This window comes from Erinaceus europaeus, chromosome 3 (genome assembly GCF_950295315.1).
Source record: "Erinaceus europaeus chromosome 3, mEriEur2.1, whole genome shotgun sequence".
NCBI lineage: Eukaryota > Metazoa > Chordata > Mammalia > Eulipotyphla > Erinaceidae > Erinaceus > Erinaceus europaeus.
Window position 1 is genome coordinate 62,559,311 of NC_080164.1, and position 143,450 is coordinate 62,702,760.

At 41.8% G+C, this 143,450-nt stretch overlaps 4 protein-coding genes across 15 annotated transcripts; 3 read left to right on the forward strand and 1 right to left on the reverse strand.

The window, feature by feature from the left end:
- Positions 1-6,892: 6,892 nt before the first annotated feature.
- On the reverse strand, positions 6,893-36,679 carry MRPS5 (mitochondrial ribosomal protein S5). The gene is made up of 12 exons (XM_060187280.1): positions 36,546-36,679; positions 33,767-33,847; positions 31,695-31,832; positions 29,169-29,294; positions 25,585-25,818; positions 22,019-22,053; positions 17,540-17,630; positions 13,755-13,801; positions 11,543-11,600; positions 11,189-11,251; positions 8,049-8,185; positions 6,893-7,234 (listed from the first exon to the last, which is right to left on the reverse strand). Exons 1-12 carry the CDS (start codon positions 36,601-36,603, stop codon positions 7,010-7,012), a joined length of 1,293 nt encoding a protein of 430 aa, XP_060043263.1. The 5' UTR covers positions 36,604-36,679; the 3' UTR covers positions 6,893-7,009.
- A 13,504-nt stretch (positions 36,680-50,183) lies between these two features.
- ZNF2 (zinc finger protein 2) lies at positions 50,184-60,254 on the forward strand. 5 transcript variants are annotated; one of them, XM_007525448.3, is made up of 5 exons: positions 50,184-50,255; positions 54,158-54,224; positions 55,556-55,682; positions 57,113-57,226; positions 58,412-60,254. In XM_007525448.3, the coding sequence occupies exons 2-5, from the start codon at positions 54,192-54,194 to the stop codon at positions 59,413-59,415; spliced, it is 1,278 nt and encodes a 425-aa protein (XP_007525510.1). In that variant the 5' UTR covers positions 50,184-50,255; positions 54,158-54,191; the 3' UTR covers positions 59,416-60,254. The 5 variants fall into 5 exon arrangements, with proteins under 5 accessions (XP_007525510.1, XP_060043268.1, XP_060043272.1 ...); XM_060187285.1 differs by having other exon boundaries at positions 50,205-50,277; XM_060187288.1 differs by having other exon boundaries at positions 50,217-50,251.
- Positions 60,255-77,265: 17,011 nt separating this feature from the next.
- On the forward strand, positions 77,266-104,878 carry ZNF892 (zinc finger protein 892). Of its 7 annotated transcripts, none has more exons than XR_009548948.1 (5): positions 77,279-77,724; positions 84,292-84,397; positions 86,038-86,121; positions 87,120-87,265; positions 103,988-104,878. XR_009548948.1 is itself a non-coding variant. In XM_060187283.1 (4 exons), the coding sequence occupies exons 2-4, from the start codon at positions 84,301-84,303 to the stop codon at positions 92,548-92,550; spliced, it is 1,452 nt and encodes a 483-aa protein (XP_060043266.1). In that variant the 5' UTR covers positions 77,266-77,420; positions 84,292-84,300; the 3' UTR covers positions 92,551-92,971. The 7 variants fall into 7 exon arrangements, 5 of the variants coding, with proteins under 5 accessions (XP_060043266.1, XP_060043264.1, XP_060043265.1 ...); XR_009548949.1 differs by lacking the exon at positions 103,988-104,878 and adding an exon at positions 91,280-91,362 and having other exon boundaries at positions 77,282-77,724; XM_060187283.1 differs by lacking the exons at positions 87,120-87,265; positions 103,988-104,878 and adding an exon at positions 91,280-92,971 and having other exon boundaries at positions 77,266-77,420.
- A 17,459-nt stretch (positions 104,879-122,337) lies between these two features.
- Positions 122,338-138,571, forward strand: PROM2 (prominin 2). Of its 2 annotated transcripts, XM_016191212.2 has the most exons (24): positions 122,338-122,866; positions 123,433-123,482; positions 123,861-124,063; positions 124,156-124,276; positions 124,508-124,571; positions 124,861-124,950; positions 125,255-125,454; positions 125,847-125,921; positions 126,853-126,916; positions 127,168-127,327; positions 127,660-127,812; positions 128,664-128,787; positions 129,312-129,403; positions 129,531-129,615; positions 133,048-133,194; positions 133,663-133,734; positions 134,518-134,610; positions 134,723-134,776; positions 135,320-135,400; positions 135,741-135,809; positions 136,842-136,931; positions 137,153-137,259; positions 137,563-137,636; positions 137,828-138,571. In XM_016191212.2, the coding sequence occupies exons 1-23, from the start codon at positions 122,353-122,355 to the stop codon at positions 137,624-137,626; spliced, it is 2,772 nt and encodes a 923-aa protein (XP_016046698.2). In that variant the 5' UTR covers positions 122,338-122,352; the 3' UTR covers positions 137,627-137,636; positions 137,828-138,571. The 2 variants fall into 2 exon arrangements, with proteins under 2 accessions (XP_016046698.2, XP_060043273.1); XM_060187290.1 differs by lacking the exon at positions 127,660-127,812 and having other exon boundaries at positions 122,460-122,866.
- The last annotated feature ends 4,879 nt before the right edge of the window (positions 138,572-143,450 follow it).

Genomic DNA, 143,450 nt, shown 5'->3' on the forward strand with positions numbered 1-143,450 from the left:
CCACTTACTTGAGGTCAAATCTTTAAAGCTGTGTGAGGTAACAGACTCTTTTCCAGATTTAATTCCTCCTCTCCTCATAATCTGTTCCCCACACTTCATTCACTCCAACTGAGAAATTCTACTAACTCCAGCATGAATGCAGAGTTTCTGAAAAATAAACGCGCCTACCTTCTCAAGGTAACACCAGGGTCCCTTTTGTTTTTGTTCATGTCAGCCAACATCCTGTTTTGCTGAAACTTACATAACAGAACACTCAGAACTTTGCCTTTTTTTCCACTCTCAGAACTTAAGCCATTTGCGCACCATCCCCAAATCTTGTAAAAACTCCTTTCTTCTCTAGTACTTTAAAGCAGCTTCCTCTGGGCTTTCAGCAAGCTAACAAGGAACTCCTTTAGGGGTCTTTGTGAGTTGAGTCCCCATAGGCCAGAGGTAGTACCACTTCTGCAGCAGTAACTACATTTGTAAGATAAAAATCTTACTCTGGCTTTTTAGTTATATCTGCAATGTTCTTAAACAAAAAGTATGCTGGTTTATGTTTACTAGACATGAACTGATCTCCAGAGATAAGAGACTAAAATAACACAGTCTTGCGTGAGCACTCACACAGCTTTCTTTCCAAAGAATCACCGCTGTCAAAGATGAATCTTACACTCAGAGCTTACAGCTTTTGGTTCAGGCAGATACCTCAATGGTTCCCCGTGGTTGTGCCCATCTTCTGCAAGAGGGGAATTTTCAGAGTGCCCACTGAGTAGGAAGTACTGCTCCCTGTAAGCCTGACCCAGTGGTCTCAGCTGAAGACCATTTGGTCCTTTGTTTACAAGTGGGGAAAGTGAGGCACCAAAAGAAAAAAAAAGAACTCTGCTGTTCCTTTATTATTTATTCATTAAATGCATAGCAGAGGTTAAACACAGTTTCTCATCATTTGAACAAAAGAGGGTTTTTTCTTTTCTTTCTGCTCTTGCTCTGTAAGTCTTTGTTTTAGTTTGTATTGTTTTGTTCTTGTCTGCTTTTATTTCAGAACACCACTTAGCTCGACCATTGGTGGTACTGGAGATCAGGCCTGTTAGGCATGTCCTTTTTGCTATCTCTTGCATATCTCTCCATGTCTGCAAAATCTCTTTATGTTACATAGCAAAGAATGTTCTGAAGCTCTCCAGTGCATCCAATCACTGTTTCACCTTGTGCTTAGCTGTGAAGCCCATAAGGTTTATTTTTTGTTTTAGTTTTATTTTTCCTACTTTAGATGGTTTTTAGCAACAATAATCATCAGAGTTCTGTGACTCTTCCCACTAGGTCAGCCCAGACCCTTCGAATTCACCTTGATGCTGTGCACCCTGGCAGTATGGCGTTCCACACACACATTCCCAAAGGTGCTCAGTGCTCTCCAAAAAAGCCAGTATCTAACCCACCTTTGAGGAAAAAAAAAGTGGTCCTCCCAGAGGAAATAGGGAGCAAGTGTTTATTGACCCTCCTCAGAAAATACTGTATCAGGCAGTGGAGTTGAGATTGGCACAGCACATTCCTCAAATCACCAGCAACTCAGACTTTGCCGAGTGGGAATGCCCTGGCCAAATAAATAAATAACTCCTTCTGGTTGCTGAGACCCACTGTCCAGATGAATAGGTGACTGACCTGCTGCTCCTACTGCTGCTGCTATGGGGAGGGGTCTGTCCCAAGGCTGCAGCTGATGCCAAAGACAGCCCAAACTCAAGTGCTCCTGGCCCCGCCCCTACCCCAAACTCCCTGGCTGACTAGCCAGCCTGGTGCCTCACTCTGAAGAGCGAGGTAGGACTGACCTGGTCCCCAGGCTACAAGTACTCAGTAAGTGCCAGCCATAACCATACTCATTATTTTAAACTTTTAAAGCCACAGGACAGAAATCCATGCCAAACAGTATTCCTGGTGAAAATAAGGATCTCAGTGGCAAAATCATAAGCAAGTCTCTGAGGGTCTGCTACCATCTTGCTAGGTGCTAAGAAAAGTGTTGTTAAAATTCGGAGCTTCAGCAGGCCGGGCTAGCTTCACGGGCAGGTAACAGAGACGACAGCTGGGCAGGGAAGCTGTATTTCTTTATTCAGGAACGATTCATAAACTAACCCAAACTAATCACCAAACAAAACTCTCCTGCCTCTTTTTCACATGGCGCCAAGCACTCTCCAACTCTCGAACTCTGGAACTCTCTTGGGGTTCCTTGGGGTGGGGACAAGCGGGCCCACGAAACTAGCAGGACTGAACCAATTTTCTTGGCGGGGGAGAGCTAGAACAACCCAATGTAAAGCATACAACAGAAAAGGACAAGAACACCTGCCCAGCACAGCTTACAGAAGATAGTTTATTGCTCCCAAGTCAGCACAAAGAGAGACCTGGGTTCAGGTGTCCTTAGCTAAAAGCCTCGCCTTTTTTCTGAAACACAGCATTGGGCTGCTGAGAGAACCTGGCTTCCCTCCACATCCAGGCGTATGAAAATCTGAAGACTTCACCCACTGGACTGCCATTTGTCCCCTGCAACCTACCTGTTACTTACCAATGTCTCTCTCCACTACATACCTGCACATCTTCGAATGGCAGTCCTTTACCACACTGGTGGGTAAGGTGAGTGTGGTATGCGGCACTCATCATGAAGAACTCAATTTTTATTTTTAAAATTGTTTGTTTGTTCCTTTATTTATTTATGGGGACTGAGGTGTGGAGAGAACCAGAGCATCACTACCTCTCCAATGACCTCATAAAAAGCTGAGAGATAGGGGGTAGACAAAGTGACTAAGCAATCTGATAGACTTTATAGTAATAGTCCCCAGACCCCATGTGTTTCCTGCTATGGCCCCACAATCCTGACTTACACTTTGGGCTTGTGACAAATCTCCATTTTCATGAAGTGATCTGCAGCTTAAAGAAGTATGAAAAACCCTCATATGAGAAGAGAAACAAATGGAAGTCTTTCAAGATAGTTTTTATAGTACAAATCTAGAAGTTTAACTTAAACCCTGTTGCTAGTGTGTGCTTATAGTCTTTGGGGATTCTACATCTGGCATTTAAAATTGGAGTAACTTATCTACACAGTACGCATGCATTTCTAACAACAAAATATTTATTGGAGAAGAGAACTAGGTTTCTACTAGAAACATCATTTCCTAAGCAGAACTCCTTGTCAAAAAAAAAAAGAACCAGGTTTATTAAGAATGCTCTCTGCCCCCTGGTGGTTATAATTGTAACATGTTTTAGTGCACTAAAAAAAACTACCCATTTAGAGTACATACATCCTGATAAATTTTAACATGTGTAAATTGAAAAACCATTACCACAGACAGGATAATCAGCACATCTATCCCCCTCAAAAGTTCCTTTACGCCTGTTTGTCATCTCTCCTTTCCACCTGTCCCTCCCTGCCCTTTCCTAACAATATTAAATTACTAATACTTTTTTTTTAAAAAGTTAAAAAATAAGAAAACACAAAGCAGAAATTGGGCTGGAGTTGGTGTATTGCACCAAAGCAAGACTATGGGGGGGGGGAGGGTTCAGGTCCTGGAATATGATGGCACAGGAGGACCTAGAGGGGGTTGAATTGTCATGAGGAAAACTGGGAAATGTTACACATGTACAAACTACTGTATTTAGGGGGCTAGGTGGTGGCACACCTGGTTGAGCGCATGTATTACAATGCTCAAGGCTGCGGGTTCGAGCCTCTGGTCCCCACCTGCAGGGGGAAAGCTTTGCAAGTGGTGAAGCAGTGTGGCAGGTGTCTCTCTGTCTCTCTCCCTCTCTATCACACCCTTCCCTCTTGATTTCTGGCTGTCCTTATCTAATAAATAAATATTTTTAAAAAAATGTTTTTAAAACTACTGTATTTTACTGTTGGCTGTAAAACATTAACCCCCCCCAACAAAAATTTTTTTAAAAAAGATTAACTGGGGGAGTCCGGCAGTAGCGCAGCAGTTAAGCGCACGTGGCGTAAAGCGCAAGGACCGCCATAAGGATCCCGGTTTGAGCCCCCAGCTCGCCACCTGCAGGGAAGTCGCTTTGCAGGTGGTGAAGCAGGTCTGCAGGTGTCAAAAAAAAAAAAAAAAGATTAATTGGGTAAGGCCAGGGATTATGCAAAAAGACTTTCATGCCAAAGCTACAAAATCCCAGGTTCAACCCCAGGTAGCACTGTAAATCAGAGAGGAATACTCAGGTTAAAAATAAATTGAGAGTCAGGCGGTAGCACAGCGGGTTAAGCGCACCTGGCGCAAAGCGCAAGGACCAGCGTAAGGATCCCAGTTCCAGCCCCTGGCTCCCTACCTGTAGGAGTCACTTCACAGGCCGTGAAGCAGGTCTGCAGGTGTCCGTCTTTCTCTCCCCGTCTTCCCCTCCTCTCTCCATTTCTCTGTCCTACGCAGCAACAACATCAATAACTACAACAATAATGAAAAAAAGGGCAACAAAAGGGAAAAACAAATATTTAAATTTAAAAATAAATCTTTATAAAAAATTAATTAAAAATAAAGCAGTTAACTAATTTAAGAACTACTTAATATAGTCATTCAATTTTTAGAACAAATTTTTAAAAGCAGTATTATTCTTACATATAACATATATTATTATATTTGCTTTTGTTTTGTTAATCTGAAGTTATTTTTAGGTCTTCACTAAAATTTTAGGACAGTACATAGCAAAGTGTCCTTTATTCTTAGTAAAATTCTTTGCTCTGAAATCTACTATCTGATATAGATATACGCTCTTTCTATTGAGCAGTGTTACCATGGTTTCTTTTTTCATCCTTTTCCCTACCAGTCTTTATATATTAAATGAGTTTCCTGTCTTCAGCAATATGCTTGCGCCTATGATTGGCTTTAATCAAATCTGACAGTATCTGCTGTTTAACATGTTTACGCTACATTTCCCGATCAACATATGAGAAACTTGGAAGTCTTAAATTCATTCCAACAAGTAAAAAGCTCAACAAACTGAAAAATTAACTACTCTCCTTAGATCCATCAGAGGACACAAAGCACTGTCTCAAACCCAACAGGTGGCTACAGATACTCATAACTTCGCATTTAATAGAAATTCATTAGCAGAAATCTCTTTGGAATGAGTATGGAATGGAGGAAAAAAATAAATTAGAGTGCAAGGAAAGTTTGCCCAGTAGGACTCATGTCTTATCACATGTGGCCCATGTTTGAATTCCAGCACAACATGGCAGTGGTATGGCACTGGGGGAAGTTCCAGTGTTGTGATGTCTTTCTAACTTTACATATCTGAAATAAAAAGATGGCGTGGAGGAGCCGGGTGGTGGCGCACCTGGTTGAGCACACATGTTGCAATGTGCATGGACCCAGGTTCGAGCCCCCAGTCCCCACCTGCAAGGGGAAAGCTTTGCGAGTGGTGAAACAGGGTTGCAGGTGTCTTTCTGTTCCTCTCCCTGTCTCCCCCCTTCCTCTCAGTTTCTCACTGTCTCTATCCAACACATAAATAAAAATAATTAAAAAAAATTTTTTTAAATGGCATGGAAGTAGTGAAATTGCACATGCATGAGACCCCAGGAGCACCAAAAATAGTGACAGTTGGGTTTTTTTTTTAACCTAAACTATAAAGATGATTAGCTGGAGATCAGTATTCAAGTCTGAGATTTAAAATCTCCAGGGAGGCCCTTACACTATTATGAGTTTTATTTCCAGGAACTCCATTTGGTTCCTAAAGAAACTATGAAGAAAAATCCCCTCCTGGTTTTGGAGGGGGTTAGGGGGTGGGGAGGGAAGGGAAGGGAGTCATTTTAAAATATGTCAGTCCATTCTGTTTTTCTTAAACAGACCTACCATCAAGAAAAACTTTTTTTGCCACCAAGGCTATTGTTTAGGCTGGACGTCTGCATCAAAGCTCTACTATTCCCAACAGGCTTTTTTTTTTTTTTTAATGACAGAAGTTGAATGGAAGAGAAAAAAGACACCTATAGCACTGTTGAAGCTGTTGAAGGTCCACCACTTATGAAGCTTCCCTCCTGCAAAGGTGTACCAGGGACTTGAACCCATGTCCTCATGCATGATAAGATGTACACTCTATTGGGTGTACCACTGCCAGCTCCATAGGAAAACCTGTTTCATCAGAGCCTAAGCTATTAGGGTTTTACCAGAGCCTATGTAACCTGGTGGGAAGAATCAACTGCAGCCTCCTCTAGCCATTCCGTTCAGTTAGCTGCATTGATAGTAAAGTGGTAAGCAGAGCTGTCTTCCATTCTGTCCTAGCTAAGAGGGAGAGAAAATGAGCAGCACTGTGAAGTTCAAAGTCCAGAGGCACAGGCTTACTAAGCAAAGAAGTTTTCTATAAAGAGAATTCAGAGTTAAAAATAGGGTCTTCCTACTTTTTTAAAATTCTTTTATTTTTGGTATTATCCTTATTTATTGGATAGAGATAGCTAGAAATCAAGAGGGTAGAAGGAGACAGACAGGGTGAGAAAAAGAGACACCTGCAGCACTGCTTCACCACTCTCAAAACTTTCCTCTTGTAGGTGGGGACTGGGGGCTCAAACCCAGGTGTTTGCGTATTGTAATATGTATGCTCAAGTCCTAGCTTCCTAATTAATTTACTTTTTCTAATTTAAATGATTATTTAGGGGACATGAGATAGCTTACCTAGTAAAGCATACACCTTATTATATACAGGGCCCCAGGTTTGAGCACCACACCACAAGGGAGTACCACAACATCAGGTGAAGTTACATGGAAGGGAGATGGTGCTGTGGTATCTGTGTGTGTACACGAACATGTTTTTTTTAAAAAATAAGAACATAAAAGATGGTCCAGGAATGATAGAATTGTACGTGTATGAGGTCACAGTTCAACAAGAAATTAAAGTAGTCTTAAGATACAAGAAAGGCTCTATCACAGTGACACATATATACCATATGGTCAATAAATTAAAGCTGTAATTCTTTATTATTTGTAAATAAAGAGGCTAAGATTAGCCATCTTTTCAAAAGGATTTGACTCTCTTTTAGATGCTGAACAGAAGTAGACAGTGCACCAAATGGAGGCTATGTGGCAGCTCTCTTTACACCTGACCACACAGAGCGCTTCATTCCCTGTTGGGCCTTCACTTCATCCCAGTCCAGTCTGACATCTAGAATCTCATCTTCTGGCTCTGGATCCTTTCTCAAGGCTCCCTGAGGCGAGGCAACCACAATGGGCAGAGGCCCACATTCCTTCCGGAATTCTACAACATGGAGACTCTTCTTATCAGCCAGTTTTTGATGCGTTTCCTGCACACGACCAAATTGAGAACACCAGGTTAGATCCAGGAGGTACCAGTAGCGCAGGAACTTCTGTGTGCCAGGAGGAATTCAGTAGTAAAAACACTATACCACTTTGGGGGATTTAAATAGTATTTCAGTAGATTCTAGATAATGTATTCTGCTGCTAAACTATGGTGGCCTGTGGCAAGAGGAATCATCTCAATCCCACTTCTTTTTTTTTTTAACCAATGCACTGCTCTGCTCTGGCTTATAGTGGTGCTGGGGATTGAACCTGGGACATTTTGAGCCTCAGGCATGAGTGTTTCTTTGCATAACCATTATCCTATCTACTCCTGCTCTCAACCCCACTCCTCTATCAGCCTTATTAAATAAAGATAGGGTCTTGGCCTCTTGCCTTTCAAACCCTCCCAATTATGTGCCATGCTATCACCTAAACTGAAATCAAATCCCCATTAAGTCCCTAGATCTAATTACCAATTGAGAGGACATGTATAGAGAAAATATATTAACAACCCACAGGTCAAATTGCCTGGGTTCTTCAACAACAACAAATAACTTAAACTCAGGTCCTTGAGCATGGTAACATTTGTGCTCTTATCAGGTTGAACACTGCCTGGCCCCAACATAAAGCAATTACTTAAAGCTGAATTTTATGAACTAATTCTCCTGTTGGATTAATCTGATGCAGCTATAAACAACAAAGAATGCCCACATCTTTGTAGCAGAGCAGTAGAGCAACTCCAAAGGACCCTCAAAACATCATGGTATCAGTGCACACAATTCAAATTAAAACTTCTATTTGACTCCATGGCAGGGTTACCTGGTGAGAGAGCCCATGGAAGAAACCTCGAGTGAGGTTGAGCATATTCATAGGGCCAGTAACCCTGGCATACATGTCTTTGATGCCAATGAGCCTACAGATGGTGATAATTGCCCGGTGGCAGCGGAGACCGTAACCTGGAAAAGAGAAAAAGAACTGAGCCTACTCATTTACAACACTGTCAGTCATCTTGCTGGCTTTCACATAGATTCAGGTTCTGGGACCCTGATTCACCTGTTCCCACCATTTTTCTGGGAGACCCTTGACAACTTATTTAACTTTCAAGGTGGCGTTATTTAAATAAAATATGAAAGGACTAAAGTAATAGGGCAACAACAGCACACTCAGTTGAGTGCACATGTTGCTATGTTCAAGGACCCAGGTTTAAGCTCCTGATCCTCACCTATAGGGAGGAAGCTTCACGAGTGGTGAAGCAGGGCTGCAGGTGTCTCCCTTTCTCTCTCCCTTTCTAACCCCCCATCAATTTAAGTTTCTGTCCAATAAAATAAAAACATTAAAGTAATGAATAGAACACAACAGGTGGACAGATAAAAATTCTTGAACATATTGACAAATCAACAGGGTTACTATTAACATTTACAGATGTCTGAAAGTTTGTGGCCCCCATATCATGTTAGCTAAGGGTCATGGGTGACATCTTGACTGCTCAATTGTCCTGAACAGAGATGTTCATTTCTATATCCTGGAAAAAAGATCTTTCTAATGTAATCTTTATATTTTATTATTGATTTACAAGATTACAAGATAATAGGGATATAATTCCATACCACCAAAGTTCTGTGCCCCATGTTCCTCCTCTTTTGGCTTTGGTAATGCACCTACTCCTGGATTTTCTCCCATCTGCTGACCAGTCCTTCTCATGGTCCTCTAAATCTCAGATGATTTCCCCTCCAGACACTTTCCCTACTCTTGTCTGTCTTCAATTTCTTCTCCAAGAAGAGCTTTCAAAACACTAAGCAATCCCCCCCCCCAGGAATTTTAAAACTTATTCAGGAAAATCAGAGCATTTACATGTTAGGCCAAGAAAGGAACCCCTTCACTCACATGTCAGGCTCACCTAGGCAGAGAGACAGAGCCTAAGCAATCATTTAGTTCTCTGAAATAAAAATTCCACAGCCTACAGAGCCCTACATGTCCTGATCTCATGCTGACAGCACCGAGATGCCATCTTTGTCTGGCTGACTTCCCTCTCTAGCTGACACCTATGCACTTGGGTGTTTCTCAGTCTGATCTCCCCACCACACAGGTCCTTTTCACCTCAACTGCCACTTCCTTTCTGGAAAGATCTGGGAGGCAGACTTTACCTTGTCACTGATCAGTGGCTGACCCTGGGGGAAAAAGATCTTTTCCTCCCTGCAACTACGTAACAGAACTGGTGGTGAGCTCCTGAGGGGAGGCACTTACACTGTATAGGACCTAAATCCCTTAAGACATTACATGATTGGTGGTCACTGCTTTGCACACAAACATAAATATAATGGCTACTGGTTTATGGTTAATTATCTGGCTAAACTTAATGATGTAGACTTCCAGGCAAGAACTGTGTCAGGAAGAAAACAAACAAGGGAAAAAAAAAAAAGAAGAAATTTTAAGCCTGAGGAGATAGCATAATGATTATGCAAAAGACTTTCATGCCTAAGGTTTGAGGTCCCAGGTTCAATCCCCAGCACCACCATAAGCCAGAGCTGAGCACTACTCTGGAAAATAAGTAAATAAATAAATAAAATTGTCTAAAAAGTTAAAGTTTTGTGTGCACATGCATGTAGTGCTATAGGATAAATGCCTTGCAGTGCTATATAAGGAAATATAATACTGGCCTTCATCCAAGAGAGAGGTATCCCTGGTTAACTAACTGTGCAAACATCATTATTTCCATCTTCTTCTGAGATTCACATTGCACAGTAATGCAATAAACACTGTGATGTTCATAAACATGCACACATCTTTTTGGCTTTCTTTAATCCAGTTTTCCTACCTGGCACCATTTCTGAAGTAGCACTTACTAAGTTCCTCATAGAAAGAATGATGTGGGGCTGGGTGGTGATGCACCTGGTTGAGCACACATGTTGCAAAGCTCAAAGACCCAGGTTCGAGCCCCCAGTCCCCACCTGCAGGGGGAAAGCTTTGCAAGTGGTAAAGCAGGGCTGCAGGTGTCTTTCTGTGTCTTTCCCTTCCTCTCAATTTCTGACAGTCTCTATCCAATAAATAAATAAAGATAAAAAAAGAAATAATGATGTACAGTTCAGAAAATATTGATCACACTGTTTTAGCTTTAAAATAAAAATATTTAACCCAATGCATAGATAATAAAATGTGCTGACTGTCCTGAAACCAGAAAAGGGTGGCTCTGATTAGAAGATGGGAGATTATTTTTTTAAGAAAGGTGGGTAGTCGGGTGGTAGCACAGCGGGTTAAGCGCACGTGGCTCAAAGTGCAAGGACCCGCCTAAGGATCCTAGTACGAGCCCCCGGCTCCCCACCTGCAGGGGAGTTGATTCACAGTTGGTGAAGCAGGTCTGCAGGTGTCTATCTTTTTCTCCCCCTCATTGTCTTCCCCTCCTCTCTCCATTTCTCTCTGCCCCATCCAACAACAAAGACATGAATAACATCAACAATAATGACTACAACAATAAAACAACAAGGACAACAAAAAGGGAATAAATAAATATTTTTAAATATTTAAAAAAAGTAACTTCTGTATTTACCTTTTTGAAAGACTACTACAGTCTTTTAAAAATTTCTTAGATATAGATATGTCTAAACCAATACTGTCCAACAGAAGTATAGTAGAAGTCATATATATCATTTTAAGTTGCACCATAAATGCATTTTAAAAGGTAAAAGTAATCTTGGCAGTATATTTAATTAAGCTAGTATGTCCAAAATTTTATCATGTCAGCATGCAATCAATCAGTACAATATTTTTTAGCTTTTTTAATTTCTCTGGGAGCCTCAATCTTCTTAGATATGTTGGGCATTTCCATTTTGGTGTATTCAAAATGAATTCAAGTGAAGACAAACAAAGATTACCTCAAACAAAGGTAAATAAAAATCCAAGACAAAATAGAACTGTAATTTCCATGCATTATCTTCAACAAATTCTAAGAGTATTTTAATTACCTTTGGGTTGTTTCTTCATTTTGATATGCGTTCTTTTAAATGTTAATGAAATGTCATGAAAAACTGGAGGGTAAAAACATAAGAATGAGGATTAGGTACATAACTTTAATGCCCTTGAAAATATCAGAGTAACTAATAGTACTTTCTAAGCAGTCAGCAAACATTAGCCAAGGATGAGGGCAAGCAAATTTTACTCACTTTACTAACATTCTCTGGAGAGAAAGTTTGTTTTTATATTTTATATACATATTTGTTAGAATGTAGTAATGTGTAGAGAAACAAATATAGAGCTCTACTGACACAAATAATTAAAAGAAAAATCTTACAAACTTTAAAGAGAAAGTTACCACTCACTTGTATGGTCTTCATATCGTTCTACATAGTGCAAATAGTGAATTGCTCTGTTCTTTGCCTAAACAGAAAACATTTTTTTTAAATCTACTGTTGGAGTTTATATTTTTTCAGAGATTTCAAACATCTTTCATAAAACATTTTATTATGAAAAATTTCAAACATAAAAATTTCAGTATAATTTCTAAAAGCTAACTAAGGATTTTACAATACCACAATTATATCTCAAAAATAGTAACTCTTAAGTTGCTTTAAACATTCCATCAGTACTCAAACTTTTCCTGCTCTCTCATACTTTCAGTAAACAATCTCATGTCTAAGGGACCAGGCAGTGGCGCACCTGGTTAAGCACACACATTACAGTGTGCAAGGACTCGGGGTTTATGCCCCCTGGTCCCCACTTGCAGAGGGAAAGCTTCACAAGTGGTGAAGCAGGGCTGCAGGTGTCTGTCTCCTTCCCTCTCTATCTCCTCCTCCACTCTCAATTTCTCTGTCTCTATCCATGCAATTAAAAAAAAAAAAAGGTGAGGGGGAGTGGGCGGCAGTAGTGCAACGGGTTAAGCGCACATGGCGCAAAGCACAAGGACCAGTGTAAGGATCCCGGTTCGAGCCCCCAGTTCCCCACCTCCAGGGGAGTCACTTCACAGGCAGTGAAGCAAGTCTGCAGGTGTCTAACTTTCTCTCCCCCTCTCTGTCTTCCACTCTCCATTTCTCTCTGTCCTATCTAACAATGACAACAACAATAATAACTACAATAATAAAAACAACATGGGCAACAAAAGGAAAAGTAAATAAATAAAATTTTAAAAATTAAAAAAAAAAAGAATCCCGGTTTGAGCCCCCAGTTCCCCACCTGCAGGGGAGTCACTTCACAAGCAATGAAGCAGATCTGCAGGTGTCTGTCTTTCTCTCCTCCTATTTTCCCCTCCTCTCTCCAATTCTCTCTGTCCTATCCAACAACGATGATATCAGCAACAACAATAATAACTACAACAATGAGACAACAAGGGTGACAAAAGGGAATAAAATAGTTTTTTAAAGATTTTAAAAATCTCAAGTCTAATAGAATGGTTAAAAAAAAAAATGAAGGTATTCCTAAAATATCTGTGAACATCTAGCTCTTGACAAGAAGTCCCAAACTATTAAAGGGAGAAAGGAGAGTTTTTTAAACAGATAGTGTTGGGGAAAATTGGATTGAAATGTGCAGAAGAATGAAGCTGAGCCACATTTCACCAACACAAAAGTAAACTCAAAGTGGATCAAAAACTTGGATTTTAGACCAGAAACTATCAAATACATAGAGGTATGTCCATATAAATTTTATAAGTATCTTCAATGATACAAATCCAAATGCAAAGAAGACTAAAAAACACAGAAGCCAGACCTTCCACCTTCTGCATCCCACAGTGACCTTGGGTGGACACTCCCAGAGGGATAAAGAATAGGAAAGCTATCAGGGGAGGGGATGGGATATGGAGAGCTGGTGGTGGGAATTATGTGGAGTTGTACCCCTCTTATCTATATTGTTAATGTCTCCTTTTTTAAATAAATAAGTAAATAAAAAAAAAAACAGTGGGGCTACATCAGATTGAAAAGCTGCACAGCAAGAGTAATCACCACCCAAACAAAGAGACTAATTACAGAATGGGAGAAGATCTCTACATGCCATGCATCAGACAAAAAAGTCCTGGTGCATGATGGTGGAGGAAGACTTAGGAGGGGACTTTTTTAAAGTATTTTTCAGAAAATTGAGAAATTTTACACATGTAACAACAACTGTATTTACTGTTGGCTATAAATCTTAATACAATTTTAAAAATCAAAATAAGTAAGTATATAAGAAATTAAAATTTTTTTAAAAAAAAAAGCTGTTTAGGGAGTCGGGCGGTAGTGCAGTGGGTTGAGCGCACGTGGTGCAAAGCATAAGGACCGGCGTGAGGATCCCAGTTCGAGCCCCCAGCTCCTCACCATTTCTCTCTGTCCTATCCAACAACGACAACATCAATAACAACAACAATAAAAACAAGGGCAACAAAAACGAAATAAATATACTAAAAAAAAGCAAAAGCTGTTCTTTGTGAGATCATCTTTGACAGTAAGTCTCATTGAATGTTATTTATTTTTAATAATGTATATGTGTTTGTTTTTGTAGCTCCCAGTGGTTAACACATAGCTTACTGATTTCTGATTACCAACAAAGAAAAAATGTACTTACTTTCCTGAAAGCATCCATCCGATCAGTGGCCTTCCCAATGGCAAAACCTTTAAGAGAAAATGAGAATAAATCTGACATGTCTTTCACCATTATTTCAAGTTTTAGTTCTTATAATATTTCATAGAATGTCATTTTCCTTCTGCTTACAAGAATGCTGCCATCCAAAATGAATGGTAGGGCTGGGGAGATAGCATGATGGCTAATGCAGAAAGCCTTTCATGGCTTCGACACCAAAGGTACAAGCGTAGCCATAAACTAGAGCTAAGCAGTACTCTGGTGGAAAAAGAAAGAGAAAAAAAAAAAAAACCCACACACAACAACAAAACAAAAATGAATGAGAAGAATGATAAAAGTATGAAGCTACAAGCCCTACTTGGAGAAATTTTGGAGGTATTGCATTTGAATTTATTTATGAAGTCCAAGGCTATATGCATTTAATATTACCTTTTAAAATCTATATACAATTAAATGTACTTATTAACAAAATCCTAAAGAAATAAGCTAAACAGTTTTGAACATTTATAATAGATTATTAATAATAACCAGATAGGTTGGAAAAATATACATTGTTATAAATACTACAGTTACATTGAAATTTTGAAATGCAAAATTATTTGAGTTTGTGAAAGCTTAAGTTTGTGAACTGAGGTTTGTTTACATAAAGGTAAGAAATCTTTTCATGAGGCCAGGTGGTGGGTGGCACACTTAATGAGCACACATGTTACAGTGCACAAGGACCCATGTTCAAGCCCCTGGTCCCTTCCTACAGGGGAAAGCTTCATGCGTGATGAAGCTAGTCTACAAGTATCTTCCTCTCTCCCTATCTCCTCCTCCCCTCTCAATTTTTTTCTCTCTCTCTCCAAGAGTAAATAAAATTAAAAAATCTTTTCATTATTTGTTGTTGCCATTCATGATTTTTTTGAATAGTTTATTTTTAAATTATACATGTGAAAGTGGCAGAAGGTAGTACTGACTGACAAGACACGAAAAACATGACTGAAGTCATTTATACTCTTTCTAAATAAGATACAAAACCAGAGGTGATCATCAACTTACTATATAAGGCTTAAAATTGTTGTTTATAAAGAAAAATAAAATTCAAATATAAATAAATTCAAACATAAGCATTCAACATATTCAACATAGACAAAGGCTAAGCCTCTTAGGTTATAAAAAGCCTCTACCGCCCAACAAGAAAAAGATTAATCATAAAATAAAGACTGAAAAAACTCAATAGAAAAATGGAGGGCTGGGGACAGAGCATAATGGTTGTACAAAAAGACTCTCAAGCTAGAGGCTCTGAGGTCCCAGGTTCAGTTCCCAGCCCCACAGGAAACCAGAGCTGAGTAGTGCACTTGCTCTCTCTCTCTCCCTCTTCCTCTCTCTCATTAAAATAAACTAAATAAAATATTTTAAAAAGAAAAAGAAAAATGGCACCCCTGGTTGAGTGCTCATATTACAATGTGCAAGGACCCAGGTTCGAGGCCCTGGTTCCTACCTGCAGGGAGAAGCTTTGCAAGTGGTGAAGCAGTGTTGCAGGTGTCTCTCTGACTCTCCCTCTCTATCAACCCCTTCTCTCTCTCCATTTCTGGCTATCTCTACCCAATAAATAAAACAAAGATAATTTTTTTAAAAATAAAACAAAGATAATTTTTTTAAAATCTATTAGTTCATAAAATATGAACTAATAGATCTCAAATAATAAGGCCAGGTGGGGGTACACCCAGTTGAGTGTACAAGTGGCCATGTGTAAGGACCCAGGTTCAAGCCCCAGTTCCCATCTGCAAGAGGGAAGCTTCACAAGCAGCGAAGCAGTGCTTCAACTGTCTCTTTTCCTCTTCCCTTCTTTATCTCCCACTTCCCTCTCAATTTCTGTCTTTATACAATAGATGTCTTTAAAGGGGGGGGGCAGGCGGTGGCACACCTGTTTAAGTACACATATTACTAAGTGCAAGGACCTAGATTAAAGGGCCCTCTCCCCATCTGCAGGTCTGCAGGTGTCTATCTTTCTCTCCCTCTATCTCTCCCTCCCCTCTCAATTTCTCGCTCTTATCTAATTAAAAAAAAATCAGAAAAAGAGAAGAAAAAGAAAAAATGGTCACCAGGAGCATTAGATTCACAGTGCTGGCACTGAGCCCCAGTAACAACCCGGGCAGCAATAATTTTTTTTAAAAAAAGGTCAATAAACACATAAAATGGGCTCCAAACGCACATAATTTAAAAGAAAACATATATCAAAACTAATTTCACATATGTTAACAACTAGTAAAATATGGTAACATTCAGGCCTGGCAAGGGAATAATATAGATGTACCTAAGCTGAGGCAACCTTTGAGGAGAGAATTTAGCAAAACTTAGCAAAAAACTTTAGTCATATAAACTTTGAGAAACTTTACTCTGAGAAATTTCCCCAATTAATACACTCGAAAAAATATAGCAAACTTTGTGTACAAGATCCTTGTTTTGTACAGAAAAAACTGAGAAATAATATAAACATTTGGCAACAGGAAAAAGCTACCAAAATTGTTTACCCAAACAGAGGAACATTATGTGATCAACACAAAAAAATGGAGGGAAGTCTGTTAATGTTAATACAGAAAGATCTCTGGGTATAAAACTAAGAAGAAAAAAAAAGGGTGCAAATTTATGTAGATATAATATGATCCCTGTATATAAATACATCCAAAAGATAAATGATAATATATGAATATAGAATTTCTGGAAGGCTATAAAAGTAAGTGTGGTACAAATGGTTTCCTATAGCAGCACATTAGCTACACATACTACTTATTTTGAAAATGTCAGCATAGGTTAAATAGTCACAGTCACTTTCTAGTTTTCTTTCCCCTACATGTTCACACATACATTTTAAAAACAAATATTCACTACAGGAAAATTTATAGCAAAATATGAAGAAGAAAATTTAAATGATTGGCAAACCTACTTATTAAGCTTTACTAATTTTTCAGTGTATATTCTTCCTAAATTTTCTTTTCTTTTCTTTTGTATTGTAAAGTTGGGAGATAATTCCCCTGGTAAGGTGAAAATCTTACTATACACAAAGTATCAAGTTAGTTTTGTCACTAAGTGCAAGCACTATAGCACCAGGAGGAGTTCCACAAATGGTGCAGCAATACTGAGTGTCTCTCCCTTTCCCTCTGTCCCTATCTCTCTCTATCTGAAGTGAAACAAAATGGGGAGTGTAGGGGGGTATCAGCCAGTTTTACATAAGGTCCCAGTTACCACAAAAAGGAAGAAAAAAAAGAATTATGGCTGGGAACATGACATAATGACTATACAAAAAAAAAAAGTTTTTTTTTCTTCAAAAATGTTATGAGGGAGCCAGGCGGTAGCACAGCGGGTTAAGCCCAGGTGGCGCTAAGCACAAGGACCAGCATGAGGATCCCGGTTCGAGCCCCCGGCTCCCCACCTGCAGGGGAGTCGCTTCACAGGCGGTGAAGCAGATCTGCAGGTGTCTGTCTTTCTCTCCTCCTCTCTGTCTTCCCCTACTCTCTACATTTCTCTCTGTCCTATCCAACAACGACGACATCAACTACAACAACAATAAAAAGACAACAAGGGCAACAAAAGGGAAGATAAATAAATAAAATTACAAAAAAAAAAAAAATTTTTTTTTAAAAAATGTTATGAGCCCACACCACTAATTAGTATAATCAGTAGAAGCCCGGCCAGCAGGATGGAACTATGGACATCACATCCCAGTCCAGGACACACCTGTGCTCTACTGCCACCCCATCACAGCATGCATGACCACACCCCGTCACCTGCAGCTCCTTTGCCATTCCCCACAGCAACCAGGACACGAACTGATCTCTTCCTTCCCTCTTTTGCTGTCATGTTGAAAACATTTCTAACCTAGAAGACAAAATATTTCATAAGTATTACACCTTGAAAAAACTCAAGTACACACACACATCTGCATATATATGTGTACACACACACACAACACACACACACACACACACACACACACACACACACACACACACACACACACACACACACACACACACACACACACAGGTGGTGAGCAGACATATCAGCCCCAGAGTCCACAAGAACCAAGAGCAACCTCAAAGGAAGCCTCACTGAACTTTTTTCAGGAGTGAAACGGAAGTAAGACTACTATTTCACAGGGTTGTTAGAAGGTTCAACTGAGACCACTTTAAAGGGATTTTAAACTATACAACACAATACAGCCCATGTTTATGAATGTAACACGAGAAAGAAAAGTTGATTAAAAACTTTGACACAATAAAAACAAGGGCAACAACATGGAATAAACAAATAAATACTAAAAAAAAAAAAAACCTTTGACACAATTTATAAATTAACTGCTGTGAGAAAAATCACTGGGGCAGGGCAATAGCTCACTCAATAAAGACACTTTAACATGCCAGAGGTCCCAGATATGAGGCCTCAGCTACCACATGGGAGCACCATGCAAAAGGGAAGTTTTGCTAGAAGGTTATTAGTGTAGCAGTGCTACTGTGCCATTCCTCCTTTCTCCCTTGGTGGGGGAGGGATGTGGCAGACGGCCCTGGAGGTGGGGGGTATATATAATAATCCCATTATCAAAAATATTAAACTCTGAAAAAAGCATGCCTCTTATAAATGATGATATGGGGCTGGGGAGAAGTGTAATATGATGCAAAACATTTTCATGCCTGAGGCTCTGAGGTCCTAGGTTCAATCCCCAGCACCACCATTAAGACAGGGCTGATTGGGAGTCCGGTGGTAGCACAATGGATTAAGTGCACATGGTGCGAAGTGCAAGGACTGGCCCCGGTTCAAGCCCCCGGCTCCCCATCTGCAGGGAAGTCACTTCACGGGCAGTGAAGCAGGTCTGCAGGTGGCTTTCTCTCCTCCTCTCTCCATTTCTCTGTCCTATTTAACAGTGACAACATTACAACAACAACTACAACAATAATAATAAACAAGGGCAACAAAAGGGAAAATAAATAAATATAAAAAAATTTAAAAAACAAATAAAGACAGGGCTGACCAGGGCTCTGGTATCTTTCTCTCTATATTATCTCTCATTAAAATAAAGAAATTATTAAGAAGGAAAGAAGGACAGAAATAATTAACATTGGAATGGATCTATATGCTAAGCACTAAAGCTCTACTTAGAAGAGAAAATTTGGAGTGGTCCGGGAGGTGGTGCAGTGGATAAAGCATCGGACTCTCAAGCATGAGGTCCTGAGTTTAATCCCTGGCAGCACATGTACTAGAGTGATGTCTGGCTATTTTTCCCTCCTATGTTTCTCATTAATAAATAAATAAAATCTTTTTAAAAAAAGAAAGGAAGAAAATTTAGAAATAGATGATTTTTACAAACTACAGGAAAATCTACATTTTTGAGACATATTTACATATGTCTACATATTGAGACATACTGAGGCCGGGAGCTATAAAACTGAATTATACTTTTTATGTAGCAGCTCGTTTCCTATAAAGTGAGATTTAAGGGGAAAGAAGCTCAAATGTCCTCCTTTGAATAATCTTAACAGAAAATTGCCAGCATGTACAAGAATTTTTCAAAGGGATTAATGTCCCCAATGTATAAACCAGGACCAATGAAATACTTTAAATCTATTTTAAATTGTATAACTGCAAATGTTAATTTAAAAAGACAGTATGTGGGAGTCGGGCTGTAGCGCAGCGGGTTAAGCGCAGGTGGCGCTAAGCACAAGGACCCACATAAGGATCCTGGTTCAAGCCCTGGCTCCCCACCTGCAGGGGTGTCACTTCACAAGCGGTGAAACAGGTCTGCAGGTGTCTATCTTTCTCTCTCCCCTCTCTGTCTTCCCCCTCCCCTCTCCATTTCTCTCTGTCCTATCCAACAACAATGACAACAATAATAACTACAACAATAAAACAACAAGGGCAACAAAAGGGAATAAATAAATAAAAATAAATATAAAAAAAAGACAGTATGTATGTTTAATAACAAAATGGTTGTTTCATAAGGTATTTAATTCAGAGTATACAGCACAACTGAAAGGGAAACTGTTTTGGAGAAAGCTCCAGAAAGAGTAATTAGCAAAATCCAGGTTTCACTTTCAAAAGTAGTTGCATATTCACTAATGCCTATGCTTTTTACACCTACCCCGTTTACTACAGCACTGTTCAGCTCCGGTTTATGGTGGCGATGGGGAGTGATCCAGGGAACTTTGGTGCCTCAGGCATGAAAGTCTTTTCATAATCATCATGTTATCTTCTCAGCTCCACAGACACTACAAAGTCCTAGCAGCCATCCTCCCTCCCCCCCCATTTCGTTGGACAGGACAGAGAGAAATTGAGAGAGGATGGGGAGGTACAGAGAAGGAAAGAGAAAGATAGACACCTGTAGAACTGCTTTGCAGCTTGTGAAGCATCCTCCTTGCAGGTGGGAAGCTGGGGGCTCAAACCTGGATCCTTGTATATGGCCTTGAGTTTAGTACTATGTGCACTTATCTGGGTGAACCACTGCCCAACCCACAATACATATGCTTTGTAATTAAAAAAAAGAGGTCAAACCCCCCCCCCCCCAACTCTTCATCTGCACTATTCCAGCCTTTAGGTTCATGATTAGTCAACAATTTGTTTGGCTTTGTATGTTAACTCTCCTTTCAGCCACCAGGTTCCAAATGCCAGCATGATGCCGACCACACTTCCCTGGACAAACAACCCCACCAATGTGTCCTGGAGCTCCTCTTCCCCAGAGCCCCAGCCTACTAGGGAAAGAGAGAGGCAGGCTGGGAATATGGATCAACCAGTCAATGCCCATGTTCAGCAGGGAAGCAATTACAGAAGCCAGACCTTCCACCTTCTGCATCCCACAATGACCTTGGGTCCATACTCCCAGAAGGATAAAGAATAGGAAAGCTATCAAGGGAGGGGATGGGATACAGAGAGCTGGTGGTGGGAATTGTGTGAAGTTGTACCCCTCTTAACCTATGGTTTTGTCAATGTCTCTTTTTAAGTAAATTTAAAAAAAAAGAGAGGTTGATAGCATAATAGTTATGCAAAGAGTCTTACATGCCTAAGGCTCCAATGTCCCAGATTCAGTTCCTCTTCTTCCCACCCCACCACCATCAGCCAGAGTTGAGCAGTGATCTGGTTAAAAAATATATATATGGGGAGTCAGGGGTAGCACAGCGGGTTAAGAGCACATGGCATCAATTGCAAGGATCGGCGTAAGGACCCCAGTTCGAGCCCCAGCTCCCCACCTGCAGGGAGTCACTTCACAGGCGGTGAGGCAGGTCTGCAGGTGTCTATCTTTCTCTCCCCCTCTCTGTCTTCCCTTCCTCTCTCCATTTCTCTCTGGCCTGTCCAACAACAACGACATTGGTAACAACTACAATAAAACAACAAGGGCAACAAAAGGGAATAAATAAATATTAATTAAAAAGGGTTTAATCTATTAAAATATATATATTATACACACACACACACACACACACACACACATATGGGAGCCAGGCGGTGGCACATCAGGTTAAACACACATGGCAGAAAATGCACAGACCAGCATCAGGATCCCAGTTTGAGCCCTCAGCTCCGCACCTGCAGATGGTTCGATTCACAGGTGGTGAAGCAGGTCTGCAGGTGTCTATCTTTCTCTCCCCCTCTGTCTTCCTCTCCTCTCTCCATTTCTCTCTGTCCTATCCAACAATTACGACAGCAATAACAACAGCAACAACAGTAATAATAATAACAATGATAAACCAGGGCAACAAAAGGAAAAAAAAGAAAATATTTAATAAAATATATATTGGTCTGGGAGGTGGCGCACGCAGTAAGACTCTCAAGCATGAGGTCCTGAGCTCAATCCCCAGCAGCACATGTACCAGGGTGATGCCTGGTTCTTTCTCTCTCCTCTTATCCTCCTATATTTGTCATTAATAAATAAATAAAATCTTAAATATATATACATATGTATTTACATATCTCAAGTACTACTTTGACTTCAAGAAGGGGGAAATGAAACTGTAACCTCTAAATCCTATTGACAATGCCACCAAAGTTGCTTTGTTAGGAGACTCTAACTGGCTGCCCCTAAAAGGGGCAACAGTCAGGACAGCTAGTATCAATCAAGTCACTGAAATTAAAGTTTCATGATTTCCTTACCCAAGTCACCTCCATCTCAGGAAAGGCTATGCATCAAAGACTTTTCTTTAGTTTAATTTGATCTGTCCAGTTCACCAAGCACTGATATCTCCAAAGACTAAGCCAGTTATTTAATTCTATATACCTACCTCAAGTACCCTGGTATCAAAATCTTCGTATGTTTCTGTAGGGAGAAAAGAAATAGGAATACAGATAAATGTGCCTACATAATTAGTGTATGAATGCATCTCCATCTCTCTTCCTTTCTTTGTTTCTTTCTCAAAATAAAGACGGGGGGCCTGGGTAGTGGTGCACCTGGTTGTGTGCACATGCTACAATGCGCAAGGACCAGGGCTCAAGCCCCCAGTCCCCACCTGCAGAAGAAAAGTTTTGCAAGTGGTGAATCAGTGCTGCAGGTGTCCTTCTCTCTCTCTCTCTCCTTTCCCCCTTGATTCTGGCTGTCTCCAATAAAAAATTTAAAAATTATAAAAAATAAAGATAGGGGAGGCATATGAGATAGAGATAGAGACAGAGACCACAACACCAAGGAAATGCAGTGGGGCCAGGCTCAAACCTGGGTCATACAAGGCAAAGCAGCACACGATCCAAGTAAGCTATTTTGCCAGCCCACATCACCAAATTCCAAGTGAGAATGAATCTCAGATTATTTGGTGTCAATCCCAAGGTCTCACACAGATATACCATTATCACCACAGTCTCCAGCATTAAACTTATAAATTCAGCCACCACCATTCTGGACTATATCCATCAGCCCCTCCAACTCTCATTCAAAGAGAGGTCACAGAACCTCTAGATTTCTAGTCACTATTTTGCCCTACTGTCACCCACCAGTCTTCACAGCCTTTCCCATTCATTCAAGACACCACAATCCATTACTTCCACCAGATTCTGCAAAAACCCTCAATATTCTCACACTCTCATCTACCCATCCTATTACTGAGGTCAAAAGCAAAGCAGCTATCTTGTTATACCTGGTCTCCTGGATGTTACTAGAGAGAAGTCAAAACCTAATAAATAAATCTGGGTGATTGAAAATTCAGTCTCCCACTCAAGCAAGTCCTCTCTGCTAGCTGTTGACCTCTTTATGTCCTTTCAGTTAGGTTGCTGCTTGTTTGTTTTACTTGAGCACTTCTGATCTCTGGATTCTGGTTTGGAAGTTGGGAAGGTAGAGATTGAACCTGGGACATTGAAGCCTCAGGCATGAAAGTCTCTTTGCATAACCATTATGCTATCTCCCCCACCCTCAGGTGGGTCTTACACCACCCAGCAGAATTCATTCAAACACTGTGTTCTCTCATTTTTACCAACTTTCCAGAAAATTTCAATCATATACAAAAACAGAGAGAGCATTAAGATAAAAGCTAGCATGTATCCAGTAGCAAATTTCAATAATTATCAATTTACAGTCAATCTTCCCTCTAAACTCTGTTCAACTTTACTTTATTGGATAATTATGAAGACACTCTACCTTTGGTTATATACCTATGTATTATTTATTTATTTATTTATTTGAAAGCTAGGAGGAGAGTTAAAAAAAAAAACAGACATCACTCTGGTACATGAGCAGCAGGGGATTCAACTCAGAACCTCACGTTTGAGAGCTCAATGCTTTATCAACTGCGACACCTCCCGGGCCACAGATACTCTCTCTACCTTTGCATCAAAATATTCTGGTGGTGGGGGCAGGTGGCACACATAGTACAAAGAGCAAGGATCCCAGTTCAACCCCGATTCCCCACCTGCAGGGAGTCACTTCACAAGCAATGAAACAGGTATGCAGGTGTCTATCTTTCTATTCCCCTCCCCTCTCAATTTCTCTCTGTCCAATCCAATAAAATGGAAAAAAAAAAAAAAAACTTTCTGAGGGCCACTTTCACTAATACCCAACTCCTACTTTTAGCAGATAACCTGCCCCTCAGACAAAGTAAAGCCAGACACTACTCACACACACCCCATGCCCATACAAATTTCCACTACCAACAAGATAGAGCACCTGGCTTTGCACTTTCCCCTCTATCCTCAGCTAATCTTCTGTGATTTATTTACACTCTAAATCTGAGCCCTGACTAGAGATTCAATTTATTATCTTTTTTCCCCACCCCCTTATCTTTATCCTCCCAAGTGAAGAATCCTGCTAAATTCTAAGCAAGCTGGCTTGATTCTCTCCATGTCAACATTTTCTCTTTAAGCTAAACTAAGAAAGCTGTCAAACACTTATCTATTTTTTTATCTTCTACTCACTAACAAATTAATTTTTCATGACTTTCACTTTTTTACATTCTCAGGCTGGAGAACAGAAGGGAAGGGGTGGCTGGGCAGTAGTACATGGGGTTAAATGCACCTAGTATGAAGCACAAGGACCCGCTCAAGGATCCTGGTTCCAGCCCCTGGCTCCCCACCTGTAGGAGGGTGGTTTGCAAGTAGTGAAGCAGGTCTGCAGGTGTCTGTGTCTCTCTCCCTTTCTATCTTCCCCTCTCCTCTCAATCTCTCTCTGTCCTATACAATAGAATCAGAAAAAAATGGCCTCCAGGAATAGTAGATTCATAGTGTTGGCACAGAGCCCCAGTAATAACCCTGGAGGCAAAAAAGAGAATAGAAGGGAAAGACTTTGCTTTCTAATTTGGCCTATACATGAGGAAAGCCAGAGTTAACTCTAAAGAGAAAAATGAAGGTTAACTTCTTAAAGAAAAATGCAATGAGTGTATTGCATCAAAGTAAAAGACTGAGGGGGGTATGTGGTTTCAAGTTCTGGAACATAATGGTGGATGAGGAACTAGGAGGGGAGTTAAGAGTGTTATGCAGAAAACTGAGAAATGTTACACATGTACTAACTATTGTATTTACTGTGGACTATAAACCATTTAATACCCCCAATAAAATAATTAATTTAAAAAAAAAAAGAAAAAGTATACAGTTATTGGCACTCTTTCCCCTCCTCCCAGCATAATCAGGGCTTTCTACTGCTGTAATCTAAAGGCCTTGGTCTTGGAGGCCTTCAAATATGCTACTTCTGCCCAAGAATCTGATAACCCAAAAAAAAGTTGTATTCTCTGCATGCACAAAAGAAAAAGTAACACATTAGTTAAGCTTGTTGCTATGAGAAAGTTGGTAACTGTATAAAAAGGTAAGCAGCATTGTGCTCAGGCCATCTCTTTTGTGGTCACAAGTCCAGGTAGGTCTGTCAGCATAATAAACACTACTTCCTACATTCAATCCTCAGTGTGTCCCATCTCTATGCCTGAGAATATGATAGCATAAGTATTGTCTTTTTTTTTTTTTTACTTATGCTTTTATAAGGCTTAATGGCAATTATCTATCTAGTCTATCTTTTGTTAAACACAACATCACTCCCAAATCATGCTGTTCCAAAGGGATGCCATTATCAACAATGTCTGAGAAACTGCATCCTACAGATAGCTCACAAAGCCTCATTAGCCACACTAGCCTCTAAAAAGTCACATAGTAAAGATGCCAGAATCTAGTGTTCAGCATTCTGTGTACAGAATACCTCCTGGTTATGGTCCTCTATAGAATTCCATAAAATTCAGTTAGGCAATAATGTGAAATCATTCCAATGATACATCTTTTCTTGGATAAAGGCAATTTAACAGACAAGTAAATAAAATCACATTAAAGGATTAGAAAAACTATACTGTTTCTGTCAGAAAGGGATGAAAAATCAGGACTCTTCTACCTCCATTAGGACCAGGGTCAGGAGGACCAAGACTGACACCTTCCCACGAATTTCCACTCCATCCTCTTTCTCGTTTAACCTTCATCTTCTTCTTCCGATCCCACTCTTCTCTCTGCTGGACCATATTAGCTTCTACCTTTTCCTGCTCTTCTTTACTTCTTTGGGCAATGGTCTGTATGACTCCATTTCTCATAACAGGGACATTCAGACCAGGCCATAGGAAACCACGACGACCTGAAAGTTAAAAAAAAAAAATGTTGAGTGAGATAAGCCAAAAAGATATTGACAAATACTGAATGATCTCACTTATAAGCAGGACCTAACAATTAGGGACAGGGAGAGAGAGTACAAGGTGAAACACGAACTGGGCATGGTGTATTACATCAAAGCAAAAAACTCTGGGGGGGGGGGGTGGAAGAGAACTGTGTGACTGGATGCATAATAATACTATAGGCACATGACAGTGACTGCACAGTAAAGCATCGTTAACCCTCTTGATTAAAAAAATTCATAAAAAGTTTTCATCTTTATTTTAATTTTTTTTTTATTTAAGAAAGGAGACATTAACAAAACTGTAGGGTAAGAGGGGTACAGCTCCATACAATTCCCACAACCTGATCTCCATATCCCATCTCCTCCCCTGACAGCTTTCCCAGTCTCTATCCCTCTGGGAGCATGGACCCAGGGTCATTGTGGGTTGCAGAAGGTGGAAGGTCTGGCTTCTGTAATTGCTTCCCTGCTGAACATGGGCGTTGACTGGTTGATCCATACTCCCAGCCTGCCTCTCTCTCTCCTTAAAAAAAAGTTTTCATCTTTTTAAGCATTGTATTGTTGTTATAAAATACTAGGAAACAGGTATAAAATGACATGCCAGGGCAGCTTTATGAACACTTAGCAAACAATTTGGCACTGTATACTAAAATTTTAAATGTGTCTACCCTAAAAATTTATAATTCTACTTTGTAGTATTTCCTAGAGAAACAATCCCACCAGATACAAGGTATATATGTATTTAGACAAAGATGTCTACTGAAATGTTCCTTGTAAAGGCAAAAGAAAAAGAATCTAAATGTTCAGCAATATCACAATGATTAAATGAAGTCTGGCATAGACAATTTATGAACCAGTCTACACAAAACTGAGAGTAAAATAGTTCTATAGGTTATGATGTGAAACAATTTCAAAAGCTATTTTTTTTCTTAGTAAACTGTATGATGGTATGTACCATAGAGAATTTAATCTTTGAAAAAAAATACATCTTTTACACATATAAAGGCATCTGAAGATGAAAGGAAATATACCAAAGTGAGATTAGTTGTTTTTTTAGAAGAGGCAACTGGGATAAAGACAAAATGGGCATCTAGCATCTAAGTAACACATTGATTTTTGACACTTCCCTTTGAAAGTTCTTTTATCTTGTCCTGCTCCTTTGAAATGAAAATGTAACCATGATGTAACCTGTTGAAAAATTCTATTTAAACCTGTGCTGTTCCTTAGTTCAGGGCAGAGAAATTTTCTGAATAGAAAATTCTCCTGCCCACTAGTGTAATAAAACTCCTCCCTTTTCACCATTTAAGAAAAAAAGGGGGGGCATCTAAAAAAAGGGGGGAGGGGTTAGCTTTTATTTAACCTTTGAATTTTTTACTGACAGGCCTCCACATGCAATATTAAAAAACAAGATAAAGGGCAAGTCATAGAAAAAGGAAACAAAAAACAGCTCCAATGGCGTAATCAGTTAGAGTAAGGTACTTATACAGAAAGAAAAAAAAATCTAAGAAGATATGCAATAGGTAGAAGTGTAATGAAAAGTATTTTCTGGGAGTCGGGTGGTAGCACAGCAGGTTAAGCATAGGTGGCACAAAGCAAGGACCAGCTTAAAGATCCCCCGGCTCCCTACCTACAGGGGAGTCACTTCACAAGCGGTGGAGCAGGTCTACAGGTGTCTGTCTTTCTCTCCCCCTCTCTGTCTTCCCTGACTCTGTCCATTTCTCTCTGTCTTATCCAACAATCAATAATAACTACAACAATAAAACAACAAGGGCAACAAAAGGGAATAAATATTTTTTAAAAAGTATTTCCTGTATGGCTGAAAGGTTACTACTAAAAAAGATAATTTTCAGCAACCACACTACAAAATGTTCATTCAAGTACATTATATTATCTTAATTCTTTAAAAAACACAAGTACAAACAAACATATATTCCTGAAGATGGCAAACTGAGGCCTAAAAGTCAAATCCAGTCCACCACTTACTTTTAAAAATAAAGTTTTACTAGAACATCCTATACCAATTTGTGTAATGTCTACATTTTTTGTATGTAGTACAAAATCAAAGTTAAATAGTTGTCCCAGAGACCAAAGATTGAAACATCTAATAGCTACAGAGAAAGTTTGCCATATCTCCATTTATTTTATCTTCTAACACTGACTCATAGCTTTTCTAAAAAAAAAAAAAATTTTATTTCAGAAATAATAATGGGTTTAAGTGTGGCTTAGAAAGGAGGTGGACACAGGGCTATAAAAATAGGCAAAAGAAAATCATATCTATGATCTTGGGAGAACTATAGCAGTTTCCACTGGAGGGGGATAAGGACACAGAAGTCTGGTGGTGGGAATGATTGGAACTCTACCTCTATTATTGTATAATTTTGTAAATCACTAATAAAAAATTAAGTTTTACTGATTAGTGCCCATTCAATCTCCTCTCCCCTCACTACACTACTCCCATATCCTTGGCCTTGCTTTAACAGATCACATCTAGTCCAACTTTCCCCTCTACATTCTGTCTTTCCCCCATCCCCTATTTATGTTCTACCTATAACTGAGACCATCTAGTATTCATTTTTTTTCTTCTTCTGGCTGATCTTAGCATGATTTCTTCAAGTTCCATCCAAGACAAGCCAAAGGATATGATACCAATATTTTTAAATAGCTGACAAGTATTCCATTTGTATATGTTCAGCTTTCTTAACCGCTCATAAGCTCTCTGAGGGCAAGAACTATCACAACAGATGCCACAAAGGGCACTTAAGACGTGCTAAGTGAGTAACTGAATGAGTCCTTTTCTTTCACTGTGTGTGTGTGTATTAGTGATTTAATAATTGTGGAATAAGGGGTCCAAAATGTTTCTTACCAATGAAAGGAGAAAAGGAGAATCAGTATATTACTCAGGCATATGTGGTGCCAGGGATAAAATTTAGGGATTTATTATTAAATTTAGGGATTTAATAAACACAAGTTTATTAGCCCTGTGTACCACCTCCAGGGCCACTAAATGAATCTCTTCCCATGGCATTTCCCTCACCCCAGAATCATGCTGCAATAACTAAACCATCTGGTTAGACTTGCTTTTCATAAAAAATGTTCTGATGCTTCTAACTTATAAAATATGCAACCTGGGGGAAAAAAAAACCTTAAAATTACATTAGCTGCTTATATTTATTTTAAAAAGAGTATGGCTTAATTCTGGTTTATGGTGGCACTGGGGATTCAATCTGGGAATTCAAAGCCTCAGACAGGAAAGTTGTTTGCATAACAATTATGCTACCTCTCCAGTCTCACACTAGCTGTTTTTATAATATTACCTTCACCAATTATCTGACCCCTGTTCAAATTCTTTCTTCTCTTTTTTTTGGTCCTTTTGCCTCTCCCCTTTCTTGCTCCAGCACCAGTCTCTGCTAAAGCACCTTTCCACAGTTCATCTGCAGTCACTGTAATAGAAGATAATTTTTTATTATTATTTTTAAGCAATAATACAAAGTCTCCTATTACAAATCAGATACACTTCTATCACTGTATCGGTAAGAAGATTATTTACACACCACCTGGTCTTATTCCAAAAGCCCAAGAGAAAATGATCACTTCCAAAGACTAGGATCTCCCTCCACAAGATGATCAACATTTAGATCCCATTTACCAAAGAGGACTGTTACCCAGATACTTTTGTCAACTATATTATAAATCTCTTCCTTATCTGGCTTTACTACAACCACTGAGATAATCAGTAAGAATCCTTCCTGGGAGTTGTGCGGTAGAGGAGTGGGTTAAGCGCACATGGCACGAAATGCAAGGACCAGCGAAAGGATCCCAGTTTGAGCCCCCAGCTCCCCACCTGCAGGGGGGTCACTTCACAATCAGTGAAGTAGGTCTGCAGGTGTCTATCTTTGTCTCCCCATCTTCCTCTCTTCTCTTGATTTCTCTCTATCCTATCCAACAACAATAACAACTATGAACATAAACAACAAAGGGGGGGAAATAGCCTTCAGGAGCAGTGGATTTGTAGTGCAGGCACCAAGTCCCTGCAATAACCCTGTGGAGGCAAAAAAAAAAAAAAAAAAATCCTTCCTCAATAATCTTGGCCAGGCTAAAATCTGGGCCATGTGTATGACCATGTAGGCACACTATCCAGGTGAGCTATTTTGCTGGCCCAAATGTATCTTTTCTTTACATATACATATGTAAGTGTGCAAATATATATTCATATTTGTTAGCTTTGTAAACTGAAATTATGCCATACATAAAATACTTTATCTCATTTTTATTTAATACATTATATAGTGAGTCTGATCCCATATTCTTCCTATATGCCTCACACACATGCCATTCTATAGCTCCCAGACATTTTCCTTCTTTTTATTATGAGATGAGATGACATGAGATAAAAAAGAGATATAAAGCACTGTTCCACTATCCCTTGAACTCCCACAGTGCCATTATATTTCCAGGTAGTGCTGAGGTTTCAGTCCTAGGGCCTGGCCCATGATAAGGTACATGACCTACTAGGTGAACTATCCCCAGGCCCTGGTCTTATATTAAATATTATTCATGAACATAGTGCTCAATGGAAGCAAGTTGAATTAAATTACTGACAGAGATATTACTGCTTTAACATTAAAGCATACCTGTCCTTACCACCTGACCCTCTGACAAATGGCCTCGTTACTACAGGATTCATGAGTTGTGTAGACCATTAATCCCCCAATAAAAATAAATAAATAAATATTCATAAATTAAAGTAATTGTTCTCCACAATGAAATGTTTTGCAGCCATCTTTGGTGGTTTGTGTGATGTGGTAACATATATCAGGAAGACATATAAAACTGTACCCCTAAAAGATATGCAGTCTTGCAAACCAAATAAAGGGGAAAAGAAATATTCTAGTCATAACACTACACTGGAAAAACATGTACTGACATAAAAAAATGTGCAGTATACTGCTATACCAAAAAAAAAAAAAAGCAGCAAAGTAGTAAGATAACAGGTGGTTTTTTTTGTTTTTTTAACCTTTTAACCACAGCACTGCTCAGCTCTGACTTATGGTGGGGTAAAGAATTGAACCTAGGATTTAGGAGCCTCAGACATGAGAGTCTCTTTGCATAACCATAATATCTACCCCACCCACCTGGTGACTTTCTACATCTACCAGAGACTCTAAGATTAACTGGTTTCATAATCCTGATTCCTATTAATGTGCCTAACACTGAACTGTAAATGTCATCTCTATTTATCATCTAGCAACCTAATTTTATTTAGACTGGATCTTATAGATACTATCATAAGCAGAACAGTGTTAGCAAAATAGCTACTTAAAATTAACTTTCTCTGATTAGATGTACTAACTCAACTAAAGCACAACCGAAGACAGATTCTGAGTACATATTTTAATGTACTTATTTCAAGTGTTAAAGGGAGAGAAATGTCAGAGCACACTACTCCACTCTGCTCTGCTCCAGAATTCTTACATAATGCTATGGGTAGAATTCTTACATAATGCTATGGGTAGAACCTATGATCTCGCAAATACAAGTCCCTTTTTTTAACAGCTGAGCCATATCCCCAGCTGCTGTATATTCTCACTGTGAATCTCAAAACAGAATGGAATTGTGCAGCAATTCGGTATAACCTTTAACCTTTTAGTAAGATAGTGGTCTTTAATACAGAGAAGTAGAGCTGGTAGTGAAATAATTCTAGGATATACACAAAAGAAAATTTTTCACTTAGCATAGTAAGTACTACAGTGTCAAAGCATTTAAAAGAGAAGAAAACTTAAGAAACAAAAGCATCTCTTATTTTCCTGTTTTGTGAATAGGAGAATTATCATTCCACTTACATGTGGTGAAAAAACTATATGATCTGTACTGCTGGACCATTAAGTTACTTGGAGAAGAAATGAAGCACTGTCTCTGTAGCGCATGGGTCAAGCTAGTCAAATGATGGCTGTCTGTGGTTCCTGGAGATGATAACAGGCCTGTACACATATGGAATAAAACTAGAATTAGATGCTTCATGGCTGTAGAAACAAACCAAAAAACTGACACTGATAGAAATAATCAATAAATAGAGCTCCAGTGGCGCAATCGGTTAGCGCTCAGTACTTATACAGAAATAATCACTAAAATGCTAAAGATTTTAATCATTTTGAGGATAGCTTAACAAAATCTATGGTGTGATAAACTAGATGCTCATCCTAGAGAAGTTACACTTCATCCATAATTGATATAGCTGTCTAGACAAAGAAGTACAAACGTCCACACACCAGCGCTGCCATGCTACTTGTACCATCTCATGTTCAGTACTGTCTATTCCAGGCAAAATGTGCTCTCTGGTGTTGCAGCTAGACAATATGTTATTTGCAGTTAGAACCACAAATAGCAGGCTACAAAAACAAGCACCTATCCTTTCATGTTTAAAAAAACAAGGAGATGTACATATATTTTTAAAAATTACTCCAGAGGGGGTCAGGCGGTAGCGCAGCAGGTTAAGCGCAGGTGGTGCGAAGCGCAAGGACCAGAGTTAAGAATCCCAGTTCGAGCCAGCTCCCCACCTGCAGGGGGTTCCCTTCACAGGCGGTGAAGCAGAACTGCAGGTGTCTTTCTCTCCCCTCTCTGTCTTCCCCTCCTCTCTCCATTTCTCTCAGTCCTATCCAGCAACAATGACAATAACAATGACAACAATAAACAAGGGCAACAAAAAAAGGAAAAAAATTAAATAAAAAAAAAATTACTCCAGAAGCACATATAGAAAACTATTAACAGTAATTGCCTCTAAGGAAGGACACCTATACAGTTATGGCAAAACATGAGATATGGTTTTATAATTCTAGGTTTGTTTTTTTTTGTTTTTTTTTTAATATTTATTTATTCCCTTCTGTTGCCCTTGTTGTTTTATTGCTGTTATTGATGTTTTTGTTGTTGGATAGGACAGAGAGAAATGGAGAGAGGAGGGGAAGACAGAAAGGGGGAGAGAAAGATAGATACCTGCAGACATCATTCTGGTACATGTGCTGCCAGGGATTGAACTCGGGACCTCATGCTTGAGAGTCCACTGCCCTACCCAGAGCACCACCTCCCGGACCACTATTTTTCAAATCTTTTTTAAAAAATATTTATTTATTTATTTACTCCCTTTAGTTGCCCTTATTGTTTTATTGTTGTAGTTATTATTGTTGTTATTGATGTCACCATTGTTGGATAGGACAGAGAGAAATAGAGAGAGAAGAAGATAGAGAGGGGGAGAGAAAGACACCTGCAGACCTGCTTCACCACCTATTAAGAGACTCCCCTACAGGTGGGGAGCCAGGGGCTCAAACCGGGATCCTTACTGCCAATCCTTGTACTCTGTGCCACGTGCGCTTAAACCACTGCGCTACCACCCAACTCCCTATTTTTCAAGTCTTACAGATTTACAAAAACAGTGGTCCGGGAGGTGGCACAGTGGAGAAAGCATTGGATTCTCAACCATGAGGTTCTGAGTTTGATCCCCGGCAGCACATGTACCAGAGCGATGTCTGGTTCTTTCTCTCCTACCTTTCTCGTGAATAAATAAATAAATTCTTTAAAAAAAAATTTTTACAAAAACAGCAGCAACTGCATCATTACCATAGAAGATCAAACATTAGAAATAACCTTAGAAGACAATAAAGAAGGAATCTGGTTAAGCACAATGGAGTAGCTTATACTGAATGACTGTAATAAAGTATGAAATATCCAGTCTATATAAACTGAAAAATAAAGGAATAATCTCCATTAGTAGCTAAAGATCATTTGATCTAATCCCGCCCTTAATTTCCCCACAAAATAAGAATGTTGACCTACAAAGATAGGAATTTACAAAAGTCACAAACATTCCAAGAAAAGTATTAGCTCTTATAAGAAAAAAAGTACTTATGTAAACAAATCTCACCATTGCAGAAAGCAGGCTTCAATGCCAAAGCAGAAGCTTTAGAAAAGCTCTTTAGGTAAAGGTTCCTGGACCATAAATGACCTGTAAAGAGTATAGGAAAAAGTTAAGCTCAATTTCTACAAGAAAAGGAATAATTTTGTGGTCTGGAGGTGGCGCAGTGAATAAAGCATTAGACTCTCAAGCATGAGGTCCCTAGTTCAATTCCCTGCAGCACATGTACCCGAGCTATGTCTGGTTCTTTCTCTCTCTTCTCCTATCTTTCTCATTAATCAATAAAACTAAATTTAAAAAAGGAATAATTTTTAATACCCAAAGAATACTTAGAAGAATAAAAGAATCAAGTCAGTAGCTGAGAAGGTTGTTCTCATGGCAGCTCACCAGACTTGCATCTATGATTTTCAAGCACCAGCACTGCATTTATTAGAGTAGAATTCAAACTCTTCCTTTCTCTCAATATAAATATATATACATATATATGTATACATATATATTATTTTTGTATATTTATTTATTTTGGACAGAGTCAAAGATTGAGAGAGAAGGGAGAGAGGGGGAGAGTGACACCTGCAGCACTACTTCACTGCTCATGAATCTTCCCCCTGCAGTTGGGGACTGAGTGCTTCAATTCGGGTCCTTGTGCACTGTAATACCCGGTGCACCACCACCTGGCTTCATAAATATATTTTCCAAAAAGACCAAAACAAGTAGATTTAAGTTCCAGGACACTGACCACTTGTCCAAGTGGATATAATACCACAGCACAAACTCTTATTCTCATATCCAATCAGTTATCAAGCCCAATAAATTCTCAGAAATCAATCCTCCCGTCAGTTATATTCTCTCTCCTGAAGTCTCATTGACCCTTTTCATCTGTCAGTCATGTTGTAACATTCTCTTAATAGGTGCTGTTATTCCCCTGGAATTCACCACATGCTGTAAGCAAATCTTTCTAAAAATCTGTAATTTCACAGCCCTGATATATCATCCTTTGGCTCTCTACTACCCACACAAAAGTCAAAACTCCTTTATAGTAAACTTTATTTACTCCTTAGCATACCCTACAAAGACTCAATATCTATCTCTTCTCCCCCCCCCCCCCCCCCCCCCCCGCCCCCTTCCCTCTTTCCTTCTCTCTAACAAGGAAAAAGGAAAAAAGGGGGTGGAGCTGGAATTGGTGGGGTCTCCAGTGTGCCACAATGGTAAAAATAAAAACAAATAAAAAAGTTGTTTCAAATGTTCACATTTCACATCAGAAATAGAAACAAACTCTGGAACCAGGAAGAACAAAGTAAAATAAATAAATGAACCTGATACCTTTCTAGTGTAATCTAAACAAATTTCTCGACCTGTGGGAGTCAGGCCGGAGCGCAGCGGGTCAAGTGCACGTGGTGCGAAGTGCAAGGACCAGTATAAGGATTCCTGTTCGAGCCCCCAGCTCCCCACCTGCAGGGAAGTCGCTTCACAGGCAGTGAAGCAAGTCTGCAGGTGTCTATCTTTCTCTCCACCTCTATCTTCCCTCCTTTCTCTATTTCTCTCTGTCCTATCCAACAACGACATCAATAACGGCAACAACTACAACAACAATTAAAAAACAAGGGCAACAAAAGGGAAAAATTTAAAAATATCTTTAAAAATATTAAAAAATAAATTTCTCAACCTGTGTACCTTAATTTATTCATTTATAAAATGGTAATGATTATGCATGTACCTCTTAAGGCATGTGAAGATAAAATGGAAAAAAAAAATGCAGTAGAAGCTAATGGAGAAAAGCTAGGTGTTATGTGAAAAGAAAAAAGAGGTCATAAAAAAATCAGATCAAATTTTCTACCGAATGATTTCCAGCAAAATGAAATGGGGGGACACCACTTTTTTTTTAAACAAAGGTATTTTATTTCAGGAATTTTCATTAGTTATATATATATTCCCATACTACACCTACCACTAAAGTTCTGTGCCCCCACCTTTTCTTTTTTAAATTCATTAGGGGTTTAATATTGACTTAGAAAATTATAAGGTAAGGGGTATAATTCCACACCTTCCCCACACCACAGTTCTGTGTCCCCATTCCCTCCTTTAGAATATCACTTTTTAAGAACGAGGAAAACACCACCCTATGTGATGTAACGGGACTTAAAAACTGCATGCCCCGCCCCCCAAAAAAGCACTTTTCGACTGGCTTTGAGAATTTAGAGTAATAGATCGTGGGGTTACATAAAATCGGATTTATAGAGCAAGCAAATTCAATCATGAAGTAGTACCTAGAGGTAAACATCATGTAGGATTGCCAATGCCCTTCCTGGACTGCAAACAAGCGAGGATGGAAGTGGACAAAAACAGTGTGTTAGGTACATACCTTCTTCAATAAAGACACTATGCAGCCCGGGGTGGGGGAAGGAATGACTAGCACAAGCCCTAGCCTACGTAAGGTCGTCCCTTTTCCCTTTGGAGCCCAGGCTGCTTCTCTTGGCTGAGCACCCTGAGCAGTTTCATGAATTAATAGTAACACTGAATTGCATTCGGTTTATCTTGTCTCTACAGCAATCAGCCCCCAGAGAGGGCACAGAAGCACGCAAGGTCACACAGCGGGTCTGGGGGGACCGGAGCCCAGCTGAAGAGGTCAGGAGCCACTGCTTCTTGCTACTTTCCAAGCAGGGTCTCCGCAGGCTCTGGACGAGTCCGCACTTCCACCCCACTCAGAGTCCTGGGTCTCTGCAGGTCCCGGATGCGTCTGCATTTCCACCCGGACCAGGGACCCCACGCCCGACACCCCGACTCTCACCCGCCGGCACACCGCACAGTGCAGAGAGGGCGCCCGCGGCGCGCACCGCGACCGCCATGATGGAACTGCACGAGCGCCTCAATTCAAGCTGCCTGCCCTACTGCCTGATTCGACCAGTCCTTGTCGGAAAGGCCAAACTCGGCCGGCGTTAAATTCTCGAGGTCAGAAGACCGCGTCGTAGCTCAGGCTGTGGTAGGGTAGGGAAAAGTCCAGACCAGAGAGTAAATTCAGTCCGGTACAGCGGTGGACAGACCCACCCCCACAGGGGTCCTTGAGTTAGGACCCCGAAGCGGAGCTTGCGTAGACTGGAGTGGGCGGGGCCGACTCTGTCTCTGGGAGGGGAGTGGGTGGCTTGATGATGGATTTTGAGTGTGCTGTTGCTGGTGTGAACTATGGAACGGACCTTCCCAGCCAGAACTGTAGTAACTACTACAGTGTCAAAGCATTTAAGAGGAAAGAAGACTTAAGAAACAAAAGCATCTCTTATCGCTTCTTACCGAAGCGCTGAAAGTGAAGATGCAAGAGCCGAATAAAATAAGCAAAGCTTATAGAGAAATTGTTCATATCCAACTACAGTAAAGCTCTGGTCTATGTATTTGTTAAGCATATCAGTTGTCTTTGATTTCACATGTATTTATATTTTCATTATAATTTATATTTTTAATATTTTAATTCTTTTTTTAAACTTTATTATTGGATAGAGACAGAGAGAAATTGAGGGGAAAGGAAGATAGAGATGGACAGAGATAGAGAGACACCTGCAGCCCTGCTTCACCACTCGTGAATCTTTCCCCCTGCAGGTGGGGACCGGGAGCTTGAACCCGGGTCCTTGCGCACTGTAGTGTGTGCGCTTAACCAGGTGCGCCACTGCCTGGCCCCTATAATTTATTTTTTAAGATGTATTTATTTTTGACCGAGGGAGAAGTTGAGAGTGATGGGGAGAATAGATACACAGAGAGAGCAATGCTTCACCACTCATGAAGCTTCTCCTTCCCTCCCCTAGGTGGGGACGAAGGGTTTGAACCCAAGTTCTTGAGCGTGGTTTAAAGTGTACAACTCAACCGGGGGCGCCACTGTCCGTATCCTCGCTAAATTAAAAAGAAAGGGATTAAATACACCCATTGCTCCCAGAGATCCTAGTAAGAGGCATTCTTAAAGTGATGGGTTAGAGAGGAAGAAATAGCACCTGATACTTAATATATTAAGGTATCTACAAAGCTAACCCTCAACAATTCCTTCTCTTCCTGCATGTCATCCCTTCCATCAAATACTGTAGTGTTTGTCGCCTCCATTGAATCTCGCCTGGCCTTATTACTTTCTTTGACCGGCCTCCGGATAGTGTAATTTTTATTGATGTCTTAAGATAACTAGTTCTGGGAGCCGGGCGGTAGCGCAGTGGATTAAGCGCACAGGGCGCGAAGCACAAGGACCGGCCTAAGGATCCCGGTTTGAGCCCCCAGCTCCCCACCTGTAGGGGAGTCGCTTCACAGGCAGTGAAGAAGGTCTGCAGGTGTCTATCTTTCTCTCCCCCTCTCTGTCTTCCTCTCCTCTCCCCATTTCTCTCTGTCCTATCCAACAACAAAGACATCAATAACAACAACAACTACAACAATAAAATAACAGGGCAACAAAAGGAAATAAATAAATAAATATTTTAAAAAGGTAACTAGTTCTGGGAGTTGGGCGGTAGCGCAGCTGGTTAAGCACACGTGGTGCAAAGCGCAAGAAAGGATACCGGTTTGAGGCCCCGGCTCCCCACCTACAGGGGAGTCATTTCACAGGCAGTGAAGCAGGTCTGCAGGTGTCTCTCTTTCTCTCCCCCTCTCTGTCTTCCCCTCCTCTCTCCATTTCTCTCTGTCCTATCTAACAATGACGACATCAATAACAACAACAATAATAACTACTACAACAATAAGAAAAACCAAGGGCAACAAAAGGGAAAAAGTAGCCTCCAGGAACAGTGAATTCCTGGTGCAGGCACCAAGCCCCAGCGGTAACTATGGAGGCAAAAAGAAAAAAAAAAATACACAACCCAAAGAAGAAGCATACAGGAGATAGCTTACCCATTAGAGTGAACACCACCATGTGCAAATATCCAGATATGAACCCTGGCCTCCACACAAGAGCACTATGAAAGCGGGAAATTTAACAAGCAGTAGAGTGGAGCTGTGATGTCTCTCCCTCTCAGTCTCATGTCTATTATCTGGAATAAAGGGGAAAAAAAAGAGAGAGAGAGAGCCTCCTTCTCCCCCCTGGATGGAGAGGGATTAGTTCCAGATGACCTTGCAAGCTGCATTCTGACTTACTTGGGACTGGTACAGCCAAAATGTGGATGTGGGGTTACCCTGCTCTCAGACAAGGAGCTGGGAGCAACTTCAGTCCTCAGAATACCTTTTGTAGCTGGACCAAGTGGCCATATTTGGTGCTTTCCATCAGAAGAATGGAAAAAATTGTTAAAAGCAGAAGCCTGGGGGGCCAGGAGGTTGTGCACCCAATGGAGCAGCATGTTACAGTACACTAAGACCAGGGTTCAAGGACCCACCCCTCACCTGTAGGGGGGGGTAGTGAGGGGGGGAAGCTTCACAAGAGGACAAACACTACAGGTGTCTCTCTTCTCCCTCTCTTCCTTCTCAATTTCTCTCTGTCTCTAGCCAACATAAATAAATATTAAAAAGAAGAAGAAAAATAAGTAAATAAGAAGGCAAAGGAGAGGAAGGAGGAGGAGAAAAGCCTGGAGCTAGGGAGATATAACACTGGTTAAGCAAATGTTTTCATGCCTGAGGATCTGAGGTCCCAGATTCAATCCCCAGCTCCACCATAAGCCAGAGTTGAGCCATAACTCTGGTCTCTCTGTCTCTTCATACCTTTCTCTCTGTATATCTCTCACTCATTAATAAATGAATAAAATATTATAGAAAGAGATGGGGGGCTGGACCCCTCCTTGATTTATCAGACAAGGATTTTCAGGAGATTTCTCTAGGTCTATGTTTCCTGAAAGCTACCTAGTAGATGTAGAAAGTTCAAGGCTGGATATTAATTGCTCTACTAAAGGATGCGGGGAGATGTGGAGGGATCTCTATACTTTTCTCCTATTACCACAGATTTTTAGTTCATTAAGGGTGAACAGAGAGGAGGGTTGGGAAACTTTGGACTCCCTCCCAATGCAGAAACCAGTTTCAGGAGGAACTGTTTGAATATAAACAAGAGTTCTCTAGAGGTCTTCTTCTAGCGTTTGCCCTTCTTCCGTAGCCAGTCAACAGCGTCAGGTTGGGACTGATGTAAAGTTTCAAGACCTCCTTTGAATCTGGAGAGGTGGCAGTCATTGACTATGTGGGTCATAGTCTGTCTGTAGCTGCAGGGGCAGTAGAGGTAATCCACCATCAGAGAGAAAGGGGAGACTTTTGAGGACTGATAAAATGGTTTCTTATAGACCTAGGGGTCCAGGGACAAGCAATCTCTTAAGTCAGGGGGGAGGGAATAACATTATCCTTTCTCACTTTAGCAGTCTGTTTTGCTGTTGTCTCTCACTGTGGCACTAATGGCCAGGATGGCACAGCAGGTGCCCAGCAAGCAAGTTTTCTTCCTGCTCAGCAGGGCAGAAGAGCCATGGGGTGAAAGCTTCCTAGGGATCATAGCTGTTGATTCCTAGCAGTTTCTGTTTCTTCTGGGCTATGGAACTAAAAATATAAGGGGTGGACAAAAAATAATAAAGATTTTAATTTCCTGAGTGGCTCAACATAACTAGAAAAATGGAACAGGGCAGGGTGGGATGAGGTGGGACTCACTGCCAGTCCTTGATACCTTGCCTTTACTGGCCTGCTTGTGTCTGAAATTTTCACTCATAAATGTGGTCCTTTGTGACAGTTTCTCATCCAAAAGCCCTTGTTGCAATGCACTGTTCACTGTTAACAGGAGGGTTTATCAAGAACTTATCAGGGATGTCTCCTCCCCCAATCAAAATACTCTAAAGTGTCATTGGCTATCAGAGTACTGTTGGGATGCATTGGATCGACCTTCCCGTGGTGCATCCCGTGAGTACCCATTCATTGGGGAAACTGACTATCCTTCCTAGCCGACTGAATCCACATGGATCCCAGTCACTTTCACAGCCAGCAACAAGCAGCAACAAGCAAGCGTCAACCCAGCTTTGACCTAGCACGTTATGATTGGGCCCTCCTCAATCGCTATGGAACAGGCCATGGCCGGTGCGCCGCTATGTTCCATCGCTGGGGAGCCAGAGACAACCCGAACTGCCCCTGCGGCTCCAGACAGACTATGACCCACATAGTCAACGACTGCCACCTCTCCAGATTCAAAGGAGGTCTCGAAACTTTACATCAGGCTCAACCTGACGCTGTTGACTGGCTACGGAAGAAGAGCAAACGCTAGAAGAAAGAAGAAGAGTACTGTTAGGGGAACTCCAGTCCCCAGAAACCTAATAGGTTTTCTCATTACCCCAACATTCCCTTTGTCACTTCTTGGTAATCAAACACTTTTGCCAAAAACAAAACAAAACAAAAAAATCTTTGGCACCATAAGCCAGAGATCTGAGCAAAGAGCCAGTAAAATAAGTAAATAAATAAGTCTAACCTACCAAATGCACTCCCTTCATGTTCTCTCCTAGGGATGGTGGATAGTATTTCAAGTGCTTTTCTTTCTCTTTCTCTCTCTCTCTCTCTGTGGATATACCTCTAACTGGCCATCACAATCACTGGCTGCTTTCAGTTTGAAAGGCCATAGTTCATATATATATATATATATTTTTTTTTCTTTCCACTGATGCTATCTAGGGTTTGTTTTTGAAAAGCCTATGGCATGAGTGAAGGTAGACAGCATAATGGTTATGCAAAGAGACTTTCATGCCTGCAGCTCCAAAGTCCCAGGCTCAATCCCCCAGCACCACCATAAACCAGAGCTACTCAGTGCTCTCGTAAAAGAAAGACCTCTGATTTAGTATTTATTCCTTTGCTTTAGGAGGTTTTTCTCCAGTTTGGAAAAAAAATAAGAAATTCTACTGTTACTAGTTTTACATGGCAAGAGGAAGTCACATAAGTATAAAATAGGGGGCTGGGCAGTGGCACACATGGTTAAGTGCACAGGCTATCATGTGCAAAGACTCAGGTTCAAGCCCCTGGTCCCCAACTGCAGAGGAAAGCTCCACAAATGGTGAAGCAATGTCTCTCCCTATCTCTATCTCTTTCCCTCTTTCTCTCTCTCCCATTTTCTCTCAATTTCTCTCTCTTATCAAATCAGTTTTTAAAACCTTAAAAAGAATTAGGGGGGAGTCGGGCTGTAGCGCAGCCGGTTAAGCGCAGGTGGCGCAAAGCACAAGGACCGGCATAAGGATCCCGATTCAAACCCCGGCTCCCCACCTGCAGGAGGATCACTTCACGGGTGGTGAAGCAGGTCTGCAGGTGTCTGTCTTTCTCTCCTCCTCTCTGTCTTCCCCTCCTCTCTCCATTTCTCTCTGTCCTATCCAAAAATGACAACAACAATAATAACTACAACAATAAAACAACAAGGGCAACAAAAGGGAATAAATAAATAAAATTAATATTTAAAAAATTTTTTTAAAAATTAAAAAAAAAAAAGAATTAGGGGCCGAGTGGTGGCACACCTGGTTGAGTGCACATGTTAGAAAAAAAGACTGGTGATAGTCAGAATAATTTTCCACAAAGATATCCATGCCACCTGAAAAGAACCTATAGATACACTATCTTACAGGCAAAATGGGCTTTGAAAGATGTAATCAAGAGCTCAGATCCTGAGAAAGGGAGAAAATTCTGGATATTCAAATGGACCCAATTTAATCACAAGGGTCATTGAAATCAGAGAACATTTCTTGGGTAGATAGCATAATGGTTATGCAAGGAGACTCTCACCCCTGAGACTTCAGAAGTCCCAGGTTCAATCCCCTGTACCACCATAAGCCAGAGCTGAAGAGTACTCTGATGAGAGAGAGAGAGAGAGAGAGAGAGAACACATTTCTTACCGAGGAAGAAACTTGTGGCATGAGAAAATTCAATCAAGTTTTTGCTTTGAGGATAGAGGAAGGATACCATGAGTCAAGGGATGTGACAGTATCTAGAATTTTGGAATGACCCTTTGCTTAAGCCAGCATGGAAATAAGAATCTCAGTGCTTGAGAGCACACATTTCCATGCACTACGGAACGTGGTGGTCCCTGGTTCAAGCCCCCCCCCTCCACATCTGAAAGGGGGGAGCTTCACGAGAGATGAAGCAAGTACTGCAGGTATCTCTCCCTCTCCGTTTCCCCTAATACAGTGGAGTCCATAGCAGGAGACTAGGAGCGATGTCCTTTTTCACTAGGTCCAAATGTCTGTGCTCTGGCCACAGCCCTGCAGCCTTCTAGAGGATTCAAGGAGTGACAGGGGGCATTCCCACTCCGCCCAGTCAGGGCAGGGCTGTCCAATCCCAAATGCGACAGGGCTGCTGCCAGTTGTGGGATCGCTAACTCCCCCGGGAGGGCGCTCCCTGAAGGCTCCAGCGGACTGACCAGCCTGCTGCCCTTTTCCTCCCAGCCAGTCCGGGAGGACGACACCGCATCTTCGCCTCCCCTCAGGAGACACGGTCACAGCCACAAGTGCCCTCTGGTGCCCAGCGCTCCCATACTGCCCTGCACCGCAGATCTAGGAACAGGTTGCCGGCTACATGGACTCTGTCCGGGAGTCCCATATTTTACAGCCTTCCCAGGCGAATTGTACCCCTCTTACCCCACAATCTTGTCGACCATTATTAAATCACTAATAATAAGAAGAAATTGAGTGGTCCGGGAGGTGGCACAGTGGATGAAGCATTGGATTCTCTACCATGGGGTCCTGAGTTTGATCCCCGGCAGCACATGTACCAGAGTGATATCTGGGTCTCTCTGTCCTCCTATCTTTCTCATGAATGAATAAATAAATTCTTCAAAAAGAAAGAAAGAGAAATTGAAGAATAAGAAAACACAAAGCAGAACTTGGACTGGGTTTGGTGTATTGCACCAAAGTAAAAGACTCTAGGGTGGGGGAGAGGGTTCAGGTCTTGGAACATGATGGCAGAAGAGGACCTAGAGGGGGTTGAATTGTTACATATGGGAAACCAAGAAATGTTATACATGTACAAACTACTGTATTTTACTGTTGACTGTGAACCATTTTCTTCTTCTTCTTCTCCTTCTCCTTCTCCTTCTCCTTCTCCTTCTCCTTCTCCTTCTCCTTCTTCTTCTTCTTCTAGCATTTGCCCTTCTTCCGTAGCCAGTCAACAGCATCAGGTTGAGCCTGATGTAAAGTTTCGAGACCTCCTTTGAATCTGGAGAGGTGGCAGTCGTTGACTATGTGGGTCATAGTCTGTCTGTAGCCTCAGGGGCAGTTCGGGTCGTCTCTGGCTCCCCAGCGATGGAACATAGCGGCGCACCGGCCATGGCCTGTTCCATAGCGATTGAGGAGGGCCCAATCATAACGTGCTAGGTCAAAGCCGGGTTGACATGATGAGGTGTTTGTTCTTTACCTCAGCTGACTGCCAACTCTGTTTCCAAGAGTCTGAAACAGAGAAGTTCAGTGTAGGCGTAGGGGACCAGATTGGGTGTGAACCATTAATCCCCCCCAATAAAGAAAAAAAAAGTTAAAAAAAAAAGCAGAGTCTCATGTGTAGAAAGCACGAACATTTTACTTATTTAAAGAACTAGGATCCTGGAGAACAAAAAGTAAAAGCATGGTCAATAACTGAAGGAACCAAAGTCCCTGAGAGAGGCTACAGTAGGCTTTTATAAGCTTCATGGTAGCAGTTACACTAAAGTCTTCTCTTTATATAGTTTTGTCTTTTCAAGGATGTCATATTAAAAGGACTGTTAGTATGTAGCCATTTGAGTAACTTCTTTCTCCAGTCTTTGTGGTTGTTTTTATCTATAGTCAGTGCTTTTTATCCTGATCCAGCTGCCATTTAACCTAACTTGTCAGAAGAAAGTGCTAAGTAACATATCTACTTTCATCCTATTTACCAGAAGATATGGCCATGCTTAGCTAAGGTAAATGTAGTCTTTATTCCTGTCCCCAGGATAAAATTCTATTTACTGTGGAAGGTGGGAAGAAAGCATAATGGGGCTATAAGATCTTAGGAACAAAATTGATAAACTGTCATATATCCAGAGGAAAAACAAATAGCATGAGCATATCTCTAGGTCCAACATTTCTGATGAAGATTTACTATGAATTAACATGTTAAAGAAAATTTAAGAGCAAAAAATTAGGAGAAGCAAAATGTACATGATTGGTCTATGTTTTAACAAAACAGAAATGAAACATAGCTTTCTCAACGTCTTCTGTAAAACTTGGCAGATTGAGCTTCCTTAGAGTACTGCCAGTCATATCCTCCAATTTACCTGAATAAAAACAGGTAACTTGTTCACAATCAGATTAGCCCTTGGACATGTATGGTCATATAGGGTAGACTAAAGATGCCAAGATTGATAACCATTTTGAAGAAAGCATTACACACACCCTCAAAAAAAGTCAGTCTGACCTGGACACAGACCTAAATATCAGAAGAAGCATTATTTTCTAATTAAAGTGTGAAACTGTGCCTTGATCAGTTCTCTTCAACCTCAGTCTCCCAGTTTATGATGATATACATTCACACTAGGGAACAGAGTAGGTAGAAGAAAATAGATATTACTACCACTAACTAACAAACCCCTCTCACTAGGAGACCAACCATAACTCTCCCAGTCTAAGCGTTAAAATTAAAAACACCATTAAGGTCTTGTGATATTTTGCTAAAGAAAGACCTCTAAAAGGATTATGTTATATAAAGGGATGATGCTTTCTTCAGAGAAAGAGAGAGAAACAGAGAAATTAAGGAAATTCAGATCTGGATACAGAGTACCAAGTAGTATCCACAAAAAGAAGAGAAGCTTTTCTATGTAAGATCCAAGAAGAGGAGTCAGAATTGCAAGAGGGAACCCAAGATGACCAAATTTCTAGTAGAAGCAACATGCAGGAGTTCAGGAGACAACCATAGGCAAATAAGTCAATAGTAATGCACAGCAAGTGTGCAGGGTGAAGCAGGTATATTGTAAAGATGATTATGAGTCGTCCAGGAGGTGGAGCAGTGAGTAAGCCATTGGACTCTGAAGCACAAAGTCTGTAGTCCAATCCCTGACAGCACATATACCTGAGTAGTGTCTGGTTTCTCTCTCTCTCTCTCTCCTCTTTCTCACTAATACATAAATTTTTTTAAAAGGTGATTACAAGAGAACCGTTTCATTTTACACTCTGAGTTCCCCCCTCATAGAGGAAGTTTTTTTTTTTTTAAGTGGACACAATTTTATTTTATTGTTATTATCTTTATTTATTTATTGGATAGAGACAGTCAGAAACTGAGAGGGGGAGGGGTGATAGAGAGGGAGAGAGACAGAGAGACACCTGCTGCCCTGCTTCACCACTCCTGAAGCTTTCCTCCTGCAGGTGGGGACCAGGGGCTTGAACCTGGGTCCTTGTGCACTGTAACATGTGCTCTCAACCAGGTGCAAGTGGACACAATTTTACACACTTCCCTTTAATATGTGAATTATGTGGTCCCTTCCATGAGTGCGGTGGGCCTTGCACAGACACAATGTCATAGCTACAGGGCTATATTATTCAGATGGAAATCTATATATAGAAAGAGGGAGGGAAACTAGGCTTCAGAGCATTCTCATATAGTGGCGGACTCAAACCTGGGCTGCATGCATGCTCACTCTTAGTAGTGAGTTTATCCCTTAGGCCATTTGGTCCTTCCCATTGAATCTTCCCAAGTTTATGATTGCTTCCATCCACAGTGTACAGCAGCAGTGATACCGCTAATTTCTGAGGCTGAATCTTAAAAGACCAGCTTTTTAGATGATTCCTGGTAGACATCCAAGGTTAACAGTCACTGAGATATCTACAAAGTCTCCCCAAGAATACAAAGAAATGTAGCAGGAGTGAGCATAAACCATGAGCACTAAATACACACATCCCAGACCTTTCTCTTTTTTCAGCACAAATCGTTGCTGCAGTGGTGTCCTCAGAAAAAAATTGTATTGTGGTCCAGGAGGTGGCACAGTGGATAAAGCATTGGATTCTCAAGCATGAGGTCCTGAGTTCAATCCCCAGCAGCAGATGTACCAGAGTGATGGCTGGTTCTTTCTCTCCTCCTATCTTTCTCATGAATAGATAAATAACTTTTATTAAAAATTTAAAAAATTAGTTATACATGTTCATTCTACTTTAAAAAAAAAAAAAGAAACAGCCCCACACGTATGGACATCTAATCTTTGACAAAGGGGCCCAGACTATTACATGGGGAAAGCAGAGTCTCTTCAACAAATGGTGTTGGAAACAATGGGTTGAAACATGCAGAAGAATGAAACTGAATCACTGTATTTCACCAAATACAAAAGTAAATTCCAAGTGGATCAAGGACTTGGATGTTAGACCAGAAACTATCAGATACTTAGAGGAAAATATTGCCAGAACTTTTTTCCGCATAAATTTTAAGACATTTTCAATGAAACGAATCCAATTACAAGGAAGACTAAGGCAAGTATAAACCTATGGGACTACATCAAATTAAAAAGCTTCTTCACAGCAAAAGAAACCACTACCCAAATCAAGAGACCCCTCACAGAATGGGAGAAGATCTTTACATGCCATACATCAGATAAGAGTTTAATAACCAACATATATAAAGAGCTTGCCAGACTCAACAACAAGACAACAAATAACCCCATCCAAAAATGGGGGGAGGACTTGGACAGAATATTCACCACAGAAGAGATCCAAAAGGCCGAGAAACACATGAAAAAATGCTCCAAGTCTCTAATTGTCAGAGAAATGCAAATCAAGACAACAATGAGATATCACTTCACTCCTGTGAGAATGTCACACATCAGAAAAGGTAACAGCAGCAAATGCTGGAGAGGGTGTGGGGTCAAAGGAACCCTCCTGCACTGCTGGTGGGAATGTCAATTGATCCAACCTCTGTGGAGAACAGTCTGGAGAACTCTCAGAAGGCTAGAAATGGACCTACCCCATGACCCTGCAATTCCCCTCCTGGGGATATATCCTAAGGAACCCAACACATCCATCCAAAAAGATCTGTGTACACATATGTTCTTGGCAGCACAATTTGTAATAGCCAAAACCTGGAAGCAACCCAGGTGTCCAACAACAGATGAGTGGCTGAGCAAGTTGTGGTATATATACACAATGGAATACTACTCAGCTGTAAAAAATGGTGACTTCACCGTTTTCAGCCGATCTTGGATGGACCTTGAAAAAATCATGTTGAGTGAAATAAGTCAGAAACAGAAGGATGAATATGGGATGATCTCACTCTCAGGCCGAAGTTGAAAAACAAGATTAGAAAAGAAAACACAAGTCGAACCTGAAATGGAATTGGAGTATTACACCAAAGTAAAAGACTCGGGGGTGGGTGGGTGGGTGGGGAGAATACAGGTCCATGAAAAATGATGAATGAAATAGTGGGGGTTGTATTGTTAAATGGGAATCTGGGGAATGTTATGCATGTAAAAAAAAAAAAAAAAAGAAGTAGAAACGCAAAGCAGAAATTGACTGAGTTTGGAGTATGGCACCAAAGTAAGAAAGCAGAAGTATACTAGAGTTTGCAGTGAGTACCCTCCCTAACACTTCCTCTCCACTATTCCAAGCTTTGGGTCCATGATTGCTCAACAATTTGTTTGGCTTTGTATGTTAACTCTCTTTTCAGTCACCAGGTTCCAGATGCCATCAGGATGCTAGCCAGGCTTCCCTGGATTGAAGACCCCACCAATGTGTCCTGGAGCTCAGCTTCCCCAGAGACCCACCCTACTAGGGAAAGAGAGAGGCAGACTGGGAGTATGGACCGACCAGTCAACGCCCATGTTCAGCGGGGAAGCAATTACAGAAGCCAGACCTTCTACCTTCTGCAACCCTCAATGACCCTGGGTCCATGCTCCCAGAGGGATAGAGAATGGGAAAGCTACTGGGGAGGGGGTGGGATATGGAGATTGGGCGGTGGGAATTGTGTGGAGTTGTACCCCTCCTACCCTATGGTTTTGTTAATTAAGCCTTTCTTAAATAAAAAAAATTTTAAAAAAAACTATCTCTCCAGTTCAAAATTAAAACCAAATTTCTGAAAGTTAGCACGTTGAAGAAAAACCAAGCCCTTTCCAAATGTCAGAAACACAATATTGTTTTTTTCTCTTACTGGGCAATGAAAAATGGGTGACAAGGACGGTCTCCAAGGATAAGACACACTTTTTTTTCTCATCCTCTCCCTCCCCTTCTTTAAAAAAAATTTTTTTTTTATTATCTTTATTTGCTTATTGGATAGAGAGGAGACAGCCAGAAATTGAGGAGATGGAGGAGGATGGGGGAGAAAGAGAGACAGAGACAGACAGAGAGAGAGACCTGCAGCACTGCTTCACCATTCGTGAAGCTTTCCCCATGCAGGTGGGGGCTGGGGACTCGAACTCAGGTCCTTGTGCACTGTAACATGCGCATTCAACCAGGTGAGACACCACCCAGCCCCCCTCCCCTTCTATTCTCCCTGCACTACAACAAATCTGCCGCTTTTTTTTTTTTTAAAGTACAGAGACAAATTGAGAGGGCAAAGGGATAAAGAGAAGAAGAGAGACAAATACACCTACAGCACCACAGCACTGCTTGCAAAGCTTCTCCATTGCAGCTGGGAACCAGGTCCTTGAACCTGGGTCCTCCAACATAGCAATGTGTGTGTTCATTGGGGTGTGCGTTCACTGGCCACTCCCTTGCGAATGGTACCTCCTCTTCCATACAATTTGGTTTAAATTGACAACTCTTTTATCTGGAGCTGACCATTTATTTATTCATTTATTTATTTCCTTTTGTTGTCCTCCTTTTTTTTTAACTGCTGTAGTTATTGTTGTTGCTATTGATATCATCGTTGTTGGATAGGACAGAAAGAGAGAGAGGACGGGAAGACAGAGAGGAGGAGAGAAAGACAGACACCTGCAGACCTGCTTCACCGCCTTTGAAGCGACGCCCCTGTACGTGGGGAGCTGGGGGCTTGAACTGGGATTCTTACCCGGGTCCTTGCGCTTTGGGCCACGTGTGCTTAACCCGCTGAGCTACAGCCCGATTCCCAGCAGCTGATTTTTTTTAAAAAAACTTTAAAAAAAAAAATCTTTTCATTTATTTATTACTGGACAGAAACAGAAAGAAATTGAAAAGGGAGGAGCGGGTGAGAGAAGGGAAGAGGTAGAGAGACACTTACAGTCTTGCTTCACCACTTGTTAGGATTTTCCCCCTGCAAGTGGGGACCAGGGGCTTGAACCTGCCCCTTGCACATTGTAATGTGAGCGCTTAACCAGGTGCGCCACCGCCTGTCCTCCCCCCCCCCTTTTTTTTTAACCAGTGCATTGCTCAGCTCTGGCTTATGGTGGTAAGGAAGAATTGAACCTAAGATCTGAGAGTATCTATTTGCATAACTATTAAGCTCTCTCCCCCGCCCTGGGAAATGATTTTTTGGAAAACGTCATATTAAAGCTTCGTTGCCCGCCGAGACCTCTGGGACTTGTAGTCTGTGCAAAAGTCAGGTCTCGATTGGAGGCGAGGGCATCAGAAGTCTTTGCGCAGGCGCATTGCTTTCCTAACAAGAAGCGGTGGTGTCTTCCTGGTTCCCGGACACTGCGGGAAGGTGGAGGCTGTAGGTTTGTGTCTTCGCGGAGTGGCGTGAGTGCATCGGTGGAGATAAAGGGACAGTGAGAACCAGGGGGAGGTGCAATGGGAACAGAAGGGGTCTCGCGGGTGGAGTCAACCTGCATAGTGCAGTGTGAGTGGGGACGTCCCCTGTCCGCAAGATGGCCTATGGAAAATCTGTCCTTCCCCAGAGTACTGCGTTCCTTAGGGGCCTGGGTACTGTGACTGAAGGTCTTCCAGTGCACGCCCACTGTATTTCAATTCACAACTTCCTTTTTTTTTTTCTAATATTTTATTTTATTTTATTTTAAGGAGAAAGAGACTCACATTGAGACCAGAGCACTACTCAGCTCTTGGCTTATGGTGTTGCTGGATGTTGATTGAACCCAGGAGTCCTGAACCTCCTCATGAGTGATCGGGTAGGAAAGTAGCAGAGTGCTAGGAAATTTTGAGGGAGGCGTATAAAAGCTAAGGACAAGGCAGTTTCTTGTCACTTAAGGTGAAAATATATAATTAAATTTTTTTATTGGAAAGTTAGTGGTTTACAGTATAGTCTTACTTATAGGGACAGCCTCTGACCTCCCTTTGGTGTCCAGGAGATACACAAGGTCCCCAGTGTCCCTTCAACCTGTCCCTTACCCTCCTTCCCCACAGTCCTTTGGTTTGGTGCAATAGGCCACACCCATTCCAAGTTTCACCTTATGTTTTCCCTTACTGTTATTTATTCTTAAGTTCCACCTATAAGTGATATCATTCGGTGTTGATTTTTCTCTTTCTGGCTTGTTTCACTTAACACGAAGCCTTCTGACAATGATAGTGCAAAGGAGATGACCATATCTTTACAAAATATTTTATTAGTGATTTATGTAATTATAAAATAATAGGTATAATTCTACACCAATCGTATCACTTTTTCCCCCTCTCTATTGGGGGGCGGGGGACTAACAGTTTACAGTCACCAGTAAAATGCAGTAATTTATACATGTGTAACATTTCTCAGTTTTTCACATAACAGTTCAACCCCCTGTAGGTCCTCCTCAGCCATCATGTTCCAGGACCTGAACACTTCCCGGCACCCCAGAGTCTTTTACTTTGGTGCAGTACACCAAACCCAGTCCAAGTTCTGCTTTGTGTTTTCTTATTATCCAACTTCTTTTAAAAATTATTATTAGTGATTAATAATGATGATCAACAAGATTGTGGGGTAAGAGAAGTACAATTCCATACAATTCTCACTGCCAGAGTTCCATATTCTTTCTCGATTGGAAGATTCCCTATTCTCTATCTCTCTGGGAGTAAGGACCAAAGATCTCTATAGAGTGCCAAAAGTAGAAGGTCTGGCTTCTGTAATTGTTTTTCCACTGGACATGGGCATTGGCAGGTTGATCCATACCCCTAGCCTGTCTCTGTCTTTCCCTAGTTGGGTAGGACTCTAAGGAGGTGGGGTTTCGGGACACATTGGTGAGGTCGTCTAGCAAGGGCAGTCAGGTTGGCGTCATTGTAGTATTTTTCAACTTCTGTCTATGAGTGAGATCATCACATATTCATCCTTCTCTGACTTATCTCACTTAACATGATTCCTTCAAGCTCCATCCATTCCATCACTTCTTTATCCAGCCATCTATTGATGGACATTTAAATCACTACCACTCCTTGACTATTGTGAGTAGTGTAGCTATGAACATAGGGTGCATATGTTCCTTTGAATTAGTGTATTCACATCTTTTGTATATATGCCTAAGAATATTTTTATTTGTTATTAATGGTATTTTATAAGATTACAGTATACAGTTCCACACCACACCCACCACCAAAAGTTCTGTGTCCCCACCCTCCCACCTTTATTTATTGGACAGAGACAGCCAGAAATCGAGAGAGTAGGGGAGATAGGGAGAGAGAAAGAGAGACACCTGCAGCCCTGCTTCACCACTTGCAAAGCTTTCCCTCTGTAGGTGGGGACTGGGGCCTCAAACCCGGGTCCTTGAGCACTGTAACGTGCGCTCAACCAGGTACGCCACCACCCAGTCCTAGTTTTTTTTTTTTTTGCTTTATATCTTTTTTTTCTTTGTTGGGAGATTAATGGTTTGAGTCAACAGTAAAATACAATAGTGTGTACACGCATAACATTTTCACACAGCAATACAAGCCCCACTCTGTCCTCCTCTGCCATCATGTTCTAGGACCTGAACCCACTCCTCCACCCCAGAGTCTTACTTTGGTGCAATACACCAACTCTATTCCAAGTTCTGCTTAGAGTTTTCCTTTCTGATCTTGTTTTCCGATTTCTGTCTATGAGTGAGATCATCCCATATTCATCCTTATCTTTCTGGCTGATCTCACTTAGCATGATTCCTTCAAGCTCCATCCAAGATGGGATGAAGAAGGTGAATTCACCATTTTTAATACCTGAGTAGTATTCCATTGTGCATATAGACCACAACTTGCTCAGCCACTCATCTGTTGTTGGACACCTGTGTTGCTTCCATGTTTTGGCTATTACAAATTGTGCTGCTATGAACATATGTATACAAAAATCTTTTTGGATGGGTGTATTGGGTTCCTTAGGATATATCACCAGGAGAGGAATTGCAGGGTTATGAGATAGGTCCACTTCTAGCCTTCTGAGGGTTCTCCAGACTGCTCTCCACTGGGGTTGAACCAATTTACATTCCCACCATTAGTGCAAGAGGCTTCCTTTGACCCCACAACTTTTCCAGCATTTTTTACTGTTGCCTTTTCTGATGTACGACATTCTCACAGGAGAGAAGTGGTATCTCATTGTTGTCATTATTTACATTTCTCTGACAATGACTTGGAGCATTTTTTCATATGTTTATTGGCCTTTCAGACCTCTTCTATGGAGATTATTCTGTTTATATCTTCTCCCCATTTTTGGATGGAGTCATTTGTTTTCTTGTTGCTGAGTTTGGTGAGCTCTTTATATGTTTTGGTCATCTTTTCAAGTCACATACATCTTAGTGTGCTTCTTTGCCTGGTGCATTTTACATCTGTGGCATAACAGTGTGATTTAGAAATTAGACAAAGTTTTGTGTAGAACAAATCTGGGCTGCCCAAGTGTTGCTGCTTTAGCACAGGGTTATGAATAGGGTGTTTTTCCCTTTGGAGAGGCTACTGGTATTTATTTGACATATCTCATCCAGATAATTATTTAAATTCTTTTCACTTTTTGTCTAGTCATCATTCTTAGCAATGTGGAATGTTAATTATAAATACAGTGTGAGTTTATATGTTTTTAATTCCCAGGAATATAATTTTGCTTCTAGAGTCATGGTAAAACAGCCCATTGTGTTCTAAGTAGCCTTAATTTCATAGTATGATATGATATGGGCTTGCTCTTAGCCTTGCTTTACCTTCCTTTTTTAGGTTATTGGGAATTGGGGGAGGAGGGGGGTGGGCAGTGGTGCCCCTGGTCCTCACTTGCAGGGGGGACCACTTCACTAGCAGTGAAGCAGGGCTGCAGGTATCTCTCTGTCTCTCTTTTGTTCTCTATTCCCCTTCCCTCTCAATCTCTCTATCTTGTCAAATTAAATACATAAAAAGTTAAAAGGGAGAGAGAGAAGGAGCCGAGTGGTGGCACACTTGGTTGAGCGCACATGTTACAGTGCTCAAGGACCTGGGTTTGAGCCCCTGGTCCCCACCTGCAGGGGGAAAGCTTTTTTGCAAGTGGTGAAGCAGTGCTGTAAGTGTCTCTCTCCCTCTCTATCATCCCTTCCCCCTTGATTCCTGGCTGTCTCTATGCAATAAATAAATAAAAATAATTTTTAAAAAGTAGAAAATGAAGGTGGATATATAACTCACTAGTATATGGAGATTTCTTGCTTCATGAATCAGAAAGTTACAAAACAAGCCTCATCTTTTTCATACTTCTCACCCCATACCTCTACCTCTTTAGGATTCTGCCCTTCAAGGAGAACACACAGGAGAAAATGGCTACTCTGTTTCCAAGTGCCAGATGCCAGGTGAGCTCTTTGTGTTTCTAAAATACCCTATTAATCTTCAGAATGTAGTCACTTTTGTTTCCCTATCTGGAGCTTCTTTGATCAAACAAAGACATGTGGATGAAGGACTCATGAGTAAGTGCTATTCCCATTTGATTTCAGTGTACTTTTCTTGCCTTGGACATATGCCCACTATCCTTTCAGCTGCTGTGACCTTCATTTTGTGTGGTTTTGCCTAAACACCAATAGGACAGCGTGCTGGTTCTAACCCTGACTTATCTTTCCACCCATGTATGGACTGAGTCAGATCCCATACTCCTGGAAGAATTGAGTTAGGTGGAAGAATATCACATATGTTAAAAGAGACCTCAGTGTTCTGAAGAGTTGTGTGTAAATGAAGACATAAGGTTTGCCCTATATCTGTCTAGAGATAGAGTCTTGATAGAGTCATAGTGTGGCTTAGAATTTATACAGACATATTGGAGATTTAGTGGACAGAAGATGTAATCTTACTGAATCAGAGGGATTCAGAGTGAAATGAGAAGTATCCTACAGATTATCTAATCAACATAATTATCTTGAGGTTTGTTAGAAAACTAAGATAATTGGTGAAATTTGAATAAGGTAGATAGATAGATAATAGCATACTAGTGTTATTTCCTTGACTTTTGTCATTATACTGGGATTATGGAATATGCACTGAACCATTTGTGGGTAAAGGGACACCATGTTTGCAGGTTACTTTTCAAGAAGTCAAGGAAAACTGACAGGGAAATAGCTGAACTTGTAAAGCACAGAACTTGCATACCTGAGGGTCCTGGTTCAGTTACCGGTGCTGCATGTACCAGAGAGATGCTCTGGCCTCTCTCTCTCTCTCTCTCTCTCTTTCTCTCTCTCTTTCTCTCTCTCTCTCTCACCAGAGTGATGCTCTGGCCTCTCTCTCTCTCTCTCACACATACACATACACACACACACACACACCCTCTGTGTTTCATATTAAATCAATAAAAACAACTATTTGAAAAGACAGGAGAGATAAAATATTAACATATGGGAAACTTAGGTGAAGGTACATGGTAGTTGTTATATTCTTGCAAATTTTCTGTAACTCTGAGTAAAGAGCCCATGGTATTTTGAACTTCATCAGTGAACACAATGTTGTGGGATTGTGACCAAGAATTTTATGTCTTAGAGGATTTTCTATTCTTCCCAAATGTTTCAAAGTCCTACTTTGTCAAAATCATTTCCCTTCCTCTCACTCCACATCTTCCTGGGCTGTCATCTCAATGACAGTTTTGTATGGTCCATGTAGACAGGAATATGAATAAGGAAGAATGTAATTATATTTCCAGGACACAGTGACATTTGAGGACGTGGCCGTGATTTTCACAGATGAAGAGTGGAACCTTTTGGATCCCATTCAGAGGGATCTGTATAAGGAGGTGATGCTGGAGAATTATAAGAGCATTGTCTCATTGGGTAAGGAGAACTTCCCAGGAGTTAGACTACTGTGTTCATGTAGAGCAGAACTGAGCTCCCTCAGTAGTTTCTTCTTGCAACATGAAGGCCCAGGACTGGGAGGAGCAGAACTGAGTATGTGTCTGTTTCTTATAGTTAATTTTCAAGAGGGACAAATACAAGAAGGTGAGTTAAATTTGCCTGGTTCTTTCCCCAAATCACCTGCCAGGTAACTAATCATGTCCACCTAGAGGACCAAGAGTGGAACTAGGGGTCATCATTCTTGAGGGTAAATTTTGCCTCAGAGACGCAGAAGAGGGGGGCAATAATTGTTTTTCCTGTAAAAGAGGGCAGAGGGTGGGAATACTAGATTGAGTCTCCCAGTAGAAGACAAGATATGTTCTTGATTCTTAATATCTGTATTAAATCCAGTCTTTGAGAGATACCCACATTTTGCAATTATAGAAACTCCTGTGACAAAGGTAGTAAAGTTGGATTCCTGTTGGTAATGAACACCATGCAGGAACTTCAAGAACAAAAACCCAAGAGTGTATAGATCTAGAAACAGGCCTAAATTAAGCAGTGGGCTGCACTCAAAGAAATCACCTTGCAGATTTCATATATGACAGGTCAAAAAAGCAGGTGTTAACACCATGTATCTTTAATTTTCCTGCAATGCCCATGATCTGCTTGTTTTAATAAAATCATTATACTGATACAAACAAAAATGGACACCTTCATTACAGGTTTTTAGTTTGGAGTGAGTGTGTGTGTGTGTGTGTGTCTGTTGTTGTTGTTGTTCCATTCTCTTTCTTGAACCAAGGACTCTTTCTTTTAATCTTAGCATTGCTAAAGCTGAGAGTGCTTCCATTCCTTCATGAGGAAAAAGTAATGTAACTCCAAATGGATTTTATAATCTTCCTGACTAATTCCTTTTCTGAATCAGAAAATTGAGAGGGAAGGGGGAGAGGCAGACACCTACAGCTCTACTTCACTACCTATGAAGCTTTCCTCTGGGGGACAGATGGTAGCACAGCTGGTTAAGTGCACACATTACAGTGCATAAGGACCCTGGTTTAAGCCCCTGGGCTCCACCTGCAGGTGTCTCTCAGTCTTTCTCACTCTGTATCTCCAAATCTTCCCTTTGCAAGTGGGAACCAGGAGTTAGAACCAGGGTCTTTTCACATAGTAACGTGTGCTCTAGCAGATATATCCTATATACTAGGTCTTGTATACCAACTGCACCACCATCCTGTCCCTCCAGAAATCTATTCTTAGCCACCATTTAGACATTCTGCATTTTCTGTACTCTGCCAAGTCTTAGAGCCTCTTCCTGGTGTATATTTCCTGCGTCTTGCATTTTTTTCTCTGCAAGTCTTGAAAGGATTAAACTGTAGAGTAGTTATGTTTTCATCTCGAGGTCACTTGGCTTATGTTTTCTCCTTGAGCAGGACTCCCAGTTCCTCAACCTGATAGGATTTTTCACTTGAAGAGAGAGGATGAAACTTGGATGGTTGATCTTCATGGATCTGAAAAGAAAAAATGTCCACAGAAAGTCTCTCTAGGTAATGGAATATGATAAACAGGGCAGTGGAGAGTCTTGGTTTGTGATTGTTAGTTGGATGTGTGGTGGAAAGCTTTTGACCATCACCTTTTTCTCAAATATTTTGCGGGGGCCAGGGATGGTGCACGCAGTTAAGTGCACATAGTAGTTAAATGCATAGTACTATGTGCAAGGATACATGCAAGGACACGGGTTCAGTACCTTGACCCCCATGCAGCTGGGATGCTTCATAAGTGGTGAAGCAGATCTGCAGGTGTCTATCTTTCTCTCTGTAAGCCACTCCCTCTCAATTTCTCTCTGTCCTATTTAATGAAAAAGAACAACAATAAAAAAATGCCACCAGAAGCGGTGGATTCATAGTGCCAGCACCAAGCCCTAGCAACTAGAGGCAATAAATAAATAAATAAATTTTTTGATTTAGGGGCCAAGTGATGCCATGCCTGGCTGAGTGCACATGTTACCATGTGCAAAGGACTCAGGTTTAAGCCCTTAGTCCCTACCCTACCTGCAGGGGGCAGGCTTTATAAGTGAAGCGTCTATACCTATCTCCCCTTTCCTCTCGATTTCTCTGTCTATCCAACAAATAAACATTAAAAATAATTTTTAAAATTTGTTTTGCTTTACTGTTTGTTCTCTATCACCTGCAAGTTTTCATCTTTTTCTCTACACTTTAAAGTATTCATTTTTATTCATCAGATGTTTATTTTTTCAGATTTACTGTATTAACCATGGATACTTTGATAACCCTATTCCTCACCTTCCCCATCTTGTTCTTATATTTTCACCTTCCCCATCATGTTCCCCATATTTTCCTAACCTAATCATGTTCCCAATGGAAATTCTCCTCCCTTTTTTTTTTTTTTTAACTGCTCAGCTCCAGTTTATGGAGGTGCTGGGGGTGGGGGATTGAACCTGGGACTTTGGAGCCTTGGGTATTAGAGTCTCTTTGCATAGCCATTATGCTATTTACCTCTGAAATTCTCCTCTTTTCTATAACACATACTATCATTTATATACCCTAACTTCCTCATTCCCAACTGCTGATCTTTCCCTATGGTATAAGACTATTTGTGTGATTAGGCAATACAATAACAATACATCATTTTACAGATTTGTCATATGCTTTCTGCTATAATATTTCCTAGATGAGGAAAGAAACTACACATATGTTTTCTGTCCTTTCCAGATTTTGCAACTAAATCTGCAACTCAGTGTGCATCAAGAACAAAAACAGTAGAAACAATAAGGGGAAGACTTGGAAGGAGAGATCCTCTGCGTCCTAAATATGAAGTTCTTGCTCTGGAAGATGACTTGGAAACAGAGAAGGAAACCCCTGTGACAGAAACTTGTAATAACTCCTTTTCCCAAGTGGAAAGCTTACAGCCAGGGTCAGTCCTTCCCAAGAAAATTCTCACTAGAGAGAGAAACCAGGAATGTATTGAGTGTGGAAAAAGCTTTACTGTTCACTCATCTCTTATACGCCATCAAAGGACTCACAGTGGTGAGAAGCCTTACGAGTGTCTTGAGTGTGGAAAAGTCTTCAGTCACAGGAGCAGTCTCAGTAGGCATCTAATGTCTCATACTGGGGAGAGCCGTTATGAATGCAGTGCGTGTGGAAAAGCCTTTTTTGACCGTTCATCCCTAACTGTACATGGACGAATTCATACTGGAGAGAAGCCTTTTAAATGTAGTGAGTGTGGAAAAGCCTTTTTTGACCAATCCTCCCTTACTCGACACCAGAGAATTCATACTGGAGAAAGTCCTTATCAGTGTAGTCAATGTGGAAAGGCCTTTAGCCAGAAAAGCATACTTACTCGTCATAAGCTTATTCATACTGGCAGAAAGCCTTTTGAATGTAATGTATGTGGAAAAGCATTCTACGGTGTCTCCTCACTGAAAAGACATCAAAATGCTCATGCTGGAGCACCTCGTTATCAATGCAGTGAGTGTGAGAAAGCATTCTTTGATAGAGCATCCCTTACACAACATCAGAAGATTCACACTGGAGAGAGGCCATATGAATGCACCGAGTGTGGGAAGGCCTTTACTGTGAGATGTAGACTTACACGACATCTGAGAATTCATACAGGAGAGAAACCTTATAAATGCAGTGTGTGTGGAAAAGTTTTCAGTTCTAAGTCATCAGTTATTCAACATCAACGTCGTTATGCCAGACAGGGAATAGACTGAATTGGATAAAAGCTTTAGTTAAATAAAGGACCTCTGTAAAAATCTTAAGATAGGTCTGCATCTCTTAAGTCCATCATTTGAGCATTCTATCTGTTTTGACTAATACCTTCCCTTCTTTCACCTTTGCTGTTAACAGTATTTGAATAAACACTCTACACAGTGTATTATAGAACTGATACAGGATGCCAGAATCCGAATGTGAAAAAAGTTACCTTATTGCAGAAGTTTGTCATATTACACGATAAATGTTAGAAACTGATTCTCAGGCACATCTCTTGTCTGAGGTTCCAGGTATCACTGCACTTTAAATAACTGGAGGCTACAGCAGGAAAAAAAAGCAGAAAATAGCAGAACAGCACTGTTTACTCCAAATAGTACTTTTTACAGTTGTTATTCCTCTCAGAGCTTTTTTGGCTGCTGACCATGTTCTTTTTGGATCAGCTTTTTAACACTACTAGTTAGTATTTGTTGAGCACTTGCTGATTGGTGAAACACTCAGCTAAGAGTTTTACAAGGAATCAATTGTTTGGTCCTATAAAGTAACTACTAATTCAACAGATAGAACAAAACTGAAGTTTTTATTTATTATTATTTTTTAGGCATTAAATAATTTGTCCAAGGTGACACAACTAGTAAAATGTGAAGCTAGATCTTGAATATGGATCTGCCTTTAAAATCTATTCTCTTTACCATTATGACATAGGTCTGCTTTATAATTTATGTACATGTATTCTCTCAAGATTAAAAGCATTTGGAAATGTGATTTATATGTCTTTGTATCTCACATAGTGCCTTGTGAGTAATAATAGGTGTTAATAAATAGTTATCTTGATTAATGACTTCAGCCTACCAGGTTTTCCTATTTAAAATAGCTCTTGGGTTCATACTCTTTCTTTGAATTTTCAGTGTAGGCTATGCCTTCATTTGACTCAGACTCCCATTGCTGCTATAGTTACTTTCCAAACCCAATTCTTCCTTCTTGATTATTGAACAGTTATGGTGCCATTACACGTAAGCAACCAAATAGTCTTTCTCATAAATTCTGATATTAGTTAATCTGTCTTTATTCATCTTCATTAGTCAGCATGTTGCCTCCAAAGTAATCATGGAAGAGAAATTAGATAATATTTTGGAATGTTCCTAAAAGCCATCACTATTTCTTAATAGTAGCTGCACTAAAAAACTAGGAAAGTAAATAAGCACCTGAATATTTGGTTAACATCAATAGTCACTGTCACAGATTATGTTTTACATGTTACTGTTAAGCCAATCTTTTAAATTATCCTTTTCTGCCCAATCATTGCCTTAACCAACCCTAAAATAGCTTCCTATTAACAAAAGCTTTTCTGCTTCAATGTAATCTCACATTGCTGAACTTTGATCTCAGTACTCTTCTGCTTGGTAGGCCCAGCCTAGTATTTTTGTTTTATTATAGGTCAGATATTAGGCAACTTTATTTAACTCTACCCACCTGCATTCCCTATTTGCTTAAAGTGAAACCTAGAAGAGGACTTAATTCTGAAAGACTGGACTTTATCGCATCCCATTTGGCTTGCATCTTAATGGGTCAAGGTACATTTTTCTTGAGAGCTAAAGTCGGATTCAAGACACTATCGCCAAACAGATTCTTCTGTGATCTACAAGTATCCCTATTGATCCAGGTTTCTTAGAGCAAATGAATGGCAGGGAAAACTTTTCAAATACAACTTTTGAAACAACTTGAAGGAAAATACTTCAAACTTCAGAATTGACTGATATAGAGAATATCTGGTATTATATAGTAACAAGTAGAAAATAAAAAAGATAATTTACAAACTTTTGGCTGGTGGTTGTCAAGAGTTCTGAATCTAATTTGCCTTCTTGTCAAAAAAGAGGGTCAGGTTTTTCCCCCAGATATTCTGCCATTGTCAAAAAGATACTAGGACATTCAAATGGACTTTTGAGTGCAATGGTCATAGAAAACAGTGGTGACATAAATTCAGTAGTTCCGCCTTTTAAAATTTAGTGTTCTAGGGGGCTAGGTGGTTGTACACCTGGCCAGGTACACACACTACCATGCTCCAGGACCTGGGTTCGAGTCCTGTTCCCTATCTGTAGAGGGAAGGCTTTATGAGCAATGAAACAGGTCTGCAGATGTCTATCTTACCCTCCCCTCTCAATTTATCTGCCCTATCAAAGAAAGAAAGCAAAAATGGCCATCAAGAGCAGTGGATTAATGGTGCAGGCACCAAGCCTCAGTGATAACTATGGTGGCAATAAATAAATAAAAACTAGGGTCCTACAGAACACTCTTAGATACTATAGTTTTTTTTTTTCCCATAACCCCTCATAACTGCACTTTTATGGGAATTGAACATTGGATTTAGGAGCCTAGTGCATGAAAGTCTTTTTCCATAACCATTATGCTGTCTCCCTTAGCTAGTTTTTTTTTTTTTTCTGCTAAAAAATCCCAAGGAAATGCACAATCAATACCTCTCAGAGTAGTGGAGGCCTTAAATTTTGGAAGATTCAGATTCACCTAAAGACCATTTGTACCACTGAACCTTGAAGTCAAAAACTGGAAGTACAAAAAAAAAAAAAAAGCAACTACATCAGCCTTAAGATATAAGTCAAATAAGTCCTGGCTATAGTTGGGTCAAACCTAAAAAACAAAATTGTCCTTACTAGAGCACAGCTAGCTTTGGCTTATGGTGGTGCTAGGGATGAACTTATGAACTTAGGACCATTGGTGCCTTTATAATTTTCTTGTCCTTGCAGGGGTTTCTTTGCTATGTACTGATTTTCAGAAAGAAATTAAATCTACAGTTAAAAATAATAATAATAATGAGTCCGGCGGTAGCGCAGCGGGTTAAGCACACGTGGTGCAAAGCGCAAGGACTGGCAGAAAGATCCCGGTTCGAGCCCCCGGCTCCCCACCTGCAGGGGAGTCGCTTCATAGGCGGTGAAGTTGGTCTGCAGGTGTCTGTCTTTCTCTCCCCCTCTCTGTCTTCCCCTCCTCTCTCCATTTCTCTCTGTCCTATCCAACGACGACATCAATAACAACAACAATAAAACAACAACAAGGGCAACAAAAGGGAAAATAAAATTTAAAATAATAATAATAATAATGTGTCTTTTGGGACCTTGAAGTGATTGTGGTTAGTGAGGTAAGGTGAAAGACAACTGCCAGATGGTTTTGTTCCTGCAGAATATAGAGAGTTGAGATACATGAACTTAAAAAAAAAAATAGCCAAACTGCAAACTGTCTCTGAAACTTTGTAATAGCTATAATGGTTATCAGTAGGGGTAGAGACAGAACTTTGGTGGTAGATGTGGTGTAGAACTATACCCTATAAGCATATAATGTAAACCACTAATAAATTAAAAAATAGATAGAGACTGGAAAAGATACCACAGTATGAAAACTTGACCAGTGTGGTAGGGGCTGGGCTGGGACCTGGGATGCATGACAAAACAGGTGCACTACCGAGATGAGTTATGTTGCTGGCCCTGGTTCCTTTTTAACAAATCACCCAAGTCCCCTGATGGTGCCTACTAATGGGCTCTCTGGAAAGTCCCGGACTTCAGTCATTGTGCCTCAGGTCCTCTGGGGATGTATATTTTCTGAGATTAATTTGCATGAGTGCTCTAGTCTATGCCTGCCCTCTGCAGGGCATAAGGAGCAGAACCAAGGTATGGGTGTGGTGTAAGGACAGCCCTAGGAAGAGTCAAAAAAGTGGAGTGGGGAGTAAAGATTAATGCAAAATGTTTCAACATGACTGTGGAATGGAAATAAGTGTGTAGAAACTGTCATTCCTAGTTGGACTTTGAACCCAATCCTGGAGATGCTGGCCCAGCTCAGGGTGACAACGTGAAGTGAAATCATGTGTGGTTCCCTCTCCTCAGTGTGTTAGATGTGTCTTGAGGTGAGCAAAGAGCTTGCTAAGCAGTGCATAGCTACTGAATGGGAGGACACATTTTCCCTCCTAACCTTTCTGCCGAGGAAATTAAAAAAATATATTAATATAAGAGAGAGAGATTGGGAGATTGACTGATTCACACAAAAAAGAAGCCAGCATCTCTCTGGTACATGCAGGTACTGGAGAATTTAACCAGGAACCTCAATCATACAAATTTTACACTCTACCAGTATATATATATATGGCATAATGGTTTACAGTACAGTACCGTCATGACACATAGGCATAACTTCTCATCTCCCCATTATAAGTGTCTGGGAGACAACCCCCAACCATAAGACCAAGACATCAATGTCTCTTTATTCCCCCCTCCTTGGTTCCCACCTTCCCCAGAGTTCTTTGTTTTGGTGCAATACACTACACCCAGTGCACCTTATGTTTCACCTTAAGTTTTTCCTTAGTGTCCTTTTTTCTTAAGTTCTACCTATGTGTGAGATCATTCAGTATTGGTCCTCTTTCTGGCTTACCTCACTCAACATGATAAACTTCAAGTTCTGGCCAAAATATTGCAAAGGAGATGTGCACATCATTTTTAATAGCTCTATAATATTCCGCTGTACCACAACAGAATGTACGTACCACAACTTCCTTAAACACTCATTTATTGATAGGCATCTGGACTGCTTCCATATTAATGCTATTAAAAACTGCTGCTATGAACACAGATTGGTGTTGATAGATTGTCAGATTGTAGGTCAAGCATTCTTTTTTTTAATTTTTAAATAATTTATTTCTTTATTGGGGAATTAATGTTTTACATTCAACAGTAAATACAATAGTTTGTACATGCATAACATTCCCCAGATTCCCATTTAACAATACAACCCCCACTATATGATTCATCATCTTTCATGGACCTGTATTCTCCCCATCCACCCACCCACCCCAGAGTCTTTTACTTTGGTGTAATACTCCAATTCCATTTCAGGTTCGACTTGTGTTTTCTTTTCTAATCTTGTTTTTCAACTTCGGCCTGAGAGTGAGATCATCCCATATTCATCCTTCAGTTTCTGACTTATTTCACTCAACATGATTTTTTCAAGGTCCATCCAAGATCGGCTGAAAATGGTGAAGTCACCATTTTTTTACAGCTGAGTAGTATTCCATTGTGTATATATACCACAACTTGCTCAGCCACTCATCTGTTGTTGGACACCTGGGTTGCTTCCAGGTTTTAGCTATTACAAATTGTGCTGCCAAGAACATATGTGTACACAGATCTTTTTGGATCGATGTGTTGGGTTCCTTAGGATATATCCCCAGGAGGGGAATTGCAGGGTCATAGGGTAGGTCCATTTCTAGCCTTCTGAGAGTTCTCCAGACTGTTCTCCACAGAGGTTGGACCAATTGACATTCCCACCAGCAGTGCAGGAGGGTTCCTTTGACCCCACACCCTCTCCAGCATTTGCTGCTGTTACCTTTTCTGATGTATGACATTCTCACAGGAGTGAAGTGATATCTCATTGTTGTCTTGATTTGCATTTCTCTGACAATAAGAGACTTGGAGCATTTTTTCATGTGTTTCTCGGCCTTTTGGATCTCTTCTGTGGTGAATATTCTGTCCAAGTCCTCCCCCCATTTTTGGATGGGGTTATTTGTTGTCTTGTTGTTGAGTCTGGCAAGCTCTTTATATATGTTGGTTATTAAACTCTTATCTGATGTATGGCATGTAAAGATCTTCTCCCATTCTGTGAGGGGTCTCTTGGTTTCTATAGTGGTTTCTTTTGCTGTGAAGAAGCTTTTTAATTTGATGTAGTCCCATAGGTTTATACTTGCATTAGTCTTCCTTGTAATTGGATTCGTTTCATTGAAAATGTCTTTAAAATTTATGCGGAAAAAAGTTCTTCCAATATTTTCCTCTAAGTATTTGATAGTTTCTGGTCTAACATCCAAGTCCTTGATCCACCTGGAATTTACTTTTGTATTTGGTGAAATACAGTGATTCAGTTTCATTCTTCTGCATGTTTCAACCCATTGTTTCCAACACCATTTGTTGAAGAGACTCTGCTTTCCCCATGTAATAGTCTGGGCCCCTTTGTCAAAGATTAGATGTCCATACGTGTGGGGCCTCATTTCTGGGCTCTCAATTCTATTCCACTGGTCAGTGTGTCTGTTCATGTTCCAGTACCAAGCAGTTTTGATGACAATGACCCTATAATACAGTTTGAGATCTGGGAGTGTGATGCCTCCAGTTCTGTTCTTTTTTCTCAAGATTGTTTTGGCAATTCTAGGTCTTTTCTGGTTCCAGATAAACATTTGTAGCATTTTTTCTATTCTCCTAAAAAATGTGCTTGGGATATTGATGGGGATAGCATTAAATTTGTAGATGGCTCTGGGTAATATATTCATTTTGATGATGTTAATTCTTCCAACCCATGAACATGGAATATCTTTCCACTTCTTTGTGTCTTTTTCAATTTCTTTGAGTAGTGACTCATAATTTTCAGTATACAAGTCTTTCACTTCTTTGGTTAGGTTTACTCCTAGATATTTTATTGTTTTTGTTGCTATAGAAAAAGGAACTGATTTCTGGATTTCAATTTCTTCTAACTTAGTGTTTGCATAGAGGAATGCCACTGACTTTTGAATGTTAATTTTATAGCCTGACACATTACTGTATTGCCTGATGATTTCCAAAAGCTTCTTGCTGGATTCCTTAGGTTTTTCCATTTATAGTATCATGTCATCTGCAAATAAGGAGAGTTTGACTTCTTCTCTTCCAATCTGTATGCCTTTAATTCCTTGCTCCTGCCTGATTGCTATGGCCAGAACTTCCAACACTATGTTGAATAGTAATGGTGATAGTGGGCAGCCCTGTCTAGTACCTGATCTGAGGGGAAATGCTTCCAGTTTTTCACCATTGAGTATGATGTTGGCTGTAGGTTTGCTATAGATAGACTCCACTATCTTCAGGAATTTTCCATCTATTCCCATTTTTTCTAGTGTTTTGATCATAAAGGGATGTTGTATTTTGTCAAAGGCTTTCTCTGCATCTATTGATATGACCATGTGGTTTTTGGTCTTGCTTTTGTTGATGTGGTGGATCACATTGATTGATTTACGTATATTAAACCAACCTTGTATGCCTGGGATAAACCCCACTTGGTCATGATGAACAATCTTTTTGATATACTGCTGTATCCAGTTGGCTAGAATTTTGTTCAATATTTTCGCATCTATGTTCATCAGAGATATTGGTCTGTAGTTTTCTTTTTTGGTTGTGTCCCTGTCTTCTTTTGGTATCAGGGTGATGTTGGCTTCATAGAAGCTGGCAGGGAGTATTCCAGTGTCTTCAATCTTCTGGAAGACTTTTAAAAGTAGAGGTATTAGTTCTTCTTTGAAAGTTTTGTAGAATTCATTTGTAAAACCATCTGGTCCAGGACTTTTATTTTTGGGGAGACTTTTGATAACTGTTTCAATTTCATTAGCTGTGATGGGCCTGTTCATGTTATCCACTTCCTCTTTACTTAGTTTTGGAAGTTGGTAGGTATCTAGGAAATCATTCATTTCTTCCAGGTTCTCTAGCTTGGTGGCATATAGAAGCCTCGCATGATATGTTGAATTTCTGCAGTGTCTGTTGAGATTTCTCCTCTCTCATTTACTATCCGATTTATTTGGGTCTTCTCCCTTTTTTGTTTTGTGAGTCTGGCTAAAGGTTTGTCGATTTTGTTTACTCTTTCGAAGAACCAACATTTACTTTCATTGATCTTTTGTATGATTTTCCTATTCTCAATGTTATTTATCTGCCCTAACTTTAGTAATTTCTGTCCTTCTGGTTGCTTTAGGGTTCCTTTGTTGTTCTTCTTCTAGGTCTTTAAGATGTGCAATCAGGCTGTTTATTTGTGCCTTTTCTTGTTTCCTAATGTGTGCTTGTATAGCTATGAACTTCCCTCTTAGGACTGCTTTAGCTGTGTCCCAAATATTTTGATAGCTTGTGTCTTCATTTTCATTGAACTCTCAAAACATTTTGATTTCTTCCTTGATTTCCTCTTTGACCCAGAAGTTGTTAAGAAGTGTACTGTTGAACTTCCACATTTTGGCACTGTTACTAATCTTTTGTTGATTGTTAAGTGTTAGTTTAATTCCACTGTGGTCTGAGAAGATGCTTGGGATGATTTCAGTGCTCTTGAATTGGCTGATGCTGTCTTTGTGTCCTAACATATGGTCTATCCTTGAGAATGATCCATGTGGATTTGAGTAAAATGTGTATTCCAGTTTCTTGGGATGAATGACTCTGAAAATGTCCAATAGTTCTAGTTTATCTATCTCTTCATTTAGCTCCCTTATGTCTTTACTGATTTTCTTCCTGGATGATCTGTCAAGTTGAGATAGTGGGGTGTTGAAGTCCCCTACTATGATTGTGTTACTGTTAATATATTGCTGTAGCTCTTTCAGTAGAAGTTTGATGTATTTAGATGGCTTCTCATTGGGTGCATAGATATTAATAATTGTTAAGTCCTCTTGATTGACTGATCCTCTGAGCATTAAGTAGTGTCCATTCCTATCTTTTTTAATCTTATCTATTTTAAAGTCTATCATGTCAGATATGAGAATAGCTGTTCCTGCCCTTTTTTGTGGGCCATTGGCTTGTATGATAGTTTTCCATCCTTTCACTTTAAGTCTGTGTTTGTCTTATTGAGTTAGGTGAGTTTCCTGTAGACAACATATTGTTGGGTTGTGTTTTCTGATCCATCTTCCTGTTGGTATGCATGAGACCCCTTCTGTTTCATTTGGTTTAAATCCCCCCTGCTTAACACTATTCTATTTACATAACCACTTCATTCTATTTACATAACCATTGTTAACAAGTTCCACCCTCCCTCCAGGGCATTTGTGGTTCAGTGATAGGATTCTCGCCTGCTCTGTCCCCTCTTTGTCACACTCTGATTTTCACCAGTCATTTTTCTCTCCACCCTCTCTATGTCACATCCTGTTTCCACCCTACTTGGCAAGTATATATAAAGACAGCATTGTGAGTTGTACTGTACTGTACTTTGAGTTTAACTTAGCTCGTCTTAGATTGTGCTGCGTCCTGCATGAATAAAGAGATACTCCCTACAGTTCAACCATGAGTCCCTGGTCATCTGTTACCTGCCCGTGAAGCCAGCCCGGCGAAAACAACATAACCCGTCGAAAACAACATATGGCGCCCAACGTGGGGCCAGACCTGCGCAACTCCCAGATAAGTGAAGACTTTGCCTACCTATGCACTATGGTCTTCTCTTCTACTTATGAAGAGGTTTGCCAAAGCCTCTACTGTTTCATCATGAGACAGTTACTCTGTCTCTGGAACATTTTGCTCTGGGCCAAACTTTGTTTCCCTGACCGGGAACTTTGGTTTCTTATGACTGGGATCATAGAGCTTGGGAGATGCACTGAGATTTCTCCTTGGACTTTCTGGATTCCCTCTCCCATGTTTCCTGAGGAAAAGGACTACATTTTGCTCTGGGCCACAATTTGGTTCTTTATGACCGTGATTGTAGACCTTGGGATATGCATGGGGATTTCCACCGGGACTTTCTGGACTTCTTCTCGAATGTTTCCCATGGAGAAGGACTACTCTAATTTGAAGAACATTCTCAAGTACCCTGGCAGTTCCCAAGTATGGAGACACGTGGTTAGTTCTACTCTCCTGATTGGATTCTTTCTTCAATGGGAAGACACTTTTAAAAATGGGTGCCTGAAGCAATCCTGCAGGAACAGTCAGAAGCACGCCAAATTGAATTTCAAGGAGCTTTTTGGACTAGGACGCTCTCCGGGGACTCATAATACTACATGGTGAGATCTGTTTCATAAGAGAGTGATTTGAATGACTGAATTTTTGTATGACATTGACTTAAAAAAAAATGCTGGACGCAGCCATGATTTCTAGAGACATTCAGAAACAATCAAAAAAATTGTTTTTTCCTCCCTTGATTTCTTTTTTTACGTCTTGGCATAAATCTGAAACATTTAATCCTGAAACGGTATGAGTTATGGGTGGGGCAGATAGTGCAATGATTATGTTAATTATTCTCATGCCTGAGGCTTTTAACCATGGTTATTCTGTTTACCTTTCCACATTTTATTGAGTTTAAACTGTTTAAACAACCTTAAAATCATACTAGAAAGGACTTCCAATCATAATGGAGTTATCAATTATAGTAAACTTCTAATCTGCTATAAGTTTTGTTTGACAAGTAAGTGAATTTCAGCTGTCAAAGTCTTCACATGAAAAAGCATCTACTCAAATGGAATTTCCTGGAAATCCACTTGGATCCTGTTCTCTGACATCGCCCCCGGAAACCAATGATGTGACCTGGCACGACCTGAAGAAACAGATTCACAGACTCCAAAGCTCACTCTCTACAGAAAAGCAGAATTCTGGTGGCCGACATTCCCCATCGAGACAGACATGCAGCGTTTCATCCTCTGGCATTTTCTTCTGTGGTCAGCTACTTTGGACTAACACCTTCATCGGACTTACTGGTACACGCTGCTGTGTTTCTCAAAGACTAACTTCAGCCAATTGCCTTGAGACTTTATAGACCATGTCCCCTCACCTGCAGGCTCTGTTCCAGAGGCAGAAAACTCCCCCTCCTTATTAGGTTATGCCCACAGAGGCATGAAGTGCCCCAAGAAGCAAGAGATGCCCACAGAGGCAGGAAATGCCCTTTGAGGCAAGAGATGCCCCCAGAGGCATGAAGCATTCCCAGAGGCAAGAAATGCCCTTTCGCCTGCTAGGCCTTGCCCTTTGAGGCAAGAAAAGCTCCACTTGGCATCACACTGGTTATTGCTGCTTACCTATTTTGTTTTCCATGTCTTATGCCAGTTCTTTTGAAAACGCCTGTACGATATACGTTTCTGTTCACCCCACAAAGGCCATTAGTTAAAAAGAAAGGGGGAATTGTTGGTATGCATGAGACCCCTTCTGTTTCATTTGGTTTAAATCTCCCCTGCTTAACACTATTCTATTTACATAACCACTTCGTTCTATTTACATAACCACTGTTAACAAGTTCCACCCTCCCTCCAGGGCATTTGTGGTTCAGTGATAGGATTCTCGCCTGCTCTGCCCCCTCTTTGTCACACTCTGATTTTTACCAGTCACTTTTCTCTCCACCCTCTCTATGTCACATCCTGTTTCAACCCTACTTGGCAAGTATATATAAAGACAGCATTGTGAGTTGTACTATACTGTACTTTGAGTTTAACTTAGCTCATCTTAGATTGTGCTGCGTCCTGCATGAATAAAGAGATACTGCCTACAGCTCAACCATGAGTCCCTGGTCATCTGTTACCTGCCCGTGAAGCCAGCCCGGCGAAAACAACATAACCCGTCGAAAACAACATCTTCCTACTCTGTGTCTTTTAATAGGTGAATTCAGGCCATTGACATTTATTGATAAAAGATTGAAGATATTTTAACGCCATTCTTGTAGAGTTTTAGAGTGTTTTGATAGATGTCCTATTTGTGGTGGTCTGGTTGTTTATAGGAGACCTTTCAGAACTTCTTTCAGGGCAGGCTTGGTGATGGTTGCTTCCTTCAACTGTTGCTTGTCTGAGAAGCTTTTGATGCTTCCATCTAGTCTGAATGACAGTCTAGCAGGATATAGTATTCTTGGCTGAAAGCCTTTCTCATTGAGCACTCGATAGATATCTTGCCATTCTCTTCTGGCCTGTAGTGTTTGTATGGAGAAGTCTGCTGCTAATATTATGGGTTTTCCTTTGTAGGTGACTCTTTGTTTTTCTCTTGCAGCCTTGAGGATCCTTTCTTTATCCTTATTCCTTTCCATTCTAAGTATGACATGTCTTGGTGTCTTTAGGTCTGGGTTAATTCTGTTTGGGACCCTCTGGGCTTCTTGAATCGTTATGTCTTTGGTGTTGTCTAGACTAGAGAAATTTTCAGCTATTATGGCCTGGAGAATGCTTTCTTCCTCTCCTTCTCTTTCTTCCTCTGGTAAGCCAATAATGCGTATATTGTTTCTTTTGAAGTCATCCCTTAGGACTCTGTTGTTGTTTTCAGCATCTCTTAATCTCTTTTTGAGATCTCTTACTTCTTTTTTAGTTGTCTCTAATTCATCCTCAATCTTGCTAATTCTGTCTTCAGCCTCATAGATTCTATTCTCTCTGCCCTCTACTACTTTCTGGAGTTCATCTATTTTGTTGCCCTGCTCTGATACTGTTTTAGCTTGTTCAGCTAGTTGCCTTCTTAGCTCAGCGATTTCAGCTTTCAGCTCTCTTTAATTAAAGGTTTTACCGTGGTGGAAGTTAACAGTTTTTTCAATCCCTGCGTTGGAGCTCAGTGGTGTAAAAGCCTCTTTGTTTTTCTTCCCTGTAGGCTATGGGAGCCTGAGGGCTTTTAAACTATCTATAGGCTTCTTAGCTTAATCACTGACTCCTGACCAAGAGATAAAGCAGGGTGTGGCAGAGATAATCCAGTGGTTATGCAAAGAGACTTTCACAGCCCCTCAGCTATGCCACCGAGGTCTTCTCCTGAGTTTCCCGGTTAGATCTCTGTCCCCTGGTGTCCCTCCCTGTTGCTGCTCCAGATTCTGAGGGTAGTAGCAATGGAGACTCAGAGTTGCACTTGGTGAGTCTCTGGGGAGTCCTTTCCTCCCTTCAGCTGTCCCCTTGTTGGTGGAGCAGACTGGAGGTGGTGTCTCCACTGATAAACTGTTGAACTGTTAGCAGTCACTTAATCTCTCCTTAGGCCCCTCTCTCCTCTCTGTCACCAGCCACGCGTGTTTGTACTCATGGGTGATTTACTGGGTTCCTGTGGTCATTCTAGTCCTGTCTTGTTTTGGTCCGGGTGGTCTCCTTTGGTATTCCTAGTTGATCTGGGAGAGGAGAGGAGAGGAGAGGAGAGGAGAGGAGAGGAGAGAAAGCGATCTGCTGCTCGTAGCTCCGCCTCCGGAAGTCCCCAGGTCAAGCATTCTGATGAATCTCTAGAATGTTTTCTTTTTCTTCTTTATTTATTGGATAGAGACTACCAGAAATTGAGAGGGGGAGGGACAGTTAGGGAGAGAGACATCTGAAGCCCTGCTTTACCACTCGCAAAGTGTTCACCCTGCAGGTGGGGATCGGGGTTTGAACCACATATGAACATATGTGTACACAGATCTTTTTGGATGGGTGTGTTGGGTTCCTTAGGACATATCCCCAGGAGAGAAATTGCAGGATCATAGGATAGGTCCATTTCTAGCCTTCTGAGAATTCTCCAGACTGTTTTCCAGAGGCTGAGCCAATTTATATTCCCACCATTAGTGCAGGAGGGTTCCTTTAACCCTACAAACTCTCCAGCATTTGTTGCTGCTACCTTTTCTGATGTATGACATTCTCATAGGAGTGAAGTGGTATCTCATTTTTATCTTTATTTGCATTTCTATGACAATGACTTGGAGCATTTTTTCATGGGTTTCTCGGCCTTCTGGATCTCTTCTGTGGTGAATATTCTGTCCATATCCTCTCCCCATTTTTGGATGGGGATATTTGTTTTCTTGTTGTTGAGTTTGGCAAGCTCTTTATATATTTTGGTTATTAAACTTTTGTCTGATGTATGGCATGTAAAGATCTTCTCCCATTCTGTGAGGGGGTCTCTTGGTTTGGGTAGTGGTTTCTTTTGCTGTGAAGAAGCTTTTTAATTTGATGTAGTCCCATAGGTTTATACTTGCCTTATTAGTCTTCTTAGTAATTGGATTCATTTCCTTGAAGATGTCTTTAAAATTTATGCAGAAAAGAGTTCTGCTCATATTTTCCTCTAAGTACCCGATAGTGTTTGGTCTAACATTCAAGTCCTTGATCCACTTGGAATTTACTTTTCTATTTGGTGAAATATAGTGATTCAGTTTCATTCTTCTGCATTTTCAACCCATTTTTTCCAACACCATTTGTTGAAGAGACTCTGCTTTCCCCATTTAATAGTCTGGGCACCTTTGTCAAAGATTAGATGTCCATAGCTGTGGGGGTTTACTTCTAGCTCTCAATTCTATTCCATTGGTCAGTGTGTCTATTCATGTTCCAGTACCAAGCAGTTTTGATGACAATGGCCCTATCATACAATTTGAGATCTAGGAGTGTGATGCCTCCAGTTCTGTTCTTTCTTCTCAAGATTGTTTTGACAATTCTAGGTCTTTTCTGGTTCCAGATAAACATTTGTAGCATTATTCTATTCTCCTAAAAAATTGTGGTTGCGATCTTGATGGGGATAGCATTAAATCTGTATATGGTTCTGAGTAGTATATTAATTTTGATGATGTTAATTCTTCCAACCCATGAACATGGAATATCTTTCTACTTCTTTGTGTCTTTTTCAATTTCCTTGAGTAATGACTCATAATTTTCAATATACAAGTCTTTCACTTCTTTGGTTAGGTTTATTCCTAGATATTTTATTGTTTTTGTTGCTAAAGTAAAAGGAATTGATTTCTGGATTTCAATTTCTTCTAACTTAGTGTTTGCATAGAGGAATGCCACTGACTTTTGAATGGTAATTTTGTAGCCTGACACCTTACTGTATTGCCTGATGATTTCCAAAAGCTTCTTGCTGGATTCCTTAGGTTTTTCTATATATACTATCATGTCATCTGCCAATAGGAAGAGTTTGACTTCTTTTCTTCCAATCTGTATCCCTTTAATTCCTTGCTCCTGCCTGATTGCTATGGCAAGAACTTCCAACACTATATTGAATAATAATGGTGAAAGTGGGCAGCCCTGTCTAGTACCTGATCTGAGAGGAAATGCTACTAGTTTTTCACCACTAAGTATGATGTTGGCTTTAGGTTTGCTATAGATAGACTCCACTATCTTCAGGAATTTTCCATCTATTCCCATTTTTTCTAGTGTTTTGATCATAAAGGGATGCTGTATTTTATCAAAGGCTTTTGCTGCATCTATTGATATGACCATGTGGTTTTTGGTCTTGCTTTTATTGATGTGGTGGATCACGCTGATTGATTTAAATATATTAAACCAACCTTGCATACCTGGGATAAACCCCACTTGGTCATGATGAACAATCTTTTCAATATACTGCTGTCTCCGGTTGGCTAGAATTTTGTTCAATATTTTAGCATCTGTGTTCATCAGAGATATTGGTCTGTAGTTTCTTTTTTGGTTGTATTCCTGTCTGCTTTTGGTATCAGAGTGATGTTGGCTTCATCGAAGCTGGCAGGGAGTATTCTGGAAGACTTTTAAAAGTAGAGGTATTAGTTCTTCTTTGAAGGTTTTGTAGAATTCATTTGTAAAACCATCTGGTCCAGGACTTTTATTCTTGGGAAGGCTTTTGATAACTGTTTCAATTTCATTAGCTGTGATGGGCTTGTTCATTATTATCTAATTCCTCTTTATTTAATTTTGGAAGTTCATAGGTATCTAGGAAATCATCCATTTCTTCCAGGTTCTCTAGCTTGGTGGCATATTGTTTCATAGAAGCCTCACATGATATGTTGAATTTCTGTGGTGTCTGTTGTGATAGCTCCTCTTTCATTTATGATCCAATTTATTTGGGTCTTCTCCCTTTTGTTTTGTGAGTCTGGCTAAAGATTTCTCAATTTTGTTTACTCTTTTGAAGAACCAACATTTACTTTTGTTGATCTTTTGTATGGTTTTCTTATTTTCAATGTTATTTATTTCTGCCCTGACTTTAGTTATTTCTGTCCTTCTGGTAGCTTTAGGGTTCTTTCTTCTTCTTCTCCTAGGTCTTTAAGGTGTGCAATCAGGTTGTTTATTTGTGCTTTTTCTTGTTTCCTAATGTGTGCTTGTATGGGTATGAACTTCTCTCTCAGTACTGCCTTAGCTTACCCCAAATATTTTGATAGCTTGTGTCTTCATTTTCACTGAACTCTCGAAACATTTTGATTTCTTCCTTTATTTCCCCTTTGACCCAGTAGTTGTTAAGTAAGTAGTGTACTGTTGAGCTTCCACATTTTGGGACTATTACTAATCTTTTGTTGATTGCTCAGTGTTAGTTTAATTCCACTGTGGTCTGAGAAGATGCTTGGGATGATTTCAATGCTCTTGAAATTGCTGATGCTGTCTTTGTGGCCTAACATGTGGTCTATCCTTGAGAATAACCCATGTGGACTTGAGTAAATTGTGTATTCCAGTTTCTTGGGGTGAATGACTCTGAAAATGTCCAATAGTTCTAGTTTATCTATCTCCTCATTTAGCTCCCTCATGCCTTTATTGATTTTCTGCCTGGATGATCTGTCAAGTTGAGAGAGGAGAGTGTTGAATTCTCCTACTATGACTGTGTTGCTGCTAATATATTGCTGTTGCTCTTTCAGTAGATATTTGATGTATTTAGATGGCTTCTCATTGGGTGCATAGATGTTAATAATTGTTAAGTCCTCTTGATTGACTGATCCTCAGAACATTAAAGATATGTGGTTTATTAAAAATATTTTATTTATTTATTTTTTTCACTCTTTTTTTAATTAAGTTTATTTATTTATTTATTTTCCTTTTTGTTGCCCTTGTTGTTTAACATTGTTGTGGTTATTAATCTTGTTGTTGTTGGATAGGACAGAGAGAAATGGAGAGAGGAGGGGAAGACAGAGAGGAGGAGAGAAAGACAGACACCTACAGACCTGCTTCACTGCTTGTGAAGCGACTCCCCTGCAGGTGGGGAGCCGGGGGCTCGAACTGGGATCCTTAGGCAGGTCCTGGCGATTTGCGCCACGTGCGCTTAACCAGCTGCACCACCGCCCGACTCCCAAAAATATTTTATTTATTAATGAGAAAGGAGGGGAGAGAAAGAACCAGACATCACTCTGGTACATGTGCTGCTGGGGACTGAACTTGGGATCTCACCTTTGAGAGTCCAATGCTTTATCCACTGCACCACCTCCCAGACGATGAGATATCTGATTTTTACCCTGAAAGATGCTTAGGGCTACGTAAAGGTTTAAAAGATGAGAATTCAGGGAGTGGGGCGGTAGCGCAGCGGGTTAAGCGTACATGGGCTTGCACATGGACAAAGCCCAAGGACTGTCATAAGGATCCTGGTTGGAGCCCTGGCTCCCCACCTGCACGGGAGTCGCCTCACAGCGACAGTGGTGAAGCAGGTCTGCAGGTGTCTATCTTTCTCTCCCCTTTCTGTCTTCCCCTTCTCTCTCCATTTCTCTCTGTCCTATCCAACAACGACAGCATCAGTAGTAACTACAACAATACAACAAGGGGAATAAATAAATATTTTTTTAAAAAGTTGGTAATTCTAAACTAGAGGTAATACCAACAGATACTTCGGCTTTTACCTGCAACAAGTACAGTTAAGACTAATTTGACTCTTTCTCGGAATGTGAACTGGAGAGGACCTATTTGATCATGGATGACAGAACATACACTACCCAGGAGATACACTCACTCCTAGAGTTTCTTGGGACTTTGCAAAACTTTCATGTTCCAGTCTCCTTGGAGTCAGCACTACTATTTGTTCTTGGGGACCTGGACTGATGGCGCGACTTTTCTACTTTTCCTTTTTCCCCAAGTGCTGCCTGCAATAAACATCCCTGGTTATATGAGATTACTTAATCTGGACGCCTGCTGCAGAAAGGATACCGCTGGTGTGGGGCCTGGGGGGGTGTAGTCGAGGGGAAGTGAGGGGGGCAGTGTAGGCGCCTTCTCTCTGGCTACTCCGGGCAGCCCTGGGAGACGGGGGCGTGCCTACTGCGGGTTACACTTGCGGGACAACTAGGGTTCAGCGGGAGGCGGGGCTGGCACAGCCCCGTACCTATTCTGGGACAAAGCCTTTGAGAGTCCGGGAAGCGGTTTTCTGGGGATTCCCAGCATCCCAGATGGCCCAAGCCCTGCATGGGCCCCCAACCACCGACTTGCCCACACTTGCTAAAGACCACCCGGCGTGCAGAGCTGCCCCGGAACCCAAGACCAGTGATGCAAGTCGCGCCCCGCCGAGGCTTCTGGGAGTTGTAGTTCTACTTCGTATGGAGCGGAGCGACTCGGCCCTGCGAGTTCGCCTTTATTGTGGGGTTCCCGGCTTCTTAAGAATCAGGCGTGAGCGTCAGGAGATCTGCACGCCTCCTCTATGTGCAGTTGACCGGAAAGAGGGTGACGGGAGGGCCCCTACTCAGGGTAGGGCAGAGGTGACAGGCTGCCTCGAGAGGGGCGCGCGCGTTCCCGGGCCTCTGGTGACCCAGATCGGTGGGACCCCCAGACCCCAGGGCGCCCTCTACGTCCTCCTCCCGCGGCGATCGTCTCGGGTGCCGGCCGGGGAGGGTGTCGCCATGGAGCACTGGGCCCGGGGTGAGCATTTCGGGCGGATGCGGTCGCGGTGCCTGCTGGAGAGAAGAGAAAAGGAGAAAGGCTGCCCTCTGGCTGGGACAGTGTCTCAGGAAGGGGAAGCATCTTACCTGTGAGAAAGCCTTTTCCCACCTCCTTGTTTCTTGCTGTGGTTTTAAGGGGGAGTTCGCTACCTGCCTTACCCTGTTGGCCTTCAGGATGATGTTTGCTTCCTTCATACTCCCGAATGAACAGCTCTGACAATTTAGTTTTGTCTTGTTTTGTTTTGTAATGAGTCCCATTTGTTTTCACAAGACCCCCATAAATTAAGAGACTATTAGACCCACGGGCAGATGGGAATAACTAGGATTTCAGAATTCAGAAGGTTTGTTTAGAACCCTAATCCAAACTCTCTCCTTACCCCCACAATCCATAAAAATGCAATCTTATAAGATCTGAAAAGCCACTATTCAAAAAGTGTATATAGTCTTTGTTCGTACTGTAACCCTGGAATAGAATAGAAATGAATGGTTAAGTGAGGACTTGATTGACGCATCGAGACTACGTTTTAGGCTATTAACACTCAGTAAATGGAGGATATAGGTATGTATTAATATGTGCCTAGAATTTCATAGCAGAGTTTTACTGGAGTTTGCGGGCCGGAGTGGATGGGGAAAAACTGAGGTAGCAATAGCCATGTCTGTCTGGGTCCAAATCTATGGAGATTGTGCCTTTGTTCCATATGTTGAGCCTGCATAAGTGACAATTGGTTATGTACGACAGTTTTTTTGAGTTTACAGCAAGATGAGAATGGTCGCCATGGTTCTATCTCCTCTTTTTTAAAAAAATATATTTTTATTTTTTATTATTTTTATTTTCCCTTTTGTTGCCCTTGTTTTTTTATTGTTGTTATGGTTATTATTGTTATTATTGGTATTTTCATTGTTGGATAGGACAGAGATAAATGGAGAGAAGAGGGGAAGACAGAGAGGGGGAGAGAAAGATAAGACACCTGCAGACCTGCTTCACCGCCTGTGAGGCGACTCCCCTGTAGGTGAGGAGCCGGTGGCTCGAACTGGGATCCTTAAGATGGTCCTTGATGTTCGCACCACGTGCACTTAACCCGCTGCGCTACAGCCGACCCCCTCTAGCTCCACTTCTAGGCTCACTTTCTGAGGACTCAGAACTTTTTCTGCTGAAAATCTAAAAGGAAATGGCATGACCCCTGTGTCCCAGGTGGGTTTAATTTTTTTATAAAGATTTTCTTTATTTTATTAATGAGAAAGATAAGAGGAGAGAAAAAGAGCCAGGCATCACTCTGGTACATGTGCTGCTGGGGATTGAACTCAGGACCTTATGCTTGAGAGTCTAGTTCATTAGCCACTGTGCTACCTCCCGGACCACTAATTTTTTTTTTTTTAACATTTAATTTATTGTGGCTGGATGGATGGTGGCGCACATGGTTGAGCACCAAGGGAAAGTTTTGCAAGTGGTAAAGCAGTGTTGCAGGTGTCTCTCTGTCTCTCTCCCTTTCTATCACCCCTTCTCTCTTGACTTCTGGCTGTCTCTATCCAATAAATAAATAAATAAATAAATATAATAAAAATTGTAAAAAATATTTTATATGTCTATTATTATTGATTGGATAGAGATAGGGAGAAGTCAAGAGGGGAGGAGATAGAAGAGAGAAAAAGAGAACTGCTTCTTGGTTTGAGAAGCTTTCCTCCATGCATGTGGGGACCAAGGGATTGAATCTGGATCCTTGCTCATCATCAGCATCATCATTATTTAAAGACTTTCTTTTTTTTTTTTTAAAGATTTTATTTATTTATTAATGAGAAAGATAGGAAGAGAGAGAGAAAGAACCAGACATCACTCTGGTACATGTGCTGCTGGGGATTGAACTCAGGACTTGATGCTTGAGAGTTCGATGTTTTATCCACTGCGCTACCTCCTGGACCACTACTTTCTTTTTTTTTTTTTTAAATATTTATTTATTTATTCCCTTTTGTCACCCTTGTTGTTTTATTGTTGTTGTTATTGATGTCATTGTTGGCTAGGACAGAAAGAAATCGAGAGAGGAGGGGAAGACAGAGAGGGGGAGAGAAAGACACCTGCAGACTTGCTGAACCGCTTGTGAAGCTACTCCCCTGCAGGTGGGAAGCCGGGGGCTTGAACAGGGATCCTTATGCTGGTCCTTGTGCTTCACGCCACGTGCACTTTACTATTATTATTTTTTACCATGGGCCACTAGATCTTTTTTTTCATTAGTGATTTAATACTGATTTTCAAAATTACAAGATAATGAGTATAACTCCGCACAGTTCGCACCACCAGAGTTCTGAATCCCCAATCCCTTAATTGTAAACTACAGCAGTTCTCTTAAGGTTACAGATATGGTCTAACTAATATTTCTACAACTACCTACCTATATTTGTATATATTTGCACATTTTTTTCTATGCCATCAGATCTTCTTAACTCACCACCGTGACTATAGTGAAGTGACCTGACACACCTAGGGCTTTTGGAAAGGTGTTATTTGCTTAGATTAATTCTAGGTAACCTTCCTGTATAAAATGCCTCACGGAGATAAAAGTTTTTTTATTTGTCTTCTGAGACCAAGCTTATGAATTATAACACATTATAATACATGTTCAACTAGATGAACCACTGCCTGGCCCTAAATTTCTTCTTTTTCTTCTCAGTTTTTTTTTCTTTTAAATCTCCAGTGCTCAGAGTGTGTATATAGTTTTTACATTGCTATGGAATTGTTCAACTCTTAATTCCTAAACCACTAGGTTCATCCTAATAAACAGATGAATAAAAAGCTTCACAATAAATGCTTCTCATTCATACAGTACTCACTTTCCTTTCCCGCATTACTTCTGTATTTATTTATTAATTAGTGCATATTTACTAGCTATATAGTATTTCAAGGTTTCATGGTGAGATGTATCCTAATAAAAGCCAGTTGCCCCTGCCTAATGAAGTTTACTGAGGAGATAAGATGCAGATAAAAAGATAGACATTTAAAATGAATAAATGAGTGGTATAGACAAGTCATAAATGGCCATGAAGGAAATTTTCCATCCTTAGAGTAGTTGGAGAAGGGGAGGGAAATGCTGAATTAGAAACTACACTTTGGGAAAATAAGAGAGATTAGAAAGAGAATAGAGTAGAAGAACATTCTAAGAGAAAAGACAACTTGAACAAAAAAAAGGGGAGGGGGACTGGGTGGTGGCACACCTGGTTAACAACATATAGTATTGAGCAAAAGGACCCGAGCGAGGATCCAGGTTTGAGCTCCTGGCTCCCCACCTGCCAGGGGGAATGTTTCATGAGCGGTGAAGCAGATATGCAGGTGTCTTTCTCTTCTATCTTCCCCTCTCTCCTCAATTTCACTCTGGCCTATCCAATAAAATGGAAAGAATCACTGCCAAGAGCAGTGGATTCATAGTGCTGGTACTGAGCCCCGGAATAACCCTGGAGGCAAAAAGAAAAGAAAAGAGAAAAAACAAAAGTCTTTAGGTGATGAGAGTTGGAAATGTGACTGTATCAGTGTGGAGTTGACTGGAGTATGGTGAGGTTCATGAGGGAAACTTGGACATGTTGTAGCCAGACCACATGAAATTCTGCACTGGGCCTTATTCCAAAGGTAAGTAAGTCTTACGAAAACTTTTTGAAGCTCAACATGAAATATGCAGTTGAATTGGAGAGAGATTAGTCAAGATAATTCTGTAGGAATTTACCAAAGAAGACACTGAGAAATGACAGATATTATCATAAAAGACAATGGAACTATTTGTCAACTTTCAACCTGACTTCAGAGTGTACAGTAGCTGGTGATCCATATAAATCACAGGGAGAAAACACCAGTATTGATTTTTAAAAAAAAATTTATTTATTACTTTATTTATTGACTAGAAACAGCCAGAAATTGAGAGGAAAGGGGAGATAGAGAGGGAGAGAGTCATGGGCAGTATTGCTTCACCACTTGTGAAGCTTTCTCTCTGCAAGTGGGGACCAGGGTCCTTGCACATTGTAATGTGTGCTCAACCAGTTGCGCCACCACCTGGCCCCTCCAGTACTGATTCCGATCTGTTAATTTATTGATTCCTTTCAGAACAAATAAGAAAGGGGAAAAGGTAGCAATCTCTGTTGGATTGTGTGTTTTTTTTAAATTATTATTAATTTTAAACATTTATTTTACTTGATAGAACAGAGAAAAATTGAGAGGGTAAAGAGAGAGGGAAAGAGAAAGAGAGACTCTTATAATACTGCTTCACTACATCAAGCTTCCCTTTTGCAGGTGGGGGAGTGGGACTTGAACTCATGTCCTTACTCATAGCAACATGTGTGCTCCACAAAGTGAGCCACCACCTAGCCCTCTGAATTGTCTTAATGATCTGTCTGTGACTTCCAGCCCCAGGGTAGGCACATCGTGCAACAGTGCTGTACATAAGTTTGATTGCCTAGGTTTTACACTGCTCAGCTCTGGCTTATGGTGGTGTGGGGATTGAACTTGGGACCTCCTGGCCTCAGGCTTGAGAATCTGTTTGTATATCCATTATGCTATCTCCCTGCTCAGTTTTTCTAAGGGATCTCATGTCTGAAAAGGGAAAGGTTTGGTTTGGTGGTGGGAGTGGTATAGAATTTTACCCCTTTACCTTATAATCTTGTAAATCACTATTTTTTAAATTTTAATCTTTTTATTTTTTATAAAATGTTTTGCACTATCTTTATTTATTTATTGAATAGAGACAGCCAGAAATCGAGAGGAAAGGTTGTGGGAGAGAGGGAGAGAGACAGAGAGACACTTAGAGCCCTGCTTCTCCACCTACAAAGCTTTACCCATGCAGGTGGAGACCAGGGGCTTGAACCTGAGTCCTTGAGCACTGTAACATGTGCACTCAACCAGATGTGTCACCACCTGGCCCCTACTTATTTATTTATTTATTATTGGATAAAGACAGAAATTAAGAGGGAAGGGGAAATAGAGAGGAAAAGAGACAGAGACACCTGCGGCCCTGCTTCACCACTTCTGAAGCTTTTCCCCTACAGGTGGGGATCAGGGCTTTGCACCTGGTCCTGTGCACTGTAATGTGTGTGCTTAACAGGGTGTGCCACAACCTGGTCTCAAAAATCACTATTAAGTTACTAATAAAATATATGTTAATGGGGGGGGGGAGTGGAGTGAGTGATTTCATTCTTCAAGTGTTAGAATAGAGTGAAGTTATTTTGGGCAAGAGGTTTCCAAGTGGGTAGTTATTTTAACTTTATTTCATCATATGAATCATTTTTACCACCTTTTGGGGGGGATTGAATATAAATGAAGATAGCTGTTATATTTATATGTATCTCATAAGAGGGTATGGCAAAAGTAGTTCAAGAAAGCTAAGTCTGATTCATTTGCTAGCATCCTAGGAACTAGTTTGATTGACTATGTCTTGATTAAATTGAAGTTGTATTGAATTTTTTTTTTTTTAGAGAACTAGGAAAAATTTTAGACTTGTCTTATCCCAAGTAAACAGGCTCAGCTACAGATTCAAAAGAGCATTACCTGCTCTGCTCCCTCTCCTCACATTTTATAGACTATCTAAACATTGTGCCTATTATCTGATAAAAGTTAGACCAGGATAAACAGTGTTGTAAATGTTTCATACATGTCTGTCGGCATGCCTCAGCTTTGTTTTCATGCATATTTTTACAGAATACCTACTTTCAACTTTCTATTAATTTTTGTTCAAATGTTCCTTCCTGGAACTGACAAATTTATATATGGTACTCTTGTTCTATAAAAGATACTTTTGCTTGAGTGGGAAGAAAAATAGACCTGATTTCTACTGTTATAGATCTTATCAACTAATGAGACGGGTAGATGTTAAGCACAAATCTCTTAATCTGTGCAGAACCCAAGAAAAGGGAAAGATCATGGTGCTATTCCCCAGAGAATCAGGGAGGTCTTCACGGAGGAGGTAATATCTGAACTGAGATCTGAAGTATGAGTAGGATTAAAATAGTTGAAAAGATGGGGTGGGTTGGGGTGGAAGAGAACAGTCAGGAATAGGAGGCATGTGTAAAGAGGTAAAAGGAAATGTGGTACACTTTGAAAAGCAACTATCGATGGGAACTAAGAATGTGAGAGCACTATTTTATGATGGAGTAGAGAGTAGATGAAGAAATCAGAAGAATCAGAGTGATTATGAGAAATGACAAGAACACTTGAGGCCTTTGCGTAATAATCTGGGTTTGAGATACTGTTCTACCAATCTATTCTCTGTGGCAGGTATTTTGATTTTGAATATATATTGTATAGTTCACATTCCTTGTCCCTATGTACTTTAAAACCATAGTATAAAGAAAATTCTTCATTCATTGTAATGTTTTCTCCATTCTTCCTATGTCCACATAGTAAAAATTATATATATGGTTTTATCATTTAAGCTATCAGTACACAAACTATTAATTTTGTGCTTTAAGATTTTACATTGTAAGTGCTACTTCATTTTGGTTCATGGAGTCAAGACACTAGTCTGTGGCTACAAATGACAGAAAATGTTAATACTGGAAGGGATGCCAGAATGGTCATATTGTCTTAACATTCCTGCTTTTCCTCTCCTTTGCTGTCAGTTTGAGTCCTTTCTGGAGAACTTTAGAAGGAGGTCCCTAGGTGATTCCTGATGCTTTTGGTTTTTCAGGAGTAACTGATGATCAGGGATATGGCCGAAAATCTCAGTCAGTGGAGGCAGCTGAATCCTCCTCAGGGAGATGTACCTGAGAAGCACAGGAATCTGGTCTTACTGGGTAAGGTAAGGATGACTACCCTTATCCCTGTGAATTTATCTGATGGAGTACCTTTGTTTCCACAATTCTTAGAATGTCCTAAGGCTCTTAGATCCAAAGATTATTAATCTCTGAAAGGTCCAAGACATGTAATTTGTGTTTTTTGTTTCTGGACATATAGTTTTTAATAACCCTAAAGTTAGAAACTGACACTTTTGCAGATACCTACCATAGGGAGATGACAAATTATAACCATGTGCCAACCATACTGTAAACGATTAACCTCTCAATAAAATGATTTTTCTCCTTTCTATCTTATTTGATAAGACAGAGAGAAGTAGATAGGGGAGGGGAAGAGGGAGAGAGAAAAAGAAAATGTATGCCTGCTTTACCACTCATGAAGTGTGTTCCCTGCAAGTGGGGAGCAAGGACTCTAACTTGGGTCTTTGAGCATGAAACTGGGTGCACTCAACTAGGTGCACTGCTGCCCAGCACCCAATAAAAAGATTTAAAAAAATTAACAGATTATTTTAAAAAATAGATTCTTCCATTATTCTCTATTTTCTTATCTAGGACATTGAGACAGAATTCTCAGGGAAACACCTCTTAAGAAATGGGTGCTGGGGGAGTCAGGCGGTAGCGCAGCGGGTTAAGCGCAGGTGGCACAAAGCACAAGGACCAGCCTAAGGATCCTGGTTCGATCCCCTGGCTCCCCACCTGCAGGGGAATCGCTTCACAAGCAGTGGAGCAGGTCTGCAGGTGTCTAACTTTCTCTCCCCCTGTCTTCCCCTCCTCTCTCCATTTTTCTCTGTCCTATCCAACAATGACATCATCAACAACAACAATAACTACAACAATAAAGCAACAAGGGCAACAAAAGGGAATAAATAAATAAAATATATTAAAAAAAAGAAATGGGTGCTGGACTGGTGAGATAGCATAATGGCTATGTAAAAGACTTTCATGCCTGAGGCTCTGAGGTCCCAGGTTCAGTCCCTAGCACCACTATAAGCCAGAACTGAGCAGTGCTTTTGTCTTGGTGTCTCTCTCTCTCTTTCTCTTTATCTCTCTCCCTCCCTTCCTCTCCCTCTCTCTCTTTGTGTGTGTGTGTGTGTTTATTTTTCTGTGTCTCATTAATATAAGTAAAATTTTTTTTAAAAAGAAAAGAAATGGATGCTATGTGCTGTAGTCTAGGAGATGACTCAGTGACTAGAGTCACAAGATCTTGAATTTGATTCCTGGCATCATATGTACTAGAATGATGCTATAGTTTCTCCTTGTTTCTCTCATGTTAATAAATACATAAATCTTAAGAGAAAGGAAGGAAGAAAGAAGTGGGTACTGTGGACCAGAAGGTGACTTGGTAGATAAAACATTGGATTCTCAAGCATGAGAGCCTGAGTTCAGTCTCTGGCATTGCATATAACAGAGTGATGCTCTGGTGTTCTCTCTCTTTCATAGGGAAATGTAAAATCAAATGACTCAGTTGTTCTGAGCTCAAACCTCATATCAATCTTCCTACTCCCTTTGGACCAACATTGAGGGAGAAATCCAGAATCTCTGCCCACACCCCACATGCTTCTCTCTCATACTGTCTTCCCTAACAACCAAGGACCCAACACTGAGCTCTTTACTAGACGTCTTTTTTTCCTCATAAACAGGGCTTCCAATTCTCAAACCTGATGTAATCTCTCATTTGGAGTGTGGGGAAGAGTTAGAGAAAGTCTCAAAAGCATATTGCCCAGGTAAGTGATTCTTGGAATCAACATAAAACACAGATGGTCACTGGGAAGAACATTTTTGAAATCTCTATAGAGGAACCTCTCTAGGTTTCACTAGACTCCTGGAAAAGTTTAAGTGAAGCTGATTTTTTTTTTCCATGCCACACTCCAGGTCTGTGAATGATCATCTGTAATATTTTTGTATATGTATGTATGCTTGATACTGAGGAATGAACCTAGAGCCCTATGTATGTATGATGTTACTACTGAGTGCCCTCCCTGGTCCAAATATTTAATTTATAAATTTTAGACAGAGTGAGAAAGAAAGGGACACACACCAAAGCACCACTCCCCTATTCATAGACCTCCTTCTAGTACCTACTATGGTGTTCCCATGTGATACTGGTTGAACCAAGGACCTTGCTTGTAATAAGGTGGGTAATGTATGGAGTAAACTATCTCCTGGCTAAGATTTATTTACTTACTATCAAGAGAGAAACAGAGAGAAAGAACCAGGTTATCATTGTGGTATACACAATGCTGGGGATCAAACTTGGGACGTTAATGCTTACAAGTCCTTAACTTAGTGGTAGCACTAAGCTACCTCTCATAAATTAATAGTTATATAGTTTTAGAAAGTACATACTTTTCACTCTTTTAGACCAATTATTTTTCCCAAATAAGATTAAATGAGGGGCCAGGCAGTGATGCATCTGATCAAGTACACACTTTACAGTGCACAGGACCCAGATTCAAGCCCCTGGTCCCCACCTGCAGGGGGAAAACTTCACAATTGATGAAGCAGGGCTGTAGGTGTCTCTCTCCCTATGTCCTCTCCCTCTCAATTTCTTTCTGTCTCTATCCAATAATAAGTAAATTAAAAAAAAAGATGAAAAGAAAGTAATCTTTTAATGTTTGTTAGCAATTTGTTGAGTGTAAGGCTTTTTCCTTTGCCATTTATATACGTATTTCATATGTGGTGTTTTTTTTACTGCAGAATAATGTGATTTTTTTTTCCTCAGACTGTGACTATTAAATTTACCTGAATTTTCCCTTTTCTTCTCTAAGAAGAGGCAACCTAGCATAGCATAGTGGATAAAAGAACTTATCTTAGAGCCTGGGTTCAGAGACTATCTCAGTTACTAATTCACTCTGTCACCTATAACAGGTGAATTATCCTCTCTTTGACTTAAAATTTTCAAATGTAAAATAGAAATGATACCATTTAGAATCACGAGAGTCAAGTCACTTAGTTTAAAAGAAATACTTAGAATACTCCCTGGTGTGTTCTAAAATAAGCAAACAATATCTATAGATTATTATTTTTAAAAAATATTTTATGTAGGGAGTCGGGTGGTTGCGTAGCGGGTTAAGCGCATGTGGTGCAAAGTGCAAGGACTGGCATGAGGATCCCGGTTTGAGCCCCCAGCTCCCACCTGCAGGGGAGTCGCTTCACAAGTGGTGAAGCAGATCTGTAGGTGTCTATCTTTCTCTCCCCCCTCTGTCTTCCCCTCCTCTCTCTATTTCTGTCTGTCCTAGCCAACAACGATGACATCAATAACAACAATAATAACTACAATAATAAAACAACAAGGGCAACAAAGGGGAATAAATAAATAAATATTAAAAATATTATGTATTAGACCCTGAAAATTCTGTTGAACTGTATTATTGCAGATTACCAGTTAATTATACCTTAAAATATATTTATTTTTGTTGTATTGTACCAAAGTAAAAGACTCTGGGGTTGGGGGCAATTCAGGTCCTAGGAGGACCTAGTTGGGGTTGTACCATTATGTGGAAATGTTATGCATGTACAAACTATTGTATTTTACTTTTGACTGTAAGCCATTAGTCCCTCAATAAAGAAATAACAAATAAAATTAAAAAATATATATTGATTTTCTTATTTATTAGGTAGATACAGAAAGAAATTGAGAGGGATTAGGGAGATAGGAAGAGTTTAAGATACCTACAGCACTGCTTCACCACTTGTGACTTCCTCCCTTTAGGTGGGGACCAGGAATTTGAACCCAGGTCTTTAAGTGTTGTAATATGTGTGCTCAATATGGTGTGCCCCCACCAGCCTTTAATTATACCTTATTTAGACTTATTTAGATAAGACTTATTTAGTCTTATCTTTATCCAGCTGACGCAGTGTAATGTTGTTATATTTCTCACAGTGAGCTGTTTACTCTATCAGATCAGTATTCCACTGCCTACTTTTAAGGTCTTTGTACTAGTCTACTTGCCTGTCCTGCTTTTGTTCTACAGATTGAAGCTTTAACAGTTGAGAAGCAACTTTTGTTTTTCTTTTTTCTTTTTTCCCTTTATTGAGGGATTAATGTTTTACATTTGACAGTGAATACAGTAGTTTGTACATGCATAACATTTCTCAGTTTTCCACATATAACCCCCACTAGGTCCTCTGTCATTCTTTTCCAGGACCTGTACTCTCCCACCCACCCACCCCCCTGAGACTTTTACTTTGGTTCTTCTTCTTCTAGCGTTTGCCCTTCTTCCATAGCCAGTCAACAGGTCAGGCTGAAAGCTTTCAGGAGCTGCTTGTTGCTGGCTTTGAAAGTGACTGGGATCCATGTGGATTCAGTCGGCTAGGAAGGATCGTCAGTTTCCCCAATGAATGGGTACTCACGGGATGCACCACAAGAAGGTCGATCCAATGCATCCCATTACTTTGGTGAAATACACCAACTCCAACTCAAGTTCTACTTGTGTTTTCTCTTCTGATCTTGTTTTTCAATTTCTGCCTGAGAGTGAGATCATCCCATATTCATCCTTCTGTTTCTGACTTATTTCACTTAACATGATTTCTTCAAGCTCCATCCAAGATCGGCTGAAAACAGTGAAGCCACCATTTTTAATAGCTGAGTAGTAGTCCATTGTGTATATATACCACAACTTGCTCAGCCACTCATCTGTTCTTGGATACCTGGGTTGCTTCCAGGTTTTAGCTATTACAAATTGTGCTGCTATGAACATATGTATACACAGATCTTTTTGGATGGGTGTGTTGTGTTCCTTAGGATATATCCCCAGGAGAGGAATTGCAGGATCCTAGGGTAGGTCCATTTCTAGCCTTCTGAGAGTTCTCCAGACTACTCTCCACAGAGGTCAGACCAATTTTTATTTCCATCATTAGTGCAGGAGCATTCCTTTGACCCCACAACTTTTCCAGCATTTGCTGCTACCATTCTCACAGGAGTGAAGTGGTATCTCATTGTTGTCGAGAAGTAACTTTTCTACCAACAGTATATTCTTCACAAAAACTTGGGGTTTTAATTATTCCAAGCCCAATAGCTTGAAATCTGTTTGCCTTTATCCTATTTGTGTTTAATATTTTAGGCATTTCCCTGATTTATATCTGGAGAACATTGTATTTTGTTAACTTACTCCATAGCTGGAATGTTATTTTTTATAATTCTTTTATAAAATATCTAATTTATTTATATGTATGTGTGTGAGAGACAGAGATATAAAGAGAGATAGAGACACCAGAACACTTCTCAGCTCTGGCTTATGGTGGTATGGGTATTGAACCTGGGACCATAAAACCTTAGGCATGAAAGTCTTTTGTGGGACCAGGTGGTGGTGCACCTGGTTGAGCACACATGTTACAATGCTCCAGGACTCAGGTTCAAGCCCCTGGTTGTCATCTGCAGGTGAAAGCTTCACAAGTGGTAGAGCTGTGCTGCAGGTGTCTCTCTGTCTTTCTCACTCTCTAATTCCCCCTTCCTCTTAATTTCTAGCTATCTCTATCCAATAAATAAATAAAGATAATTTTTAAAAAAGTCTTTTGCATAACCATTATGCTATCTCCCCAGCCCTGGAGTAGATATTAACGACCATTTAAGACTGGAAATATCTCACTGCTATAAATATTAAGTGCTTCACTGTTACAAAGCAGTGGAACCTTTCCTCCTAAACTCTTAGGAAGCTGAGAATTTTAGAGCAGGTATCTGATAGGTAGGGAACCAATCTAAGCACATGGAAATTTGACCTTCCCCTCTTTTCATGGTACTTTCTATCTTCCCTTTCTTTCTTTCCTTCTTCCTCTCTTTCTTTCTTTCTCTCTTGTCATCTCTGGGGTTTCACTATTTGGGGTCCACTTTTTCAGATAAAGACAGACAGATGTAGAGGTAGAGAGGAAAAATGTACCACAGCATTGAAGCTTCCTTCAATGGAGTAGTGTCTAGGCTTGAATCTAGGTCATATGCATGGCAGAGCATGCATACTATCCACATAAGTTATGCTGCTTGACCTATACTTATTTTTAAGACTTTTTTAATTAGCTTTTTTTTTATTGGGTAGAGATAGCAAGAAATCAAGAGGGAGTGGGTGATAGACAGAGAGACACCTGCAGCACAGCTTCACCACTTGCAAAACTTTCTCCCTGCAGTTGGGGACCAGGGGCTCGAACCCAGGTCCTTGAGCATTGTAACTTGTGCACTCAACCAGGTGTGCCACCACCTGGCCCCCTTTTTTTAAGACTTCATTCTACTTTACTCTCCCTAATTTGCTGAGTTTGGAGAAAATCAGAGATGGTCAGTTCCTTCTTAATTAGTGAGCTTTGTAATAATTTGAATTTGTAGATGTAGCCACTTTGATCATTAACTTATATAGTTTGTATCTCATCTTGAGACAATAGAATGAACAAAATTTGTTTAAGAGCAATGGTTTTGAAAAGTTAGCCTGTTAGCAGATATTGAGATATATTAGAATGAATAAGAATTGGTGGCAAGAAGATTATTAAATAATAGTAATTCTCAAGCCATGAAATCATGAAACTCTGGTGAATTGATGGTCATCAGTTCATGGGGCCATCTTCCTCTGATTTTAGCCTTGTTGTTAATAGATCTTGTTTTTTGTTTGCTTGTTTTTAATTTGCTAATTCCCTCTACCATCTCTGAGTAGTCTTGTTCTCTGTTATTATTTTTCATTTCATGTGTTGCTATAGAGAAATGCTGAGTACCTAAGTACCCTCCTTTATATAAAGCACTTCCTTGCCCCATTATCTTTTTTTCCTCAGGTTTTCCCAATATCTAAAGGCTATTTTTGAGAACTTTCAAGTTCACATGCTCTTTAGAAGCACTTTTGGCTTGTTTGTTTTATTATTTTTCTCTCAGTTTAGGAAATGATATATAGGTGCTTTGATTTCTTTTAGACTGGAAGATAAGTCCAGCAAGCAAGGCACTACTTCCAGAGCAGAACATTTCTGAAAAGGAATCAATTCCTAATGTGTTCATAGAGATATTTCCAAAAGAAGATTCCAGTGAATGTGAAGACTCTTTTGCACATCAGCAGGGAAACCATGATAGACATTTAGTACAAGAAGCTGTCATTCAGAAGAAATCTTCTGGGGAGAGAAACTACCAGTATGAAGAATTTGGAAGAAATTTTAGTCAGAGGTCATTAACTGTTCAACAACAAGGAGAGAGACCACATAATTATAATTCACTTAAAAATAACTTAAAACAGAATTCAGATCTAATGAGGCATGATAGAATTTGTGCAGAAAAGAAACCTTGGAAGTGTAAGGAATGTGAGAAAGCTTTTAGTTACTATTCAGCTTTTGTTTTGCATCAGAGAATTCACACAGGAGAAAAACCCTATGAATGTAATGAATGTGGTAAAGCCTTTAGCCAGAGCATACACCTTACTCTACACCAGAGAATTCACACTGGAGAAAAACCCTATAAATGTAATGAATGTGGTAAAGCCTTCAGTCACCGTTCTGCACTTATTCGGCATCATATAATTCATACTGGAGAGAAACCCTATGAATGCAATGAATGTGGGAAGGCCTTTAATCAGAGTTCATACCTCACTCAACATCAGCGTATTCATACTGGAGAAAAACCTTACGAGTGTAATGAATGTGGAAAGGCTTTCAGCCAAAGCACATTTCTTACCCAGCATCAAGTCATTCACACTGGAGAAAAACCCTATAAATGTAATGAATGTGGAAAATCCTTTAGTGATCGTTCAGGCCTTATTCAGCATCAGAGAACTCATACTGGGGAGAGGCCTTATGAGTGTAATGAATGTGGGAAGGCCTTTGGCTACTGCTCAGCACTGACTCAGCACCAGAGGACTCACACTGGAGAGAAACCCTTTAAGTGTAATGATTGTATCAAAGCCTTCAGTGACCGCTCAGCCCTTATTCGTCATCAAAGAACGCACACTGGAGAAAAACCTTACAAGTGTAAGGATTGTGGTAAAACTTTTAGCCAGAGCTCATCTCTAACAAAACACCAGAAAACACACACTGGAGAAAAACCCTATAAATGTAAGGAATGCAGGAAAGCCTTTAGTCAGAGTTCATCTCTTTCACAACATCAGAAAACTCATGCTGGAGTGAAAACCAAGGAATATGGGAAGGCCTTCAGTGAACATAAAGCCTTTGGTCAGCAAAAAAGAATTCATACTGGATAAAGACTATATAAATGTAGTATATTCTGATATTTATTGAACATTCAGTATATATGGTATAAGAGCTACACAAAATGTAATATTGCGTTACTAGAAGTGTTAACTGATAAGTCATCATTGACATGGAATATACCTTATTTAGAATGTGAAAGAGGGACTTTACATTTTAAGATGTGTTGGGGCCAGGCGGTGGCTCACCTGGTTAAGTGCACACATTACATTTTAAGATGTCTTCTGTGGAGGACAATGTGAATTTTCTTGGAGAAAGGAAATTTATTTCCAGTTCCTTAATGCATATTATGAGAATAGTGTTTCTTTTAGGGATATTTCAGGGTAAGAAATGAGTTTGAGAACTCACAGTGAGTTTGTATGTGTGAAGAGTGAAGGCGGAAGAGAAGTCCTTAGTCTTATGTATAAGAACATGTGGGAAATATATAGGAAGGATTGAGAAAATCCATCCCCACTGGGATGGGAGATGAATTCAAGAAATTTTGACTCCAGTAACCACTCTAATGATTACTTACAACCAGAAAAAAAAAAAAAACTAACAAAAAAACTCAACATGACTTGTTGCTTAGTCACAATATTTCCACAAATCCTTTCTTTTGAAACTAAGAAATGTTGGCCTTTTTTTTTTTTTTTTTTAGACTTTGGTTATTGAGAAATCTAAACTTAATAGTTACATCAACTTCATGTAGCAAGATCTACAACCTAGGGAAACAAAATATAGGAGGAACATTTGACTGATTAAGTCTATTTTCAGCTGAATTAGCTGGGACTTCAAATTCATGAAGATTTACCTCTGTTATATGTAGTTCATTCCTTAGGGTTTTTTCTAATAGCATAGTAAAATTTAGTTATAGCCCCAAATTTACACTGCACATTAAATTGTAAAAAATAAATTATTTTCATCTTACCACTTATTTTGAGAAGACTCAGATGACTTTGTATGTTTTTTCCATTGAAACTTTGAATGTTGTTATTGGAAGTATTTTTAGTTCTATTTTCAGTTTTCACAGAATAGACTGATTTTTTTCCTTGGCATGGATTTCTGTTTTTTAATCCTTTTTGCTGAGCATCTTGATACTGTAGGTTTATATATCTGTAAAATTTGGGGAGTTTTCAGCCAATATTTCTTTGAATACAATCCCATCCATCACCCATTTTCTCTACCCATGACTCTGATGACATAAATGTTAGATCTTTGTTTTGTTTGTTTTTAGTACATATTTGTCTTGGTTTTCTCAGGTAGCTTATATAAAAAAAATGACTAGAGGCTCAAAACAAATATATTTCTTGTCATTCTGGAGGCTGAGAAACCCAAGATTAAGAGACTTTGTCTCTGGTAAGGGCTCTCTTTCTGAGTTGCAAAAAGACCATTATCTTATTATGTCTTTATATAAACACTATTTTTCAGTGCCTTCATGAATGCTATCTTTCTTCCTGTTATTAGTCCACCAACCCTATAAAATTAGGACCTCAGCCCTATGACTTCACTTAACTTTAATTCCCAAAATTTTCTTTACCAAATACAGTCATATTGGAAGTTAGTCTTCCAGCATTTAAATTGGTAGGATAGGGGGAGGTTCTACATATATCATTCTGCCCCTTGGTTCTCCCAAATTTATATTCTTACATCCCAGAATGCATTCATTCCATCTCAAAATACTCAAAAAGTCTTAATTTATTCCAGCATAAACTATAAAATCCAAGGTATCATCTAAATATCACATGAGTCAAATATGGTTGATATTTAAGGTATAGTTCATCCTGAGATAGAATTTCTCTTTGGCTTGAGACCAGATAAGTCATGTGCTTCCAAAATCTAGTTATGGGTTGGACATAGAATAGATATTCTCATTCCAAAAGAGATAAATAAGAAAGAAGGAGGATGTGATGAGTCCCAAACAAATCCATAATTTAGCTGGGCAAATTTCATTATATCTTGACAATAATCCTTTTTTGGCTTAATGCCCAGCCTTCTAGAATCAACAAGGCAGTGATCCTACCTTCTAGACCTACTGTTGTATCAGTCCTACCACCATGGCTCTACTGGGCAGTCCCAGGTTTCTAGTCAAGGTCATCTGACTGGTTGAAACTGATGTAATTTCCCCACACTGAAAGTGTGAAGTCAACTTCAACTTTGTAATGAGTTCCTTTTCTTAAAGCATTGTATATGTTTACAGCTGAATTACTTACTTTTCCTTACTTAAAAATATTATTTATTATCTGAGAGACAAAAAATGAGAGGGAAAGGGAAGATATAGAGGGAGAGAAACAGATAAGACACCTTTAGCCCTGCTTCACCACTCATGAAACTTTCCCCCTGCAGGTGGGGGCCAAGGGCTTATGCCTGGGTTCTTGTACACAGTAATGTGTGCACTTAACCAGGTGTACCACCACCTTGCCTCTACTCTATTTACTTAAACTAAGAATTGTAACAGGTTTTGTAAATTTGTCTAATTTCATTTTTCATTTAAAAAAATTATATATGAAAGAGAAAATTTCACATGAGGCAGAAAGAGAGAGAGATTAAGAGAAGCCAGGGCACCGCTCTGATACTTGTGACACCACAAATCAAGCCAGGAGATTTACCAATTGAGTTATTTCCCTGGCTGTATGGAATTGGCCAGTGGAGTGACTGGGAGAACAACAGTCACTGGAATTGCCTCAGTGTGCTGGGTGGGTTGGTGCAGAGGTGCTGGGAAGCTCAGTGTGGAGTAGGACCACAGGACAGTAAGAAGCAGAATAAGACCATGTAGCCATAGGGTGTTAGGCAGGCTGCTAAAAAGCAGTCCTTTTACCTGCTGTGTTGTCCTTTGTTGTGGACACTTGTCTAACATCATATCTGTGTATATTGTGACTTTACTGTTTTGTTCTTGTGAAGGTAAAAGAAAACAAATTTTGCTTTGCCCTCCGTTTCTCTGGGTTGTTTGTTTGTTTCCTATCCTCTTTAGTCCTAACTGGTAGTTTCTGCTGGTATAATTCCATTTATGTTTTTGGCTTTTTCTCAGATGGCTGATTAAGTTTATGAGTCAAACCCATAATCTATCAATTGGGTGTTCAGCCACACCTTAGTGTTCAGAGTTATCTTTTTCATACTTTGAAGTATAGACAAACTTTTACAAATCTTGTAAAAGGAAGTTTTACTTCCTTTTTTGTTTTACAATTCATGACTCTCGCATTTTACTATAAGCACTAAAAAAGATTCATATTGCACCTTCAATACTTTACTTAGAAATGTCTGCTGCATATTCACTATTCATAAGTTCTTTCCACAAAATGCTAGAATATAACCAAATTTATCACCACTTTACAATAGGGTTTTCTTTTCAGTTTCTTTCTTTTTCTCCAGGATTATTGCTGAGATTCTGTACCAGCTTTCACTCTGGTACATATGCTACCAGGGATTAAACTCAGAATCTCATGCTTCCAAGTCCAGTGCTGTATCCACTGCATCACCTCCTGGACCAATGCATTAGATTCTTTATGTTTGTTATTTGTTGAGACTTCTTTTTTAGATTTGCTTTTCATTAGTGATTTAATATTGGTTTACATAATTATAAGATACTGGGGTATTATTCCACACCATTTGCACCACCACCAGAGCTCTGTATCCCCATTCCCTCCAATGGAAACTGCAGGAATTCGAGACTTCTTATTTTGTGAATTTGTGGGAAACATGTTTATAATTGCTCACTGAGGAACTTTTATGATGGCCTTTAAAACCCTTATCAGGTAATTCTAACATCTGTACTCTCTCAGGTGTTGATGTCTGTGAATTATCATCTTGTTCAAATTGAGATTTTCCTGATTCTTGGTGTGATGAGTGATTTTTCCAGTTGAAATCTGACATCTTTTGTATCCTATTAAATCTTATGTTTGGGAAGTTATCTGACACTCAACTGGTGTAGACACTGCTTTATTAATTTATTATTGGTGTTGGAATTCAGGTTGTCACTTACCTCTATGGAAACTAGGGGTAGAGATATTCAGTGCTTCATGTAAGAGTGAGGGTATACATTCCCACTGGACCTATACTGATACCAGCCTGACTGAGAGGGGCAGAAATGTCTTGTTACTACTGCCATATCATTTCCATTACACTGTGGGTTTGGGTGGTCCCATTATTACTAGACATAGGTGAAAGTCCTGATTCTCCACTAGGTTTCCAATGACACTATACTAGTAATAAAGGCGGGGGGCAGGGAGAAACATCATGTAATTGAGTAGAGTTGGAAGTCTCATATCCTAAGTAGTCTCCAACAGTGCTGCTAGAGTGGAACAAGGAAAGGAGTTACTTTTGAGAAATATATTTCCCATTTGAGCTCCTCAAACACCACCCTGGGGTAGAGGTGGGACTTTGAGCATCCTCTTTACAACCTACTAAGTATTTGAATACAAGGTCCTCTTTCAGCTTTACTGTTGTGAATAGAAATGCTATTTTCCAATCATTTTTGGCTGAAGTCAGATAGTTATTTTCTTGTTTTAAAATATTTATTTATTTATTTTCCCTTTTGTTGCCCTTGTTTTTTATTGTTGTTGTAGTTATTATTGTTGTTGTCATCGTTGTTGGATAGAACTGAGAGAAATGGAGAGAGGAGGGAAAGACAGAGAGGGAGAGAGAAAGATAGACACCTGCAGACCTGCTTCACTGCCTGTGAAGCGACTCACCTGCAGGTGGGAAGCTGGGGGCTCGAACCGAGACCCTTATGCTGGTCCTTGTGCTTCGCACCACATGCGCTTAACCCGCTGCACTACCGCCTGACTCCCAGACAGTTATTTTCTAAGGACTGTCTTGCTAGGCTGTCCCTTTCTTGATCCTTTGACTATAAAAAATAGTCGAAACATTTTTCTTTTCCTCTTTTCTCTTTTTTATGAATATATATGTATTTTTTACTTTATTGCATTTTTCTTATATTTGATAAGACAGGGAAACTTAGGAGTATTAGATAGATAGACCAATCAACAGACAGATACTTGCAATACTTCTTAACCACTCATGAAGCTTAGTGTCTACATGTGGGGACTAGGGATTTGAATCCAGGTCCTTGTGCATATAACATAGGTGTTCAACCAAGTGCAGCACTACCTGGCCGCTCTCCCTCCCTTCCTTCCATGCTCTTTCTTTTCCTTCCTTCTTCCTTTCCTTCCCTCCTTCCTTCCTTTCTCTCTCCTTTTCTTCCTTCCTTCCTTCCTTCCTTCCTTCCTTCCTTCCTTCCTTCCTTCCTTCCTTCCTTCCTCTCTTTCTCCCTCTGTGCTTGTTGCTATTTTGGGTTACTAGCTTCTTTAAAGCCAATCTGTTATAGATATGGCAAAAGAAAGAGCCAAGGAACTTAATGCCTGAGAACCTTTAAGTCCCAAGGTTCCCAACTGGTCAGTATTCTTTCCACCTTTTAAAATCTTCTTATGTTGCTATACACATAATATTCATGAATTCTTCTTCTTCTTCTTTTTTTTTATGAGAGAGAGGAACTGAGAAACAACCAGAGCATCAATCACTCTGGCACTTGGGACCTCATGCTTGAAAGCCAACACATTATCCACTATGCGTATTTAGATTGAGAAAAGGGGGAAAGTACTATACAATCTTTCCCCTATGGTCTTTCCATTTGTTGCTGAAGTAGCAATGAAATGGTCAATTTATGTCAAAGATTCATGGTATAAACCTGTTATTTGTAACTAGTTGTGATTAAGGACCAAAAGAAATATTCATTTGTCCTCCAAAGGTAAGCTGCGAAGTTGCTAAGTAGAAACTCCCAGGATTCAAACTTTATCTAGCTTTGAAGGATTCATAATCTTTAAGTTGGTAAAACACCAGTGTTTCTTTTTAGGTTACAGTTTTGACATGAAAGAATCTAAGCTATAAGGTTAGTTTTTTTTCCTTTTGCATTTGTATTTTTGTTCCAAGAGTATGTGAGGACCTCTGGAGAATTTAATTTGGAATTGTTCTTTCTTTATGTATCTGTATGTGGATATCTGTTTCATTTTAATTTGATATATAACATATAACACATGATAGCGCAGAGAACCAAACAAAATAAACAGCAAAAATAATTGGGATTTGGGGCAAATCTGTTTCCTCATTTATATAGTTTTCTGGATTGATAGTTTTATTGAAAGATAAAATCAATCACCCCAACCCCTGTTGTAGTCCTGGCAAGTGATAGTCTCAGGTGCAGCGTATCCTACCTGCAGCCAGGAATATATATATATATATTTATATATATATATATATATATATATAAAACAGTCATTTGAAAGTAGTTAGTATTAAGCAGACAATGGATGTAAAGTTCTTTGTAAACGATCAAGTGTTTTATGATGGTGAAGCTCAATAAAAAGTACTATGAACGTAATGACATATATCTTCTTTCCATTTTTTTTGAATAGTAGTAACATTTGCATCTTTTTAGATATTTATGTAGTTTCTTTAATCTATATTGATGAGGTAAATTACACTGATAGACTTTTTAATGTTAAAAAATACTTGCATTCTTAGAATTTATCCAATTTAGTGATTTTTACCCACCTCTGGAAGAATTGGTGTTTCTTTAAAAGATTTAGCTGCAGGGGCTGGGGGGTAGTGGTGGGCACCCAGTTATAACGCACACATATCACCATGTATGAGGACCTACAGGGGGACCCTTCACGAGCAGTGAAGCAGGTGTTTGGGTATCTTTCATGCTCCCTCTCTGTCTTCCCTTCCCCTCTCAATTTCTTCCCCTTCCCTCTCAATTTCTTTCTGTCTTGTTAAATAAAATAGAAAAAAAAAAAAAGGAAAAAATGGCTTCCAGAATCAGTAGATTTGTAGTGCTGGCACTGAGCCCTAGCGATAACCCTGGTGGCAAAAAAAATAGTTTAGTTACGTTTAGCTGCTGTGTGTGATTTGGTTCTACTGATCTGATTCATATTTGTAGTTTGTAGTTTATATTTTTGTTTATATTTTAAGAGTTGGGTTTTTCTAAAGTGTGTTTTTTTCACTTGAGCTATTCATAAAATCCCTGCTTTTATCTGTAGTTTTGTCCTCTTTTTTCATTCTTTATTAATGTTCTTTCCTTTTCACTTAATTGTGTTTCTAGAAGTTTGTCTATTTTACTAGCCTTTCTGTTAAATCAATTTTATTGAGGTGTATTTTATTTTATTTATTTTTAAAAATACTTTATTTACTTATTAATGAGGGGGTAAGAGGAAAGAGAGAGAAAGAACCAGACATCACCCTGGTACATGTGCTGCTGGAGATTGAATTCAAGACCTTATGCTTGAGAGTCCAAGGCTTTATTCACTGCACCACCTCCTGGATCACTTGAGGTATATTTTACATGCAGTGCATTTACTGAATTGAAGGTCCCATCAGTTTGACAAATGTCTTAATCGTCTGTCTAGACATGAGTATAGGTTCTTCCTTTATCTGTCTCACTTTTACCTTTTTTTTTTTTTTAAAGATTTTATTTATTTATGAGAAAGATAGGAGAGAGAAAGAACCAGACATCACTCTTGTACATGTGCTGCCAGGGATTGAACTCAGGACCTCATGCTTGAGAGTCTAGTGCCTTAGCCACTGCACCACCTCCTAGACCACTCACTTTTACTTTTTATTATTTATTCTCATGTCATTTATTTTTATTCTTTACTATTTTTTCATTCTGATAACTCTAGGTTTAATTTCCTTTTTGTATACTTAAAATGTAAATTTAGATTGTGAATTTGAGATTGAGATTTTTATTTTCTTTTTGTTATTGTCAACAATTTTCTTTTTGTTATTGTCACTACTTTGGATAAACTTTTTTTTTTTAAGGAGACAGATGGAGAGAGAGAATGACACCACAGCACCACTATAATGATGGATAGTCTTAAACCTGTGCTGTGCACAAGGCAAAGCAGGTGCACTATTCAAGTGAACTGTTTTGCTGACCCAATTTTTCCTTTTTAAAGTGATAGCATAGGGACTGTACAGTGGTACATCTAGCTAAGTGCACATATTATGGTGTGCAAGAACCCAGACTCAAGCCCCTGGTTTCCACCTTCAGGGGGAATGCTTCATGAGCAATGAAGCTTCAGGTGCCCCTCTCTCTTCATTTACATTTCACTCCCCCCTCTCAAGTTCTCTCTGTTTCTATCCAAAATAAATAGATAAATAAAAATATTTTCTTTAAAAAATGATAGCATCTACTACTGTTTTTGGCACATTTCATAGTACTTAGTATGTGTGCTTTCATTTTCATTTTTCTAAACTTTTTCCTAATTTTTCTGCTGATGTCTTCTTTAACCATTGATTTCAAAGAAAAATGCTGTTTAATTTTCATGTATATGAGTTTTCCCATTTTCCTTTTGCTATTGATTTGTAGTCACATTCTAATGTGTTGGGAAAAAATATATCTAATGTAGTTTCAGTCTTCTTAAATTTGTTAAGATTTGTGACCTAACATTTGATCCCTGAAAAAAGTATTCCATGTGCACTTGAGAAGGAAATTTGAAACCCTGAACTTATTTCCTTTTCTCACTTTGCCCACCAGTATAGCCAACCTTATTATATTCATTAGTTTTCCAATAGTGTTCCTTCCCTCACCTTGGCTAATTTGCAGTATCTGATGTAGCTATTTTATATATCTCTATTGACATGGACTATAATGTTCTTTTTACTACTGAAAATGGAAGTCATCAGAATCTTTTTTTTTCTCTCAGTGCCTGCACTATGAATCCACTGCTCCTGGAGGCCATTTTTCCCATTTTTTGTTGCCCTTGTTGCGCTTGTTGTAGTTATTATTGTTATTACCGTCATAGCTATTGTTGTTGGATAAGACAGAGAGAAATCGAGAGGAGGGGAAGACAGAGATGAGGAGAAAAACATAGACACCTGCAGACCTGCTTTACTGCTTGCAAAGTGATCTCCTACAGGTGGGAAGCTGGGGGCTCAAATCAGGATCCTTACCTCGGCCCTTGTGCTTTGCACCATGTGCGCTTAGCCCACGGTGCTACCACCCAGCCCCCATCAGAATCTTTAAAGTATTTATTTATTTATTTATTTATTTATTTATTTATTTATTTATTTCCAGGACTTTTCTGAGGCTTCATTTCTAAGTACTTCACTACTCTTGGTGGGTTCTTTATTACCTTTCCCCCTCTCTTCCAAGCAGATGGAGAAGGACAGAGAGAAAGAACAAGACAAGATTGAAGGAGAGGCCCCACAGCGCAATCCATCACTTGTGAACTTTCCTTTTTGCATGGGGCTCCCATGTGGTGGCCGGAGACCCAAACCCAGGTCCTCACACATGGTAAAGTGCACACTCTACCTGGTGAGCTCTCTCCCGGCCCCCAACTTTCCCCTTTATTAAGAAATATAGATTAGATAGCCAGCTCCAGGAACCCTAGAACCCATTCAGAAAACTCATGTTTAAAATTTCAGTCTTCTGGGGGCCTGGTTGAGTGCACATGTTAAAATGAGTGAGGACTCGGACTCATGACCCTAGTCCTTACCTGCAGGGTAAAAGCTTTGTGAGTGGTGAAGCAGGGCGTCAGGTATCTCTCTTCTCTTTCATTCTCTGTTGCCCCTTTTCCTCTCTACTTCTCTTTGTCTCTACCCAATAAATGAATAAATATAAATAAAAATAGTTTAAAAATAAATAAAATTTCTTTCTTCTGGAAATTCTCTTGGTCTCAAAACTTTATTGATCAGATTTCTGTAGAGAAACAGAATAGGTCTAGATAGATATATTCTACTAGATGCATATTCACATCGATTATAAGAAGTCAACTTAGATATTTATAATAGTTGATAAATTCCATGATCTGTAGTCTACAAGCTGAAGGCCCAGGAAAATTGGTGCTTTAAGTTTCAGTCCAAGTCTAACAGCTTGAGAACCAAAAATTCCAAGGGCAGGAGGAGGCTGATGTCTCCACTCAAGCAGCCAGGTGAAGGAACCAGTTCAGCTGTTTTTGCCTTTTTTCTCTTCAAATCCCCAGTGAATTGGATTAAATGCATCTAATTTGGGAAGAGCACTTTGTATTCGGTCCATCAATTGAAATGTCAAATTGATAATAATCATTCACTACTCTGTTGTGTTATTTTACAGTTTAGTTGTATATTTTCTATTTGCTATAAGCCAGAGTTGAGGAATGCTCTGGTTAAAAACAAACAAACAAACAAACAAATAAATACATAGGGGGGCTCGGCAGTGGCACACTCGGTTAAACACACTTAAACACACTTATTGCCATGCACATGGATCCAGGATTAAGCCCCTGCTCCCCACCTGCAGGGAGTATGCTCATGAGTAGTGATGCAGATCTGAAGGTTTCTCTCTTTCTCACTCCCTTTTTCTCCCTTTTCCTCTCAATTTCTTTCTGTCCAGTCAAATAAAGTAGAAAGGAAAAAAGGGAAAAATGACCACCTGGAGCTGTGGAGTCATAGTATCAGGATTGAGCCCCAGTGATAACCCTCAGGTAATATATATATATATATCCCAGTAGTACTTTTCTTAGTAGCCCAAACTGGAAAGAAATGACCAGCAGCAGTTATAATAGGAAAACATGGTGTGACATATTTACACAGTGAACTCCCACTCAGCAACAAAAAGAATGAGTTTCTGGCACATGGATGAATTTTAGAAGTAGTGTATTGAATGAAAGAAGTCAGAGCATGTGTTTCCATCTTTATGAAACTCTGGAAAAGACAAAACTGATCTGTAGTAACATAAAGACGAGTCACAGCTTCTTAAAGAAGAACCACTTGGGCAGATACTTGGGGAACTTTCTAGGGTGGAGAGAACATGTTCCTTATCTTAAATGGATGTGGATTGAACACAAGTCTATTTGTCAAAATTTTGTAATTAGGACTTACATGTGTAGTGTCTATAGAACTTTACTATAATGCATATAAAATGTGTATAGTATGTATCTAATTTATGCCTCCAAGTTTAAAAAGAAACAAAGAGGAAACACCTAGTTATTGAAGTAAGTTGCATTGTTTAACTTTAGGGGGGCCACCTAGACAAAAAGAGGAAACAAGCAAACTCTGCAGTGTTTCTGGACTCTGGGACATGATGTCTAGGAACTCACTTTTGCTTTTCATTTTAAAGAACTTACTGGCCTTTTAAGAATATCTTCTGTATTCTGGGTCAGATTGACATGGTAAATAGTTAATTGTATTTATATATTTTCTTCAAGTTTGGGAGCTACTCTCTGCCCTGATTTAGCGTTCTAATCCTATTCTCAACTCTAACACCATCTTCCCAGACAGTGTTTTTAGTCTACCTGTAGGTTAGTTATCAAGCTCCAGCAAAAATCACCACAGTCATGGGCCCCTCCCTAGAAACATACCTCAAATAGACTTCCTAGCTTCTATACACCCTAAAATCCCTATTCCCATATTCTCTGTTCCTATTTTATGGTTCTTGTTCATTAAACATTTTGTCCTGATTTATATCTTACTGCCTTTTAGCCACCCAAGTTGCAGATGCTACTACAATTCCATCCTGAACTCCTTGGGCAGAAGACTTCACCAATGTCACCTCTCCAGAGCTCTGCTCCACTAGGGAAAGGTAGAAACAGGATGGGGGGTATGAATAGACCTTCCAATGCCATGTCCAGTGGAGAACAATTATTGAAGCCGGACTTTCTATCTTCTGCACCCCATAAAGAATTTTGGTCCATACTCCCAGAGGAGTAACTATTAGGAGAAGATGATCAGAGGGCTCTGAACTCCAGTGCCATCAGGACACGGAGAGAGAAGAGGAAAAAAGAACGTAAGGACACTCAGAAGTAATAGGTGTGACTTAGAAATGAAGAGAAGGCAGAACCATAGAGAAAAAGGGGGTAAATACATATAAATATATATAGATAGTTATAGAAATAGTAGTCAACCCATATCTGTGATCTTGGGAGAACTACTGCATTTTCAGTGGAGGGAATGGGGACACAGAACTCTGGCAGTGATAAAGGTGTGGAATTATACTCCTGTTATCTTATAACGCTCATGTTCAGTGGAGAATCAATTAAGGAAGCCAGACCTTCCACCTTCTGCACCCCATAATGACTCTGAGCCTATGCTCCCAGAGGGATAAAGAATAGGAAAGCTTTCAAGGAAGGGATGGGATATGGAACTCTGGTGGTGGAAACTTTGTGGAATTGTACCCCTCTTATTCTATGGACTTGTCGATATTTTTTATTTTATAGATAAATTAATAACAATTTAAAAAGTCTTCTGTAGTTCCCTTAAGGTTCACCAGGTGGCAGTGTTGTATCAGTCAATCCGGACCAAGGTGGGGGTCAGATGAGAGCCTGAGCCTAGGAAGAGAACTAGTTTCATTCTGCCATCATAATTCACTTTTTTTTTTAAAGAGCTCATGTTATAGATTTTCTTATTAAATTTATTTATTTATTTATTTATTTGAAAGAAAGAGAGAAAGAACCAGACATCACTGGTACATGTACACCTGGGGATTGAACTCAGGACTTAATGCTTGAGAGTCTAATATTTGATTCATTGCATCACCTCTTGGACAACCATAACTCACTTTTGAGTAAACATCATTTCTTATCTCAATTTCCTATTTAATACAACTTTTATTTTTCCAAAAATCATATCTAAACCGCCATTACAGTTTTTCAAGCAAAATGTGTTTAGAGCTCCTTCATAGTTCAGCCAAAGAAGAGTTTTAAAATATCCCAAAAATGAATATGGATCGACCTGTCAACACCCATGTTCAGTGGAGAAGCAATTACAGAAGCCAGACCTTCCACCTTCTGCATCCCACAATGACCTTGGGTCCATACTCCCAGAGGGATAAAGAATAGGAAAGCTATCAAGGGAGGGGATGGGATGCAGAGTTCTGGTGGTGGGAATTGTGTGGAGTTGTACTCCTCTTATCCTATGGTTTTGTCAGTGTTTCCTTTTTATAAATAAAATAAAATGTAAAGTAAAATAAAAAAGAAAAGAAAATCCCCAAAATATCATCTCCCAGAATGTTGCCCATTACCTTCCATTGTTCCTCCTTCACATGATTTTCACTTTCTTAGAGATTCCTGGCTTCTTTGATGATTGGTTAACAGTTTGTTGGACATTTGCTGGCAACAACAATCAATATTATATCATTTCTGTATTAGGGGGTAGATGCTAATAATATACCACATTTTATTTGGTTAGAGCTTTGGTAGTCAGGCTTCAGGATCACAATCAAAGGAATGGACCTGAAACTCACCTGGGTTAATGACTGAAAAAAACAGAAGAAATGGGTTTTATTTCTTTATTGCCTCCAGGGTTATTGCTGGGGCTCAGTGCCAGTACTACAAATCCTCTGTTCCTGGTGGCCATTTTTTCCTTTTTTTTTTTTTTTTTAAATTATTGGATGGGACAGAGAGAGATTGAAAGAAGAGGGGGATATAGAGAAGGAGAGAAAAAGAAAAAGATAGATACCTGCAGACCTGCTTCATTGCTTGTGAAGTGTCACCCTCCTCCAGATGGGGAGCTTGGGACTCAAATCTAGATCCTTGTACTGGTCCTTGTGCTTCATACTATGTGCACTTAACCTAGTGAGCCACTGCCTGGCCCCCATTTTGACCTTTTTATTTGTTGCCAGTGAATGAATCCAGGGTCTCATACATGGGTTGTAACACATCTGTGTGGTTTTTCTGTGTCCAGTCTTCTCATTATTTACTTTAGAAAGGAATAGATGCAGAGAGAGAGAGGGAGAGAGAGAGAGAGAGAGGAGAAGAAGAAGAAGGAGGAGGAGGAGGAGGAGGAAGGAGGAGGAGGGGAGGAGGAGGAGGAGGAAGAAGAAGAGGAGGAGGAGGGGGAGGGGGAAGAGGAGGAAGAAGTTGAGAGGTAGACATAGAACAAAACCAAAGCACTGCTCACTGTCGGTGGAGCTCCCTACTCCCATAGTGCCTGCCCAGATGCAGGGCTTTGCTTCTAGTGAGGCACACCTTACCAGATGAGCTATCTTTCTACCCCAAGAAACATGTTTTCACGAACATCTCATTGCAGCATTTTGCTTCTCATCCCTTTAGAACTCTGGGGCAGCTTGCCATTGTCAGTACATTTTCTTAGTACATCTGGTTTACTTGCTGATATTTGACCTGGGATTTCCCAGTTATCTGCCATCAAAGAGAATAAGGTGGGTGCTTTCTAGAAGCTTTTGTCTATGGTAAACAACAGAAAAGATAGGGGCCCAGCTGTGGCACACATGGTTGAGTGCACATGTTACAATGTGCAAGGACCCAGGTTCAAGCCCCCAGCCCCCAACTGTAGGGGGAAAGATTCATGAGTGGTGAAGCAGTGCTGCAGGTGTCTCTCTGTCTCTCTCCTTCTCTATCTCCCCATTCCATCTTGGTTTCCGGCTGTATCTATGCAATAAATAAATAAAGATAAAAAATTTTAAAAATATCTAATTAAAACATTTTTTTCTATTGCTGGAGCTTCACTGCATGAGGTTAGGGGGTGTGTGCTGACTTTTTTTCAGAGAGAAACAGGGGGAGCAAGAAAGGCACCACAGCTCTGAAGCTTGCCCCTAGTGTGGTGGTGATCAGACCTGAACCCGCATCTCATGCATAACAAAGCAGTCACCCTCTCAGGTGTGCTATCTTGCCTGACCTTAAAGTGATTTTTTTTAACATTGCCTAGCACAGCTTAGTTCCCTGGTCTATTTAGTGACTCCTGTTAATTTAGGCTTCTCCATTTAATTTTTGTTATTGTTGGTGAGGTCATCTATCCAGTGAAGTCAGGTTGGCATCATGGTAGCATCTGCAACTTGGTGGCTGAAAAACATTAAGGTATAAAGCAGAACAAATTGTTTAGTAATCAGGAACCTAATGGTAAGACTATAGCAGATGGAATTTTGGGTCTCCATTTTGAAAAAGGATAGTATGTTTATTTTAGGTATATTCCAAGGTGCCCATGACTTTACTAATTTTGGCCTGAGCCTGGCAGCTAACATGCAGGTGGGATAAAGGTGTTGTCTGGGGAGATGGTGCCAGAGTTGGAAATCTCTCCAGACCCCTGCCCCACTAGGGAACGATAGAAACAGGCTGAGAGTATGATCAACTTGCCAACACCCATGTCCAGCAGAGAGATAATTACAGAAGCCAGACCTTCCACCTTCTGCATCCCATATTGATCCATACTACCAGGATAAAGTACAGGAAAGCTTCCAATGAGGGGAATGGATACAGAACTCTGGTGATGGGAATTATGTGGAATTGGACCCCTTTTATCCTATGGTCTTACCGATCATTATTAAATCAATAAATAAAAAGAAAAAAACTTGTTACTTTTGCCACCAGTATTTTCTACTGCTCCTAGTCATCTTTCCTTCTCTTTCTTTCTTTGATAGAGACAGAAATTGAGGGATTGGGGTGGAGATAGGGAGAGAGACGCAGAGATACCTGAAGCTTCTCACCCTACAGGTGGGAACTGGCGGTGGGGTCTGAACCTGCATCCCTGTCGATAGTAACATGTACATTTTACTGGGTATACCATCTCCCAGTCTCTTCCTTTTTATTCTTGTGGAAAGAAGCCATAAGTATCCCTCCATTCATCCTTATTTCCAGTGTAGTGGACACATAATTGATGGTCAGTGAAGGTTTGTGAACTGAGTGGCCTTTTGAATTCTTGGCAAGTGAACCTGAAATTATTTTTAGCTCTCTACATCTAGTTTGCTTCATTATATGAGATGTCCTGTTCTGTGTTGGATGAATTGTTTTGCAAAGATGCACTTGCCTTGGGGGAGGATTTCAAGTCACATTCAGGCCCTTTGGCTTTAGTTTTAGGAAGCCTATCTTTTTTTTTTTTTTTTTTTTTTAAGAATTTACTTATTTATTCATGAGAAAGATAGGAGGAGAGAAAGAACCAGACATCACTCTGGTACATGTGCTGCCAGGGATCGAACTCGGGACCTCATGATTGAGAATCCAATGCTTTCTCCACTGTGCCACCTCCCAGACCACTTAGGAAGCCTATCTTGGTCTAGAGTTTTTTAGCTTTTTTTCTTTTTCTTTTTTTGCCTCCAGGGTTATCGCTGGGTCTCAGTCCCTGCACAACAAATACACTGCTCCTAGTGGCCATCTTTCTTCTTCTTTTTTTCTCTTTTCTGTTGTTGTTGCTGTTATTATTGTTGTTAGATAGGACAGAGAGAAGTTGAAAGAGGAAGGGAAGACGGGGAGAGAAAGACACCTGAAGACTTGCTTCCCTTCTTGTGAAGCGCCACCCGTGTAGGTGGGGAGTCAGGGGACTCAAACCAGGATCCTTGCACGGGTCCCTGTGCTTCGCACTATGTGCGCTTAACCTGGTGTGCTACCGCCTCCGGCCCCCCAGAAATTATTTTTATAAAGACTCCAAAATATAGCTCTTTGTTTTAGCTTTAAACAAGTGTGCATGTGCACACACACTAACTCAGATTAGGGCAGTTTGCTCCTTGCTGACACTGCTATTCTGTGCTCCTAGGGGTACACGGACTTGTCACTTAGCCTCCCATTGAATTAGAACTGTAATGTTATTACCAGAGAAATAATCAAGAGGGGAGTCGGGTTAAGCGCACGTGGCACGAAGCGCAAGGGCCGACTTAAGGATCACCCAGTTGGAGCACCCAGCTCCCCACCTGCAGGGGAGTCACTTCACAGGCAGTGAAGCAGGTCTGCAGGTGTCTATCGTTCTCTCCTCTTCACTGTCTTCCCCTCCTCTCTCCATTTCTCTCTGTTGTTACTGATGACATCAACAACAACAACAATAATTACAACAACAATAAAAAACAGCAAGGGCAACAAAAGGGAAAATAAATAAATATAAAAAATTTTTAAAAAAGAAATAATCAAGAGAACTCAAGCTGGGGAAGGCTAATCATGACCTGTATTGAGGAGATGACTCCACCCCGGGCCTGTCAATGGGAAGAAATAGCATCTCAGGGAAGGTGCCCAGAAGGGGCTGAAGGGGTCTCTTGGCCTTACCTCAAAATGACAAACTGAGATGAGATTCCAAGTTGTGTAGAGGGGAGAGCTGAGCCCTCCTGACTGGGGAAAGGGCCTACAGGCAAGCTGTCTTCTAAGTGAGACCTTTCAACAGAAAACCTGTTCTGAGCCTGCTCTGAGCTCTGTTGAGCCTGCTCTGAAATCTTCCAGTGACAAGGATTCACTTCTCAGAAATTCATAATTCACTAGTGAGGTGAACAGAAACTTAAGCATGGAGATGTGCTCATAAAGACAGGTAGTTGGGTCTTGAACTCTCAGGGCCAGCCTGGGGGCATGTGATGGTGTGACTAGGGACTTAACCTTAAACCAGGTGCGCTGGGATCAGGACACACAATGTGCAAGAGCAGGGAGATATGGGGAGAAATGAATGTCTGCCACATCAGGGCCAGAGACAGCTTCTGTGTCTGTCTGGGGATGGTTTGTGGAAGATGTCACTGGAGATAAGTGTTAATGATGAGGGATTTGATCAGCATGTGGAGCTGCCTGGAGAGTCCCTGGTCCAGAGAGTGACCATATCTAGTTATGATGGTGTAGCTGATGCTTCAGTAACAAATGTGCTCTGGGAAGGACTTGAGGTTGGAGAGATAGATCACCAGGTAGGTTGTATGTCTTGCTATACCAAGGTTTGAGCCCCAACAACATGAGAGCTGATATGACACCACAGGTGTCTCTCCTCTTTTTCTGTCTCTCCTTATCTCTTTGTCCCCCTGTGTGAAATGAAAAAGTGGTCTAGGTGAAGTGAAATTACATTTGCACAAGGCCCCAGATCCTCAAAACAAAAGAAAACAAAAAATCCTGCTTTTCTTTGGTTTTTAATTTTTTTTCAGTAGTAGAATTCTCCTTTTTAATTTTTTTTTTGCCTTGCCTTCAGGGTTATTGCTGGGGCTCTGTGCTAGCACTACAAATCCATCACTTCTGCAGCCATTTTTTCCCCTTTCTTTTCATTTGATAGGACAGAGAAACACTGAGAGGGGAGGTAGAGAGGGAAATACAAAGATAGACACCTGCAGACCTGCTTCACCACTTGTGAAGCATCCCCACTGCACTTGTGGAATGGGGGCTCAAAGCTGGGTCCTTGAGAGGATCCTTGTGCATAGTACTGTGTGCACTTAACCGAGTGATCCACCACCCAGCCCTCATTTCTTCCTTTTCCTTTCTTCTTTCCCTCCTTCCTCTTTCTCCTTTCTTTCTTCCTTCCATTCCTTCTTTATTTCTTTTCCTCTTTTCATTCTCATATAGAAATACAAAGAGAGGAGAAACACCACAGCATGGCTTCAACATCTGTGGAGCTTCCCCAGTGCTGCCTATGGTGCTTTTATGTGGTACTAGGGCTTGAACCAGGGTCCCTGCACATGGTAAGATGCACACGCTAGCAGATGAGCTATCTCCTGGCCCCAGGAGTTGCTTTTCACTCTGAGAAATATCTGATGCTGGCTAGTGTCAGTGTTTATGTAAGGGAGTGTGGAGTGAGACATGTTGAGACTCTGTCGAGGTCTGGGGCTTGGCTGATGGAGAAGCCATCTTCCTGTAACATCACAGCTTCGATATGGTACTCCAGTGGTCCCAAGGCAGGGGATGGGAGTCATGAGATGCCACAACTACTCTGCTGTTATTTGGTCAGAAATAACACTCTTTAGTTCTTCTTTTTTTTTTTTTTAATTGTTGTAGTTATTATTATTGTCGTCATTGTTCGATAGGACAGAGAGAAATGGAGAGAGGAGGGGAAGACAGAGGGGGGAGAGAAAGATAGACACCTACAGACCTGTTTCACCCCTTGTGAAGCGACTCCTCTGCAGGTGGGAAGCCAGGGGCTCCAATCGGGATCCTTATGCTGGTCCTTGCGCTTTGCGTTTTGCGTGCGCCACCTGCGCTTAACCCTGCTGCCCTACTGCCCGAGGCCCAACACTCTTTACATCTTAGAGTTGTTCACCAGGATAACCACAGAACCTCAACTCATAGCATCACAGGACACTCAAGGAAAGCTGGAAACGGTCTTCCTAAGGTTCAGAAGGGACTGGGAATTTCAGCAACAATAGAAAAATGAATGGAGGGGGTAGGGCCCATAGCGCAGCGGGTTAAGCACCATGTGGCGGGAAGCGCAAGGACCAGAGAAAGGTACGGGAGTTTGAATCCCCGGCGCCCCACCTGCAAGGGATTCACTTCACAAGCGGTGAAGCAGGTCTGCAGGTGTCTCCCCGTCTCTGTCTTCCCCTCCTTTCTCCATTTCTCTCTGTCCTATCCTACAACGACGGCATCAACAACAACAACAACAATAATAACTACAACAACAATAAAACAAGAGCAAGAAAAAAGGGGAAATAAATAAATAAATAAATAAATCATGAGTGGAGTTGAGATCTGGTTAACTTTTTCCCCCCTGCAACTAGAGCCTTAAGCAAGTGTGATGTCACTGCTCTTGTTCTCATGGGAACATTTTAAGGAACTTCATTCAGAAAGGGAGGGGAGCTGAGAGAGGGAGAGATACCACATCACTGGGGCTTATCTTGGTAACACAAAATCTCCCATGTGGTATCAGGACTTGAACCAAGTTTGTGCACACGGCAAGGCATGCTCCCTACCCAGTGAGCTAGCTCTCTGATCCTGATTATCTTTTTTAAAAAACTGGCTGGGGTTGGGGGATAGCTCAGCAAGTAGAGTGCAAAGCTGTGCTGCATGTACCAGAGTGATGTTCTGACACATTTCTTTCTTTTTCTCATGTGGAACTCTTACTACCTCTCAAATAAAATAAAATATTAAAACTTTAGTGAAGTAACACATTAACACATACACATAGTTAAGCTAGTAAAACCATGTAAAGGGTATGCTCTCAGTCTCTTATCCTGTTTCTGCCTTCTTGATTCTCCCTACTGATATAACCTCCATCCTTCTAAATACTATGTTTATGCTGCTATGTCTATATTTATGAACTGTAGACGTTGCTTATTAGTTTGCTATTATGAGAGATTCAAATTTAGCTCTTTTATTCCACACCCTTCATCTTCCTGCATCATACCAAAATAATTTTATGCTGAGCTAATTCCATATTCAGGGTTGGTCTGCTAATGTAATGCATCCCCTTACTTATTTCCAATTATATAATTACCCTTATTTAATAATTTTCTAGGCACACATGCTTTATTTTTTCCAAATACACTGGTATACATGTTTATTAGAATCTTTCTTTACTTTAGGAATCTTGCCGTTAAGAATCACACACACACACACACACACACACACACACACACACACACACGTGTGTGTGTGTGTGTGTGTGTGTACTTCTTTTATCTTACATTAACCTGACTCATACTGTCTCCAGGTTTTCTGAGCAGCTATCAATCTACAGTCTTTCGCTTTCTGACCAGAGCATTTCTCAGTGTGGCTATTGATGTTAGGGATCAAACCTGGGACCTCTCACAGCAAGCCCTGTGTACTATAGCAGCTCTATCTCCTGACCCCTTTTTTCCTTGAGATGTTTCTGCCTTTCTTTTGGAATGGTCCTTGTTGTTTTATTGTTGTTTTTATTGATGTGATAGTTGGATAGGACAGAGAGAAATGGAGAGAGGAGGGGAAAACAGAGAGGGGAAGAGAAAGATAGACAACTGCAGACCTGCTTCACCGCCTGTGAAGTGACTCCCCTGCAGGGGGAAGCCGGGGGCTCCAACTGGGATCCTTATGCCGGTACTGTGCTTCGTGCCATGTGTGCTTAACCCACTGAGCTACCGCCTGACTCCCAGCTTTACTATTCTGATCCCTGTGTTTTTCCCATTATTTTTTTTTGGGGGGGGGCAGTGGGGGTAGAAGCACATCAACCAATAACTTTCACAACAAGGATTCAACTTATTCATGTTTTAGGGCCTTTAATTCTAAACTTTCAGGTATGACCTTGTCATCCTATTCCACTTAAATGATAGCTTGGCTAGTAATAAAATCATGGTGGGTCATGTGGCCTCCACACTCAAAGGGTACTTTTCTATGCTATTCTGCATTTGGAACACACTGCTCACCTAACTTATGCATTTGGAAGCCATTAATTTCCTGTCCTGTGTATCTGGAAGGCACTGCTCTGCTGGCCTCTGTATTTGGAGGGCAACGTGTTACTGTCCACTGCTTTTAAATGTCACTGCTCATGACATTCTTCATCTGAATGTGCTGTTCCAATGTCCTCTGCATTTGGAAGATATTGTACCATTATCCTGTAGATCAGAACACTCTAGCACACTGCTGACCTGTGTATTTGGAAGGCTCTGCTGCACTGACCTCTTCATGTGCAGCCCCTAATCCCCTGTCTTCTGTAGACTTACAGCTTTCCTGACCTCAGCAGTTTGAAGCCCTACTCCCCTGTGTTCTCTGTTTAGAAATAGGTGGATACTTACCTCTTATTTGCATTGAAAAATTACCAGGGTTTCACTGGGCCTTTACACCTGAGATTCCACTACTCCCACTGAATTTTTTTAAAGTATTTATTTATTTATTTATTCCCTTTTGTTGCCCTTGTTTTATTGTTGTAGTTATGATTGTTGTTGTTATTGATGTCGTTGTTGGATAAGATAGAGAAAAATGGAGAGAGGAGGGGAAGACAGAGAGGGGAAGGGAAAGACAGACACCTGCAGACCTGCTTCACCACTTGTGAAGCGACTCCCCTGCAGGTGAGGAGCCAGGGGCTCCAGCTGGGATCCTTATGCCAGTCCTTGTGCTTTGTGTGCACTTAACCCACTGTGCTGCCGCCTGACTCACCTGAATTAAAAAAAAAATTTATTTATTTATTCTCTTTTGTTGCCCTTGTTGTTTTATTGTTCTAGTTATTATTGTTGTTATTGATGTCGTCATTGTTGGATAAGACACAGAGAAATGGAGAGAGGAGGGGAAGACAGAGAGAGGGAGAGAAAGACACCTGCAGACCTGCTTCATCACCTGTGAAGGGACTCCCTTACAGGTGGGTACCTGGGGGCTCGAACAGGGATCCTTCCGCCGGTCCTTGCACTTTGCACCACCTGCGCTTAACCCACTGAGCTACCACCCGGCTCCCTGAATTTTTTTATAATAAAGAAAAACAAAGCGGGAGAGGGAGAGGGAAGGGGAGAGAGAAACAAAGAGAGAGAGGAGAGAGGGAGAGAGACGGAGGAAGGGAGACATCACAGTATGCTCCATTGCTCCTGAAGCTTCCCCTGTGCTAGTGTTTCTATGTGGTTTCAGGGGCTTGTTTCTACTGTGGACTAGGAGCCAATATGGTCTCTTTTTGACTTTCTTTTTCCTCCTCCTAACCCTTCGGTGGTCTCTGATGGCTTGGTGCATCTGGTTAACTGTCTCTAGAGGGAGCTAGGCTCCTGACAAGGCTAATTAATCCACATGGGACAATGGCATTGGGCCATGCGAGGAGCTCATTTGACCTCTCAGGCTGGCTAGCATTACAACAGCATCTTAGGTGTCTGGCCTCCTTATTGACTCATGCTAACTTGTGGTCAGCTAATTCATTATAAGTTTCTTTGTTTCCATAAACAGTTACGAATCTATGAATCTGTCTGAGAGTTGTTTACTACATCTCTCCTGATTCCATTTCATACTGCTGGGTTGAACCCACCATTTCAGTGGATCAAAATTTTTTGGAATCCATTATTCTATCATCTGGACTGTCATCTTTGCTCTTGGTTTTATGTAGTTTGATATTAAGCAGAAAACAGATTCTGTGAAGAACAGGAGACAGCCTACCCACCAAAAATAAAAATAAAAACTTCCTTTTAGATGTTAAGTGTTGTTTTCAAGCCTACATGCATCACCCAGCTCAGTGTCCTACTCCCACACTGCATCCTCCCTAAGCTATCTCTAGAAGACAATGGGTGAGGTTACGTTCCCCTGTTGCAAAATAAGATGTGTCTATTGAAGACTTTTTGGAATTGTCTCTTAAACAACTGGGCTTGACATACTGTAAGACTATAATATTGTAATGTATGATCAATAGATATTTGAGCCTTTCAGATGATCAAAATATGTATTTCGTATACATATTAGGTCTTCATTTATGGCTCTGAGCTTCTCAAAGCTCTGGAATTTCTTGAGTATTGAGAGTAATAAAGGCAGTTCTTGTTAACTGAAGGAAGAGACTTTTGGGGAAGTACTTAAAGAAGCACTTAAGGAAGCAATTAAAGGAAGCACTGGATACCAGGGCAACCAGTTATGTGATTGGAGAGTTGTAACTGCCAATCCCACCCAAGATCTCCAGGAAAGGTTAGATACTAGAGGTTGAGTTCATTTGTCAACAGCCAATAAGTTTATGATGCCTAAATCATGAAATCTCCAGCAAAAATCTCCGGCTTTGGAGAACTTCTGGGTTGGTGAAGACATGGAGATTTGTGGAGAACTGCTTGCACTAGGGCTCCAAACATCCTTCTTCATACCCTGCCCTGTGTGTCTGTTCTAGTTGACCACTACAAAATAACAGTATATATGAGTGCATTCAGAATACAGTGAACATATAATTTTTATATGCTTAGATGTAATAAATTGGTAATCTAATGAGTCGCCTAAGTTCTGCGAGATGTTAGAAAATTGATTCGGATGAGAGTGTTCTGGGAACTTGTGATTTGTTGTGACATCCTAACCTTGCAACTGGTGTCTGAAGTGGTGGTGGTCTTGAGAGACAGTATTTTAACTGTAGGATTGGTGTGCTTTCCTCATAAATGGTGTTAGAATTAAGGTGAATTCTGGGACATCTGCAGAATATCTAAGAACTGCATGTTGCTGTGGAGAAATTTCCACACAATCATATTGGAAACTGACTGCACAACCCCAAATCCAGAGACTCGAGGGGCCTTCAGAACTCCCCCTGAGAGTTTGACCAGTGATGCTGTCCAGAACTTCCAAGAAAATATATACTCCATGGAATACTACTCTGCAATGAAAAGAAATGACACTGTGTCCTTTGGAACAAAATGAATGGAACTGGAGGTGATCATGCTTAGTGAAATAAGTAGAGAGATGAAAGACAACTACTAGATGGTTTCACTCATATATGGAATCTAGAAAACTGACACACAGGAACTTGAAAAAGAAAGCAAACAAACTTTCTAAGATTTTGAGACTACTATGGTGGTTATCTTTAGGAGTTGGGAGGGTAGGGACACAGAACTTTGGTAGTGGATGTGGTGTGGAACTATACTCTGTAATCTTGCAATCTTGTAACTCACTATTAATCACAAATTAGAAATTAAAAAAATCCCCAAGAATGTTGGTGTATTTCACTAAAGTAAAAGACTTTGCAGGGAGGTTGGGCTGTAGCGCAGTGGGTTAAGTGCACATGGCTCGAAACTGGATTACCGGCTAAGGATCCCGATTTGAGCCCCCAGCTCCCCACCTGCAGGAGGGTTGCTTCACAGGCGGTGATGCAGGTCTACAGGTGTCTATCTTTCTTTCCCCATCTCTGTCTTCCCCTCTTTTCTCCATTTCTCTCTGTCCTATCTGGCAACAACAATAATAATAACCACAACAATGATAAAATCAAGGGCAACAAAAAAGGAAAATAAATAAATAAAATATTAACAAAAAAAAGGCTGGAAGACAGGTCTCTGGGACTTTAAAAAAAGACGTTGGGTTGTGTGTGTGTGTGTGGGGGGTTTCAGGTCCTGGAACATGATGGCCCCCACACTGAGGACCCAATGGGGGTTGTATTGTTAAGTGGAAAACTGTGAAATGTTTTACATGTACAAACGACTATATTTACTGTTGATTGTAAAATATTAATCCCCCAATAAAGGGGAAAATCCCCAAGAAGAAGAAACTGATGTATAAACATCAGCAATCTCCCTCCACACTTAGTATGGTGATGTGAAGAGATTGAACTGGAGAAGATGTTACGATAGGGCCAGTAACTCATCTACAATCTACAACTGCTTCTTTTGCAGGTCAGGCTCTGGGGGGTCATGCAAATGACCCAGGTTCAAGCCCTGACTCCACATGGGAGTACCATGACATTGGCTTGAACCTAAGTCATTTGCATGTCAAGGTAAATACCCGGCCCAGTGAGCTATTTCTCCCACTCTGGGCTGGTTCTTCTAGATGTTCACTCTATTGTGACTATCTGCTTTGCCACAGCAAACCAAAGTGCTGCCATCCCTATTTGCTTGGGCACCTGCCCTTCTGATTCTGGCTGCTTTGATAACACTGTCTGCCTGAGTTCTCACCTCACTTGCTGTCTCTGGGCCACATCTAGGTGGCAACTGCAAAACTCCCCAGTCCGCAGTAGTTATCACAGGTCTCATGGGTACTTTGCTGAAACCCACACGACTCTCTGCAGACTCTCTTTGGGCTGCATCTGGACATACAGCTTGTCAAGGACTGGAAGACAATTCCAGGAATGTGCTGCTCACCAAAGAGTCTCCTCCCTTTCTGGGTCACCCCATCCCATTTTTTTCTCTGTAATTTACTTAATTAAATACAAGACCATTGGATAAGAGGGATACAATTCCACACAATTATCACCACCAGAGTTCTGCATCCCATCCCCTCCATTGGAAGCTTTCCTATTCTTTATCCCTCTGGGAGCATGGACCCAGAATCATTATGGGGTGCAGAAAGTGGAAGGTCTGGCTTCTATAATTACTTCTCCACTGGACATGGGCATTGGCAGGTTGACCCATACTCCAGTCAGGCCTCTTCTGTCTTGAATTTTTGAATCACAGTCACTGTCAGACTTTTTGGTCATAAGCAAATCTCTTATCTTTGAATTTGCAACTGGATGAAGCCTTGAACACAGAATCTGTTAATGGGGAATTCATGAATAGAAAGAATCTGCAGAGCTCCAGTGGCGCAATCGGTTAGCAGTTAGCGCACGGTACTTATACAGAAAGAATCTGCATACAAGTGGATTTGAGCAGTTCAAATCCTTGTTGTTCAATGGTCAACTGTACTGTGTGTGGGGGAGGTAGACTTTGAGCAGGTGATATGAAATCATTCTGTGGGGAAGGCCATCCTAGAGAAGATGACCACTAACTCAAGTCTTTTTTATTTTTCTCTTAAGGTGCCACTGGGGACTGATCTCAGGACATTGTGCATGTGAGAAATCATTGATATGACTCTCAAGTATAATTTTTATTCTTTGAGAGAGAAAGAGAGAAGTCAAAGTATTGCTAGATCCATGATCCATACAAGTGGGTTTGAGTTCTCTTGGTGTTGCCCATGGTGCTATGATTGGTACTAGGAATCAAATCCAGGTCCTTATGCATGGTAAAGAAAGTGCTTTACCCGGTGCACCATCTCCCAACCCCTCTAAGCCAGTCTTAAGGATAAGTAGTAATCAGGTGGAAATGAGGGGAGGGGAAAAAAGCATGGTATGGGCAGGGGGCAGGACAAAGGGTACAGCCATGGACATGGAATATGTTGGAAATTTCCAGAAGAATGCAGAGGGCTTCTCTGGGAAAGGACCAGGGAACAAATGAAGGACTTTTATTTTGAGGTTGGTACAGAAGCCATTGGAGGGCTTAAAGTCAAAGAGTCACATGCACTGAAAGAATACATTTGGGTGGCTGGATGTAAGAACAAGGAACAAGACGTCATTACTAGGGCTGGGTACACAGGGATAGACATTCTCCAAAAACAGTACCACAAAGATGACCCTTCTTTATTTCTCATGGAATTCTCACCCAAAGCTTTTTTGGTGATACACAAGTGATGCACATTGGATGGTTCGCATGTTTGATTATACAGATATTGAAAAATAAAAATCTATCTCCACAACTGTAACCAACATCTTTTGGATGTTAACTCCTTCTCAGAGGAGGGTTGCCAGATACTCATCACCCTTCCTGGTGCCCTGGCAGTCAGACTGTGACCACAGGCTGGCCTGGGGCACACTGCACCAGGCTGACACTGAGTTTCTTTTTGCTAAGATTCTGAATGTGAGCTGTGATGATAGTAGCCCCGGGGGAGAATAGGTAGGCTGAGTTTGGCTAAACAGCCCTTTTTGACCCATTGGATATAAAGAGGCTAGTTGTGGGGAATTTTGGATAACATACAGTGGGCAGAGACCTCAGCCCAGAAAAACCATCTGGGGCAGAGAAGTGAGTACTTAGCTGACTTCCTGTGCCCTCCTGAGGCCCAGCTCCACCTTCCATGTTCAGGATCCTCAAGTGTCCCACAGTCCTATAGTAAATTCACTTTTCATAGCCTTTGCTGGCTTAAGTGAGATTTTGATTTTTGCAATCAAACAGTTACTGATGTAGCCTGGATGGTGGCAATAGTGGCTAGAGCTTTGGACACAAAATCATTAGGCCTTGAGTTCAGTCCCTGGAATTGCATGTGCCAGAAGGATGTCCCTGCTGTTTACTTTCCCTCCCACATTAATACAAGAATCTTAAAAAAAGAAAGATTGTTGACTAAACAATAGTCTTGATCTGATAAGCAGTTTTATTTGCTGAAATTGGCTTATGATTCATTCTCAGAGCACAGCATTCATTCCTGAAAGTAGAGGGACCAGCCTCCTCTACCTGTTTTCTTGAGACCCACTGAACCTTGTCTTCTCTTTGTTCCCAAAAGTGAGAAGGGAGGCAGACCTGTATCCTGGGGCTGAGCTGCTTTCCAGAAAGCAAAGAGATGTGTGACTAAAAGGGAGAAGGTAGTAAGATGGTACCACCGTTGGATCCCCTTTCTCACTTCCAGAAACCCTCCAGCTCTGCTGCCAGTCCGCCCCAGCCCCCTTGGAGGCACCCCCATATTGCAGGAGTATTCCTGCTGTGGAGTCTCCCAGCCCCCACATGGCCCAGTAGGTCTGGGCCAAGGAGTTTAATTAGAGAAGTAATTTCTTCTCTTTAGCCCAGAGTCCAGGGTTGGTCCTTGAGCCCACCTGGATTAGGGACAGGGGGGACAGATAGGGGTTGCCTGGCCAGTCAGGAGTAGATTATTCCATCAGGATACTGCTATGAAGGAGATGATTGCCTCTGACTCCTTTGGCCACTGCAGGAAAGTCTCTTCTTCCTGCCTGGACACCTGCCAAATAGGAAGTTTCAGTATTCTCACCAACCCTCCACCCCCAGATTGAGGAAAGGGCTTGGAATGTTTTCCTTCTTTCATGAGGAAATCTTACCTTCAAAGTAGAGTTTTCTTTATTATAGACAATAATGAAAATAGCTGCAGTAACTGATTGGCTTCATTACAATAATTGAGAGGAAAGAAAGAGGGGAACAGGTACTAAGGGTTTCTAATTCTTCCTTCTCTATGACCCCCCCACCCCCTAGCTGAGACTTTTTCTTGCCACCAGGACAGCCAAGTCAGAACTGCAAAAACAAAAACAAACCAAAAACAAAACAAACCAAAAAAAAAAACCTTAAATGGTAGTTATTAACTGCATTCTATCATGTTGGAAAGGATCTTCTCCTATCCTGCTGGTGACTAAGACAAAGTTAACATATAATGGTCAGGGGAGTGATCCTCACAGTTCACATTGGAAGACAGAAAAAGCGGAACAGGCAGGCCCTGGGAACACCAGTGTTTCCTGATGGCAGCCTTCAAGGTGCCCCAGGTGATGCTGCAGGTGTCAGGTGCTGGGCTCAAGTGGGCCAGGTAGGAAGGATGAGAGGTGGGGGTATAGTGGGCACAGCCTGCATTTCATTGTTCTGGCACAGTCGAGGGCAAGGTGGTCAGAGGCATCCCTTCACATGTTGGGGTTGGGCCTCTGGGGAAATGCTAACCTTGGATACTCCTGCACCCCTAACCCATTCCTCATGACAGCTTTGATGTTCATCTCTGAGTCACCCTTTGATTAGGTCTGTTTCCTGTATGAACCCCGTTATTAACTGAACCATGTATTCTGTATACTTGACCCCCAACTCTGAGAAAATTGTGGGGGCAGCAATGGAAGGTGTAAGAACTCTTTTGTAGGCCCAGCCTTAACTCAAATATAAGTCCCTTATTTTCCACTGACTACCCCCAGCCACAACATGAACACCCACAAGAGCCTAGGGTTCAGGCAATAGATCCATACCCTCCCCAGCCCTTCTGCCCCCAGACTCTAGATATAGGAAGTGGGAGTGCTGCCATGGAAACTCACAGACTTATAATATTTCTTTGGACACAATACAATCTTACTGTACAGAAGATGAGCCAAAGTGGAGAAATTTGCCACGATTCCAACACTAAAAAGATCACTGGTCTGTGCCTCTACTTGAAAAACTTGGCACTTGTTAATTCATTGTGACTGTCTTTCAGATTCAAAAAATGACGTCCACTTCATTTTCATTAATAACTAGCCAGTGTGTCCTAGGAGATGCTCATTTTACCAACTTCTCTGGGGTTGCCATCAGTTCTGTCTCTGGTTTCATGAATAATGTTGGAAGACACTCTGTCCATTTAGCAATATTTATCTGTGACCTGCTCAGCAGCAGGCACGAGATGAATATTGGGCACACAGCCATTTATAGAATAGAGACGTGAACAGACACATCTCTGGGCACATCCTTGATTAATTTGTTTAGCTGGTGACTGGTGGGGCATGGCTGATCCAAAGTGCATATATTTGCCACAGGACATAGTCACCCTCCCAGAGGACAGTGCCTGTCGGAATGGCCCCTCTGAGAGCCAACCCTGTGGCTTCTCTGTTCTGGGTTGACCTGGAGGCTGGCACAGGCATAATCAGAGGAGACACAGGCCCCAAAGGCAACTGGGAAAGGAGCCTGGTTCCTGGGCCTGTGTGGCTGGTCTTGCCACCCCTTTGGCCAGAACTTAACTAGGTGGCTGTTTTCTTAGACCCTGGATTGGGTTCCTGGTTTGGGCATGGAGTGTAATATTGGAAATTGGGCCACTGCAGGTAACCAGAGCTACTAAGGTGCCTTCCCCAGTCAGGTGGGAAGGAGCCCTTTCATGTTCTGGAGAGGGGAGAGGGCTCCCAGCCTAGTCTCTAACCCCAAGCTGCTGAGGGTGGGTCTGACCCTGGTCCTGCCTCCTAGCCCAGCCTCCTCCCCTGCTTTTCCAGAGTTCTGGGCCGGCGCCCAGGTAGTGCAGGAGCCCAAACCTGTCTGGCCGGTTTTGAGAGCGGCTGCGAAGGATGCCCGGCTTACCTGGTGCTCTACCCGCAACCTGCGCCTCCTGAGCGGGTGCTCCTGCGGGTCGCGCAACCCACTCACCAAGCTCACGATGCCTGCGCCTGGCTTCCTGGCAGCCCTGCTGGGCCTGGGACTGGGGCTGCTCCTGAGCCTGCTGGACGTGGAGGCCACAGGCTGCAGATCCCTGGGCCCAACCGAGAGACTGGCATTCGCTCCCGTCGCCAAGGCCCGTTGGCTCGCACCCCGGGCCCGTGCGCCTGGGCCCCTGGACCCCCTCTATGGCACCGTGCGTCGCTTCCTGTCTGTGGTGCAGCTCAACCCCTTCCCTGAAGGTAAGTCACCCCCTCCTAGAATGGCCCTCCTAAGGTAGTTTCTCCTCCAAAGTGGGTCTGCTCACTGTGTGGGCAGGAACTTGAGCAGGGTCCCTAGCATCCTCCACCCCCATCTTTCCAGAAACCCAGGGGGCAGCCCTGTGGGCAGCTCCAGGACCTTCCTGAGACCTCGGACAAGCCCATTTTCTCTGATTCTTCATTTAAAAGTAGAGAAAATTACAGTAAAAGTTCCCAAAGGTCTGGAGAAGAGTTTTCTTTCAGTCTAGTGGTGCAAGGGGTTGGGAGGGACTGAAGGTGGATGCTTCTTGGTCTGCCTCTCCCCACCCTTGTCTCTGCTTTTGACAGACTATCAGTGAAAGGGCCTACATAGGGTCCATAGGCAGGCTGTGAACCAGAGCTCCCTTCATTGGCTGCCTTTTGGGACAGCACTAGTGACCTTGCTTTTTCAAGGGTGCTGCAGTGCTGGGGAACCCTCCCTCCCTCCAGAGCCCTTGTTCTCCTGGCAGTAGGGTGGACCAAAGCAGGGAGGTACTGGCCCCAAATTCCCAGTTTAACTCTTTCCATAGAGCTGGTAAAGTCCCTGATGAATGAGCCGTCCTCCGTGAAGGTGGATGAGGTGAGCCCTAGAGGAAGGCACTGGGGAAGGGAGGAGGGCCATCAGAGGTGAGCATGAGGGGCGGAAGTAGAAAGGTCTGGGCATCCCAAGGTCCTGGGCCTCCTTTCCCCTCTTCCATGACCCTGCAATCAGCTGATCTGAGTTCAGCCCCCAACTCTGCTATTTACTGGCCATGGGGTATGCAGTAAGCCCAAACCTCCCTTTCTTCAGTTTCCTTATGGATAAGATGGTGAGTAATGACAGGGACATTTGCCTCTTGGGGGATTTCAGTGATGGGCCATTCTGTTTGCATGCTGGCTTCCCTCTGGCATCAAGGGAAGTAAATATGCTGGGGGGTGGGGGTCAGGACAGCACCTCATGCCTGGCTGTCCTGCCCAGGTGGTGCGGTACGAGGCAGGCTATGTAGTGTGTGCAGTGATCGCTGGCGTCTACCTCCTGGCAGTGCCCACAGCCGGCCTCTGTTTCTGCTGCTGCCGTCGCCGCCGGCGTTGTGGGGGCCGAGTGAAGACGGAGCACAAGGCCCTGGCCTGTGAGCGAGGCGCTCTCATGGCCTTCCTGCTGCTGACCACCCTCGTGCTGCTGTGAGGGGCACCCAGGCCAAGTGGGAGGAGGGGAGGTCAACACCTCAATGTCCCCAGGAGTCCAGCAATCCCCTTCTCTCCTGCCCTCTCAGGGTTGGCATGGTCTGTACCTTTGTCACCAACCAGCGAGTGCATGAGCAGATGGGCCCCAGTGTTGAGGCTGTGCCCGAGACTCTGCTCAGCCTCCGTGGCCTGGTCTCTGATGTCCCCCGGGTGAGCACCAACAAGTCCTCCCCACCCCCTACCCCCATGGGCCTCATTCCCAGACTATATAGAGCAGGGTAGTTCCTATACATTACAGACTACAACTTGGTCACCTGCTGGGCAGTCATTGGAATCCATAAATGGTATTTTCAGGATGGGAGTTCAACTTTTTATGGAGTTCAGGAAGGGGGGTAGCACAGGAGACAGGGACGAGCAGCCTCAAGGTCTGTGTTTGCTTAGGAGCTGCAGTTGGTGGGACAGCAGTTTGCCCTTCCTCAGAACCGCATCTTGGAGGACCTGGATGGTGAGAATTTTATTTACTTGGCAGACTGGCCATGCCTAGGAAATCCCTGCTCAGGGTTGTCTTGGGGGGTTATTAGACCCTTTCCATCTCTGATTCTGGGTTCCCCTGGGAATATTCTCACAGAGGTGGGGTTTGAGTCCAGCCGGTCAGCACAACAGTCACCCTGTTGCAAGATTGAGAAGCCAATGCCTGTGCTTCAAAGTCCAGTTCCTAGTCCTGAGGCAGGGAGGATGGACAGTGGGGAAGGTTCACTTAGGCCTGGCCCCAGAGTCTACCCTGTACCCTCCAGGTGTTGGCCTGAACATCGGGAGCGCCATGCACACCCAGCTCAGGAGCACAGTGTACCAGGCATTGGGCTCAGTGCTCAGCCTGGGTCAGGGTGAGTGTTGGGGTGAGGCTCAACAGGTGTCCCCCTGGGGGCAGGTTCCACCTTCACTCAACCCAGGGTTTCTTTCGAACCCCACCCATAACTTTCCCAAGGCTTGATGATCCTAGGATTCCAGCTTCCTCTGCCCTCCCTGCTCACTTTCTGCTGAACAAGCCCCGAGGCAGTTTCCATTCTAACTAGAGGTCAATGACTTCCAGTCCTACTGGTGGGGGAGGGGAAGGTGTCCAGCCTCTCAGTAGGCCTCCGAGGAGGCCAGTGCAATGGACCCTGCTCAGTCAGGGTGTGTGTCTCTCAGCCCTGCAGATCTCAGTGGACCACCTCCGAGCTCTGAACGCCACCTCAGTAGAGCTGTGGCAGGGCCAGAAGGACTTGGAGCCGGCTGTCCAGGAGCACCGGGAGCGGCTGCTCAAGCTGCTGCAGGAGCCCAGCTGCCAGGGCTGTGCAGGGGCACTAAGCCAGGCCCGTGCCCTGGAGCTGGGAGCTGACTTCAGCCAGGTGCAAGCCCAGAATGAGGCAGCTGGGAACCTCAGGGGCTCACTGCTCACTGTCCTATGAGCCCCTGGGCAGCCTGTGTTTCCTTGGGCAGACTTGTGATGCTTTTCCTGGGTTTGCTCTTTCCCCTTTTCCACACTCGGGGTTAAGGTGGCCTTTCTGACTTAGGGGCATATGCTGTGCTGTAAGCTCCTTGAGTTCTTGCTGCTACCTACATCTCACTTCATAACCTCAGTGAGGCTGTGGGAGTCCCTATTTTATGCTCAAGAAAACCAAAGGTTCAGAGGCCTCTGCCCCATTCTGTTCCCCCATACCTCTTCCCTCAATCCCCACCCCACCTCAGGGGTCCCTCAAGTCCTTCTATTTTGTCTCACAATCCAATGCCTACTCTTCAGGTGCCCCCTGTGGACAATGCCCTTCACCACCTGAAGGATATCCCAGAGGCTGACTTCTCCAGCATGGTTGAGGAGGTCAGTGCCTACCTGACACCCTCCCCCCCACCTGCCTAGGAACTCACAGGTGAGGGGCCTCAGTTTCTCCCTGTGGGAATGAGAACCCTAAGACATGGGCCAGAGCAAGACCTCACCTACCTGGGTGGCTTGGAGTGTGTGTCCTGAATGCCTTTGATCTGGTGATACAAGCAGACTAGTACCTTCAAGGAGCTGGGGGCTAGGGGCTGGCAAGCAAACTGGGATGTACCAGAACCCGGAGGATAGGCAGATTCCTCTGGGTGGAGACAGTGTGGGGGAGGGCCCAGCATGAGTCAGCACTAGAGACCCAGGGCCTGGAAAATGCCAGAGTTGGGGAAAGGGTGAGTCATTTGTACTGGATGGCTACAGCAGAAAGTTCCAGGAGGAAGGAAGTGGGAGCTGAATCTAGGAGAATAGGTTGGAGCTGGATGTTAGGGAATTGTATGGCAGTCCTGTGTAGGGTGGATGGGAAAGGTGAAAGCCTTGCTCGAAGTCTACCGTAAAAGTCGAGCTAGAAAGAATGGGTCTTGGAGCCAGGTGGTGGTGCACCTGGTTAAGTGTACACATCACAGTGTGCAAGGACCCAGGTTCAAACCCCCAGTCTCTACCTGCAGGGGGAAAGTTTCAGGAGTGGTGGAGTAGGGCTGCAGGTATCACTCTGTCTCTTTCCCTTTCTATCTACCTCTCCCCTCTCAATTTCTCTCTGTCTCTATCTAATAATAAATAAAATTTAAAAAATAAAGAATGGGGCTTTGAGGAACAATGTTTTAGGGAACTGATTCAGGCTAAATGGAGGAAGGGTAGAAGCCAAAGGGAAGCCTGTTTCTCAGTCTCCTGAGCTGGGATAAGTGAGAGAGATGCCCTTCCACCAAAGCCAGATGGGGACACCCTGACAGAGAGCAGGAGGTATAATTGCATCTGGTTCTTGCAGGAAAACAGCACCTTCAATGCTCTTCCTCTCCTGGCTGCTATGCAGATGGCTGATGTGGTCAAAGGTGAGGCCCTGCCCAGGTGCCAGGTTGACTCCCCAGCATGCCACCCCTCACCTCACCCACCCCTACCAAAGAAGCTTATCAAGAGAAAAGTGGGGCAGTAGGAAGGGAGGGGAAGCCCGGGAAAAGCTGTCCTTGCCTGGGCCCCAGGCAGGGAGATTTCTGTTGGACTGCATGTTCTTCTTCACTCATCTGTGTCCTCTCTGGGGCCCTGGGGCCTTCCCCACTTCATGAGTCCCTGATGATTTGGGCAGACCTGAAGAAAGTGGTGAACCAGCAGCCTGAAGGGCTGAGGACTCTGGCTGAAGGGTTCCCAGGCTGGGAGACAGCCTCCAAGTGGAGTCAGACATTGGAGGAGGTGGAAAGGAGCAGCCGCCCCTATCTGAAGGAGCTGCAGAGATATGAGAAGTACAGGTACCTGGGAACCATGGGGGTGGAATGGGCAGCCCAACCTCTGAACCACCCTGGGTTCAACCTCTAACCCCCAGCAACCTCAAGTACTATGTTGCTGCCTCCATTGAAGCCATGATCCCTCACTCCTGTGTCCCAACTTCTGCGGCCCCACCTGGGTTGTGAATTCTTGTGACCTAAGCCTGAGGACCCTGTAGTGGTCTCAGGAAAAATCCACACCAACACCTCTGAGGCCTTGGGTTTAGTGGATTGTGCAACCACACGGTCCTATGTCAGACCATACTGGTGCCCAGCTGCCTCTCTTTTCAGTGACCCTCACACTCTCTCTGTGACAGGTGGATTGTGGGCTGTGTGCTGTGCTCTGTGATCCTGCTTGTGGTGGCCTGTAATCTGCTAGGCCTCAACCTGGGCATCTGGGGCCTGTCTGCCAGAGAGGATCCCAGCCACTCGGAAGCCAAGGGCGAGGCAGGAGCCTGTTTCCTCATGGTGTAAGAACAGCCAGGGAAAGGGGAAGGATCTCTCACCACTGAGCTGACCATGTTCCCCTTGCATCTGTGGACAGTTTATAGTGTGGCTGTTGGAGTCAGTCCTTGGAATTCAGTCACTGGTTCTGGCACAGATTTGCTAGGGGACTCTGGGCACATGGCTAACCAGTGTGAGCCTAAGTATTCTCATCTGTTTACAAAGGTTAGACTCTGGCAGTATAACAAAAAAGAAGTACTTCCCCTGACCACATCACTGGCAGCTATCATCATAAATGGAGATTCTTTTCCATTGAGCCCATAGAGCCTCAGAATCCTTAACTCACCATCTAAAGGAGATGGCACTAGGGGTAGAATCTTAGCCATCCTTAGAGTGCATTCAACTGTTCTGAGTATCTGCTCAAAGGGACAGGTGAGGAGTGAAATACAGCTCATGCTTCAGTCCTGAAACCTTAACTCCTATCATGGGGCTATGCCTATCTCACAAAGAAGCACTACAGGCCAGTGGTACTGGCCTTGCCTATACCCTCTGGGTTGCTACTCCTGCTGGTGTGTCATGGCTGATAGTACCAAGTGGCTCTATTGACAGCTGAGCTCTAGAGCTCATTAGCTCCTGGCTCTTTGAACAAAGCAGTTGTCCTCTCCTCTAGGTTAGCATGGGGTTGGGGTAAGGATGGGGCAAGGACAGTCAGCCCTTCTGAGTTCTCTCTTCTGCCCAGAAGTTGAGGCTCCTTCCAACCCCAAATGGGTTGTCTCTGACCATGCCATTCCTAGGATATAAGTGGGGACAAAGGTAAGTGACCCAGAGAAAGCAGTTTTCTCTCTCTGGTCTCAGCCCTGTTCACACTCTTCCTCAGGGGTGTAGGCCTCAGCTTCCTCTTCGCGGCACCCCTCATCCTCCTGGTCTTTGCCACCTTCCTGGTGGGGGGCAACATGCAGACGCTGGTGTGCCGGAGCTGGGAGAGTGGAGACCTCTACAAGGTGAGCTTCCCCGGCTTGGGGGCCCACGGGGAGGTGGAGGGAGGAACTTGTGGTCAGAGCAAGGGAGTAAGTATAGAGTGAGAGCCAAAAGGGCAAGAAAAAGATATAATGGAGATGGCCAAGAAAAGACAGATAGCTGCCACTGGATAAGGAATGAGCTAGAGGGAGAGAAAGTGAGCTATTATGGGACCCAGAGTTGTTGTGTGAATGCCAGGGCAGGATCACAGATCTAAGATGCTCTGATCTCCTAACTCTGAACATGCAAACTGGGAATTCTAGTTCCCCAGCACCTGTAGCAAGTAAGCCAATGTACTGACCCAGATTCTCTGCCAAAGACCCTTCCTAAACATCCATGGAGAGTTCCCGCAAGGATTTAGGGTCCAGAGACATTTTGAGCTAGAAGCAGATTTGGGCTGGGGTCTCTGGGTGTATTTTCAGCAGTGCCAAGGTGACATGGGGCTAGAGGACCTGGAAAGGCCTTGCCCATCATGCTCTAGACCCACTTCTTTCTGCCCTATCCCAAGTTTGCGGACACACCAGGGAATTTGCCTTCATCTATGAATTTGACCCAACTTCTTGATCTGAAGGAAAATGTTAGCATCTTCTTGGCTTACCGGTAAGTAGGAAGCCTCGGCTTGGGGCTGGGTCTGAGGAAAGGTTGAAGTGGATGGTCTATCAAGATGATGTCAGTCCTCACCTGCTATCACTTATTCTTATCTTCAATACTCCTTATTCCTCCTCAGGCAGTGCAAGGAAGGGGCCGTGCTCTGGAAGGTCCTACAGCTCAATGACTCCTTTGATCTAGAAAAGCATCTGGATATCAGCCAGGTAAGGGTAACTTCTGGAAGGTTGTGGGGATCCCTCCTATAGAGCCCCCACTTTCTGGCCCTGCTTCCTTGAACCCACGAAGTCCACAAAAGTGATCACAGTATCCAGGTGCACAGACCTCAGATACAAACTCAGGTGAGAGCTAGGGTGAGAGCTCCAAGGAACACTCTAGTATGTGTAGGTGACTTTCCAAAGTATTATGCTTTGGGAAAAGCTCAACACTACTGAGACTGTAGCAGGGAAGAATGGTGACTGTGAGTAAGAGGCCTAGAGTGTAAGCGCTGACTAAGGATAAGCACTGGGGTGTTGGCACAAGGAACACCTAGTAAAGTGCATATTTTACTATGCATGAGGATCTAGGTTCAAACCTCCTCCCACCACCACATGGGACTGTGCAAAGGGGGAGCTTTACAAGTGGTAGAGTAGTGCTGTGGTATCTCTTCCCTCTGTGTGTCTCCTTTCCTCCCTCTCTGTCCTCCGCCCTCTGGAAAAAAATTTTATAATAACGTTTTAAATATATATATATTTATTTAATTATCTTTATTTATTGGATAGAGACAGCCAGAAATTGAGAGGGAAGGGGGAGATAAAGAGGGAGAGAGAGACAGAGAGACACTTGTAGCACTGCTTCACCATTCGTGAAGGTTTCCCCCTGCAAGTGGGGACCAGGAGCTCGCACCTGGGTCCTTGTGCACTGTAATATGTGCACTCAACCAGGTGTGCCACCACATGCCCCCTTATTTATTAATTTTTATTATTGGTTAGAGAAAAAGAGAAATTGAGAGGGGAGATAGAAAGAGACATATACCTATAGCCCTGCTTCACCATTCGTGAAAATTTCCCTCCTGCAGGTGGGAACCAGGGGCTTGAACCCTCGTCTTTGTGCACTGTAATGTGTGTGCTTAAATGAGTATGCCACTGCCTGTCTCCTCCTTCTGTGAAAACTTTTTTGAGAGAGAGAAGGTCTGTTGAGAGCAGTGAAATCATGCAGGCATGAAACACTTGCAGGGAAGAAAAAAAAAAGCTCAGATATTGATTGGGATAGCTTTTGGTACTATAGTTGGGAATGGGATAGCTGGGGAATGAGTTGTGATAGTAAAAAATGATGGTGACGGTCATCTGGCAGCATACCAGATGTGACCTTAAGAATATGTATCGTCTTTGGGGCCAAGAGGTGACTCACTCAGTATAGTGTATATGTTACTGTGCACAAGAACCTGGGTTTGAGCCCTTGGTCACCACATAGGAGTGCCTGCAGGGGGCAAACCTTATGAATGGTCGGGAGTTGCTGCAATGTCCTCTTCCCTCTCCCTCTCCTTTCCCTCTTTATCTCTGTCTGTCTCTCACCCTCTATCTAAAGGAAAACATAAATGGCCACTGAGAGCAACAGAGTCATGTAGACACTGAGCCCCAGTGATAGCTCCGGTAGCAAAGAAAGAAATGAAAAAACCCAAACTTGTCCTCAAGTGAAATAATAACAAATGATACAGACATAAATAAGACCAGGTATGCAGAATTGGAGAGGCAGGGAGGGCTCACTACAAGCCCCTTTCTGAGTTCTCTTGGTCAGTAGGGAGTGCTCACTTCTTAACCCCTAGACTTGCTGGAACCCACTGTATAAAAACAGAGAAAGATATTGGGAGAGACAGCATAATGGTTATGCAAAAAGATTTATACTGAGGCTCTGAGATCCTGAGTTCAGTCCCCTTCACCACCATAAGCCAGAGTTCAGTAGTGCTCTGTGCTCTGGTAAAAAAGAAAAAAAAGAAAAGAAAAGAAAAGAAATGAAATGAAAAGAAAAGAAAAGAAACTAACTAAAACAGAAATAGAGAAGGAAATCCTTGCTGGTAAGAGGTAGTTCTAGGATTAAAAAAAAAAAAATTAAAAAAAAAAAAAAGGAAGAGCCATTTCACAGGATGGGATGTATTTTGAGAATGGGAGACCCAGGATGAACAGAACTATAAAATATTTCTTTTTTTTATAAAATATTTTCTTCTTCTTTTTTTTTTTTATTTTTAAAATTTTTCTTTCCAAAGCCAGGTAGGAGGAGTGCTGTCTGGGCCCTGGGGAGCCTTGTCCCAGCATGCACTGATAATACCCATATTGCTCACATCTGCTCCCACCCCAGCCTGCTAACTCCTGATTCTTCATTCTTTCCAGAAGTATTTCAGTTTCTTTTAAAACCACAGGGTAACACAGCCAAATCGTCTGGATTTTAGTACCATCTCCATGCCTTGCACTGCATACACTGGAGCAGCATGCCCAAATGTTCTAGGTCCCTCCTTTGGTATCTCTAACCAGAGGTCAGCACTGGATGTCCATGGTGCTGGGAGTACCTCAGGATCCCAGACCCTGTCCATGGATGAAGGATGGTCAGGGAGGGCTGCCATGAGGGTGGGGAGAGACTAGCTAGAGGGGACCCAAAGCTCTCTCTCTTCTCTGGAAGACATGGCTCTTAAGGGATGGGGCTCAGCCCTTCCCCTAGAAGAGAAGGAGTCCAGATCACAGAAGAATCTGTACAGATTCAGATTCTGAGAGACTGGGTCATCCTCAGGGGCCTCTGACAACATACCAAATGTAAGGGGTTTTGTCTTCAGAAGAGATCATAACTGATGTCACAGAGATACATAAGATAAGGGGTACTTTTCAGGGTACCAGGAAGACTTTCTCTGCCAATTGCCATATATCTTCTGAGTCTATCTATTACTGATGCCTAAAATGCTACTTTAAGAGCCCCCTCTCCTGCCACCTTTTCTCTCCCTGAGGAGGACAATGTAGCAGGATGGGGAGAGACAGACAGAGTCAAGCTACTGTCTCTTGAATTGCTGCAAAACTTTGGATAAACAAGCACTGCTCTCTGGCCTCAGCTTTCATTTTCTAAGCATTGGTACTGACTTGCATGTCCTTTAAATCTATTTCAGTAAAGCATGGGGAAAGTCCCTTTTAAAACCTTCTCTTGTTTGAAAATGTGACTGCATTTATTCGTATTCATTCATTCATTCACCCACTCATCTACTCAATCAACAACACCATACTCATCACATGTGAACCTCTGTTCCAGAAACTAAAGGTTCAGTCCAGATTGGGCAAACAAAGTGCTACTTTCATGGGACTGACAACAGTGAAGAAATACACAAATAAATAAGATGATTCTAGATGAGTCTGTGATAAAGCAGGTGGGATTAACACATGTCCCTGTGATGTGATATAGACCTAGGAAGTGGTGCTCAGGGAAGGCCTGTGCTGCTCTCCAGTATCCAGGTAGACACTGGAGGAGTGCTAGGTCTTGGTGCGGGTGGAATAGGATGGTGAGTGAGCAGAGGCCAGTTGGGAGCCTCTGGGAATAAGAGTATTCAGAGGGACAAGAAGAGCACTTCTGAAGGTTTGGCTTTGCCACTAGGAGTATACCCCCTTTTGTGCCCTCCCTCCCAGTACACCTCCAAGCTGCATCAGGACTTGCAGAACCTTAAAGTGGACATGGAGAAGCTGGACCTGCTGAACTCAGCCTCCCGCCGGGATCTGAAGGCCCTGCAGAGAAGTGGGCTTGAGAACATCCATTACCCTGGCTTCCTAGTCCAGGTACGTGCTGGGCATCTCAGGCCAGACCATCTTAGCTGAACAGGGGGTCTCACAGGGGAGGTGGAGTTGTGTATCACCTTCTCCCAGTGTGCCACCTTCCTTTGGTTCTTCCTTTTATCAGTGACCCCAAGCCCTGTGCCCCCAGACCTGTGCTGGTGTCACCCCTCAGGTTGTACTGGAATGAATGGCATGTGTTGCTGTTTGTAGTGTCAAACCCATTGCTAGAAGGAAATCACTTCTTTAATGAGTTACATCAGATGGCCTCTCTCTCTCTCTCTCTCTCTCTCTCTTCTTTTTTCCTAATGGGAAATAGCTGATGTATTTCACAGCTTCAGCTCAAACCCACTGCAACTGAGGTGGCATTGTGGTAAACGGGATTGCTGTGGAATACCTTCAAAAGGACTGGGAATTTGGGGACTGGAGGACCCAACGTCACCCCTGTTCTTTGCTTCTTTTGTCTGCCTCCAGATTGAGAAGCCCGTGGTGAACACTGAGTTGGAGAAGCTGACTCAGGAGCTGGAAAGACTGACCCAGACACAAGTGAGAAGGCAGTAGAGACCCCACTGGGCAGTAGGAGTTCTGGGAAGTGGGAGGGGGTGTGAATGACTGGGCCTGGGAGGGGTGAGGGCAAAGATTGAGGGCTCCTACCAATGAGGACAAGGGGTTTAAACTCTATTGGACACCACAGCATTTTGCATTTATAAATATTAAGAGTTTTAAAAAGTTATTTTTGGGAGGCCAGGTGGTGGTGCACTGGTTGAGTGCACATGTTACAATGCACAAAGACCCAGGTTCAAGCCCCATCCTCATCTGCATTGACAAAGCTTTGTGAGTGGTGAAGTAGTGCTGCAGGTGTCCCTCTACCTTTCCCTCATCTTCTTCCTCTCCCTCTCTCTCACCCTCTCCTTTTCCCTCTCTATATTTTTCTTCCCTTTCAATTTCTTTCTGTTTCTAGCCAATAAAGAAATTTTAAAAAATTTTGAAGAGCTTATTCTTGGGACATCTCATAGACCTTAATCAAATGAACTCAGGTAGACTACGCAGGAAATGTTCCTCAGCTTCAGCAGCTGCCACTGTATCTCACTGCTTCTGTGTCAGATTTAGGAATATCTAGGAAGCTAAGGATAACCCTAGAGCTTGGAATTAGGGCCCCCCAAATCTAAATCAGTTCTGGGACCGTAGGAAGACCTCGGTTTTCTACTCTTGAGCCCTGAACCTTCCACCTTCACTTAGTATGTCACAATGAACAACACAGTGAAGGATGTGCTGGCTAAGGCTGCTTTTCTCAGGCACAATGTCACACCTCTCTCTCTCTCCCTCCAGAGCAATTCTGTGCTGCGGGAGCAGCTACAGGAGGAGGCCCATGGACTCAGAAAACTCCATCAACAGAAAGTCCTCCCCCAGCAGAATCTAGTGGTAAGCTTTGAGGCCCAGGGAATCTGAAGGGGGAAATGAGAGGTAGGGAGGGGCTGGGAAGCCCCCACTCCTCTCCTTTCTTGCCCAAGAAACCCTGATCTCTTCTCCACAGGCTAAACTCAACTTCAGTGTCAGAACCCTGGCGTCTTCAGCCCCAAATCTCCAGGTGGCTGCTGGGAATAGGGAGGGCGTACTGGAGCAAGTGGGCAGCAGAGGAAGGAATGGAATGTGGGGCCAGCTATCTTGAGACTTTACCTACTCTGCCAGGTTGCACTGGGGGTTGGGATGAGAGGGGTGGAGAGAAACTGGATGAGGGGCCAGGTGGTGGCACACCTGAGTAAGTGCACACATTACAGTGTGAAAGAACCCAAGTTCAAGCCCCTGATTCCTACCTGCAGGGGGGAGGTTTCATGAGTAGTGAAGCCATATTGCAAGTATCTCTCTCCCTCTTTATCTCCCCTTCCCTCTCAATTTATCTCTGCCTCTTTCCAAAATAAATAAATGAATGAAATATTAAAAAGAAAGGAACAAAAGAAAAGAAAGAAGCTGGAAGTGGATAGATCAGTTTTTGATGACACCGTCTTTGGCTTAAGGCCCTCTCCCTGAGTGTGTGGTGTGTTCTATCTTGAATTATCGAATGGCTGAGTGAATTAGTGACTGCTTCCTTATTGAGCAGGGCTCTGAGTAAAGCCCCTTTCATTTCCCCCAGCTGGAGACCTCAGGCACCTTGAACAAGGTCGATTACCTCAAAGGGGAGCTGCTTGCCCAGGCTAACCAGATCCTGAGGAATGTGAGTGGGGAGGTGGGGCAGAAGCCAGGGCCATAGAGTCAGAGATGGGTCAAAGAGCTAAGACAGGGGATTGTATTGTTATATGGAAATGTTATGCATGTACAAACTATTGTATTTCACTGTCAACTGTAAACCACTAATCCCCAATAAAGAAATAATAATAATAATAGCTAAGATACGCAGGGTCCCCACCCAACGCTTCTCTTTCAGCCCCATCCCTTCACTGTGACTCCTAGGAAATCTGTCTCAGTCTGTTCAGATACTGCTGAGCTTTGGGGTGAGAGGAGAGTTGGGTCTCAGTGCTCTTATCAGCCCATCCTTCTTCCTTTCTTCCATTCAGGAAAGTGAGTGCTTCCTGGACCGAGAGATGGGCTACTTCTCCCAGTACATGGCCTGGGTAAGAGAGGAGGTGAGTGAAACCTCAGCCACAGTCCCTTCCATTCACTCTGCTCTGCCACTCCATGTCCCAAGCCTTTTGGAGTTGCTCCAGGCCTTCACGATCTTAATTCAATATCCCAAACCTGGAACCCACACCCCAAGTGATTGATGGACTCTGTCAACCCAGTCTCTGCCTCAGCTCTGTTCTTAGGCCTGGGTGTGTGCTGGGCTCTAAAACATGCTATTGGGAGCTGGGCGGTAGCACACCACATTAAGCACACATAGTGTGAAGTGCAAGGACTGGTGCAAGGATCTTGGTTTGAGCCCCTGGCTCCCCACCCGCAGGGGTGTCGCATCGCAAGTAGTGAAGCAGGTTTGCAGGTGTCTATCTTTCTCTCCTCTTCTCTGTCTTCCCCTCCTATCTCAATTTCTCTCTGTCCTATCCAACAACAGCAGCAGCAGCAACAACAATAATAACAACAGAAACAACAACAATGGAAAAAAGATGGCTGCCAGGAGCGATGAATTCATAGTGCAGGCACCACGCCTCAGCAGTAACCCTGGAGGCAAAAAAAAAAAAGCTGTTTACCTTGCCTTCCACCCCAGGCCCCTCCTTGTGCTGACCTCCTTGTCCAACTCATCATGCCCAGCTACAGGCCTTTGCTGATCACAGCCCCTGCAAGTTGTCTGGCACTATACTAGGTCATCAGGTGGTCTTCCTTAGCACTTGGTGGGTCTGTTTATGTGTGTGTATTCATGTGTGCATGTATATGCACAAGTCTGTGGCACAGGTGTCTCTCCAGTAAGCATGTGACTTAATCACAGTGTTGGGTATGCAGTAGGAATTTACCACAGGCTATTGAATGGGATGAAGGGGCAGGAGCTTTGTGATAAGCCTATATCAGCCCATCCTCACCTCCTTGTGTTTCTCCATTCATGTATCTGTGTCCCTGGATCTATCTGTGTCTATCTGTGTGTACCTGTCCTCCTCTCTCTGGATATGGTGTGTACCCTTGTGGGTTTGGTTGTCCCTGTATGTACCTGCCTCACCTTGACTACACAGGTAACTCAACGCATTGCCACCTGCCAGCCCCTCTCTGGAGCCCTGGACAATGGCCGTGTGATCCTGTGCGACATGATGACGGACCCCTGGGTGAGTGGCCCTGGTTCATCAGAACTTCTAGACATGGAAGTCTCCGTGGTGGGGTCGGGGGGGAATGTGAACAGAACCTGAGGCCAAGACAGGGCTCCTCGCACCCAGTTTGTGCCCCAGCTCTTCCCCTCAGATCTGATAATACTTCCACAAGACTCTCATTGTAGGTGAGTGCAGAGTAAGGTGGCCTCGGTGAACTGATCCCACATCCCCTGTTTCAGAATGCCTTCTGGTTCTGCCTGGCATGGTGCACCTTTTTTCTCATTCCCAGCATCATCTTTGCTGTCAAAACCTCCAAGTACTTCCGTCCAATTCGCAAACGACTCAGGTGAGGAAGTTTCTAGCACCATGGGGGCAGCAGGGGCCCAAGAAATAGGACCCAGCTCACTGCCTGCTCCTCTCTGCAGGATGCTCAGGTGAAGGAGGCTCATACTCTGAAGAGCCACACCCTCAGAGGCGCCAAGACCAAAAATAGCCTTTACTATGTCTGTCCCTGTCCTTACAGTAAAATATCTTCCCAGGCATAGCTTTTGGAACTCCAGCCTCTGGAGAGGGCTCTGGTCTATCACTATGCCAATGTTAAGGGCCTGAGCTGGGTTGTTCACTTACTTTTTGTCTGTCCCTGGCGTAGCTCCACCAGCTCAGAAGAGACTCAGCTTTTTCACATTCCCCGGGTCACCTCCTTGAAGCTGTAGACCCTTATGGGTGAGTTCCCCAACCCCATTTTAATTCCTTGGTGTCAGGGGTGGAGGTGCATAGGGGCTGAGATCTGGGATTTTAGGTACCCAAGAGGGCAGGTGGGTTCTGGGGTGTGGTGGGGCCTGGGTCATGGGTCCCATTGAGAGCATTCTTCCCTGTCCTGTCCTCTCACCTGTTCTGTTCTTAATCCACAACAGGGATGTTTGAGGTGGTAAGCTGTGCTCAGCCCTGCCTGTCTTCCCCTTTGACTTTCGTGGGACCAGAGGACTTCTGTTGCTCTTGCCACTGAAGCCCAGGCCAGCACTCAGGCCTCAAGTGCTCCCAACTCTAATGACCTGACCCATTGCCTATGTCCTGTCTACCTCCCCTCTACCCACACTCATTCATCCTTAAAAACATATATTTTCAGTGGTGCCCCAGGGCTAACAGGTTCTTCCAGATGTCAACCCTTATTTCCCTTGCTGCAGTGTATCAGCACCAGGAAGAGCCTATTCTTCATTTACTGGAACCCCTTTCTCAGCCTTTTGTGAGGTCACAGGTCCTGCTCAGCCTTACCCTGTTCCCACCTGCCTTTTCCCTCCCCTGTCTGCCTCACTCATCTCCTACTCCCTTACCTCATATACATGTTTGGCCTCCCCACTTGCCCCAACTTCACTTCTGTCCTCTCTCCAGACCTTCCTTCTCCCTTCTAGGGAGATTCCCCTCACCTTTTCCCTCTTTACTGTATCCCCATACTTTGCTGGCCCTCAGGGGCTGCTCTTACCTGACCAAACTGTTCAGTTAAAGCCACAGGCCAGGAGTCCACAGCTTAGAACTGGGCTAATCGAAAACTCTAACTTATGACCCTTACCACTGCCCATGTATTTGCCTTGGATGCCTAGCCCCTCAGCAGGGAGAGGAAGACTGAGATCCCTGTCTAGACCTGAGTTAGAAATAGTGCTGCTGTCCCCAGCTCCTCACTGAGCACTGGCTCCCTAGGGAGGGAGCTGGGACCTGGCACCTGGGCCAGAGCAGAGACTCTGCCTGTTTCCACCCAGATAGTGGTTTCCTCCATAACCCCACCCAGCTTTCCCAGGAGGGATCTGGTGATCACACAGGCCTCTGCACTGGGGGGGTCTCTTTCTCATTGTGCTTGATGCATGTGGCATGGATCATTCCCAACCCATCCCTGTGCTCTATCTGTGTACTGGACCTTGATTTCCAGAAATAGAGGAAAGGAGGAAAAAGAAGAGGAGATGGATGGAATTTCAGATGCATTAAAATGTTCTCACCAGGGCCTAAATGCAATTAGTGTTTAGTGAGTGTCTGTGGGGAGGAGAGCCCAAGGCCTCTCCTGACCACAGGCACCCCCAGGGATACTCCCCCAATCAGCATTTAGGGTGTAGGGCTCACCCTGGGATCAGGCAGACTTGGGTTTTCTTCCTGGCTCTTTACTTATTAGCTAGGATCAAGCATATTACATAAGTCACCCTAGACTTTGTTTTCTCCATTTATAAAATGGAGAGAAAGTCCTAGTTTTCTCTTGAGTTTTGAACATAATGGTAATATGTGGGAAACCCTTGACAGAGTCCTGGAACAAAAGAAATGCTCAAATGCTGTTAGTTTTTCCCAGGCAGAGGGCTGGCTTTGGACAGGTACAGGGAAGAGGAAGACATGTCTCTATTTAAAAGTACAAAACCCTTAAAGGTGAAGTCTGCTAAGTGTCAGGAGGTGTCTGTGTTTAACTGTGTCTTACAAACCAGCAACAAATTCGCTATTAGAGGTTAGGATTGTGTGGATGTAGTATGTTGTCATTTCTTACAAACACAATTCAAACCAGCACCCTTTAACCCAGCACAAGTCCCTCTTTATAGTTTTTCCAGAGGCTATTTTACTTGTTTCTCACCAGTTGACCTGCAAATGGGAACTACAGTACTCTGCATTTCAAGAATGAAGTTGATGAGATTAAAAACAGAAATGATTAAAATAAAATTTCTAGTTCTCTGTCACAGTTGCCTCTCTTTTCTTTGTTTGAGCATATAAAGAAGTAATTTTGAAGTTCAGTAGCTCCATAGTAGAGCATCCATGATATCCATCAATCTGTTTCTAGTGTCTGTTGTTCTCCTTGGTGTTTGTTAGTTTTGTCTTGTCTCCTCACACACTTAGTTTTAGTTGAATATCATATACTAAATATGAAATCCATATCAATAATTTGAAGTATAGAAAGTTTTCTTCCACCGTGAGGATTATGTTGCTATCTGCAGGCACCTTGAACTCAAGTAAAGCAGGGTTATATTCAGGCCCTGAGATGGTTTGCTGTCTCTGCAGGGCTGATCTATTAGATTATTGAAAAAGTCATGACATTTTTCTTTTTTTAATATATAGATTATATATATAAATAATTTCTTTATTGGGGGATTAATTTATTTTAAAATATAGATTATATATAATTTCTTTACTGGGGGATTAATTTATTCTTTAATAAAGATTATATATATAATTTCTTTATTGGGGGATTAACGGTTTACAGTCAACAATAAAATACAATAGTTTGTACATGTATAACATTCCCATATAACAATACAGTCCTTACTAGGTCCTCCTCTGTCATCATGTTTCAGGATCCGAACCCTTACCCCCAACCCCAGATTCTTTTACTTTGTTGTAATACACCAACTCCAGTTCAAGTTCTGTTTAGAGTTTTCCCTCCTGATCTTGTTTTTCTTTCTTTTTCTGAATATTTATTTATTTTCCCTTTTGCTGCCCTTGTTGTTTTTATTGTTATTATAGTTATTGTTGTTTTTACTATGCTTTCGTTGTTAGATAGGACAGAGATAAATGGAGAGAGGAGAGGAAGACAGAGAGGGGGAGAGAAAGATAGACACCTGCAGACCTACTTTACCACCTGTGAAATGACTCCCCTGCAGGTGGGGAGCCGGGGGCTCGAACCTGGATCCTTATGCCTGTACTTGCACTTCACGCCATGTGTGCTTAACCCACCACACTACTGCCCAACTCCTCTGATCTTGTTTTTCAACTTCTGTGAGTGAGATCATCCCATATTCATCCTTTTGTTTCTGACTTATTTCACTTAACATGATATCTTCGAGTTCCATCCAAGATGGGGTAAAGAAGGTGAATTCACCGTGAATCTGAGACTTTGGAGCTTCAGGGATAAGAGTCTCTTGGCATAACCATTGTGCCATCTAGCCCTATTCACATTCCTCAGTTTTCCACATAACAGTTCAACTACCCTCTGGGTCTTCCTCTGCCATCATGTTCCAGGACCTGAACCCTCCTCCTGCCCCACCCCAGAGTCCTTTACTTTGGTGTAATACACTAGACCCAGTTCAAGTTCTGCTTTGTGTTTATTGTTCAACCATTTTTTTTTGTAATTGTATTCATTCTATTGAAGATGCCTTTAAAATTTAGATGGAGGGAGTTGGGCGGTAGCGCAGTGAGTTAAGCACATGTGGTGCAAAGCGCAAGGACCCATGGAAGGATCCCAGTTGGAGCCCCTGGTGCCCCACCTACTGGGGAGTTGCTTCACAGGCAGTGAAGCAGGTCTGCAGGTGCCTATCTTTCTCTACTCCTCTCTGTCTTCCCCTCCTCTCTCCATTTCTCTCTGTCCTATGCAACAACAACATCAATAATAACTACAACAATTTAAAAAGGGGGCAACAAAAGAGAAAATAAATAAATAAATAAATAAATTGAAAAAAATTAAATGGAAAAGAGTTCTGCCAATATTTTCCTCTGAGTATTTGATAGTTTCTGGTTTAACATCCAAGAAGTGTTGAAATCTCCTATTATTACTGTGTTGCTGTTAATATATTGCAGTAGTTCTTTCAGTAGATGTTTGATATTTAGATGGCCTCTCCTTGTGTGTATAGATGTTAATAATCACTAAGTCCTCTTGATTGACTGATCCTCTAAGCATTAAGTAATGTCCACTCCTATCTTTTTAAATTTTATTTATTTTAAGGTCTATTGTGTCAGACTGAGAATAGCTGTTCCTGCCTGTTTTTTTTTTTTTTTTTGGGTCCATTGGCTTCCATGGTTGTTTTCCATCCTTTCACTTTGAATCTGTGTTTGTCTTGTTGAGTTAGGTGGGGTTCCTGCAGACAACGTATGGTTAGGTTATATTTTCTGATCCATCTTAGAGTGTTCTGATATATGGCATGCTTATGATGCTGTGATTGTTTATAAGAGACCTTTCAGAACTTCTTGCAGGACAGGATTGGTGATAGTTAATTCCTTCAAATGTTGCTTGTCTGAGAAGGTTTTTATGCCTCCATCTAGTTTGAATGACAGTCTAGTAGTATACAGTAGTCTTGGTTGAAAACCCTTCTCGTCGAGAGCTTAATATATATATCCTGCCATTCTCTTCTGGCCTGTAGTGTTTGTATGGAGAAATCTACTGCTAATCTTATGGGTTTTCCTCTGGAGGTGACTCTTTGTTTTTCTCTTGAAGTATTCAAGATCCTTTCCCTATCCTTATTCTTTTTCATTCTAAGTATGATGTGTCTTGGTGTCTTTAAGTCTGGGTTAATTCTGTTTGGGGCCCTCTGAGCTTCTTGAACCTTTATGACTTTTATCTTATCTAGAGTAGGGAAGTTCTCAGCTATTATATCCTATATTTAATGCTTTCTTTGTCTCCCTCTCTTTCTTCCTCTGGTAAGTCAATAATGCATATATTACTTCTTTTGAAATCATCCTATACATCTCAGTTGTTGTTCTCAATATATCTTAATTTCTTTTTGAGATCTTTCTTAGCTTTCTCTAGTTAATTCTCAATCTTGCTAATTCTGTTTTCTGCTTCATTTATTCTATTCTCTCTCCCCTCTTTTGTTTTCTGTAGCTTAGCAATTTTGTTACCCCATTCCAATAGCGTATTAACTTATTCAGCTAGCTGTGCTTTTAGGTCAGCTATTTCAGCTTTCAGCAATCTAATCACCTCGGGATAGTTAGTGTTTTCTTTCTTTTTTTATTTTTTAAATTTTATTTATTTACTTTCCCTTTTGTTGCCCTTGTTTTTATGGTTGTAGTTATTATTGTTGTCATTGTTAGATAGGACAGAGAGAAATGGAGAGAGGAGGGGAAGACAGAGGGGGGAGAGAAAGACACCTGCAGACTTGCTGCACTGCCTGTGAAGCGACTCAGCTGCAGGTGAGGAGTAGGGAGCTTGAACCAGGATCCTTACACTGGTCCTTGTGCTTTGCACCCACTGCACTACCACCCAACTCCCAGTTAGTGTTTTCTTTTGGTATTTCATTTGTTGTTTCCCCATATCTGATATTACTTTAAAACTCTTTCCTCACTTCTGTGATTAATACCTAAGGTAGTGTTTTATCTGGGCTTTTGTCCTGGTTCATTTCACCAATGTTTTTTCTTGGTTTAACCATTATAATGGTGTGTTATGAGGTCCCTCTCTCGGTGCCATTCAATCCACTAATCACACTTGCCTGGATTGACTTGTGTCTAAGTAAGGTACTTAAAGAGTCCACAGTTATGGAAATTAACAGTTATTTCAATGTTATATCAATCCTTGAGGTGAAGCACAGTGGCAGCTAAACCCTCTTTTGTTCTTTATCTTCCCTGTACGCTATGGGAGCCTGTGGGCTTTTTTCACTATAAGCAGCTTTTTTAGCTTAATTACTCACTCCTACCCTAGAGATAAAATGGGTGAGGGAGAGATAACACAGTGGTTATTCAAAGAGACTCCCACGCTCCAAGGGTCCAAAGCCCCAGACCCAATTTAGCTTCTCTGATAGCAGTGAGAGCCAAGAAAGGCAGCACTCCTTGGCCCTGTGAGTTTCTAAACAAATACTGTTTGTGCTC

Excerpts from the sequence above, each read along its gene's own strand:
- MRPS5 (XM_060187280.1), bottom strand. The coding sequence starts at position 36,603 with ATGGCGGTCGCGGTGCGCGCCGCGGGCGCCCTCTCTGCACTGTGCGGT. Across the intron at positions 31,833-33,766 it reads GAAGCCTGCTTTCTGCAATG|GCCTGTTATCATCTCCAGGA; the intron begins GTGAGATTTGTT and ends ATATGTGTACAG. Across the intron at positions 11,601-13,754 it reads GGATGGATGCTTTCAGGAAA|GCAAAGAACAGAGCAATTCA; the intron begins GTAAGTACATTT and ends TTTTCTGTTTAG.
- ZNF2 (XM_007525448.3), top strand. The coding sequence starts at position 54,192 with ATGGCTACTCTGTTTCCAAGTGCCAGATGCCAG. Across the intron at positions 54,225-55,555 it reads TTCCAAGTGCCAGATGCCAG|GACACAGTGACATTTGAGGA; the intron begins GTGAGCTCTTTG and ends TTATATTTCCAG. Across the intron at positions 57,227-58,411 it reads TCCACAGAAAGTCTCTCTAG|ATTTTGCAACTAAATCTGCA; the intron begins GTAATGGAATAT and ends TGTCCTTTCCAG.
- ZNF892 (XM_060187283.1), top strand. The coding sequence starts at position 84,301 with ATGATCAGGGATATGGCCGAAAATCTCAGTCAGTGGAGGCAGCTGAAT. Across the intron at positions 84,398-86,037 it reads CAGGAATCTGGTCTTACTGG|GGCTTCCAATTCTCAAACCT; the intron begins GTAAGGTAAGGA and ends CCTCATAAACAG. Across the intron at positions 86,122-91,279 it reads CTCAAAAGCATATTGCCCAG|ACTGGAAGATAAGTCCAGCA; the intron begins GTAAGTGATTCT and ends GATTTCTTTTAG.
- PROM2 (XM_016191212.2), top strand. The coding sequence starts at position 122,353 with ATGTTCTGGAGAGGGGAGAGGGCTCCCAGCCTAGTCTCTAACCCCAAG. Across the intron at positions 126,917-127,167 it reads GATGGCTGATGTGGTCAAAG|ACCTGAAGAAAGTGGTGAAC; the intron begins GTGAGGCCCTGC and ends TGATTTGGGCAG. Across the intron at positions 135,401-135,740 it reads CTAACCAGATCCTGAGGAAT|GAAAGTGAGTGCTTCCTGGA; the intron begins GTGAGTGGGGAG and ends TCTTCCATTCAG.